Genomic DNA, 121,896 nt, shown 5'->3' on the forward strand with positions numbered 1-121,896 from the left:
ACCTTACATGTGATGTATTAGAGACATCTGTCAATCATGTAGCCCATCTTGGTGATAGAGACCTTTGGGCAGCAAGTGGTCTACACATAAGACTGTGGAACCGTCTCTGGAACCTGGGAGACCTGAGGAGGTTGACTGGCAGGAGATCTCAGGAGAAACAGGCTGGCTGCTTGCACATCTCTGGTTAGAGGTGTGTGACCGTGGGAGGTGTGTGCCCCTACAACTGTGTCTCCTGAGATAGAAACCCTGAAGGTCAATTTTTTCACTGGTGCAACCCCCAAGGCCTTGTAGGGGCACAGCAGGCATCTTATTATTTATGGAAAGAAAAAGCTGTGCTATCCCAGGGGCTTCACCTCCAGTCTCAGCAATTGCCCCATAACCTGAAGTCTGTGACAGTCACCATCGTCCCGCCCACCCACACTCAGCTCAGCGCCTGCTCTGTCCACAGAGAAATGAGGCTATTCTGACTTGGCCCCTCTCCCTCCCTATCAGAACCTGAAATTCTGTCCACTGTCATCTTCCCTGTTTACCCCTTTCATGACCCAGAGGAACTGGGCCCGTGCACCCTGTCACCTTAGTCTTAGATTTGGGGCTGTTTGAAAAAAATGACTTGTCCCGTATCTGTAAGGAAAGGGACAAGAATGAAGACATGTTCAGTGTTCTGAGTTTCTTCCTTGGTGGGGGCACAGCCATGCACTACCACAATCAGAGCCACAAAGCAGCACCCTTTTGGGAGAAGCCAGTGAGCCGCACCCAACCCAAGGCCTCCCGAGACCCTAAGAATCAACAAAGTGTCTCCTCTCCCCAGTTATGGCCCATTTTCTGCCTTTCTTTGCCTACATATGCTGTCAAAACTGCCACTTCTTGGTGAATCTAATTGTAGAATTTGCATGGGGGGTCTACCCAGGAAGGTGCCAGGAGGGTACCTCCCTCTGGCCTCCAACATAAGTGACCACCTCTCTCAGCACGACCTTTTCTCCACAGCTGCCCCTGCTCCCTAGTGCAGGCAACATGCCAGGTCCCAGGGGTGAGCAGCACAAAGCATTCTGCTGGCCCCAGCCATGCTTTTCCTCCTCAAGTCTGGATCCGCATCTCAGCATCAAGGGACTGCAGTGAGTGAGCAGGAGCCCAGGTATCAACACGGTGCCTCATGCCTACCAGCTTCTGCTCCAGCCTTACCCCGAGAACGTAGGGGGAAGAATGTTACTGAAACAGGGGTTCCGTGGAGGGCACTGGAGACACGTGGGCACTTGTCACTGTGAATGAGACATTCAGTTGTGCCCAGAGGACTGGATCCCTTGTCCTGTGTCCTGGGCTCCTGGGGTGTGTCCTCTCACTGTGCATCTGTGTGAGCTTTAGCCTGTGTGGGGTCCTATGAAGGGAAGAGAGTCACCATGTTGACTAAGCTGAACCTCACAATGGTTTGTTAAAAGCCAGGAGCTGGGCACCTGGGGAAACCATTGGTGATGGGCTCCAGGTATAAGGAGTAAGCTAGTCCTGGATTCCAGACAACCTCTGGGTTCCCAGTGAGCAGACAGGACTGAAGAGGAGCAGGGAGGAGAGGTCACTGAGGGAGGAGTGGAGAGATCATGCTGAGAGTCTTGAATGACTGATCCCTTTATCTGTCATCAGAAGGGTCATGTCATTACCCTTGGGCCTTTCAAGATCATAAAGGGTGCTGGCAGCTGAGGATTTCAGAAACAAGCAGGACACAAGGGCTATCTGACCAAGCACAGGCTCTTCCCACTGATGTGGGTATCTCCATGGTGCCAGGAGTCCAATCGGAACTCACCTGTATGCACAGGGCCACCTCCAGACATGCTTCTGTTGTTTCAGTAGCCCCCTTCTTTGAGATCCCATTATCCAGGTGGGTCAATCCCTACCTCCTGCACACAGTCTCCTACACACCCCTCAATCAGGCCATATATTTAGGGACAAATTAGGCAACTGTCTCCAAAATCTCCTTCTGTCCCACCTGCAGGAAACTCGGCATTTGTCCATGAGGTTGCCTCATCCACTTCCTACTCTCACTGTTTCATTAGCACCTCAGTGCAGAGACCATCATCTCCCTCCACTTCAGGGACATCCTGTCCTGACCATACTCTGCAGCTTGTCATCATTTAGGACATGTCTGAGCTTCTCCCCGCCTACATCTCACTCTCTCCTCACTATTGCCCATTCCCTTCCCCTTCTCATTCCACCTGCTCTCAAACTCAGGAAGATCTGCTTCCCTTCTCTCCTCCTGCGCCAGGACTGCTGGTCACTGCTAGGGACCATCATACCAGGGCTCCCAGAGCTAGTGTCTGACTTCCTCTCTGCTCAGACATCCCTGTTCCTGTCCTGGGAACAAACCTCCTGATGATCCCAGTACTTGCAAACCCACCCCCACATACCTTATTGTTTCCTGACTCAATTCAATTTTTCCAATTCTCCCCTCTGCCTGAAATGCCTTTCAATGCCTCGCTTGCCTGGTTAATCCTATATAATAAATGACTAATATGCTAAGTGTCTGGTCGTCTAGTCGTCCGTTCAACCAATCAAAGCATAATATGCTAATGATATGCCAAGACTGCTCAACCACTTGCTATGATGTGCACTGACCACCAGGGGGCCAATTCTGTAGGTTAGCTTGCTGCTGGGGTCCAGCCGTTTGGGACTGAGCAAGACAGGCCGGACACGCCCTAAGGCCTCCCACGTCCCTCCCTGGCCCTGATCGTGCACTGGTGGGGTCCCTCGGCCTGGCCTGTACCCTCTCACAATCCAGGACCCCTCAGGGGATGTCAGAGAGCCGGTTTCAGCCCATCACGTAGGCCAGGCTAAGGGACCCCATTGGTGCATAAATTCGTGCACTGGGCTTCTAGTATCATATCTCCACAGACTAGAAATGTCAACTGCTTGTTAGTGATTCTCTTTGGAAGTGGACACACAATACTTCCCCACAAAGAAATGTCCTCTTCCTGTCACCTTAAGTCCACTTGTACTATGGAAACCACATCAGGTCGTTGTCCTCATGTGTCTGTATTCCATGAGAATGTTGTTGAAAAGATTTTAGCATCACTGATCTCTAGTACTTAGCAGTTCCAGCACACAGGACTTACTCTAAACCAGCCATGGGCAAACTACAGCCCGCGGGCCGGATTCGGCCCGTTCGGCTGTTCTATCCGGCCCGCGGAGCCAAAAGAGTGGAGGGTTCTCTTGCTCTCCCCTCCACTCCTTTACTTTGAATTTATATTAGTTCACACAAACACTCCATCCATGCTTTTGTTCCGGCCCTCTGCTCCAATTTAAGAACCCATTGTGGCCCTCGAGTCAAAAAGTTTGCCCACCCCTGCTCTAAACCATTTTCTGCTAAAATATATTTGTTCAAACTCTGGTCCATGACATCTACTGCTAACAGCCATCATAAATGTAAAAACGCCCATGGCTTCTAAGGTAGACCTACCCTCCCTTTACTTCTCCATTCTTTGTTTAATCTTACAATGATTCCTTCATTTGCCATCATGCATTAAAAATCAGGATAGAGTGAGTAAACAAATTCTTATTCACCTTCTGCTTTGCTTTAGGAATCCCATCCTAAAGAGCTTTGTGTATGATGCAGATGAGCTCATGTTCTCAATGCTTAGGGCACCAGGTCAACCGCAGGTCTCATCACATTCTATTAGAATTTTTTAATGCCCATGTCAACCCAGACAGGTGCTCATCTTGAGGGCATGGGTTGTGTGTCTGGTCCAAAGTTTGTTCCCATTTGTCCTGAGACATTGTAGCTTCTTCCAGGGCATGGTGCCTAGAAGGGTGTTAGTCCCTTCTCTCCAGGGTGGTTTGGAGTGCTGAAGAAGACTGATTGAAAGGGATAAGCCAGACGGGCTCCGACGAGGAGTTTGCGCCATCTTGAATGGGAAAGTGGAGCTTATCGGAAGCCTGAGAATCCACAACTGCGGCACCCACGGAACAGCTGCGAGCCCCAGAACACTGCTCCCCAATTGGCGCAAACATGCGGATTCAGAGGAGCTCTACACTCCACCATGGAAAGGAGAGAGAGAACTACATAGCCAGACACCCAGAGAAGAGAGACCATGGGGAGACAAAGAAACAGCCCGCATATGAAAGAAAAGCAGGCATCACCAGAAAAGGAAGTAAACGAAATGAAGGCAAGCAACCTTCCAGAGAGAGAATTCAGAGAAATGGTCATAAGGTGACTGAAAAGAATGGAAGACAAATTCGAAAATATGAGCAAGAACCAAGAGGAAATGAAGAAGAACCAAGAAGAAATGAAAAATGACATCGCTGCTGTAAAGAACTCAATAGAAAGCATCAAGAGTAGACTAGAAGAAGTAGAGGACCGCATCAGTGAGCTAGAAGACAAGATGTGAAAAAATACCCAAGTAGAGCAACTTCTAGAAAAAAAAATTAAAAGGCAGGAGGAGAGCCTAAGGGAACTTTGGGAAAACACGAAACAAAACAACATCCGCATAATAGGGGTTCCAGAAGGAAAGGAAGCTGAGCAAGGAATAGAAAACCTGTTTGAAGAAATAATGACAGAAAATTTCCCTGATATAGGGAAGAAATAACCCACACAAATCCAAGAAGCTCACAGAGTCCCAAGCAAAATGAACCCAAAAAGACCGATGCCAAGGCACATTATAATTAAATTGGCAAATACCAACGACAAAGTAAGAATCTTAAAAGCGGCCAGAGAGAGACAGAAAGTTACCTACAAAGGAACCCCCATCAGACTAGCAACTGATTTCTCAACAGAAACTCATCAGGCCAGAAGGGAATGGAATGAAATATACAAAGTCATGCAAAGGAAGAATCTGAATCCAAGAATACTGTACCCAGCAAGGCTATCAATCAAAATTGAAGGTGAAATCAGGAGCTTCACAGACAAAAAAGGACTAAGGGAATTTATTACCACCAAACCAGCAATGCAAGAAATGCTAAAGGGTCTGCTGTAAAAAAAAAAAAAAAAAAAAAAAAAAAAAAAAAAAAAAAAAGGAAGCGAAGAAGCAACACAGGGGTAAAGAATAAAAATGGCGACAAATAAGTACCTATCAATAATAACTTTAAATGTAAACAGATTAAATGCCCCAATCAAAAGACATAGGTTAACGGATTGGATAAGAAAACAAGACCCATATATCTGCTGTGTACAAGAAACCCACCTCAGAAAAATTGACGCACACAGACTGAGGGTGAAGGGATGGAAAAAGGTTTTTCAGGCGAATGGAAATGAAAAAAAAGCTGGGGTAGCAATACTTATATCTGACAAATTAGACCTCAAAGTGAAGGACATAACAAGAGATAAGGAAGGCCACTTCATAATACTAAAGGGAGCAATACAACAAGAAGAAATAACTCTGGTAAACATATACGCACCCAATACAGGAGCACCAAAATACATTAAAAAACTCCTGGAGGATATCAAGGGAGAGATTGACAGCAATACAATCATAGTAGGAGACTTTAATACCCCACTATCACCATTACACAGATTCTCTAAACAAAAAATCAGCAAAGAAACATCAATCCTAAATGACTCACTAGACCAGATGGAATTAATTGACATCTACAGAACATTTCACCCCAAAGCCACAGAATATACATTCTTCTTAAGTGTACATGGGTCATTTTCAAAGATAGACCATATGTTGGGACATAGGCAAAGTCTCTTCAAATTCAAGAAGCTAGAAATCATATCAAGCATCTTCTCAGACCACAGTGGCATAAAACTGGAAATCAACTACAATAAAAACAACCCAAAGAAATCAAACACATGGAAACTAAACAGCATGCTATTAAACCATGACTGGGTTACCAGAGAGATCAAGGAAGAAATAAAAAACATCATGGCAACAAATGACAATGAAAACACTACAATCCACAATCTATGGGACACAGCGAAAGCAGTCTTGAGAGGGAAGTTTATAGCTCTACAAGCCTACTGCAAAAAACAAGAAACAATGATAATAAATTACCTAACCCAACAACTCAAAGAGTTAGAAAAAGAGCAACAAGAAAAGCCCAGTGTAAGCAGAAGGAAGGAAATAATAAAGATCAGTGCAGAGATAAACGACACAGAGACCAAAGAAACAATACGAAAGATCAACAAAACCAAGAGCTGGTTCTTTGAAAGGATAAACAAGATTGATGGACCTCTAGCCAGGCTCACCAAGAAGCAAAGAGAGAGGACCCAAATAAACAAAATCAGAAATGAAAGAGGTGAAATAACAACAGATCCCGCCGAAATACAAAGGATTGTTAAAAAATACTACGAACAACTCTATTCCAACAAACTGGACAACCTGGAGGAAATGGACATATTCCTAGAAAAATATAACCTTCCAAAACTCAATCAGGAAGAATCTAAACAGCTCAATATGCCAGTAACTATGGAACAAATTGAAGCAGTCATCAAAGAGCTTCCAGCAAACAGAAGCCCAGGGTCAGACGGCTTCACAGGAGAGTTTTACCAAACATTCAAGGAAGAACTAAAACCTATCCTCCTCAGACTATTCCAAAAAATTCAAGAGGAAGGAACACTTCCAAGCTCCTTCTATGAAGCCAGCATCACCCTAATACCAAAACCAGATAAAGACAACACAATGAAGGAAAATTACAGGCCAATATCTCTCATGAATGTAGATGCCAAAATCCTCAACAAAATTCTAGCAAATTGGATCCAGCAGTACATCAGAAAGATCATACACCATGACCAACTAGGGTTTATCCCAGGAATGCAAGGATGGTACAATATCCGCAAATCAATAAATGTGATACATCACATAAACAAATTGAGAGATAAAAATCACATAGTCATATCAATTGATGCAGAAAAAGCATTTGACAAAATCCAACACCCTTTCTTGATAAAAACTCTCAACAAGGTGGGAATAGAAGGATCATACCTCAACATAATAAAAGCTATATATGATAAACCCACAGCTAACATCATACTCAATGGGCAAAAACTAAAAACATTTCCTCTAAGAACAGGAACAAGACAGGGATGCCCACTCTCACCACTCCTGTTTGACATAGTACTGGAAGTATTAGCCATTGCAATTAGACAAGAAGAAGAAATAAAAGGCATCCAAATTGGAAAAGAAGAAGTAAAGCTGTCCTTATTTGCAGATGACATGATATTGTACATAAAAAACCCGAAAGACTCCATCAAAAAACCAACAGACTTAATAAATGAATTTGGCAATGTAGCAAGATACAAAATTAACGCCAAGAAATATATGGCATTTCTACACACCAATAGTGAACTTACAGAAAGAGAGACTAAAAAAGAAATCCCATTTACCATCGCACCAAAAAAAATTAAGATACTTAGGAATAAACCTAACCAAGGAGGTAAAAGACCTATACGCAGAAAACTACAGGACACTGAAAAAAGAGATAGAGGAAGATGTAAACAGATGGAAGAACATACCATGTTCATGGATTGGTAGAATCAACATCATCAAAATGTCCATAACCCAAAGCAATCTATAGATTCAATGCACTCCCCATGAAAATACCAACGGCATATTTCACAGACCTAGAAAGAACTCTCCAAAAATTCATCTGGAATAAAAAAAAATCCCGAATAGCCACAGTGATCCTGAGAAAGAAGAATAAAGTAGGAGGGATCTCAATACTAGATTTCAAGCTGTATTACAAAGCCACTGTCCTCAAAACAGCCTTGTACTGGCACAAGAACAGACATATAGATCAATGGAATAGAATAGAGAATCCAGATATCGACCCAAACCAATATGCGCAATTAATATTTGACAAAGGAGGCATGAGCATACAATGGAGTCAAGACAGTCTCTTCAATAAATGGTGTTGGGAAAATTGGACAGATACATGCAAAAAAATGAAACTAGATCACCAACTTACACCATACACAAAAATAAACTCAAAATGGATACAGGACTTAAACATGAAACGGGAAAACATAAAAATACTAGAGGAATCCACAGGCAGCAAAATCTCAGACATATGCCGAAAGAACTTCACTGATACTGCCCCTAGGGCAATGGAAGCCAAAGAGAAAATAAACAAATGGGACTACATCAAAATAAAAAGCTTTTGCACAGCAAAAGAAACCACCAACAAAACAACAAGAAACCCCACTGTATGGGAGAACATATTTGCAAATGGTATCACTGATAAAGGTTTAATCTCCAACATCTACAGGCAGCTTATACAACTTAATAAAAGAAAGATAAATGATCCAATAAAAAAATGGGCAACAGACCTAAATAATCTTTTCGAAAGAAGACAGAAGGAAGGCCAAGAGACACATGAAAACATGCTCAAAGTCACTAATTATCCGAGAGATGCAAATCAAAACGACAATGCGATACCATCTCACACCTGTCAGAATGGCTATCATCAACAAATCAACAAACAACAAGTGTTGGCGAGGATGCGGAGAAAAGGGAACCCTCGTGCACTGCTGGTGGGAATGCAGACTGGTGCAGCCACTGTGGAGAACAGTATGGAGTTTCCTCAAAAAACTGAAAATGGAACTCCCATTTGACCCAGTAATCCCACTCCTAGGAATATATCCTAAGAAACTAGAAACACCAGTCAGAAAGGATATATGCACCCCTATGTTCATAGCAGCACAATTTACAATAGCTAAGATTTGGAAACAGCCTAGGTGCCCGTCAGCAGATGATTGGATCAGAAAACTATGGTACATCTACACAATGGAATACTATGCTGCCATAAAAAAGAAGGAATTACTACCATTTGTAGGCACCTGGATGGAATTAGAGAACATTATGCTAAGTGAAAAAAGCCAGTCAATGAAAGAAAAATACCACATGATCTCACTCATTTGGGGATAATGAAAAACATTATAAACTGATGAACAAAAAGATAGATACAGAGGCAGTAAAGCATCAAACAGACTGTCAAATTACAGCGGTAAGGTTAGGGAGAGGTGGGGGAAATAAGAGATCAACTGAAGGACTTATATGCATGGGTATAAGAATAACCAACGGATGCAAAACATTGTGGGGTGAGGGCATGTATGGGAGTGGGGTGAAGGGGGCAGTGGTAATATATGTACACATATAATACCTTAATTTAAAAAAAAAAGAAAGGGAAAAGCCAGGCCACATCCACAACCTTGTTCAGCATTAGGGCGTGAGACAGAAGAGCCTCAGGAAAAAGTCCCGCTGAACCAGAGCTCAGGAGCTGAGGGCAAGGAGAGGCTCTGACCCCAGAGGAGATTTGTAAGTGGTGCCAATGGAAGAGATGAGTGTGGACCCCATGCCCTGGGACATTCGCTGTCCCCTCTTCAGTGCTATGGGCCAACAGAGGAGATGCTCAGAATGCTGTTCCCTACGAGTGGAGCAGGGTGGAGTTTCCCTGTTCAGGTGTAGGTGGCAGTCAGTGTTCAGGAACTGCTTGCTGCTGGTTAAACCCTACAACAAGCATGTCAATCTTAAAGGCTAACACAAGCCAAATAAACAAGGTTTAAGTTTATGTAGGCCACAAAAAAACAAAAGCTTCAATTTTCATAGAAACGTAGGTTTATTTCGATAGAGACATGCTGAATACAAAGGGCTGAAATAAATGAGTCATTGTTAACATAATAGAACATTTTAATAAAAATTAATATTTTGTCTTGAACATTAACTTACCAGACACTGAATAACTGCACAAATTAATAAGCAAAATCAAAAAAAACAAAACCTATTTTTCTTGTTCTCTGAAAGCAAAATATTTCTTGCTTTGCACACCAAACAAGTCAGTCCAAGACTAAGGACATGGCAATCGGCTGCTAAAATATTCGCTGCTAGTCTTAGTGGAGAGCAATGGTGCACCTGCATGTAAGGTACGTAAGGGAAATGAATACAACACGATTATAGTAATCAGTCATTAGAGAACATTGTAGTTCGTTATTAATAACTAGAGGCTGGTGCACAGATTCGTGCACATTGAAAGGAAATTAATTAGAAGAAATATTTTAGAGGCTGGGGAGGGACTGTCGGAGGTTGGCTCCAAGGACATGTGCGGCCAGTCTCGCCCAGTCCCCATCAGCTGGACCCCAGCAGCAAGCTAACCTACTGGTTGGAGTGTCTGTCCCCTGGTGGTCAGTGCGTGTCATAGCAACTGATTGAACAGTTGAACAGTCAAACAGTCAAACGGTCAGACACTTAGCATATTAGGCTTTTATATATAGATTATATGTAACAGAATATTGTAAAAATTAAGTTACAAAATTTTTATTAAAATGTTTCTTACATACCACTATATTGGCTGAGCTGCAAAAAATATTCGTCATGGGCCACATGCGGCCCATAGGCCGAGAGTTTGACATGCTTGATTTAGAGGGTTTCAAAATTTTATTTCCTCATTTTTTCTTCTTCTTAAATTTTACTAGCAGGAAGGGGACAGAGATATATTTCCCTTCTTTGACCCATCAATTTAGATCCTTTCTGAGTAGAATCTCCCCTTTCTGGTCCCCCAACACACACACACACACACACACACACACACACACACACACACACACACACCTGGAGACACAGGTGGTTGGGTAGTCCTGAGAGGGGGAATCCCTCCACGTAACCGGCCCCACCCAGGAAGCACTCTTCTTCCCCATGGGCTGGAGGTCCCTTTCCCTACATTTGCCCAGATGGGGGAAGATCCTTCCACCCACTCAGGCAGCACTCGAAGGGACAAGTGGGAGCCCCAGCAGCACCCAATAAATCAAGCAGACTGAAAATTAAATTGTCATAGAAACCACAGCCCACAAAAGTAGGTCAAGACCTGTATGCTAAACCTAAATAGGGTGACTGTGTTCTAAAATAGAATAGTTAAATAGAACGCAGAATTTCCTAACATAGTAGACAAAATATCCAGGAATCAATCCCAAATCATCTGTTATACCAAGAACAAAGAAAATCACAACCTGGAGAAAAGGCAATTAACTAACACTGACAAGAATCAGATGTTGGAATAATCTGACAAGGATTTAAAGCAGTCATCATTTGAAAATATGTTTCAATTTAAAAATAAAAATTCTCTCAAATTTAAACAATAGAAAATCTTATCAAAGAAAAGGAAGTTATCTAAAGAACCAAATGAACATTTTAAAACTAAGAAATATAAATGAAATTTTAAAAACAACTCATTGTAGAGTGAAGATGACAGATAATAGAATCAGTGAACTTGTGGACAGAGCAATAGAATTCACCCAATAGAATTCTCTCTGATTGAAAATAGACTCAAAAGAAATGAATAACAATCTTAACATTAGAGTCCCAAAAGGAGAGGAAAAGAGAGTGGAGCTGAAAGAGTATTCAAAAAAATAGCAGCAGATAAGTTCACAAATCTGGGACTGCTGGCTCCTAACCACTCTCCTGCCTGCCTGCCTGCCTGATTGCCCCTAACCACTCTGCCTGCCAGCCTGATCACCCCCTAACTACTCCCCTGCTGGCCTGATTGCCTCCAACTGCCCTCCCCTGCCAGTTTGATCGCCCCCAACTGCCCTCCCCTGTGGGGCTGAGGGGACTGGGGGACTGAGGCTGGATGAGGCGGGGCTGAGGGGACTGGGGGACTGAGGCTGGATGAGGTGGGGCTGAGGGGACTGGGGGACTCCAGCTGGATGAGGCGGGGCTGAGGGGACTGGGTGCTGCCACCTTGTGGCTGTGGGCGCCGCCACCTTGTGAGTGCGTGGCAGTAAATTAGCATATTCCCTCTTTATTGGCTGTGGGAGTCACCATCTTTGTGAGGGTGTGATGGTTAATTAGCATATTCCCTCTTTATTAGATAGGATACCTCTTTTATCGATTATGATGTTTTTATCCTGACTCTTATTTTATTAATAATAACACTGTTATCTGATTATTCTTCTGGTTCGCATTTGTCTGGTATATTTTTTGCTGTTACTTTGTTTTTAATCTTTCTGTGTTGTTTGATTTCCAATGTATCTTTTGTGAAGAACAAATCGCTGCACCTGGGGGTTTTGTTTGGATTGGTTTGGTTCATTTGCTTCTTTGTATTTCAAATCGAGATTCTCTGACTTTTGATGGGTGGGTTTGACATTTATTGTGATAAATTATATAACAGGTCTTATTCTGTGTTTTCCCTTTATCATACTTTCTTGTTGTTTCTTGTTTTCCTCTTGTCTGGGTTTCCATTGAATTATCAATTCCTTTCTTCTAATTTTTACATTGTACACCATACTTTTATTCTCATGGTACTTGTACTCAACTTATTAAAATATACACCTGTGCTTTCTCCCTTCCCTCCTCCATCCATTTATTAAACTTGTGAATATGTATATCTTCCCTCTAATAAAGACAAGTAACTTAACCATTCTCACTTTCTCACTTCTACTTCCCACCCTCATCCCCAATGGTATCAAGTTTTCAGTATTGGATTATTATATACATGTAATTGGTACCACTCTGTCCCTCTACCTCTGCTCCTTCATTATTAAGATTATAATGACCTCATTATTAGGTTATTTCTTACCCTTACTTTATATCTTGACCCATCATCCTGATTTTTTTTCTTTTTGCTGAAATAATTCCTCCAAGAATATTTCCAAAGTCTTAATGCATAAGAGTATCTATATTTTGTCTCATTTATGAGATAGTTAAGTAAAATATAAAATTCTAGATTCAAAGTTTTATGTTATGCAATTTGAAAATCATTACCTTTTCTTCTTGCACTCAGTATTATTGACAAATCGTATTTATTTATTCAATTCTTATTTATTGAGGGGCCACAGAATGCCAGGCACTGTTTTTGACACTGGGGATTTAATTGTGAATGTGTTCTGTCTGAGAGGTTTTAGAATTTCTTCTTTGTTGTGTGTTTTTGGAAGAGGTCATCAAGAGGATGTGACTGTTGATAGAACTGTGAGCTGGACCCAGCAATTGGAGGCTCTTCACCCTCTCCCATTTCCTTGGAATGCATATTGTGCCCACCATTCCCACACTAGGAGCCATTTCAAGGATGCAGCCTTGAGAGAGTAATGTTTTATTGAGACCACCTGAACTGAATGTGACTGAACACAATTACGGCCTCTATATAAACTTTTAAGATTCTGGCAGGAAGGTGTAGAGATTTACTCAACTCTCAGCTACCCAAGACAAGCCACATAGGTAAGTTCCCTTGCTTATTAAAATTGCCACCTACCAATCTGGAGGGCTCTGCCTCTTTCTTCAGTCTCTCACTGCCCTCCATATATGGGCGCCAGTTTCAAAATTCACTAGGGAACTCTCAAGGTTTGTCAACCAACATTTATATTATATGTGGCGACTTTTCATATATTTTCTGTTTAACTTTATGAGTATTCTCCATCTAAGTTCTTTAACTTTTCTTTATTTCTCCATAATCCTTGGTTATTAGTTCTTAAAATATTTTTTTCTCTCTACTTATTCATTCTTTCCTTCTAGGACTCTCATATAAATATCAAGTCAGTCTCCATATTGCTTAACATTTATTTTACATTTTTTGCCTATTTATCCCTTCCTGATATCTGATTAAAGAGTAGAGTTCTTTGACCTGATAGACTAGCTTTCAAATTCACTCTTCAGTTTTACACATTCTGTTCTTCAATAAAGTATTGAGTACCTTATTTCAACCATTATATTTTTCACACACACAGTTTTATTCTTATGACAAGTTCTTATTTAATGTTTCTTATGTCTACTTTATCTCTTTTAAGATAGCTTTTTTAAAATACATAAATAGGATGTCCCCCCAAAAATGTATATACACTTTAATAGCTGATAACTCACTTAAGTTTCACTACTTTTCAGGTTTAACTGATTTGAAATGATGGGTGAAGCCAGACTAAGCTTTGAACAAAGAAAATTTATCCTAAAGTACCACTAGAGGTTTTTTCAATGGGGATACATAAAAGATAAAGTTTGCAATACAAAACTGACATCGATGAATTGAGGGTGAACAAATATGGGAAAAAATGATTGTTGATGTTTGTGATTCCATTGCTTCATGTTATCAGCAGTGCCTGGACCAGAGTGGTCATCAGTTTAAAAACAAGCATTGACAAAAAAAAATTGTTCATTTCTTTTAAATTTTGAAAATGAACTATCTGTATATATAAAAGCCTAAGCAACCATTATGACTGAACACCAGTTGCTATGATGCACACTGACCACCAAGGGGCAGATGCTCAATGCAGGAGCTGCCCCCTGGTGGTCAGTGCGCTCCCACGGCCAGCCAACCTCCCCCGGTCCCTCCCCCTGGCCGGGCCAGCCCGGCCCCAATCGGGACTGGGTGAGATGGCCCCAATAGGCCCTGATCGATGGCCAGGCCTAGGGACCCCACCCTCTGCATGAATTTCATGCACTGGGCCTCTACTATGTTAATAAACACTGACTTTATAATCATCCAAGGTGTGTATACCATGTGTGTGTTTTTTTAGGACACCCTGTATTTTATTCTAAATGGCCCACTAATTCTGCTTTATCTGTTATAGATTGTTCAGTTCATTGTTTTTATCTTATATCAATAGAATTCTTCATATATTTTCTTTTTCCCTTGTGAGCCCATATTCCCCAGGCCCAGGTTATAAGCTGGCAATGTAGGGAGGGAGAGAAGCAAAAAAATGGGTTTGTTTCCTATTCTTTCTTCAACTCACCAGGAAGGGCATAAGCTGTAGATGAATCTTGAATATTTGGGAGAGGAGGAGAGACTGAGAAGGATTTTAGTTGTTTTCAAACCAGAGAATCTATAATGTTAAAATTTGGCATGACCACTCCCCACTCGCCATCCTCCTTCTACCAGGTGATTTTATCCCTCAGGGAACATCTCTATTGCTACCTCTTTTTTTGCAGTGATCATCTGACTCACTGTGTGTGTGCATATGTGTGTGTATCAGAGTGGGAGAAAGGTGAATAGAACCCTTTGAAACGGATCTGCTTTTATCTATTAGCATCATCTCCTCTCCCAGCCCAGCTCTAAGGTACACTGCAACGATGCAAGCAAGAGTGGGAAGATTTACCTGGAGCAATGTGGGGGTGAACAGAAAGGAGCACAACAAAACACTAAAAATCACTCCCACACCTTATAGAACCTCCCACAGTCCCTGTGACATCTAGGAGTCTTCCATTGTTGCTCTCATTTTCTTATAATCTACACACACACACACACACACACACACACACACACACACACACACACACCCTAAGACCAACTGTAGCCATGTCTTTCAGAGTTTCCAATTAATTTTCAATAGTTTCTCATCCAACAACCTCCCCCTTCCAGAGTATTTCTAGGGAAAAGGAGCTTTCCATCTAAGTTAGGATATTGTATTAATTATCTTTTCCTAAATAACAATATTACTATATACTTAGTGGCTCAAAAAAAAAAAGCACACATATATTATCTCACTACCTGTGGGTGAAGGTCTGGGCACTGCTTAACTGGGTCCTCCGCAGCTGGCTATCAAGGTGTCAGCCAGGACTGAGTTTTCATGTGAAGACTCTACTAGGAGTGATTCACTTCCAAGCCCTCTGGGTTGCTGACAGGGTTTAGACTCTTGCTGGCTGTTGGCTGAAGGCCACCCACAGTTCCTTGTCATGCGTGCCCCAACAACACCACCGCCTTCATCAAAACCAGTAAGAAGTCTCCTAGCAAGAGAAGCATTAGAATATGTCACCTTGCCCTAGCATCCACCTGTGGACTGAGGAGTCCCGGGTTGGATTCCAGTCAAGGGCTCCATCCCCAGTAGGGAGCGTGCAGGAGGCAGCCAATCAATGATCCTCTCTCATCATTGATGTTTCTATCCTCTATCCCTCTCCCTTCCTTTCTAAAGTCAATAAAAAATATATTTTTTAAAAAGAATATGTCACCTTTGCTGTGCTCTATTGCTAAAAGTGAGTCACAGATCCTATCCACACTGCGGGGGAGGGGGGAATTAAAGGGTGTGAATAGCAGGAGGCACAGACAATGGGAGCTGGACAAAGGGTGCCATCCTGTGGGAACTAAAAACCATCGTTCCCCAAAGTTTGTGAAAGCCACTGACAAGTTTTAAGCAGGAAAGTGACGTTATATTCTTGCTTTAGAATGATCGATCACTGGCCAGGAAGTGTGGAGAACAGATTGGTGTAAAAGAAAAGCTGAGTTAGAGAAATCAGTTAGGAGGCTGGCGGTAAGTGAAATGGTGGTAGCCAAAACTAAGGTAATGCCAGTGGGAATAAGTGAAATGGTGGTAGCCAAAACTAAGGTAATGCCAGTGGGAATAGAGAAAGATGGACACAAATCGGAGAGTTATTTAAGAAATAAGAAATAGGACTTGGTGGTAACTGCAGTGAGAGAAGAGTTGAGGATATTCTCATTCTTGCTTTTGTAAATGGGTTTGTGAAGAGGAGGGCAGCTTAAACATTTTGAGTTTGAGGTGGGTAGGTTAGGATGAGAGACTAACCATGCTTTGAGAGAACCACCTCTTTCGATAAATTTAATGTTACGCTTGCTTAAGAGAACATGTTGCTCAGATTTGTTGACACTGTTTGAATATTTTCAACTTCTCTCTCACACGTGAATTTTCAGTATTACAAGTCTATGGATGCGCGAACATCGATGTGCCTACACACCCCACTGTTCCTAAAAATACACCTTTCATGTTATTTGAAGGCAAAGGAGTTTGTTGAGGTAAAATATATGGAAAAGGCATAGACTGCTCGCATGTATCTTACGTTAGATTAACGTAGGTTGAACTCCTCGGCAGCCCTAAGCACTGGACTGTGGTCCCTACAGCACCGCTCGCCGCACAGACTAGGCTCTGAGTCCCTGACGTCAGCGCTCTCAGGTGCGATGGACCTCACGTGGGTGATGCAGCCCCGTACTCTCGCGAGAAGGAAAGAGCCGGCTTCTTTGTAATCCTCCCTTCCCCCTCCCCCCGCCTCACCCTCCTCCTCCCCAACAGCGCCACGTGTGCTCCCACCTGCTGAGAAACGGAGTTTGGCAGTGCCCCGGGGACTTCTGGGAATCGTAGTTCTTGGCTGGATGAGGCTTGCCAGCCTCGCCCCCATCCCCTTCTCACGCATGCGCGACTCCGAGCTGGCCCGAGAAGTTCGTAGCCTTTGTTAAGCCCGGATGGGAGGTGAGTTGGGTTCTGAGGCCCCTTTTCAGCGCTCTGCTTCGGTGGCGGCCCCCGGGGCATCAGTCTGTGCCGAGCCGGGGCTGGAGCGTGCATTTGTGAAAAGGGCCTCGAGGGCGGACCATGAGCCCATCCCCTCCCTCCCGCGGCTGCCGCCTCCCGGGGACGCGGGTGCGAGCGCGGTGCTGGCGGGCGCGACGGGCGGGGCGCGGGCCGGCGCGGGCTTCAGAGAGCCCGAACCCGGCGCCTGTCCCCTGGCGGCAGCCCCGGCGCCATCTCCTCCAAGCTGCTCGGTCCCCGCAGGTACAGTGCCAAGCGGCAGGAACAGGCATCTGAGGATCGGTCTCAGGGACCTGGCCCCGGGATCCAGGTGCCAACATCCTGGGACCGAGGAGGAAGCAGGACCTGACCTGGTTGCAGCCTTTCAGCAGCGCCCCCGCGGGCCAGCAGGAGGGAGGACGGAGCTTCTCGCTGTGACGTGCCGAGAGGTCTAAATTGAGGAGCGGGGAGACGGGAGATCAGGATCTTCAGAACCGGGACGATTGGTGATGATGGAGAGAGATTTGGCCGAAATGCCCGAGAAGAGAGGTGAGAGTTGCTGGAATGCTGGACTGTGTTGTGGAAGGGTGCAGGTCTTCCTCCTGAAAAGAAACCCGCTGCCCCCGGGGAGGTGGCCCTTGGCAGGCAGCTCTGCCAGTCTCCTTTGTCTGGGACATGGCTGGGCTCCTTGAGTGAGAATGGAGGGCTTGGTGAGGGAGCACCCCCCTCTCCACCTTACCTAGTGCACAGTGGGTCCTTGAAAGCCACCTCAAAACGTTAGCAGCTAAGGCCAGAGCAAAGCCTCAATTACTTTTTCTCACACGTTATTTTTACCAAACTATCCGTGAGTCTGAGAATTTAGCTTTCTTGGCAGGCAAAAAATACCTTCCCACATCTGTTATTTAGCGTTGCACAATAATCTTATTTCAATCGCGCAAATATTGTTGTTTTGCATAGTAGAAAACAGGCACAGAGGTCAGTAATTGACTAGCCCAGTCTTTCTTGAAGTTTGGACTGTGACCTCATGTCAGGATTTTCTAATGGACTCAGTAGGAAATGTTTTCTACTAACCCATGGCCTGCTTATTAGATTTCTAGAGCGCACCTCAGACTCAACTAGTAACAATTATTAGGACGTGGAATCCAGTAATCTACATTTCAGTAAGCTTGCAGGGTGATTTTTGAGAACTGAGCCTATTTTTCTTACATTAATTTAATGTACATTAAGCTTGGAAATAAACTGACTTACTCTGATTTCTAGGTTAGAGAGTGCCACCTACCAGTAGGTGTTAGGTCTAGGTAGCAACATCCCTGGACTTTTCCATGACCCTGGGGTCAGGAGTTGTCTGGGCTGCCTTCAGGTGCAGTATTTGTGGGAGCATTCATAGGGGGAGGGATTTCTTTTGTCTTGTAAATCCGAATAACAACATAGATTTAGATCCCACAATTACCGCTTTCTTGCCCTTAGCTACATCTTCCCATGATTCTTTCTTTTCCCTAGAGAAGAGCACAGAAAAGGGCGAAGTGGCAGCTCTCCGTCTCACAGCCAGATCCCAGGTGAGTGAGTCTTTACTGATTATTGAAATTCCACCTTATTTCTCAGAGCACAGGCACACACCCTTCTTTTTGATGTCAAGTTTCTTTGTCTACTAGAGCACATCTGGAGAGCTGAGTTCTATTCTAAGACTACCTGGGTGGCTAATGGACTCAGTAGAAAATGTTTTCTACTAACCCATGGCATCTTCTCCATCTAGTACTTAATGTCAGTCAACAGGCAGGTAAGGAGCGTAATTACCCTTCTTTGCCTATTGTGCTAATTGCTGAGCTTGGTAACTTAGGAAAGTATTTTAATAGAAAATATGGGGCATATCTTAATCTTCAGGTGATTTATTCGGGAGTCTTTTGTATTTTAGTTGTAATTCCAGTTTGGTCCTAGGTGCATGTCTGTGTAGCATCCACTTACTCTGCCACTATTTTTAATCTTTGGGGCATATCTTAAAATTTATGTTTCTGCAGGGGAATCAACATACACATGACTGTTACATAAGAAATTAAGAAAGCACCTTTCTTTAATGCTGAAGTGAGTTATGAAAATAGTAAGTGCTCAGAAGTTCAGAAGAGCACTTGAAAAGGAAAGCCCATGGAAGGCTTAACTTGAAGAGTTAGTATCCAGCCCTCCAAGATGATGAATGCACAAGTTTAGAAGTGAAATAATTTTCCAATCTCTTAACAAGGGCAAATATTAAGAATTGTTTCATTTAAGTGGTGATTGGCCTAGCTGGTTTGGCTCAAGGGATAGAGTGTTGGCCTGTGGACTGAAAGGTCCCGGGTTCAGTTTTGGTCAAGGGCACATGCCCAGGTTGTGGGCTCGATCCCAGTAGGGGGTGTGCAAGAGGCAGCCGATCAGTGATTCTCTCTCATCATTGATGTCTCTATCTCTGTCCCTTTCCCTTCCTCTCTGAAATAAAGAAAAAAAAGAAGAAAAAATTTAAGTGGTGGTTGTACTATATGGGTGATTCGTGTATTGGTCTTTCAACTTTTTATATGTTTGAAATTTTTATTAAAAGAAGTTGGGCAAGAGAAAAGAGCTCTCCATAATGTGTGTGGCATGCCACAACCCAAGATTCCTGTATTCGCCTTTTTCTTTGCTACTGTGATCCCAAGTGTAAAAAGTCCATATTGCACATTAGTGCTGTTTGTAAAAGTGACTTCTTGGGGTCCTTATATACAGTACTTGCCTGTCTTAATTGGTTTCTCAACTGCCTTACATTAGTATTGAAGACTATCAGTCAAGAAGCTTTAAGTTGCAGCTGATAAAAGCTCAACTCAAACTGGTGTAAGGGAAAGGTATTTATTGGCTATCATAACTGAAAATCCAGGTCTAACTAGAAATAGAGCTCAAGTAATAACATTAGAACCTGTTTCCTCCATTTCACTGACTTCTTTTCTCTCTATGGGTTTTCCTCTCAAGCAAGTTTTCTTCCTAGTGCTGGCCCCTACCAAATCTATGCCCACCCTGAAGACCCAAGACAAAGGGCAGCTTCCCTCCTGGTCATTCCAGCAGAAGTCCAGGGGTTAACTCTTCAATGGGTATTAGGCCCATTCTTGGACCAATTTGGGCAGACCTATGGAATATACCTGCACACACACATGGAAACACACATACCACCCAGGAGTCAGATATACAATTAATGCTACCTGAACCTCACTGGCCAGCATAGTGGCCAAGGAAAATCTAAGTACAAGTGCCAAAGGAACACTTTGATGTTAGATTCAAGACTGTTAGAGCCTCAGATAGATTAAACCTTTTATGGAAAATTTTTAAAACTTTTGTCCTTTTTGCATTGCATTAGATGTGGTGTGATGCTAATATTATAACTATCTTATTAGAATTTGCCTGGACTGTGTTTTATATTTGTGTATTCAATTTTTTTAAAGTATTAAAGTTTTAATTCTTGGTTGGTTGTAACCAGGTGAACAGCACAGACATATATAAATGTAAAAGTAATATTACTTCCTCCTCAAATTTAGTCCCCTTCTTCTTCCTACTCAGGGTAACAGTTTGATTTATATCTCTCCATATGCTTTTGTTGAACTTGCACTACTATATTCAGACATGTAATATTTCCTTTGATTTCTCCCACTGCCAGTCCCCAACTTTGGGGTATTTTTAGGAGTGTTAATGTATAAACAGGATTTGTTTTTTTTGTTTTTTGTTTTTTTTTAAGGGAAATTAATTCACCCGGCCAGTGTGGCTCAGTTAGTTGAGTGTTGAGTGTTGTCTCATGCACCAGGAGGTCACTGGTTCTATTCCTGGTCACGACACATGCCTGAGTTGGGGGCTCGATCCCCAGTAGAAAATGAACAGGAGGCAGCCAATCCATGTTTCTATCTCTCTCTCCCTCTCCCTTCTCTCTGAAATCAACAGAAAAAAACATTTACTTTTTTTTAAAAGGGAAAATAACTCATTCACATTAATATGATTTTGTATGTTTCAATTTTTCTTGCCATGTGATTTTTTTATAGTTCTATTTACTATGCTTTCCTTGTTTCTTTCATGTGTTTTTCTGCCTTTTGTGCATTGGATTGCACTTGTGTCCTGATTTTTTTCTTCTAATCGTCTGGAAGTAATTCTCATTGAGTGTCAGTTTAGCTGTGGATATGCAGGCTGTAAAATCTCCGTCTTTTTTCCTCAAAATGTCTTGTCCACTTAGTGATTACATTTTATTTTATTTTATTTTCCAAGGATGATTGTTGTATGTTTTTAAGCCTCAGATTATTTCCGTTTTTGGAAACTATTTTGAAATAATTTAAGACTTAAAGAAATGTAAGTGGTAGAAAGATTTCTTACATACTAGGGTTAGGGTTAGGATTTACCCTCCATTCATATTCTCCAAAAGTTAACACTTTACATCACTTTATTCTTATTTTCCAAATTCAGGAAACTAGCATTGATACAGTACTACAACCTACTGACCTTATTTAGACCTCCCAGCTAACCTATTTTTGTTGTCTCCCACCCCCCTTTAATTTCTCCTTTTATCCTGTAATTCTTTCTATTTCTCTTAGTTTGTTGTTCTTTCTCTAACTTGACCTGTATGCTTTATTCATTTATTTACATTATTTTTTAATGAAATGGAAGTGTTTAAAGCTATGAAATTATCTCTGAGTACAGTTTTAATGATTTGGCTTTGGTTTTGCATTTTATTATTTTGACATTCTGATTTTTTTTTCAATTATCAGTTATTGCTCTGTTCTATTTATGCTTTGGAATTTATTTAAATTTACTTTGTTACTTTTGCAAATGCTTCATGAATGTTTAAATAGGTGTTTTCTAACCAGTTATAGCATTTGATATATATTTATTTCAGTAACCTTGGAATATTATTCCCATTCTCTATGGTTTTATTTTAAAAGGCATGTAATGCCTTGGCTGGTATGGCTCAGTTGGTTGGAGTGTAGTCCCATGCACCAGAGGTCACGGGTTCAATTCATGGTCAGGGTACATACCTAGGTTGCAGTCAGGGCACATATAGGAGGCAAGGGATCGATGTGTCTGTAGCACATCAATGTTTCTCTCCCTCCCTCTCCCTCTCTCTCTCTCTCTCTCTCTCTCTCTCTCTCTCTCTCTCTCTCTCTCTCTCTCTCGTGCGTGCTCTCGCTCTTGCTCTTTCTCTCTCTCCCTTCCTCCCTCTCTAAAAAATAAAAATAAACTTCATATTCTTTAAATAAATAAATAAAAGTCATATAATACTTGTATGTGTTTACCTCCTTACAGTTTTGTGTTTTTTTTTGTCTTGTAGAAACTTAGTTCTATGATATTTACATATAAACATCAGTTCTGTCTGTACCTTTACTCAGTCTGTTGCCATCATTTTTCAGTTAATGCTTTTTGCTTTAAATTAATTCCATGCTTAATTAGATTTGGTGCTCACTGCCAGTCTTTTCATTCCATGACTTCTCCATTCACAAGGTCAGTATTTCAACTCATCTTCTGATTGGCTAGATTGATTCTTCAAGTTTTAATTGAGGACTCACAAGGAGAGTTATGCAGACAGGCTTTTTTCCTCCTCTGCCTGTATTTTGTTTACTTTGCCAAACTGCATCGTCAACTCATTGGTTCATGTTTTATTTTTAACTCTTTATTCCCCAGAAAAATGATAGTCTCTCAATGGAGAAACCATGGTTGTACTTCTTTTGGTTCTCATATTGAACCTAGCAGAGCATGCATGACACATAACTGATACCAGTGACTTTACATATGGTATTCAGAACCTGAATACTATTAGAACACTTGTCATTTATCACTGTCACTTTAGAATGTATTCAGTCCCTCTGCTCCAGGGCCACCAGAAACAACAATGATGAGAGAGTCATTGATCAGCTGCCTCCTTGTCAAGTGAAAGATGGTAAACAAAAGTATGTTTTGTGTCTTAGGCATCCGTGACATTCAAGGATGTGGCCATGGACTTTACCCCTGAGGAGTGGGGGAAGCTGGATCCTGCACAAAGGGACGTGATGCTGGAGAACTATAGGAACCTGGTCTCGCTTTGTAAGGATGGCTTCTCGTTGTGACTCTGCAGTTTGCTTACGGGGACATCATTCTTTATTGAAAGTGAAATAGCTTACAAAGCCTTCGCTTTTCCGTTCAGGAGTCATAAAGTGTGACTCCTGTTGGACCCAGAAACAATCACTTCCTGTGCTAGGCTCTTGGTAAACTGCTTTGCTTGTTTTGTATTAGAATTTTTTGGATTCAAGTGACAGAAACCTAATTCACACTAGCTTAGAGGGCAGGGAGTCTTCTTTTTTTTCCATTGATTAAAAAAACACCATATTTATTTTAAGTTAAGTAAATTAATCTATTTTTTAAAAGAGATAACATTTTCCTGAGTATCTTCTGAAATTGAGTAATGGTTGATCCTTTTTTTTTTTTTTTTTCAGATGGTTCTGTTTTAGTTTTCCCCTTAAGGTGCAGGGCTTACCCCTAGAGAGGGCAAATTACTTTTTAAGGTATTTCTCTCCTTTGAAGTTTGTGGCCTTACGAATTTTCAACTAAAAGCCCACATTAACAGCTTGTCAATACTGATATGGGATAAAGTACAACCTCACTTTCTAGAAATCTGTCATTTCTAAAATCTCTCCTCAGCATGTTATCCCCCCAGCTGTTGTGGTCTACTTAAAGTTGTGCTTTTCATATGTACAGCTCAGGACTCAAAAAGATTGGGTAGTATTTGTATATAGATTTTGGTGCTCCTCTATAGTTACTTTCTCTATTGGTTGGTTTCTTAAATAACAGTCCTTTGATAGAACTACTAGTAAATTGCACAGTAAGACTTCTGCTTTTTACCTGTACTTGATTGCCCCACATAATAATTTAGAAATATCAAGGTGAATATGAATACTACATCATATGTTTGCTTCTGTACTGAAGCCCAAATGTTATTGCTTGTCTATGCCTTCAAAATGTGGCTTTTGAAGTTAAATTGGGTTATTTACCTGTCTTTCTACAAAAGAGTTAAATCTGTTAGCATATTGATGGGAGGTGGAAAAAATGGGGTGCTTTTTATCTGATTAGGCTTGCTCTTACCAAGCATTGTGAACCTGGATTAAGTGTGGACTTTATAAATATTTCTGTCTTCCTTCAGCCATAATGCTGGGCCTCATATGTATCCCTACTTTCCTCCAGGGGCAAATACTTGTCCCAGCTGCATTGGGTTTCCGCCACTTTCCTCAGGTAACAGTGTTGGATGGAGCCCATCCCCTGGCAGTGCAGGCTTCTGTTACTGAAGAGAGGTGGGTTTAGGTAGAGTGTAGGTATTGGATTCCTTTCCCCACGTGGGAAAAATCTTGATTCAGGGAATCAAATATATAACCAGGAATTTCTTTCTTTTTTCTTTTTTAAATCATGTGGCTTGGCTTTGCCTTTCTGGCTTTATTCTTAGGATCTCCCCATGTGGCAAAGATGGCCTTTAGTAGCTCTAGGGTTATATTATTCTTCCAATTAGAGAACTAATGGAAAAAAGGAAGTGCTTCTATCCTAGGAGTTTCAGCAAATAGAGTCACATGTTGGTTAATGAAACAACTACTAGAGCCAGGGAAATAGGTTACTCTGGGCAGTTTGGAGCCTGTGCGTACCTGTGTGCATATATGTGTTTGTATGGATGTGGGAAGTATTATGTTAGCCCCTCCCTAACCTCATGTAATAAATTCCCTAAGAAAGTGGGTTCTAGTAGCTAAAGAAGGAAGAAAGGAAAAACAGAAGACAAAAATTCTAGTTACCACAGTCACAACGTGTGGTGCTGCCACTGAGGACCTGTTTTCTCCAGCTTCTTGCCAAGCTAAGGATTGATCTGCAGCGTCTCTCTGGAACTTCCTCAGTAAAGAAGGATAAGTTCTCTTCTTTTGTGACGGGCGCAAACACTTGTGTTTTCAAGTGCGTATAAACTCCTTACCAGGCCCAGATTCCTGCAGATATTTTAAGCTCCATGTGGAGGTCTATCTTCCCTCACCCCAGGTCTTCCTGTAATTCCCATCTTCTTTGTAGATCAGGGGTTTGCCACTATGCTCTAGGATAGATGTTTGTGCCCATTGCAAATAGCTACTAGTAAGTCCCATTCCTTTCTTTCTTTCTTTCTTTCTTTTGAGCAGGGCTTCCAGTTTCCAAGCCTGAGAATTACAATTTGGAGAATGATAAGGAAACATTGATGTTTGAGAGAAAAGTCCCCAGAAGCAGCTATTCAGGTGAGTCAAATAGATGGAATAGATGGGAGTCTTCAGAAATAATAGCCCCTCAGGACAGTGAAGAATTGGCACTTTTCGGTGCTTAAGAAAGACTATGTTAGCAGTGCCTATATGCTTTATCCTACATAATAAAAGCGTAATATGTAAATCGACCGAACGGTGGAACGACCAGTCAGCAGGGGCCGGGGCCAGCGAGCAGGCAGCACCAGGCCAGCCAAAGCGCATGCCAGTGGGCAGAGAGAGGGGATTGGGGGGGGGGGGGGGGGGGCGGGCGGGAGGCACCAGCGACCAGCGGCATTGTGATGGGGGGGGGGGGGGGGCGCCAGGTGGCGCCGTCCCCTGATCAGCCGCCCAGTCGCCTCCCACAGTGGGGAAAATTCATGCATGGGACGGGGGGCAGGGGGGTGTCTCGCAGGAACCCTCAGGAGATGTCTGGCCTAAACTGGCAGTCAGACATGCCTCTCGCAATCCGGGATGCTGCATGCACCAATGACCATACTTTTCATACAGGTGAAAGGCATCTTGCTGCTGTATGGGCAGGTACATTTTTTTTTTGCCCTGATTATAAAAAGTAGTACATAACATGATCCTTTTGAGGCAGTAGTACCATTTTCCCCATCTTATGGGTGGAAAAACTGAAGCAGAGAGAAGTTAAGTAATTGGCTTTATCACACAGTTAGAAGTGTCAGAATCAGGGCTGACCACAAAATGTGCAAGCCAGAGTCCATGCATGTCATCGCTGCATCATCCTGTTTTTTCAGTGTTAGAGTAACCTTACCAGGTTTTAATTTTTAAATCTAAGAGACTGTTCCCAATATATAGGGTAGGGTCCCTAGGCCTGACCGGTGGGCAAGGCAAAGCAGGGGGCGGGGGGGGGGAGCCCTCCACTGGCATCTGCCTTAGCTGGTGGCCTGGCGCCACCCTCTGGCTGCCCCCCCCATCGCCTCCCTTGTGGTGGGGGAGGTAGTGCGTGTCATAGCAACCAATCGTTCTGCAATTCAATTGATTTGCATATTAGGATTTTATTATATAGGATATAATTTTTTTTTATTAATTCAGAGAGGAAGGGAGAGAGATAGAAACAACAATGATGAGAGAGTCATTGATCAGCTGCCTCCTGCACGCCCCTTACTGAAGATCAAGCCCGCAACCTGGGCATGTGCCCTGACCAGGAATCAAACCTTGACCTCCTGGTTTATAAGTTGAAGCTCAACCACTAAGACACACCAACCGGGCTATTTTTAAAATATTTTAAATGATATGGCAATTTAAATATATATAAAAGTCGAGAAAAAAATCAAACACGCTAATATTTTGCTTCATTTGCCTCTTTTTTTCAATATAAATAAAAATATAACTACAGCCCTGACCGGTTTGGCTCAGTGAATAGAGTGTCGGCCTGCGGACTCAAGGGTCCCAGGTTTGATTCTAGTCAAGGGCATGTACCTTGGTTGCGGGCACATCCCCAGTGGGGGGTGTGCAGGAGGCAGCTGATTGATGTTTCTCTCATCAATGTTTCTAACTCTCTCTCCCTCTCCCTTCCTCTCTGTAAAAACATCAATAAAATATATTTAAATATATATATACATATATATATATATATATAACTACAGGTCTATGAATTTTCACAAGTTGAATACAGCTCCCAAATCAAGAAACAACCTTTCCAGCACCCCTAGAAGCACCCTTGTGCCCTCTTAAGTCACCGCCCTCCTTCCTAGAGTAACCTTATCCTAACTTCTAATACCCAGATTAGCTTTGATTTAGTTTTATATAAACAGAATCATATTGTATGTACTATTGTGCCTGACTTCCTTCACTGAGGATTACTGTGAGAAACATTCATTTCATAACATTTAGTTGTAGTTCATTCGTTCTCATTGTTGTACAGTCTTTCATTATGTCAGTATACTAGATTATCCATTCTCCTGAGATGGGCATTGAGTAGTTCCAGTTTTTAGCTATATGAGTAATGCTGCTTATGTATATTCTCTCTTTTGATGAACACATGTATGCATTTTTGTTGGATATATACATTAAGTAGAATTGTTGGGTTAGAGGGTAAATCATGGTCACTTTGGGTAGATATTGTCAAAAGATCTCCAAAGTACACTGCTAGTGTGACTCGGCCAGTTAGAGCATTGTCCCAAGCACCAAATGGTCACAGGTTCAATTCCAGTCAGGGCACATACTGAGGTTGCAGGTTCAATCAATGTTTCTCTCTCTCTCTCCCTCTCTCTCTAGCTTCAATGAAAAGCATATCCTCAGGTGAGGATAAAAAAACAGTTTCCAAAGTAGTTGTACCAATTACATTCCCACTACCAGAGTATATGAGTTTTAATTGCTCTGCATCCTAACCAACACTTAAATAGTTTGTCTTCTTAATTTTAGCCATTCTTATAGGTGTGTGGTATCTTTTATTATTTAAGAAATAAAAAATATTACCGGTTTAGTTAAAGTCCTTTTATTCTTTTTCTTCCTAGAAATAACCAATTTGTGCAATTGGTGTGAAACATCCTAATGTTTGTGTGTGTGTATGTATGTACATACATATACATATGTATAAAAATGTATATATAGTATGTTACACTTCTATAATTCATTTTTTAAACTTCAATTGTATTTTGATACTAATTTATGTTAATACATATGAATTGTGTTTATTCATTTTAACTAATATGGAGTAAATTCATTGTATGAATAAACTGACCAGTTTATTTTTATGTCTTTGCCGTTACTAAGAGAATTGCAGTGATCCTTCTTTTATTGACTCCGTATGTTCATCTGGAGAGTTGGTTTAGGTTAGGTAACCAGAGTAAGAATGACTGGTCTTAATGAATCACATGTTTAGCTTTATTAGGAATTGTCAGGGTCCTACCACCATCCTGGCCAGCAGTTAACACTATTAGATTTAGCAATATTTGTTAATTTGATGAGCATGAAATTATATTTCATATTTTTAATTTATATTTCTCTGGTTATGAGAGAGTTGGAGTATTTCATATGTTTATTAGCTATCTAGGTTTCTTCTTTTATAAATTACCTGTTGATAACCTTTGACCATTTTTTAAAATTGGACCATTTGCATCTTTTTTATTTGTTAGAGTTCTTTATATGTTTTATGTACCTATTATATGAAAGAAGCACTATTATAAATCAGTGAGGAAAAAATGATTCTTTAGTCTGTGGCTTGTTTTGTTTTATAGTGTCTTATGCATATAGAATATTAAATTTTTAATGTTGCCAAATTTATCAATTTTTTAATACTTTGTGCTTTTTGTGAATTATCTTCCTTATTCCAACATCGAAGATAGTCTGTACTTTATTCTAAAATGTTCAAGTTTTGTTTTACAGGTAATTTCTTTTTGTACATGGTGTGAAATAGGGGACGAATTTTATCTCTTTTTATGCTTAAATAGCCCGGCATCATGTATTGAAAAATCTCTTTTGTCACTGATTTTGTAATGCTAACTCTGTAGTAAACCTAGGTCCCATACATACTTGGGTCTGTTTCTAGGCTTTCTGGTTTACTTCTCTATCTGTATTTCAATAGCTTACTGCTTTAATTACTATACTTTATAGTATGTATATCTCATAAAGAAAATCATTCCTTACCCTAACTGGTTTGCCTCAGTGAATAGAGCATCAGCCTGTGGACTGAAGGGTCCCAGGTTTGATTCTGGTCAAGGGCACATGCCTGGATTGCGGGCTCAATCCTCAGTAAGGGGTGTGCAGTAGGCGGCCAGTCAGTGATTCTCTCTCATCATTGATGTTTCTATCTCTCTTTCCCTCTCCCTTCCTCTCTGAAATCAATAAAGATATATTTTTAAAAAGAAAATCATTCCTTGATATTCTTTTATTGAATATTCAGGAATTTTAAAATCATCCTCTGTGGTGTGGATATATCTGTTTTCCCTTGTAGGCCTGTTTATTTTTGTAATTTGCCTATTCACCACCATTTTTCTTTTTTGTGGGAGATATTGCCATTTACTTAGTGATCTATAAGAATTCTGTATATGCGGTATTTATTTTTAGTTATATTACAGATATTTTTTTCTAATTTTTGCCTTTTAGTTTTAATGTACAGTCTTTTGCTAATTTTTTTGCCTGTGGTTTTTAATGTACAGTCTTATTTTCTGTGTTTTGATTAGTGCTTATAGAAATATTTGCTTCTATTCTCTTATGTCTTTTAATTTTTCCTTTAAATCTTTAATCCATTTGGAATTGCCTCTTCTCTAATTGTATCTTCAAATCTTTTTTTTCTGAATAATGTTTAAATTGCTCAATGTTTGCGTTGAATCTCCCTTTCCTCTATATACCTGGGATCATAAACCTGAGTGCCTACTGGAAGAACACCTGCCTCGACTGAAAGGGGTAGCCACTACTTCATTAGCTTTGGCTGAAGGGCTGGCAGACTTTTTATGTACAGGGCTGGGTGGTAAATAATTTAGGCCTCTGCTTGCAACTGCTCAATCTACCATGGTAGTATGAAAACAATCTGACAGTTTATAAATGAATGGGCATGGTTGTGTTCCAATAAAACTTTATTTAGAAAAATGGGCAGTCGACTATAGTTTCCAGCCTCTGCTCTAATTGGTTGTTGTCATTCAGTGTACATCAGTTTTGGGGGAGTTTTTTCCAAAAGAAACCCAAAATTTGAATTTTTATGTGAAATCATCCTATATCTAACTGTTGACAACTAATCTGAAAATTTTATATAAATAGTGTGGGCCAAACAGATAATGCCTGAAGGCCAGATTTGTGCAACTGGTCACCTTTTGCAGCCTCTGCTATCTTTTTCAGCAGTCTCATCTTTTCCCATAACCAAATTATCTTCTGTTGTCTAGATGAATCCCAAATTTGTGTTTCTATCCCAGACCTCTTCTGAACATTTGTGTAACTATTTGATGTCTCTACTAGTATTTGCTTATATCAAAGACACTTCAAATACAACATATTTAAAACTGAATGCCTGATATATGCCCAAATTCTCCATCCCCCAATAAGAATTTTTTCCAATAATTGTCTTAACGATGCTCGCTGTCTTATCAAATTTTACAAGCCATAAATCTATTAACAGTCTTTATACTTCCTTCTTTCTCCTTTATCCACTTCTTTATTGTTAATTGTGTTTTTCTAATTATATTCTGAATATGCCTTCATTGTTAACATACCTCTCCATCTGCCTTTTATCTGCCTGGACTATAGTGGTAATCTCCCTTATTCCATTTTTGCCTCCATGTACTCCATTCTTTCTTTATATTATGAGAGCGATGTTTTCAAAATACACATCTAATGGTAGCACCTTTTTGCTTAAAATATTTCAATGGCTTCCCATTGCTCTTAAGATAACAACTAAAATCTTGGATGCCTTCAATGTCTTGCAAAGTCTGTCTGTCTCTTACTTATTATTCCAACCTTATCTTACATCTATTCTCCCTCTGTTTTTGTACTCTGTTTAAAAATGTTTTGGCATCATAGGACCTAATTTAACTCCAAAAATTATTGAGGACCCTAAAGAGCTTTTGTTTATGTGAGTTACATCTACCAATACTTACTGAATTAGAAATTAAAACTGATAAAGATCTTAAACTATTAGATCATTTTAAAATACTAATTATAAACCCATCACATGCTAATACAAATAAAATCTATAATAATAAAAGCGTAATATGCTAATTAGACTAGATGTCCTTCGGGACAATGCCAGGGCTGTGAGGGAAGCCAGTGCCAGCAGCCAGGGGAAGGAAGGCCTACTCTTGCACGAATTTCATGCATCAGGCCTCTAGTTTTTTATAAAAACAGCTGTCTTCTGCAACAACAACAACAAAATGTTGAATAGCATTGTTTTACTTTTTTTTAAATATTTTTATTGATTTCAGAGAAGAAGGGAGAGGGAGAGAGAGATAGAAACATCAATGATGAGAGAGTACCATTGATCAGCTGCCTCCTGCACACCCCCTACTGGGGATCAAGCCTGCAACCCAAGTATGTGCCCTTGACCGGTATCAAACCCGGGACCTTCCAGTCCGCAGTCCAATGCTCTCTCTATCCACTGAGCCAAACTAGCTAGGGTTTGTTTTACATTTTTACAAATGTCTTCAATGTGTGACTTAATAGAAGACAGTTATGTTGTCACACTTGCTTCTGAATGCAGTTTGTGGTGATGTGTGGGTCTAGTTGATCTGTATGAAGAAAATCCAGCCCTGGCTGGATGGCTTAGTTGGTTGGAGCATCGTCCCATACACACACACACACAAATGTTTGTGGGTTTGATCCTGGTCAAAGGTGTACAGGAGGCAACCAGTCTATGTTTCTCTCTGTCTCTCTCTCTCTCTCTGTCTCTCTCTCTCTGTCTCACTCTCTCTCTCTCTCTTTCCCCCCCTCCCTCTCTCTCTCTCCCTCCCTCACTCAATCACTCATTCCCTTCCTCTTTCTCCAAATCAATAAAAACATATCTGAGGTGAGGATTTAAAAAATAATAAAGAATATTTTTTTCAAAACGAAAGAAAATTCAGCCTCACCCCCAATATACAGTTGGAAAAGGGAGGAGGATTTTATGGTCTCTTCCGATACTTGTGGCTGTTCTGATACTACACCAAAACTGAGCAAGTGGTAGTTTCTTAAAGATTAGTTAACAGTGTGGCATCTGAAACTATATCCATGGTTTTTCATACTTTTACATTAAAACCTATTGATATTTTCACCCTAGCTGGGTTGGCTCAGTGGATAGAGCATCAGCCTGCAGACTGAAGGGTCCCAGGTTCAATTTTGGTCAAGGGCACTTACCCAGGTTACAGGCTCGATCCCCAGTAGGGGTGTGCAGGATGCAGTTAATCAATGATTCTCCCTCATCATTAATGTTTCTATCTCTCTCTCCCTCTCCCTCTCAGAAATCAATAAAAAAACAAAAACCTATTGATATTTTGGAAAATACTGGTTCACTGAGTTATGGAGATCTTCCAAATATTGGCACATTACATTATACAATATTTAAAAAATAACAGTCCTGGCCAGATAGCTCAGTTGGTTATAGCATCATTGGATACACCAAGATTGTGGGTTTGATCCCCAGTCAGGGCACATACAAGAATTAGCTAGTAAGTAGGTGGAACAATAAATTGATCTTTCTCTCTCCCTTTCTCTCTCAAATTAATAAATAAAAATATTTTAGACAATTTTTGATGTCACCACTGACCTTGTCAGAAAAGTCCTTTAGGTATTAGGAAGATCAGCTGTCGGCCCCTGACTAGCTATCAGGCTACCAATAATAGTTAAATGTTTTTCAAAATGATAATTTTTTCCTAAAAGCTCAAATTTTATCAAACACTGTCAGTTGTTTTTCTTGACATGACAGGCTCACTTTGTTCATCTTTAGAAAATATCTACCAAATATCCAACATGGGTAACATGAATTGTCTTTCAATTGTTCTTTCAAGAAAAAATGTGGTCCATGAAAAAAATGGCTAGTTCAGCTCACAACTCACACTATCTCATGAGTGATTATCTTCAAGACAACCATCGGACTGTGATATGACCAGAATTGCTTTATGAATATTTCCTATTTCATTAATCCAGAACATTAAAAAGGCATGTTCTCAAGGTTTGAAGTGTTTACTGTTGTCCAGCTGGAGTGACTCGTTTGAGCACCATCCTGTGCACCAAAAGGTTGCAGGTTTGATTCCTGGTCAGGGTACCTACCTGGGGGGTTGTAGGTTTGATATCTCTCTCTCTCTCTCTCTCTCTCTCTCTCTCTCTCTCTCTCTCCCTTTCTCTCTCTAAGCATGTCCTCAGATGAGGATTAAAAAATAATAACAATAATACTGTTTACTCGGGCATTTTCTTATATTTTTTTTATTGATTTCAGAAAGGAAGGGAGAGGGAGAGAGAGATAGAATCATCAGTGATGAGAGAGAATCATCAATTGGCTTCCCCCTGCATGCCCCCTCCTGGGGATCGAGCCCACAACCTGGGCATGTGCCCTGACCGGAACTGAACCCAGCACCCTTAAGTCCACAGATCGATGCTCTATTTACTGAGCCAAACCAGCTAGGGGCTACTCAGACATTTTTAAGTGAAACTGGTTTGTTTGTTTTTTAACCAAGAGTACATGGTGGGAAGAATACAATAACTACTAGTAAGTTTGGAGTCATTGTCCTGATTCGTGCTAAGTCATGAGCAGTTTTACCACCATTTCTTTTGCAACATCAGTGCAAATGTCATGGCACTGAAAAAGGTAACATGTAAGTTTTATTTTGAAAATAGTTTTGAACTTACATACTTTCAGGGGTCCATGGACCACACTTTGAGACCTCTACCTCTACCTACCTATACTAACCTTATATCAATTTACATTTTATATGTAGTACTTATGCTGTGTCAGAGTTTTAAATGCTTTATAAATATTTTCATTTAATGCTTAAGAAAGATGTTATTATTTCTCATGAAGTAGGTATTGTTATTGCCCCATATTACAGATAACTGCAGTAAAGAGGTTAAATAACTTGCCCCAGGTCACACTGCTAATAAGGGCAGAGCTGGGGTTAAATTTGTGCATTCTGACTCCAGAGTCCATGCTATCATCCACTGTGCTTTTCTTGAATGTTCCTCTCACCTCAGGGCTTTTGTACATATTGTTCCCTCTACCTGAAGCACTTAATTCAGTGCTTTTATATCTGTTACCTGAAACACTCACCTGAATCCCAACCCCACTTTCATTTTAACTGTGTTTTACTTCCTCAGGGAATTCTCCCTTTATCTCTCTAGATTCCCTTTCTTATAGTCTTTCATAGCATCACTTGCCTGTTATTACTTAGTACTTACCATAGGTACAATTTTATATGTATTTGTGAAATGTTAAACTAAATTATCTCTATCTGTCCTTGGTTTTGGAAAATATAACCAAATATGTATGCATGAATTCATTCATGGGTGGGGTCTGGCCAGGGGACATGGGCGGTTGGCCGGCCTGCCTGCTGGTCGAACTCTTGGTCGAGGGGACAATTTGCATATTAGCCTTTTGTTATATAGGATATACACTGAGTGGCCAGATTATTATGCGTTCAGAGATCATAATAATCTGGCCACTCAGTGTGTGTGTGTGTGTGTATGTGTAAAAGGTTAAGCGACTGGCCGCCAAGGGGCAAATGCTCAACGCAGGAGCTGCCAAGCAACAGCAACTTTGAAGAGTGCCCTCTCGCACTCTGGGACCCCTCGGGAGATGTCAGACTGCCAGTTTCGACCTGATCCTCACAGACCAGACAGGGACCCCACCTGCCAGAGGAACCCCGCTCACTCTGCAGACGCCCTTCGAGCCCCAGTGCTGCCCCAGGTGCAGCTAGCCAGGGAGGGACCATGGGAGGTTGGCTCCAGGGCGTGTCCGGCCTGTCTCACCCAGTCCCACTCGCCACCTTCTAATTAATTTCCTTTCAATGTGCACGAATTTGTGCACCAGGCCTCTAATGTCTATATATTTGTATCTCCCCTTCTTTCTCTACTCAAAAAGTAGCAGACTATGCACGCTAATTTGCAGTTTGCTACTTTTTGTGTAGAGAAAGAAGGGGGGTACAAATATATAGACATTTGTATCCTGAAGATCACTATGGCAATATATAGAGATCTTTCTTATTTTTTAAAAGTTGCATAGTAATCTGTTGTTTATTTAATCAGTTCTCTATCATAGGATATAAGATATGTTACCAAGTTTTGCTACCTGTATTAGTGTGGTAATGAATATTCTTGTTTCATGTATAATTTTATATATTTGCCATTATATCTTTGGGAGTTCATAGGAGATTTTTGATCAGGTGTGTGTTATAAAAGCATTGTTAGGGAATATTAAACTGGAAATGGAAAGCATATTTGGATATGAGTAGGATTAGATGACTAAAAATTTAGAAGTTGTAACTGTCCTCAACACTAAGGTGATAACTGCCTGGATTTTTATTACTGTGGTAGTATTTTGTATGCACATTTCCTGCTGACCCAGCGATATATTGCTTCATCTGCATCCCTCCTTCTTCTTTATTTCTAGTCATCTTTCCCCCATTGACTCTCCTGGATATGGTCTGTTCATTTTCTCTGCATATACTCTTCATCTCCCTCCATTTGCCTCTCTTTGTGAATCATCTCATGAGTTAATTCCACTTATTCATTGAAGCCATGCTTTTTGCCTTCATTAACTCTTACCTGTTGCAGTACTGCCTTTTCATTGAGCATAGAAAATGAAGGCGATTTGCATTTTCAATTTTTTTTCAGACTCAGAGAGTAGACCTGAGAGCAAAGATTCAACTTCAGTGCAAGATTTTCCCAAAGAAGAATCATGCCAGGTTGCAATAATAGACAGACTGACAGGAAATCGTGTCTATGATACCAACTTGAAAACAACTTTTGAATGTGAAAATTTGTTAGAGAATCAGCAAGGGAATCAGGGGAGACACTTAAGAGAAATGTTCACCTACATTAATTCACTTCCTGAAGAAAGAGCTCATGAGCATGATGTATATTGGAAAAACTTTAGACAGAAGTCTGTCCCTCTCACTCAAGAAAGAGTTCCAAAAGGATCCTATGCCTTTCATACACTTGAAAAGAGATTGAAACAGAAATCAAACTTAAAGAAAAAACAGAGAACCTATAAAGAGAAAAAACCTCATAAATGTAATGATTGTGGTGAACTATTCACTTACCATTCAGTGCTTATTCGACACCAGAGAGTCCATACTGGAGAGAAACCCTATAGCTGTGATGAATGTGGGAAATCTTTTAGCCACAGAGCTAATTTAACTAAACATCAGAGAACTCATACTAGAATTCTCTTTGAGTGCAATGAATGCAAGAAAGCCTTTACAGAAAGCTCATCCCTTGCAATACATCAGAGAATTCACATTGGAGAGAGACCTTATGAATGCAATGAATGTGGGAAAGGATTTAATCGAAGTACACATCTTGTACAGCATCAGTTGATCCATACTGGAGTGAAGCCTTATGAATGTAATGAATGTGATAAAGCTTTCATTCATTCCTCAGCACTCATCAAACATCAAAGAACTCATACTGGAGAGAAACCCTATAAATGTCAGGAATGTGGGAAAGCTTTTAGCCATTGCTCATCCCTGACTAAACATCAGAGAGTTCATACTGGAGAAAAGCCATATGAATGTAGTGAATGTGGAAAAACCTTTAGTCAGAGCACACATCTTGTTCAGCATCAAAGAATTCATACTGGAGAGAAACCCTATGAGTGTAACGAGTGTGGGAAAACCTTTAGCCGGAGTTCAAATTTTGCTAAACATCAAAGAATTCATATTGGAAAGAAACCGTACAAATGTAACGAATGTGGAAAAGCCTTTATCCATTCATCAGCTCTTATTCAACACCAGAGAACTCATACTGGAGAGAAACCCTATAGATGTAATGAATGTGGGAAAAGCTTTAAGTGCAGTTCATCCCTCATCAGACATCAAAGAATTCACACAGAAGAGCAACCCTGAAAAATTATTAAATGTGAAGAAATTTAAGTTGGTTTTATCACTGTTAAATTCAAGAGTGTTTAGGTGGAAGACACTTAAAATGCTGCTTATAGACCAATTTTATATACATCTGATTTTACATGCATAGTACATACATATTTTTGAGCCATAAACAACATGTTCCTTATACCCATTGATTTAATAATTATGAAAGCTACTAGTCAGAGACTTCATATTTTGAGCCCTAATCCCTCCCTAATACCTTTTTATGGATGTTCAAGAAATCTTTAGGAATGGGTAGCAATATAATCATTGTAGAATCCAGTTTCTCCCTTTTTGTAAGGAAGTTCTTATTTGTTAGGTTAGGCAGAGGGTTCATATCCTTATTATCAGGAAGATACAGAGTTGTACCTCTTTGAATCCAAAAACAGAGATCCAGATTTATAGGTAGTGTCATTTCTCTAGTATCATTTCCTTTATATTAGCTATAAAAAGTTAAAGGTTAAGAGTTGAAATATGCTTTGTATTCCTTTCCTACCCCAAAGGCTACTCTCAAATTTGATGAATGTGAATATAATTTATTTACAGCGGGTTCTAAGTTAGATTCACATGGATTCTGCTTGTAGACGTGGATAATTGTAGTCTTTCTGCTGTGTAGAACTTCATTTTCTACTTCCTTGGAAGTTGCCCTGAGGTAGAATGGAGCAAAATCTTAACTCAAGTTTTTGAACATGTCCTTCTTTTCTTGTCCTTGGCATTCATTGAATGAATCATTGGTTTTCTATAATTACAGTATTAGGAATATTTTGTTCTTTACATTCTGCTTTCTGTAAACTATGCTTTGTCACTTTAAGGAAAAGCCACTGGGATGTTGAGGGTCTGAAAAGTTGATGGGTTCAATGTGTTATGTTTAGGATCCCAGGCAAGAAACATAACTGAAGCACCTGTGAGACACAAGGACACCTTCCTGTCAGATATGGAAAATAGCTCACAGGACAATGACTCACTTGAGGATAAACAGCTTCCCTCTATGAAGAACTTGGCCATTTCTCTAACCTTCACGTTTACCCACATGTTTTGTTCCTATTCTCTCTATATGATGTATCCCAGAATCCTAAAGAAAATTGAAATGGCATGAAATCACATGATATATTGATACAGTGACATATGTACATGGGTGACCAAAGACCACTAATGGGATAAGGAACTCAAAAGCGCTCAAATATCTAGTAAAAGTATACAAATGTCTGGTTCTTTTGTTACTCTATTACAGATTGTGTGAAAAGAAGATTTTAAAGTAGAGGGAAAAGTAGTTACAGATTTCTTCTTCCCTTCTAAATTCTTTTATGAACATTCAGCACCACCAGTCCATGTTTTGCCCCCTCCAAATTATCCCTGTGACTTATAATTCCCATTCTGTAGACTTTACTTCCATTATTAAAGAAGAATAGGAGAATAAAATTTTTAAAAATGGTGGTAGAGAGCATTAAGGATGGATTGAGCATAAATTCAGCAATGATGGAAATCAAACAATATGAAGGAAGTGGGGCTGGAAAATTCTTATAAAGAATTTTTAAAAACACATTGAAAGGGGTTGAGAAGATTGGGAAGGCTCAAGGTCTCAGAGGTCAGGGTAGGAGAATGGCTCATGAGCAAAATAAAGGAAAGGGAGCTCAACCCTTGTTATCACTTTAATATTCAATATTGATCTAAAGCAGAAATTGACAAACTGTGGTCTACACCCATAGACCAAGTTTTTCTACTGCTATTTCTGTGAATGTTTAATTGAATACGGCCACACTCATTCATTTACATGTTTTGTTTGGCTATTTTATACTATAATGGCAGAGTTGAGTAGTTGTAGCAGAGAGTATTTATCCTGAAAAGCCTAAAATACTTGCTATTTCTCAATATGCCAAATGCTTGAGTGAAAAATAAATGCATCATTTGGGGGCCAAAATTTGACTAACAAAATAACACAACATGGGCTTTTCAAAGCTGGGTTTTAATTCTGCCATCTCTGTTTAGAATTATATGACCTTGAAAAGGACCTGGAACAATAAATTATATAGTCTCCTCTCTCCATATGTGTATATACACACACACACACACATTAATGAAGTGATGTCTTAGTTCATTTGGGCTGCTTTACAACATTCAATTATCACAGTTCTGGAAACTAGGAAGTCCAAGCTCAAGGCTCTGGCAGATTTGGTGTCTGATGTGAAAGGGCAGGGGGAGCTCTGGTATCTGTTTTATAAGGGTACTACTGACCCTGTTCATGAGAGTTCTGCCATCATAACCTAATTACCTTTTAAAGGCCCCCATCTGCCGAAACCGGTTTGGCTCAGTGGATAGAGCGTCAGCCTGCGGACTGAAAGGTCCCGGGTTCAATTCCGGTCAAGGGCATGTACCTTGGTTGCGGGCACATCCCCAGTAGGAGGTGTGCAGGAGGCAGCTGATCGATGTCTTTCTCTCATCGATGTTTCTAGCTCTCTATCCCTCTCCCTTCCTCTCTGTAAAAAATCAATAAAATACATTTTTAAAAAATAAATAAAATAAAGGCCCCCATCTCCTAATACCATCACTTTGGGATTAGGTTTCAATGTGAATTTTTGAGGGGACACAAACATTCAGTCTATAGTAAAAAGCTAAGCATCCATCAGTAGAAATGAAGAATGAGTGTCTCCCACCCCTTCTATTTGCTGATTAAGAACTGTAAGCATACTGCTGTCAGCTCATGATAGAGAAGGGGCTTCTCTTTCTACTCTTGCTTCTATCTGGTACTGTACCTACACACTCTCCTTTAGACCTTGAGGAATCTGCTTTTTTCCCTTCTGGGTACCACTTAACCAGGAGCTATCTGGTAGTTCCAAAGACTCACATTTGTAATCAAATGGCAGTTTAAGTGATGTTAAAGGATTTGCTCTGTTTTACTGAGAACTCTGGCCCTTTGCATTTCAGTATTTGTTCTTTTTATACCTGGTGTTCAATCTGATTGTGTGTACCTTGACATGAACCTTGGAAGTTTTAGCGGTCTGCTTTTCAAATATTTTTTGTTACCTATAAACTAAATTTGACTGCTCTTATTGGCCCATGTCAATAAAAATGTTTATACATTTATTGTCAGAAACTTTTGTAAATTGCTTTTAAATTATCCTAATTTAATCACATTTTAAGAGATAAAGAAAGGCCAACCATAAAATATACCCATATTATTCAGGAAATCAATTACATTGTTCATCTGGCCTTCACAACCTCTGGAGACATAGATCTGGGAATACTCACCACAGCCCAGTATTTGCCAGAAAGTTAAAGAGTAGAGGAAGGATGTTTTTGTCAAAGAGTCCTCTGGCCAAGTACAGGCACCACTCAGCAGGGGTAATAGCAGAAAAAAGGAGAGAAAAATTAATTTCATTTAAAAATACAGTTAAAACTAGGCAAGATAGGGTTAAAAAAAACTGATTTAGTGTAAATTTTAAATTACATCTGGCTTTTAAGAAGATAGTGTAATGTCACCCAAACGAATAAAAATGGTGGTATAAGAATACCAAACATTAAAATTGTTGGCAATTAACTAATTCAACTATCTATTAAAATTGTTATATTTTCTCAGATGAGTTTTCACTTTTTAAAGAAATATTACAATAGGACTCAGGTTGGAAGCTCTTTGTCCCTGCTTTCTCCCTTTCCTTACCTAATTCTTTTTTAGGCCCCAACTGGGCAGTCTTGGGATCCAGGGCCAAATTAGCTATCCCTCACCCTTTGCCTTGTATTAATTGGCAAGGCAAAAGGTGTTCTGTGCTAATATGTATAATGTGACATCTATGATTACCTTGTAGTTCCAATTAATGTCCTCAAAAAATTAAATTTTTTCATTGAATTCTTCTTTATATTTTCCAACGTGTGTAATCTCTTATTTTTTAACCTTTCACTTAGCACCAGACAATCTACCCTGAGATTGAGTTGACTGTACATAAAGTATTCATACCTCACCCCCACCAGTTCACCCATAACACATTATCATTGTGTCAGAAAAGGAACCAGGCTTCCTCAGAGAAATGGCTGATTCTAAGTCTTAGTGAAGGCAGTTGCAATAAGAGCCTGAAACATCTTATTCCAGAAAATAAGGTAGTACTAAAAAATGATGACAGTAGGTCACAGAGGCAAAGGAGCCCATTTGAACTAGCCTTCACTAACCAAATCTGGGATAATTTGAGCACCAAAACAGTTAAGGCAGTAATGAATTATTAAACTGGAGGCGGGCGGGGGGGGGGGGGGGGGGGAGTAGTGCACGAGTTTACATTGATAATTAGAAGTAAATAAACCAGGGAGAACAGAGGGCCCTTGCTTACAGCAGAATGCCAGGTGCAAACTGGTAAAAATGATGCTGAAAAATCACTGTTTTGCAGCCATCACAATAAAAGATTCTGACAAAAATCAATGGATATAAATCTAAGGGGAATTTTGATGAGGAACGGGATATTTGCATAGTATTGAGGTATCTTCTCCATAGATTGCTTGTTACAATTGGCAATTACAAGGAAAAAATAATTATGTAGTAATAATTTTTAAATGATTATATAATAGCCTTGGCTAATGTGGCTCAGTTGGTTGGAATGTTGTTCTATACACCATAAAGTGGCGGGTTTAATTCCCAATCAGGGCATATACTGGGGTTGCAGGTTCAATACCCGGTCTGGTCACATGGGAGGCAATCAATCTCTCTTGTCTTTCTTCTCTCAAATCAATAAAAATATATCCTCGGGTGAGGATCAAAAATAATTTAATTGTATAATAATATTATAAGGGAAACACCTTGATTTGCATGATCAAAACTAATATCATGAACAAGAGGTAGATGGCCATTGAGCGCTTCAGATTTGATCCTATGAGGACACAACATAATTTATGTGATATTAGGGAATGCATAACTGGAATTTCATCATGAGGAAACATTCAACAAACCTCAAAATGAGGACTATTTAAAACAAAAGAACGGAATTCTTCAAAAATGTTAATGTCATAAAAGACAAAGACTGAATACTTATTCCACATTAAAAGAGACATGAGAACTATGAGGGGAAATACTATAAAGGTCACTATTGGTTCTGTTTTTCAAAACTTCAGTACAAGCAGTAGAGTGGATAAATGTATTGCATTGATGTTACATTTACTGAAGTTCATAACTATGCCATGGTTATCTACTCTAATAAAAGGGTAATATGCTAATTAGACCAGGTCAACTGGCCATCTTCTGGACGTCCGACTTCCTTCTGGACAAAGCCATGGTGGTGGGGGCCAAAGCAGAGGCAGTTAGGGGCGAGATCAGGCTGGCAGGGGAAAGCAGTTAGGGGTGAGATCAGGCTGGCAGGGTGTTAGGGGCAATCAGGCTGGCAGGGGAGGGCAATTGGGGGCAACCAGGCTGGCAGGGGAAGACAATTGGGGGCGAGATCAGGCTGGCAGGGGAGGGCAATTGGGGCCAACCAGGCCTACAGGGGAGGGCAATTGGGGGCAACCAGGCCGGCAGGGGAGGGCAGTTGGGGGCATTAGGCAGGCAGGCAGGTGAGTGGTTAGAAGCCAGTGGTCCTGGATTGCGAGAGGGATATCCGAGGGATCCCATATTGGAGAAGGTGCAGGCCGGGCTGAGGGACACCCCCACACACACACGAATTCCATGCATCGGGCCTCTAGTGTAAAATAATATCCTTATTGAGAAATGCACACTGAAGTTTTTAAGGGTAAAAAAGTATAATGTATGCAATTTTGTCTCAAATTATTGAGAAAAAATATGTGTATAGAGAAGAAATGCTAAAACAATAAAATATTAACAGTAAGTAAATCTTGCTGAAGAGAACATGGATATCTATTCTAATACATAGTTTCTGTAAGTTTCAGGTTATTTTCAAATAACAAAAAAATTAAGTAAGCAGATACATTAACATAACCCAAAATTAGACCTCTTCGATAACATAAAAATAAGAGATAAAAACTATACAAAATGCAAATATGTTAAGTGGCTCTTTTTTTTCTTAAAACTTATCTAAGTATCCAAAGATTATCCATTAAGAAACTTTGTTTTCATCCTAGCTGGGTCGTTCAGTTGATTGGAGAGTTGCCCTAATACACCAGGGTTACAGATTTGATCCCCATCAGGGCACTTACTAGAGTCGACCAATGAAGGCATGGATAAGTGAATCAATCAAATCAAGCTCGCTCTCCCTAAAATAAATAACATTTTTTTTTAGTGGGAGAATACATTTTCACATTTAACTGAAAAAAAGTCACAGGAATTTATATCAAGAATTTATTTTTTTATGCTCACCCGGCCTCACCAGGTAAGTGGCAGAGGCTTGTACCCCGGGCTGGTTCCTGCCCTTTCCGCCTTTCCCGACGGTTCCCCTCCGTTCCCACGCGGTTCCCCTCCATTCCCACGTGCCGCAGGGTCAGGGGGCACGCAGTGCCACTGTACCCAGGTGCCTCCGCTGGTCTCAGTGTTGACCCTTAGTGGGGTCAGGTGGCGGCAGATCGCTTCCCGTCAGTCCAGCCGGGTTTGGCCTCGTAGTACTTTGCTCCACAGGGCTTTTGGTTGTTCGTAATGGGGAATGAGGGACTTGGGGGGCATAAAAAGTGTCACTGTCCGACGGAAGGTGACTCACGGGGTGTCACATGGGAGACGCCTTTTCTACCAACCTTCCCTCTGCTGTCCCTCCAGGTTTGCTCGGGTATCCTGGCCTCTGGGCAATCCAGCCCATGTCTATGGAGTCCTGTCCCACCTGTCTCTATCACTGGAAAGTGCCCTGGCCTGAGAGTGGGTGGGGAAGCTGCTGGTGCCTTTGCCCCTCCCCAGCCCCTCTAGCTGGGAGTTTTGGGTCATTTTTGATAATACGGGACTTTTAGAGCCAAACTAAACATGAGATATGTACTCACTAGAGCAGAGAACATCTATGGCTCCAGCTTTCAGTTGCTCTTACCCCAGGACACTTGCACACACTGGTCTTTGAGTCTGACATGCCCTCACTAAGCCCTGGTCTTCTGTCAAATCCCCCAGCATAGCTAACTTTTCTTAACAAGTCTGACTTCCTCTCAGTCTCTTGCTTCAGTTTCTTTCTTCCTCAAAGCAACCCTCCTCCTGACTCCTCAGCCCTGTACTCCCTCGCACTGACCCCTGGCACTGCACTTGTCACAGAGCATGTTGTCTTTTCACCCTATCCGAATGTAAGTTTACTGAGAGGCCCCATAATACAGCAAGTTCAAAGCAACTGCTTACAACTGAACAAAAATGTTTTCAGATACACAGAGTTAAAAAATGAAGAGCATGTAAGGGTGTCAGGGGAAAACTCCATGTCATTCCTAGCCCTGACCTCCAAGGCCTGATTCCCCCTCCCCTGGGTCAGAAATAAACAAGAAAAAAAAAAAAGATTTCTTTAAATGTCTCAAAATCATTTAGAAAGATTAACTGCACAGTAGAAAAATGCAAAACAACCCTTAAAAACAGTATATAAAAAAATTTTTAAATATATTTTATTGATTTTGTACAGAGAAGAAGGGAGAGGGATAGAGTTAGAAACATTGATCAGCTGCCTCCTGCACACTCCCCACTGGGAATGTGCCCACAACCAAGGTACACGCCCTTGACTGGAATCAAACCTGGGACCCCTCAGTCTGCAGGCCGACGCTCTATCCACTGAGCCAAACCAGCTAGGGCAATTTTTTAACAAACACATATAACAATGTGCTCAGGCCTTTTAATAATTAAAATATCAAAATAAATAAAGATAAAATACCACCACCAACTAAGCAGAATAGCTGAAATGAGAAAGTAATCTCACTTTACTTTTAAATAAGTCCCAGGATTTCATAGAGGGAATAACTATGACTATCATGGTTTCTACTGTGGCCATCAAGACAAGAAGAGATGTTATAATTAGAACTCTCTTAAACTGGTCGATGAATTGCATAGTGATCAAATACCTTTGGAAAACTTTTCAATGACATGTATTATATTTGAACATATGCAGTCACTTTGACCAAGCTATTTTATTGGTAGGTCCATACTTAACTCAAATATCCGTGCATATGAACCAAAAGAAACTAGGTCGAACTCCCTGGCCAGGGGCGATGCCCAAGGGGGCTGCCCCTATGGGGACACGGCCCGCTGCAGCCCAAGGTCCGCGTGGGCTGGGAGGAGCTGGGCCGCGACGTGTGCGTGTGCGCCAAACGGTACTCGCAGGAGATCTACGAGAAGAACAGACAGCTCCTACCTGGACCACGCGTGAGAGGAAGGCTGCACTGTGTTTGACCTACCAGAGTCCCCGAAGCCAGGCCCCATGGAGGCCCCTTGGCCACACGTGGGCCGACTGACCAGGAATGGAGCCCAGGCCTTCTAAGGCCACGCAGCTGGGGCAGTGCACAGAGCCTGCTCCGCGTGCGTGAGAGCTGTGGACAGGACCGTGGCCCGCTCACAGTGGGTTGTGGCCTGCACCCTGTGCGCCCTGTGGACTGCAGTGAGGTCCATGAGAAAGTGTTCTGCGACAGCTGTGCCCTGTTTGAAGCCTGAGGGCCGGAGCAAACGCAGCCTTGCCAGGCTGACCTCACTGGCATTGACACAGAGGGACCGTGGGGGGAGGGGCAGCTTTCTGTTTGATATTTTGTACTCCTGATGCCACTGAATAAATCCTATGTATTGGGGGGAAGGGGTGAGGAAGGGGGAGAAACTAAAAAGAATGATCACAATTGCATTATTGCTAATAGCCCCAAACTGGAAATTAACCAAATATCCATAAACCGCAGAATTGATAAATGTGGTATATTCATTCAAAGAATACCGCAGAGCAGCAAAAATGAATGAATTGTTCCGTGACAAAGCAATTAGCACATGGATGAATGTCACAGATATAATGCTAAGGGGGGGGGGGGAAGCCAGACAGAATAATTCCTACTGTATGGTCCTAAATACACAAATTTACACAATAAGCAATACTAATCTGTATTCTTAAACACTAGATGATTGTTAAATTTGGTAAGATGGAATGGGTGGTGATTGGGGACTACGAGGAGCAGAGCTTCTGGGTTGCCACTTTTTTCTTGAACTGTGTTGTAGTTACAAGGGTGTATTCGCTTTGTGATAAATCATTGAGTAGTAGAGTTGTGATTTCTGTAGTTTTTTTTGGTGTGTATGTTATACTTCAATAAATGCATTTGAATACCTCTTTGCTATTAAGACAAATAGTGTAGATTATAATAAGATTTTGAAATCTTAATACTATTTCCATTTCATGAAAAAATCACCAATAAAATAATCACTAGTAAGATTGCAAACTTACTAGTAAGTGCTTCAATTATAGAGCTTATATTTACAAATATATATTTTTGTAGATTCACAACTGTTATTTAAGGTCATTTGGGTGTAGAAAAGCACAATTATGTTTACAGTTAACTGAATCCATAATCTATTAGATGAGAGTTGAGCTAGTTATCCACACCCACTGATGAAACTACTTTCACAGAGGAGTCTAATTCCGGACAATTGATAGAGACGTTTCTTCATTATCTATGTAAAATTATATTTCTTAGGAGCAAAAGCCATCAAACTCGCATTTCTGGTTTTGCTTTCATTACTTTATATGATCTTATCAGAAAAGAATTTTATGTTCCAGTATTGCAAAGAGGGTATAATTATTGTGGCCATCAAAACAGGGCACATGATTCCCACCGTCCCAGCAATAAGCCTTCCTGGGTGTAATCGGAGGGAAATTTGTTTTCAGCCAAAAAGTCATGGATCCTCTCCAGGGGAGTTCCAGTTACTGTCTGTAAAGAGACCTGCTCTGGGAATTATGGGGGCTGAGTAACAGTCTCTGCAAAGATGTCTCTGTGTCTGATGCTTTATGTCCACAAGCAGTAAACAAAGGAAGATCATAAATAGGCCGGGGTCCCTTGAGTAGGGGCTGAACATCATAAAGGCAGACTGAAACCTGTGTCCATTCTTGATGCCTCTGACCTTGATGGCCGAAGTGTCCTACAGAAACCAGGACCCTTTGCCATGGAGCTAAACACACACTTGTAATCCAGGAATCAGAGACACCAAATGAAAAATTCAGGGGAAGGCAAAGCAATTGCAGGTCCAGCTTCTGTTTTGTGCTGGTGAGGTCAGTCAGCAGATCAGCCACAATTTCATGTGTATATGTGCTCAGGCTACAAAATACAATTACCTCATTTTATTAACAATTCTAGGTCTTAAAGTTAACTAAGGTCCTGTGCCGTGCCAGCACAGCCAAAGGGTTTGGCAAGCCTGAGGGAGGGTGGCGAAGGATTTAGAAAAGACAAAGAGAATAAGCTGGGTTTAGGTGGATCTTCCTGTGCCTGGCTGAACCACAGAGAAAAGATCCAGACAGCAAGCTGAGCCTTTATTTTATAGCCAGAGGTAAACAAGGTAGTGGTCACATAGTTACAATGTTCTTTTCAGTTTCACTTGTTTTGGCAGCACTTGCTGCACCTCCCACAGCCCAGGAAGGATTTAGGGGGCGTCATAAAGTCAAGCTTAATTATGCTAAGAGGGCTGTGCCCTTTAAGCTGGGACTTGTTTGTGGCTTTGCCAACAGGTCAGTCCGAGACTTAACTCTATAGCCACTCCCTACAAGGTCCTTTGGAAATTATGTACTGTGTATAAGCTAACTACAGAGCAACACAATTGTTGATAATCAAAAAGTTTGTCACAAGTACAACTCAATGCAATTAAATCCATAATGTTAGATTTTTCATAATCTTAAAGATATGGAAGTAATAAGATTTACTGATAAGTAAGTTTAGATTAACTAAGCCCCACTGAAGAGTAGGAGCTGGTTGCCAGGAGAGCCAACCATGTGATTAGAGGATCAGAACTTTCACTCCAACGCCCTGCCCTTTTGAGAGGGGAGAAGGGCTCAAGGTTGAATCAATAACTGATGACCAATGATTTCATCAACCATGCCTGTGGAATGAAGACTTTATAAAACTCAAACGGCCAGATGGGGTTCACAGAGCTTCCAGGTTGGTGAATATGTGGAATTTGGGGAAAGTAATGTGTTTGGAGTGAACATGGAAGCTCCATGCCCTTTCCCCACACCTTGTCCTAAGCATTCTTCCATCTGGCTATTCCTGCATTATATCCTTTTATAATAAAACTAGAGGCCAGATGCACAAAAATTCATGCAAGAGTATGCTTTTCTTTCCCCAGCTGCCGGCACCGCTTCCCTTGCAGTCCTGGCTTTGTCTGGAAGGACATCAGGTCTAATTAGCATATTATGCTTTTATTATTATAGATGGTGACCTAGTAAGTTAAATGCCTCTCTGAGTTCTGTGAGCCTTTCTAGCAAATTAACTGAACCTTTCCTTCCCTTTCGCTTTTCCCTTGGATAACACCCCATTCTAGCATTCCAACCCACTTTCACTGCAATAGAATCTCAACTACTCATCTGTCACCCCTTAACAGTAGTGCTATGGCAACTACCCTCTCAGTTTGGAACGCAGAACTGAGGAAAGGAAACTCATACCCTTTAGCCCACCTTTTCTCCCTATACCTTTCAGCTTGTCTCCATGATCAGGGATTTTTCTTCCTCTGTGGGGAAAACACATATATCTGCCCCACCAACTGGACAGGAACCCATTCTCTCGTCTCTGACCCAATATAGATGTAGCCCCCAATAACCAGTCTTTACCTGTTCCTGTAACCCATCAGGTACAACACAAAAGGGCAGTCCAGATAATCCTAATAACCCTTGGCATCACAGCAGGGGTTGGGAAGGGCACAGGGCACCTAACTACTGCTCTATCATATTTTGAAATCCTGTCTCAGGACCTACAAGAAAGCCTAGATGACATTGCCAAAAAGTTTAGTTCAAATTCAGGATCAGATAGACTCACTAACAGCTGTCACCCTCCAAAATCAGAGAGGACTAGACCTCCTAGCAGCAGAGAAAGGAGGCCTATGCCTCTTTCTAGAGGAAGAATATTGTTTTTATGTCCATCAGTCTGGCCTAGCCAGGGATGCTGCCTAAAAACTAACAGAGAGGGCTGCAAAGATCAGAGAATGTCAATCAAATTCATGGGACTACTAGCTAAAGAATATAAATTGGTATATCTGGCTACTTCCCTTCTTAGGATCATTAACATTCCTATTCCTCATCTTTGTTTTTGGCCCATGTATTCTGTGCCATTTTTCATCTTTCCTTCAAGACCACTTTGAGCCTTCACCAACCACTCTTTCAGGGAAATCATGCTGCTGCAACCCCTTGCTCCATCCAGGAGGAATCTATACAGTGTTCCAGTCTACTACAATCAAAGTCCATCCCTTTATGATCTTGATGCCTGCCCCCCATCAGCAGGAAGTAATTACAGAAGATATGACTTTTGTCCCTATTCCATAAAAAAAAAGGGGGGGGGGAGGCTGGAATGTTAGGTTTGATCAAATAATTGAATTGATACCCCTTCCCTGGGAACTGACCTTAGGCCACTTCACAATAGACATTTCCTTTCGCTTAGACCACATTCCAGTTGCTAAGACCATATTCCACTTGCTAAGACTATTATCTCTCCCCTCCAGACTTTCCCAGGATCCAGACCTGTACAGAGAATTCTCCACCCAGAAAAAGCCTGCTTAGAGTCCTCTAAAAAACTCTGACTCCCCATCTTTGGGTGCTGAAACCATTTGGGGGCTCAGCCCATCTAGTATCCAGATAACCTAATAAATTTATAATCCCTTACCCCTTTGGCCTCATGTGTTCCTTCTTCGGCAACCCTAACACTCAGTAATTTGATTATTATCTTTCTTAGACTGGATTTCTTTGTGTTTATTCTGCTTGGCATTTTCTCCACTTCTTGAATTTTCATATTTGTGTCTTTTGCCAAATTTGGGGACACTTTGAGTATTATGTAGTAAACTGTGGATTTTAATTTAAATCTTACATTTTAGCAGGCCTTCTCTGACACCACTCTGGTGAGAGAAGGAAGGTCACCACCTCCTTGTTATTTATTGTTTGGTGGGGTTGGAAGTTCAAGTTACTCAGCCTCTATTAATAGCTCTACAGAGGGGGACTTCTTGTTACTACTGGGCAGGAGTGGAATTTCAGGTTCCCCACTAGGCCACCACCACTGACAACACTTTGTCTGGAGGGGAGAGGCAGTCTATTACTTCCACACAGAGGCCACTGACATTGCATGGGGGAAGGCTTAACAACACAGGTGTAAATGACAGTCCCAGCTCTGCACACGGCCTCTCCTGACAGCACCCCTGCAGGGACAGAGGGACACCTCATAGGTAAGGGTGGAAATCTAAGTGTTGGAAGCCACCCATTGTCTTCACTAGCAGAGAGGTGTGGACAAGGAACCCAGAAGGCTGGTCAACCTTGAAGCTCTGAAAGGTCAGAGCCAACCACCCACTGTTTAGTTAAGACAATGGTAGCTAAAGCAACATCCACCTTTTAGTCTTATGTAAATTCTTGCTGATTGGCTATTATTGGAATTGCCTGCCTAAAGGCTGTGGGTGTATCCCATCCTATCTAATAAAAGAGTAATATGCACATTAACCCTCACTCCGCTACACCCACAAGCCATGCCCACCAGCCAATCAGAGCGAATATGCAAATAAACCCAACCAAGATGGCTAGGGCCACAGAGAGCAGGAGGGAGGCTTGGGTTTCCCTGGCAATGGAGGAAGCCAAGCTTTCTGCCTGCCCTTGCTGGCCTAGGCCTCCACTCAATGCTACAAAGTTTCAATGATAGAAGATACATAAACCCAAACAGAAATGGCTGAAACCAGTTTGGCTCAGTGGATAGAGCGTCGGCCTGTGGACTGAAAGGTCCCAGGTTCGATTCCGGTCAAGGGCACGTACCTTGGTTGCAGGCACATCCCCAGTGGGAGGTGTGCAGGAGGCAGCTGATCGATGTTTCTCTCTCATCGATGTTTCTAGCTCTCTATCCCTCTCCCTTCCTCTCTGTGAAATATCAATAAAATATATTTAAAAAAAAAAAAGAAAGAAAGAAATGGCGGCAGCCATGCAACTGGAAAGAGCAGGAGGCTAGGGTTGCCCCCGGTGATGCAGGAAGCCAAGCTTTCCACACACCCTGGCTGGCCCAGGCCTCTGCTTAAGGCTACAAAGTTTCAATTATAGAAGATACATAAATCCCCCCAAAAAAGGCTGCCGCCATGGAGTAAGCAGAAGGCTTGGCTCCGCTCCAGGCTACAAAGTTTCAATTGTAGAAGATAAATAAACCCCAGATACCAGGGCCTCCGCTTGGGTCACCAGGGGGCGTGGCTGGCCTGCAAACCACCACAGGCCCCTTGCCCAGGCCGCCTCACACCCCAAGGGAACCCCCACCCTGATCCGGAACATCCTTCAGGGCAAACCAGCTGGCCCCCACCCGTGCACCAGGCCTCTATCCTACCTAATAAAAGAGTAATATGCAGATTGACCATCACTCCAACACACAAGATGGCTGCCCCCATGTGGTGAAAGATCCTGCCCCCATGTGGACACAAGATGGCCAGCAAGGGAGGGCAGTTGGGAGGGACCAGGCCTGCAAGGGAGGGCAGTTGGGTGCGATCAAGCCTGCAGGGGAGGGCAGTTGGGGGCGACCAGGCCTGCAGAGAAAGGCAGTTAGGAGGGACCCAGGCCTGCAGGGGAGGGCAGTTAGGGGCGACCAGGCTGGCAGGGGAGCACTTAGGCATTAATCAGGCTGGCAGGGGAGTGGTTAGGGGGTGATCAGGCTGGCAGGCAGAAGCGGTTAGGAGCAATCAGGAAGGTAAGCAGGCGAGCAGTTGGGAGCCAGCAGTCCTGGATTGTGAGGCCCAGTGGGATCGGGCCTAAACGGGCAGTCGGACATCCCTCGAGGGGTCCCAGATTGGAAAGGGTGCAGGCTGGGCTGAGGGACACACACCCCCCCATGCACGAATTTCATGCACCGGGCCTCTAGTAGTCTTAATAAAAGGGATAGCAAGGTCAGAGTGGGGTGGAGTCCTTCCCCTTGAGTTGGGCTCCTGCCTGGCCCCCAATATTTCCAAATTAATATTTTCTAGTCTCTTTCATTTGCGTGCAGCCTCCTCCAGAGCCTGAACCCTGAACCATGCGGGACGTTGGGGGAGACACTCCCAACTGGCAGCCCAACATGGGGCACTAGCATCTAAGTTCCCCACACAGCCTTTGCTGATTGGGATGAGGTGGGACTAGTTTTTTCTGTAGTGTTTGACAGGAGTGGAGTGGTGTGTGTTTTTAAGTTTTCTGTCATGCTAGGCTGCTTTTTTATTGGTCCCTTGGCTGGAGAGACCAGGATTTTCTTGGGGCTTTTTAAAAATCTACACCAATTGACAAGTTGGGTTGCCAGCTTCTCCAGAACCCAGGCCAGGGTAAATGAAGGAAAAGACAGCCTAGGCAACTCACCGCTGTGTCTTTCCTCAGGTCTTAAGGTTGCTACCTGGACTACCTTCTGTCCAGCTTTCAGAGTCTTCTTATACTTGCTTTATATATAATTGCCTTATATATAATACTAGAGGCCCAGTGCACAAAATTCATGCCCTGGGGCAGGGAGGGTGTCCCTCAGCCCAGCCTGCACCCTCTCCAATCTGGGACCCCTTAGACATCCCTCTCACAATCCAGGACTGCTGTCCCCTAACCACTTGCCTGCCTGGCTGCCTGATTGCCCCTAACCATTCTGCCTGCCAGCCTGATAGCTCCCTAACCACTCCCCTGCCAGCCTGATTGGCACCTAACTGCTCCCCTGCCAGCCCGATCACCCCCAACTGCCCTCCCCTGCAGGCCCGGTCACCCCCAACTGCCCTCCCCTGCCGGCCATCTTGTGACAATGTGGGGGCAGCCATCTTGTGACGATGACATGGGGGTGGCCATCTTATGACATGAGGGTGTGAGGGTCAATTTGCATATTACGTCTTTATTATATAGAGGATTGAAGGGTTTTAGCTGTACTTGGCAGATATAGGGAGAAGTGTGTTTACTCCATCTTATCCTACTACCAGTTCACCTTCATTCATAAAAATATTTTTGATGGGTATACATTTCTGGGCTGATGGGTTTCTTTCTTTGAATACTTTAAAGATGTTGTTCCATTGTCTTCTATCTTACTTTTTTTCTATGAGAATTATCTTTGTTTCCTAGTACTACAGGGTGGACAAAAGTAGGTCTACAGTTGTGAGTACATGAACGTTTATTCTTGTATTATTATTTATTAATTATTATATTATTTGTTTGTATTTCAATTGTAAACCTACTTTTGCCCACCCCTGTACATTATCTTTGTTCCTCTGTTTTTAAATTTTTCCTTTATTACTGGTTTGTAGCAGTGTGATTATAAGGTGCCTTAATGTGGTTTTCTTCATGTCTTTTATTTGAATTTCATTGAGCTTCTTGAATCTTTGGATTTATAATTTTCTTCAAATTTTGAAAATATTTAGCCATTATTTCTTCAAGTATTTTTCTACTCCCTCACTCTCTCTCCTTTCCTTCTAGAATTCTAATTACACATAGTTAGACTGCTTTATATTTTTCCATAACTCACTGCTGCTCTGCTCATTCTCCATCTTTTTTCTCCCTGTTTCATTTTGGGCAGTTTCTATTTGTATGTCTTTGACTTCACTAATATTTTCTTTTGCAGTGTCTAACCTGCTCTTAATCCAATCCAGTATATTTTTCATTTTGGATATCGTATTTGTTATCTCCAGGAGTTTCATTTCCCCCTTGTATTTTTTTCCCCTGATAGTTCAAAGGTCATTGGGTTATGTCATACTTTCCTAAAAGTTATCCATTGGCTCCTTGAGACCTCAACAGCCATTTTATACTGTGTTCAGTTTCACTGAGCTTTATTTTTCCCTGCAAATCCCCATCTGGAGGGGGCTGACCTTGAGTGGGCCTCATACACAAAGCAGCACAGAATCCAAGGCTCACAGAGTAGGAATGAATTAGAGAGGAAACAGTCTCATGGTTGAGGGAAGCTGCCCTAGAGCCCTTGAAAATTGTTTGTGGAGAATATGGCTTTTGGGCATTAAAGCCATGGAACTGAGGCAAAGGAAAGCATGCCTTTAAAAATAATCATAGAGCCCTGGCAGGTGTGGCTCAGTTGGTTGGGCGTTGTCCTGTGCACTGAAAGGTTGCCTGATTCCTGGTCAGGACACATGCCCAGGTTGCCAGCTTTATCCCCAGTGTGTGTGTGTTGGGGGAAGGGGGGCAGGGGCGGGGGACATGCAGGAGGCAGTCCATGGATGTTTTGATCTCACATTGGTGTTTCTCTCTCCCTGAAAATCAATGAAAAATATTTAAGAAAATAGTAATTATTATTCTATAATACATATATATCACCATTAATAACACTGTGTATTAATAATACTATTAATTGTATGGTATAATATATTAATCACATTGTATATTAAAATTATTTGGATAAGCCAGTGGTCGGCAAACTGCTTACACATGGGGCTCGCGAACCGCCGTTTGCCACTCTGTTGACTAATGAATTTGCCAACCACTGGGATAGGGGCTTAATCACAAGAAACAACAACAGCCTGTAATTATAGGAATCAAGAGTCTAGTTAAGCCAAGAGAGAAGCTCCAGTCCAAAGACCCAAAAATTATACTAAAGGCATTACCAGTGTTTTCAGTCAAGAATTTGAAGACAAGGATTCTGCAGGAGTCACAGGATAAGGGCCTGTGCAGGTAGAACCCAGGGCCTGCAGCTCCCAAAGGGCCTGGTTCAGGCTCCTCTCCAAGGCAGGCGGCTTCCATGGCCCTGAGTTTTGCCCACTCACCCTGGGAGGCCTCAGCACGTCCTGGAAGAGAAGGCGGCCACTGTGCTGGTTTTGCAACTTTAAGAGCCGCTCAGCACCCTGGAACTTCTTCTCCGCCAACTCGCGGAAGAAGTGGCCCCTGCCCCCAAGAGCCACATTATCAGCAAAATAGAAGCCCAGAGAGAGCTTCTGCAAAACAGTAATCAAAAACGAATTGTTGCCCAAGTGGCATGGCTCTTTGGTTGAACATTGAACTATGAACCAGGAGGTCACAGTTCGATTCCTGGACACAAAAATTGCTTCATTGGAGTGAAACATAAGGGATCTGAGGATGAAATCCAGATGTTAAAAGTCAATGGTGTGCTAAACACTGAAGACCATGAAGAAGAGATTAAATACATAGAGGATTTAAGTTCATGAAAATCAAGCGCTCTAAGAATCACGATGACAAGTGCAAGCAATGTCAGAGCCCAGGGAAGACACTTTCTTGGATGAACTTTCCCACCGCGTGGCATGCTTCTTGGAGGTTGCGTGCACTGAAATGTTCTGACAGCACCAAGCGAAGAGCAGCTGGATGTGCTGTGGGTCTGAGCAGTCACCTGAAGACCTGGGCCACAGGTGTTCTTCCTCATTGTTGCTATGCACAGTCGTGCAGTGTCCTAGTGTTCCGGGTACATATAAGAAAGAATCAACCGGACGAAACCAAGATGGTGGCATAAGGTATACACCTGTATGTGCTGCCTCTCACCACCACACCAAAACTACAACTAAAAGACAAAACGTCTATCACCCAGAACCACGGGAAAGCTGGCTGAATAGAAGTTCTACAACTAGAAGGAAAGAGAAAAGAGCATTGAGACGTGCACAAGCGCGGAAAAGCTGAGGTACAGAGGCACGTGAATCAGGCTGGCAGCTGGCGGCCGGGTGCGCTGTTTTTTTTAACCCGAAGAGAGACAAGCTCCCGATTATTCTGAATTCCAGTTTCTGGCGAGACTCTGGGGACCAAGACTCCTATGGGGAGAAGCTGGACTGTCTGCAATCGGGTTGGAGAGTGAGGATGGCTTTCTTGCAGAGGTGTGCGCAGGAATCATTGTTTACTGCACTGGGGTGTGGGACGTGGGGACACAGAAACTCAGAGACTCAGAGACGGCTGACTGGCAACCATCGCTGTTTGCCACTCCCTAGTCTAGTGACTCCCTGAGACCCCGCCCCGCACAATTTACCAACACACCCAAGCTCTGCGCAGTGGCTTTTGCATATAAATGGCCTGCCCTATCGCAGCTTAACCTAACAAACTGCAGCTCTGGTCAGACAGCTCCAAAACCTCCAAACCCCAAGCAAAGAGGAGAAATCTGCAGTTCTTGCTGTAGCTCCTGCTGGGTGGCCTCAGACAGTAGCTGACCTGCACCCCATTGGAGATCCAGAAGCCAGTGTACCTAGTGGTCAGTGTGAGACAACACCAGATTTCAACTCCTTACATCCATAAGTGACACATTTAAGAGGCAGACTCAGTGAGCACCAAAGCCCCACTGAAACAAGTCCTGCCCCATAAGGGTGTCACCTGCATAGCAGTTCTTCCGTTATAGACACAGCAGGTCTCACAGACAATTGGCCTAGAGGTCAAGTCCTCCCAGTGTACCAACAGCAATCAAGGCTTAACTACAACAAGACTTTGCACTCAGCCCACAAAGGGGTGCACCAAGAGTGTCCACCTCAGGTGATAGGGGAGGCTGAGCCACTGGGCCCTATAGGTCACCTACCACAGAAAACCACCCCATCAACACAGGGAAGCAGCAAAATGTGGAGACAAAGAAACACGTCATGAATGAAAGAAATGGAGGAAAGCAAACTACTGGACATAGAGTTCAAAACCACATTTATAAGGTTACTCAAGAATCTTCTAAAAACCACTGAGGAACTTATTGAGACCTTTAAGGAACTTAATGAAAATGCCAAAAAAATGAAAAAGGACCAGTCAGAAATTAAGCATACACTATCTGAAATAAAGAATATACAGAAAGTCAACAGTAGATGAAAGGACCCCAAGAATCAAAGCAAAGATCTGAAATATGAGAAAACAAAAAACACCTAACCAGAAAAACAAAAAGAAAAAAGAATCCAAAAATATGAAGATAGTGGAAGGAGCCTCTGGGACAACTTTAAGGATACCAACATCCGAATTATTGGGGTGCCAGAAGAGAGAGAGCAAAATATTGAAAACCTATTAGAAGAAATAATGACAGAAAACTTTCCCTACCTGGTGAAAGAAATAGACTTACAAGTCCAGGAAGTGCAGAGAACCCCAAACAAGAGGAATCCAAAGAGGACCACACCAAGACACATCATAATTAAAATGCCAAGGGCAAAAGCCAAAAAGAGAATCTTGAAAGCAGCAAGAGAAAAACAGTTAGTTACCTACAAGGGAGTACCCATATGACTGTCAGCTGATTTCTCAACAGAAACTATGCAGGCCAGAAGGGAGTGGCAAGAAATATTCAAAGTGATGAATAGCAAGAACCTACAACCAAGACTACTCTACCCAGCAAAGCTATCATTCAGAATTGAAGGTCAGATAAAGAGCTTCACAGACAAGAAAAAGCTAAAGGAGTTCATCACCACCAAACCAGGACTATATGAAATGCTGAAGAGTATTCTTTAAGAAGAGGAAGAAGAAAAAGGTAAAGATAAAAATTATGAACAAAATGACAACAAATACATATCTATCAACAAGTGAATCTAAAAATCAAGTGAATAAAAAATCTGATGAACAGAATGGACTGATAAAAATAATAGAATCAGGGACATAGAAAGGGAGTGGACTGACAGTTCTAGCAGGGGAAGGGGGTGTGAGGGGTGCGGGAAGAGATTGGACAAAAATCTTACACCTATGGATGAAGACAGTGGCGGGGGGGTATGGGCATGGAGTGGGGTGGGGAATCAGGTGGAGGGGAGTTATGGGGGGGGGGGGGAAGAGAAACATCTGTAATAATCTGAACAATAAAGAATTATTTTTTAAAAAAAGAATTTGAAGACAAGACCAGCAAAGGCGTGGCCACGCACCTGCGGGCGTTTGGGGTTTTATCTAGTCATAGGCTACCTGTCCTAGTGGCTCTTTCCTTAGTCACAGAGAAATGTTCTGAGGCACAGGTTGTGTCATTCCTCTTTGTGACGCTAGCGTCTTGGTAGGGCTTGACACACAGTTGTGGCCTCTCAATACAAAAACTTATTCAATTTGATTGAATTTTCCAGGTCACCCAAATTCACGATAAACACAGCCAACTCCCTCATAACAGAGAACAAGGTGAGGCGCTGAGGACTCTGGGCGCTGTAGTTCCCACGCCGCCGCGCAGGCGCACTGTCGAGCTGGCGGCCGCGCCTACCGGCGCCCTGGCCAGGACGCTCCCGCCCTGCTCCGCGGCGGGGCCCTCGCGCGTGCGCAGTAGGGCCGCTAGGTACTCACGCCCCAGACGCCTAGTCAGGAACTGCCGCATCTCCCGGCGCTGTCGCCTGGCACGCAGGCGTGGACGCCCCTGTAGAGCCCTGTACCCGCAGACCCGCCCCTGGGGCACCTGGGGCTGGGCCTCCCGCCCGCCAGGTCGGACTCAGAGTCCGCTCGGCCTCCTGCCCGAGGCGATCGGGCCCTCGGCGCGCTGGGCTTGGGAACGCCCCCCACGGGGCTGAGCTGGGGGCCCTCAGCCGCAGGTCCCCGCTGTGGGCAGAGAAGGGCAGTCCGGGAAAGAGGGTGAGGCTGCGGGAGGGACTGTCTCTGACCTGGCTTCTGAACTCGCAGGATGGAGCTGGGTTTCCCGTTGAGCGACCTGACAGGTGGACGATCTCCTGCCTTGGGTAACCCAGCCACCTTTTCCTTGAATGCTCATTTCACGGCATTTCAAATAACCACCTTTAAGTCGCTCATCTCTCCCTGACCTGACAATGGTATTGCTTTAGTTGAGAAATGCTTCTCGGGTCCATGGCGCAGAAGTTCTCATTATTTTTAAATAACTGCACTGGCTTAGGAGCCACAGCAAGTGAAGTTTCTCCTAAGTCTGATACTTCTGCAGTGCTTGGGAAGACGGCTTGGGTCAAGTCACAACATCCAGAAACAATTAGCTAGGAAATTATGGCGCTGAGGAAATGTTGGCCTAATTTCTTCTGCACAATGTCAAAGGCAAAAGTAGAAACATTATTTGGTTAGTCTCATTTGTTAATGTCTGACTCATTATGCTTAAGTGACTTGCTTATAATCACATGTCCACAGTAGCCAAACCAATATTAGAAGCTGGGGGTGTGCAAGCTACTCTGGAATTTTACTGCTGTATCAAACTCTTATGTATATATAAATACTTCTTATTGTCTACTTGGAAAGTATGGAAAAATAGAAAGAAGGGTAAATATCACAGGCCCAGGTTGTAGGTTTGGCTTACTACTTGCAGTCTTTTTCTGTGTATTATTTTACACAATTGAGATTAAACTGAATATATTAAATTTTAAATGCCATTGTTTATTCTGATTATAAAATTGAAAACACGTTTGTTGTAGTTTGGTTGTTAAACATATTAGACTAGCATTATCTACTGGCATATTGCCAAAGAGAAATTAATCTCTACAAATTTAAAAAGAAATGATGATTCAGATCATTCTTAATAAGTTTTAAAGATGCAGAAAGCCATTACTGTAGTTCCTTGGAATTGAAAATACCTTAAGCCACATAAGCAGTGTTTTGGAAAAAATAGTTTTCACTTGTTATTTTTCAGCCTTTTTTTTTTCTTTCCAACCTTATAAAACTGGACTTCTTAACTTGGGGGTCAGTGGATGGATGTGAAAGGGTCGGGCTTCAAACTGCCTGAAATAATATGTGCATTATTCTGTGGACAAGGTCAAATTCTCAGATGGATTCCCCAAAAGTTAAGATCTACGGGGTGTTGATATGTAGCCATTGTTAATATTTGTTAGAACAGCTTCAATTATTGTTTTAAATTGTGTTTAAACGTGGCACAGGTACTGCTGCTGCGCTGTGAGATGAAGAGTCGTTCAAGAAACTCCAAGCATGAAGCAGAAACTCAGCTGAGGGAGCTAAGGCAGGGCGCCCAGCGGTGCCTGGACTTGAGAATCCTTTTGGTAAAACATTTCAATTGGATTTTTAAGTTTGTAAAGAAGGGTCTTTAATTTGGGTTTCAGGAGTTATCTTTAGAACAGTATTTAGCAACATACTGGTTGACCATGTAAATTTCAGTTCCTCAGACCTAGAGTAGAGGTCCTGACTTAGATCTGGGATGGGGCCAAATAATTTTCTTTTTAATGAACATGCCTCGTGAGCTTTTTCAGTCCTCAGATTTAAGAACCTTCTAATTATATGTGGGAGTTTTCTGGGAGAAGAGTCATAATTTTCATTAGATCTGCAAAGGCATCATGACCTGAAAAAAGGTAGAGAAACACTGGTATAGAGAAAAACCTCTTTTAATGGTAACCTGAGGCTTCAATATAGGAATCCTTTCAGATGATTCTTTTATTCAAGTCTTACCTCCACACTACACTGTGTTTTTCCTCCCTCAACTTCTTATTGTTTCTCTTCCACCAAAATCTTCTCATTGTGTCTAGTGAAACCCCCTAGTGTCATGGAATAAACTACATTCTTAAGATATTCACATTTTTTCTTGATTTAACTAAACCCTGCTCTCTCTCTCTCCTGCTTACCTGATACCTTTAAATTTTTATTTGATGATCATTCACTCTGTTGGTTAGGAATTTAGTTTTGCAGCTTTAACAGAGCTGTCCAAGTGGTTTGGACAAGAAAGACAACTTATTTCTTTCTCATGTAAAAGTCTGAGTTGGTAGGTGGCTGGCAGCGATGCGGGTGGGTCTGGGAGGCAGCTCTGGTCCATAAGCTCATCTAGAAACCAGGTTTGATCTGTCTTTTTGCTCCACCACGCTCATCCTCAAACATTTTAAACAGGGGGCCAGTTCACTGTCCCTCAGACCGTTGGAGGGCCGGACTATAGTTTAAAAAAAACAACTATGAACAAATTCCTATGTGCATTGCGGGCCCGGGACGAGTCGGCTGCTAAGCAGGACAGGCAGCGGCACCCGGCGGGCCGGATAAATGTCCTCGGCGGGCCGCAGTTTGAGGACCCCTGTGAGTCTAGGGGGTTGTCCTCTCTATAGTGGAAGCTGGGTCACTCTCTTACTGTGTATTTCAGGCCATTGGGAAGGGAGACAGAGAACTGGAGGGCAAGCAGCTCCCTTTTAAAGGTGTGACCTGGAAATTGCATAGCATCTCTTTTATTCCGATCCCATTTGCTGAAATATAGTGGCATGGCAAACCTGCCTGTAAGGAGGCTGGGGAATGTCTCTAGCTGGATGACCTTGTGGCCTGCTGAGACTTTAAGCCTCTGTCAAGTAGGAAGGGAGACTGAGTATTGGAAGGCAATGAGCAGTCTCTGCTATGTTGGCCAACTTAAGTTCTCTGCTGTTTGAGTCCATTTTAGAAAAGTTTTAACAAAAATTGTTCTTTGGGATTTTTTTTTTGGCATTTTGTTTTATGACGTTTTATGGGTTATAGACCCTTTCTTGTTTCTATTTTTGGTTTATTGGTATTTTTTTTTCTTTTTGACTGGTCTGTGGCTTGTATATTTCAATATTTAGAGAATCAGCTCCTGCCTTTGACAGCTATTTTTGTTTGATTGTTTTTCTTATTCATTAGTTTCTTTCTTTATTGTTTCTTCTTTATGGGTTGTTAATTATTTCTCTTCAGTTGAATGTTTAATATTTTCATTATTTCTAAAATTTTTACTGAAAGTATTCAGGGATATAAATTTATTCTCTTTAAAGCTTTGGCAGCAACCTATGCATTTTAAATCTATAATACTCTTATTTTCTAACTCAGAGTTCTCTCTGACTTACTAGCTATTCAGGAGGGTTTATTTTAATTTCCATGTGATATGGGGTTTTCCCTTCTCCCTTCAAGCTTCCATTTATATTTGTAATTCTACCACATCATGGTTAGAGAATGTAGTGTATTCAATTTCTTCTTTTTTATTTATATTTTCCTTGGTCAGTAACATATGTTTAATTTTAGCAAATGCTGCATGAATGCTTGAAAATAACTTTTGAGTGTATGTTTCAATATACTCTGTATCTCTAATATTCTTTGAATTTATAATAGCCTTGCTTTATTTATTATAATTCTTATTTTTCAGAAGATAGTCATATCATTTCAGATTAGATTAAAATTTGCTATGTTTATTGAGCAAAAGCTCAGTACTGAATCTTAGGGAAGCCAGGTGCCCATTCAGGGCAGGAGCAGATTTGACAGGTTAAGCAGAGAGTCACTAATTTAGGGGCCAGGCAACTGCTACTAACAAGCTGAGTTCCTCTTTAGCTCCACATGGTTGCTTACTGATTCTGTCTTTAGAAAGAATCCTCCGACCTTCTGGTCAGGATGTCTGCTTTTCCTGTTGGATTTACAAACAATTTTTTGTAAGACAGTGTTGCTGTGGCCCAGTCCAAAGGTTATTTTACCAAGTTCAAATATTCCTAAGTTTCAAGGAACAAGAGGTGCCAGGTAGCCCTAGCTGGTTTGGCTCAGTGGATAGAGCATCAGCCTGTGGACTGAAGGGTCCCAGGTTCGATTCCGGTCAATGGCACATGCTTGAGTTGCAGGCTTGATCCCAGTGGGGGACGTGCAGGAGGCAGCCAATCAATGATTCTCTGTCATCATTGATGTTTCTGCCTCTCTTTCCCTCTCCCTCATCATTGATGTTTCTATCTCTCTTTCCCTCTCCCTTCTCTGAAATCAATAAAGATATATATATATATTTTAAATATATTTTATTGATATTTTACAGAGAGGAAGGGAGAGGGATAGAGAGCTAGAAACATCGATGAGAGAGAAACATCGATCAGCTGCCTCCTGCACACCCCCTACTGGGGATGTGCCCGCAACCAAGGTACATGCCCTTGACCGGAATCGAACCTGGGACCCTTCAGTCCGCAGGCCGACGCTCTATCCACTGAGCCAAACCGGTTTCCGCAAAAGATATATTTTTTAAAAAAAGAACCATTATATAAAAAAAAAAAAGAGGTAGCAGGTAGTTGCTCTGTCTCCATTTTCAAAGGGCTCCACGTATCAATTTTTCACATCACAACAAGCTGATTTAGTGGAAAAGGTGTGGTGTGAGATGCCACGTCCCACGTGGCTTGGGTTCAGGACCTGGAGAAGGGCTGCATACAAATGACAAGACTAGACAAGAAATATGAATTTGGAAATCATGGGGGGCCAAGCGGAGAGTCCAACTCTAGGGGAAGGACTTCACTGGTGCCCAGGCCCTGCCAACCTTTTATTCAATTTTAGATACACATATTGCCCTTAGGCAGGCAATTCTGGTAACAGACAGACTATCTTAAAGGTCAGTAAATATTAGTAAAGATTTACTTTGAGACTATTTGATCAGGAAATTGCTTGAGCCACCATTTTCTCGACTAAACAATCTGTGCATAGCTTTGGCCCTTGCCAGAGCTCAAGGTTCACCAGCATTCGGGCTCCTTGTTTACACTTTTCTGAAAGTGAAGACAATGGGTAGCTTCCAACAGTGTGGACATTGGAATTAGACTGATTTGGAGTCCTGGATAGCTTAGGATAAGTAAATTAATTTTTCTAATCTTCAGTTTTCTCATCTATATATATAATTCCCATTGGGTTGATGTGAAGATCAAATGAGAAGTATTTTAAAAGCTTCTTGCACAATGTTTGGCCTCCTATGTGTGGCTACATTTAATAGTATTAAAAATCTCAAGATCTCCAGGAGAAAAAACAATCTTTTTTTCTCTCTGATCTTGGGGGTTAATCTTGTGTTCTTCAGGGAAGTCATACTTACTTGCATGTCAGGATTCCAACATGGTAGGTCTGAGATTGCCAAGACAGGACTGATTTTCATGGCTTATTTCTCTTTCTCAGACATGTCTGTAGGACTCCACTCCTTCTAGGGAGAGGAACAAAAAGGCAGAGATCATGGCTGCTGTGATTTCTTCAGCTGGATCTCTGGTAAGTTTGGGTTCCCTTTGTTTCTGATCTGCTGTCTGGGTCTGAGGGCGTCTTTTCCTGAAGTCTTGTGACTTCTCTACCTTGCCCACATCCCTCCTGGTAACTGAATCAAATTGTTTGATTTGTGAGTAAAGGCTGTAATCTTCTATAGGAAGATTCAATACACATGCTGAAGCAAATTTCAAGATCTTTCAAAAAATATCAGGGCTATCTTTAGATATGATAGGCAGTCTGGGAATTTACTTACGATGTTAAATGTGTATTGTTTCCAGGAAATTTCAGTGATTTATGGGGTAGTAAAATGGGATATTTTTCTATTGGAAAATTTCATTTAGAAAATTTTGGGAAAAAATAAATGTACACACACACACTCAATCTCTTAATTCATAGGGAGCATTCCCCTTGTGCACACTCTCAATGATTTCCTCTTTTTTACCCATTAAGAAGTAATGAAGCCTAATAGATGACATGGAGAGAAGAATTTTAAGACACAGTGTGTGGCTATAGGCAGCTTACAGTCTCATTGAGATAAGGCACAAAAGAAATAGTTACCTAATTTATTTAGGTAAGTAATAGTTGTATAGCAATATGATAAAGATGATGAGTTCTATGTAAGGAAAGAAATGGTACTTTAGTATGGGCTAAATTGGTCATGGAAAGCTCATGAGGATAGATTTAAACTGGTATTCAATTACAAATAGGAGTTTAAATTGTCAAAGTATTTGTGAAGGTACTTCAGGTGAGAAAGAAGTTTGGGGCAAGACTCTGAGGCAGAGAAACAGTGGGTGAGTTAGTGATTCAAGGTGGAAAATTGAAAGGTAGTGGAAATGAGATATTTAAGCTGAATTTTTTAATGTTTCTCTGAAGACATTGAAGTGTGTATGCGCGTGCGTGCGTGCACGCGTGTGCACAGGTGTGTTTGAGATGGGTATTGATGTGATGAAAACTGTTTTATTTTTTTTTAATATATTTTATTGATTTTTTACAGAGAGGAAGGGAGAGGGATAGAGAGTTAGAAACATCGATGAGAGAGAAACATCGATCAGCTGCCTCCTGCACACCCTGTAATGGGGATGTGCCCGCAACCAAGGTACATGCCCTTGACCGGAATCGAACCCGGGACTCTTCAGTCCGCAGGCCGACGCTCTATCCACTGAGCCAAACCGGTTTTGGCATGAAAGCTGTTTTAGCAGTGACTTTTGAAATATGCAGATTCAGAAGAAAGGTACTGCCTACAAATAGTATTTGTTATAGTATGATCCATAATAACCTGTAGTAGTGATCTTTTATTCTTCGTAGTCATATATATAACATGTAACTAGTCCTTAAAACATACCCTTGAAAAGATTAATAAAAACAAAAATATTAGTCTTAATTAGTAGACCCAAAGTATCTGTCTACTAGTAGTATTGGCCTGATCAAACCCATCCCTCATTATCAGAGATTGAAGTTCACATAATTGTACCAACTTGGGAGGGGAGAGCTAAGATAACATTTTTTTCAATGAAATTTAAGTAAATACCTTTACCCATATATTTTTTAAATGACACAAAATCTAAAATTGATAAGCGCTACAAGAAGGTATAGTAAAATTTCATTTCTTCTATAAATCAGGCCCTTGTAGAGAGAAAGTTTCTAAGGTTTGGAAGAAAACAATGTTATGAGAGGTCCCTGAAAATATTTCCTGAGTACCGAGAAATGCTGCCCTCCCTAACACTGTAATGATCCAACTGTAGAAAACAGATGGTGTTGGTAGATTTTGAATATTATTCTTGAGCAAGATAGATGCTTTCTGAGGAATAGATTTCATCCCCTTATGAAAAAGGAGAATTACATAGTATCTAAAGGCCTCTTATTATAAGTTTATTTTTGTTTTGATAGGTTCTTTTTTGAAAGCCTGTAGTGTGCGTGTGTGTGTTTGTTATAGTTTCAAACAAGGTGAAAGGAGATTATGATTGGATGTTACTATGGGACCTTGATATCAGCCAGCCCTAAATAAAACAGTAAAAGAGGTCATCCCCATATATACTACATCCACAGTGGACTGTGGGTGCTTTTTGAGGCTCTGTGGGAGGTCAGAGGCAGCCTATCATTGAGTGTTCTTATTCTGTATCCCTCAGAGTCCTGAAGTTTCCCAGCCAGGTGAAGATCATCTTCAGGCAGAAGAACCAGCATTGGTAAAGGTAATACTTACCATTGTATGTAAGGGAAATAAAGAGAATGCTCTTTTACTGCCCCCAACTTGTAATGTTTGCAGCCCATTGCATGTTCACAATGAATATCATCTTAAGTGATAGCTGTGGTAATCCCAGGGCTGTTAGCATTAATTTGACAAATTTCATTTCTCTCAGTAGTGGCAGCCATAATTGGCAGATAGTCACATCATAATTGCTAATGAAGTATCCTCTATCACATGGTCTGATTCTGGCTTCACATTGTAAGACCCAAAACCATTAAAAATATCAAGAATACATCAACATCAGTTCCTATTTTTTAAGAATATTCCCATCCTTAAGATGAGTTTAATTTGTTTAGATACTCTTATTTCATTATATTTGTTAAGTTTATAGAATCTACCTGCTTTTTCCAGAAAAAAATATCAAAATCATAAATGAATAAATTGTATTAAGATAAATTATCCAAAACCTAGAAATAAGGCCAAAGATATGCCCATTCAGTGTCATATTAGACCAGCCTATCTAAGGGTCATCTCACATAGCAGGGAAGGTTTTGTTGTTTGACTCAGTATTTATTATTGATTAATATTCAAACCCTTAAAGTTAGATGTTAACTTGTAGAAAATTGAAAAGTTTCAAATTATTTCTACCTAGGAGAAAATGTACTCCCAAAAGTAACGATCGGTTTTATTGTCCTTTGGGCATTTACCAGGTTTCTATCTAATTTTGCAATCTTCAGCATTCTTTTCCCACTGTCTATACATCTGTTTATCATACCTGCTATGAGCCAGCTTGTCAAGCTTGCTTACATCTCATTAATGACTTAGTACGTCTTTGATGTACATGTGTTGATTATACTTTTAAGAGAATTATGGTGTGTTTTTTATTTTATGTGGAAGAAGTCCAGCCCCTTTCTCTTTTCTTTAGAATTATGTCTTTGCTAGTGACATGGTGCACGGATTCATGCACATTGAAAGGAAATTAATTAGAAGAAAGATAAGTGTAGTAATTATGTTACTGAAAAAAATTACATGTCAAAATAGTACATATAATATCCTATATAATAAAGAGCTAATATGCAAACGGTCATCACGCCATAACTGCTCAGACACTCAACACTGGGGAGAGAGGAATGGGGACCAGCCAGGCACAAATGAGCTTGCAAGAGAGGAATGGGGACCAGCCAGGCTGCGGCATGGGAGAGGGACAAGCTGTCTGCCCTGCGGTCCCAGGCGCCAGTGGCTGCGCCTACGCCTGCATCCTGGGAGAGGGACAAGCGGCTGGGGCTGTGGCCCGGGAGTTGGACAAGCTGCCTGCCCTGCAGTCCCGGGCGCCAGCAGCTGCACATGCACCTGCGGCCCGGGAGAGGGACGCTCCACATGCCTGCGGCCCGGGCAAAGCCACCCACCCATGGTCCCCTGTGGCTGCAGCTGGCCCAAGCGAAGCCAGCCAGGGTCCTGGGTGCCTGTGGCTGGCCAGAGGGAGGGAGGTCCAGGTCCTGGGTGCCTGCAGCCAGCCAGATGGAGGGAAGCCTGGGTCCTGTATGCCTGTGACCAGCCAGAGGAGGGAATCCTGGGTCCCAGGTGCAGGGAGAGGCAGTTAGGGGCAATCAGGCCAGCAGGGGAGAAGTTAGGGGCAATCAGGCAGGCAGGCATAGATGGTTAGGGGTGATCAGGCAAGCAGGCAGGTGAGCAGTTAGGAGCCAGCAGTCCCGGATTGCGAGAGGCAGTCGGACATCCCCTGAGGGGTCCCGGATTGGAGAGGGTGCAAGCTGGGCTGAGGGACTCCCTTACCCCCATGCACAAAATTTGTGCACGAGGCCTCTAGTCTATATATATATATGAGCCTTAAGTGACCTAATGACTGATTGCTATGACATGCACTGATCACCAGGGGGCAGATGCTCAACACAGGAGCTGCCCCCTGGTGGTCAGTGTGCTCCACAGCAGGAGTGCTGTTCAGCGAGCTTACCGAGCGGCAGTGGCAGCAGGCACAGCGGGGCCAGGATGAGCGGAGTGGCGCGGGCTCTCCCCGGCCACCTGCTGCTTTGAGCACTACTACATCTCTCTGGGGATGTCGGCCTGGCCTATGGGGATCGGGCCAAAACTGGCAGTCCAACATCCCCCAAGTGGTCCTGCAATGGGAAAGGGTGCAGGCCAGGCTGAGGGACCCCACCGGTGCACGAATCCGTGCACCGGGCCTCTAGTCCTATCTAATAAAAGAGTAATGTGCAAATTAACCATCACTCTGCTACACCCACAAGCCATGCCCACCAGCCAATCAGGAGCAAGTATGCAAATTAACCCAACCAAGATGGCTGCAGCCATGGAGTGAGCAGGAGGCTTGAGTTTCCCCGGCAATGGAGGAAGCCAAGCTTTCAGCACACCCTGGCTGGCCCAGGCCTCCACTCAAGGCTACAAAGTTTCAATTATAGAAGATAAATAAATCCCAACAAAAATGGCTGTGGCCATGGAGCAAGAAGGAGGCTTGGCTCTGCTGAAGGCTACAAAGTTTCAATTATAGAAGATAAATAAATCCCAGATACCAAGGCCTCCCCTTGGGTCGCCGGGAGATGTGGCTGGCCTACAAACCACCACAGGCCCCTCACCTAGGCCGCCCCATGCCCCAAGGAAACCCCCACCCTGATCTGGTACACCCTTCAGGGCAAACCAGCTGGAACCCACCCGTGCACCAGGCCTCTATCCTATCTAATTAAAAGAGTAATATGCAAATTGACCATCACTCCAACACACAAGATAGCTGCCCCCATGTGGTCAAAGATGGATGCCTCCATGTGGACACAAGATGGCCGCCACAAGATGGCCAGCAGGAGAGGGCAGTTGGGAGGGACCAGGCCTGCAAGGGAGGGCAGTTGTGGGTGATCAGGCCAGCAGGGGAGGGCAGTTAGGGGTGACCAGGCCTGCAGGGAAGGGCAGTTAGGGGCAAACAGGCTGACAGGGGAGCAGTTAGGGTGTGATCAGGCTGGCAGGCAAAAGCGGTTAGGGGCAATCAGGAAGGCAGGCAGGCGAGCAGTTGGGAGCCAGCAGTCCTGGATTGTGAGAGGGATGTCCAACTGCCTGTTTAGGCCCGATCCCAGTAGGATCATCCCTCGAGGAGTCCCAGATTGGAGAGGGTTGCAGGCTGGGCTGAGGGACAACCCCCTGCCCCCGTGCACAAATTTCGTGCTCTGGGCCTCTAGTCTTATTTAATAAAAGAGTAATATGCAAATTGACTGTACTTCCACTACACCAACAAGCCACGCCCACCATCCAATCAGGAGCAAGTATGCAAATTAACCCAAGCAAGACAGCTGTGGCCACAGAGCGAGCAGGAGGCTTGGGTTTCCCCAGCAATGGAGGAAGCCAAGCTTCCTGCACACCCTGGCTGGCCCAGGCATCTGCTCAAGGCTACAAAGTTTCAATTATACAAGATAAATAAATCCCAGATCCCAGGGCCTCCACTTGGGTTGGCGGGGGGCGTGGCTGGCCAGAAAACCACCACAGGCCCCGCTCCCAGGCCGCCCCATGCCCCAAGGGAACCCCCACCCTGATCCAGGACACCCCTCAGGGCAAACCAGCTGGCCCCCACCCATGTAGCAGGCCTCTATCCTATCTAATAAAAGAGTAATATGCAAATTGACCATCACTCCAACACACAAGATAGCTGCCCCCATGTGGACACAAGATGGTGGCCACAAGATGTTCAGCAGGGGAGGGCAGTTGGAAGGGATCACGCCAGCAGGGGAGGGCAGTTGGGAGGGACCAGGCTTGCAAGGGAGGGCAGTTGGGGGTGATCAAGCCTGCAGGGGAGGGCAGTTAGGGGTGACCAAGCTGGCAGAGGAGGGAAGTTGGGGGCAACCAGTCCTGCAGGGAAAGGCAGTTGGGAGGGACCCAGGCCTGCAGGGGAGAGCAGTTGGGGGGGACCAGGCCTGCAGGGGAGGGCAGTTAGGGGTGACCAGGCCTGCAGGGGAGGGAAGTTCAGGGGGACCCAGGCCTGCAGGGGAGGGCAGTTAGGGGCAAACAGGCTGGCAGGGGAGCAGTTAGGCATCAATCAGGCTGGCAGGGGAGTGGTTAGGGGGTGATCAGGCTGGCAGGCAGAAGTGGTTAGGGGCAATCAGGAAGGCAGGCAGGTGAGCAGTTGGGAGCCAGCAGTCCTGGATTGTGAGAGGGATGTCCAACTGCCTGTTTAGGCCCGATCCCAGTAGGATCGTCCCTTGAGGAGTCCCAGATTGGAGAGGGTGCAGGCTGGGCTGAGGGACAACCCCCCGCCCGTGCACAAATTTCGTGCTCTGGGCCTCTAGTCTTATTTAATAAAAGAGTAAAAAAAAAAGAGGGAAGTTGGGGACAACCAGGCCTGCAGGGAAGGGCAGTTGGGGGGTACTCCGGCCTGCAGGGGAGAGCAGTTGGGGGGAATCAGGCCTGCAGGGGAGGGCAGTTAGGGGCGATCAGGGTGGCAGGGAAGCAGGCATCAATCAGGCTGGCAGGGGAGTGATTAGGGGGTGATCAGGATGGCATGCAGAAGTGGTTAGGGGCAATCAGGAAGGCAGGCAGGAGAGCAGTTGGGAGCCAGCAGTCCTGGATTGTGAGAGGGATGTCCGGCTACCCATTTAGGCTTGATCCTACCGGGATCAGGCCTAAACGGGCAGTCGGACATCCCTCGAGGGGTCCCAGATTGGAGAGAGTGGAGGCTGGGCTAAGGGACACACACCCCCATGCACAAATTTCATGCACCGGGCCTTTAGTAGTAGTATAAAATTAAAACACATGTGTGATTGGCACCAGCAAGAGTTTTATATGTATCATGCATGCATGAGTCAATGTTTATTTTTAAATTGCCAGTGCGTGTCCTGTGTACCGGCCGGTGGGTCGGACGGTCGGGCATTCGATTAACAAATCACAATGTGGTTCACGTTGAATGTCAACAAAAACAACCAAATTCACAATTGACAATGACAGATTGAACACGTGTGCAATTGGCACCAGCGAGAGTTTTCTATGTATCACGCATGTGCGAGTCAATGTTTATTTTATTTTATTTTTTCAATATATTTTATTGATTTTTTTACAGAGAGGAATTGAGAGTTAGAAACATCGATCAGCTGCCTCCTGCACACCCCCTATTGGGGATGTGCCCTCAACCAAGGTACATGCCCTTGACCGGAATTGAACCTGGGACCCTTCAGTCCGCAGGCCGACGCTCTATCCACTGAGCCAGTTAGGGCCAATGTTTATTTTTAAATTGCCAGTGCAAGTCATATGTTCCAGCCGGATGGTCGGTCACTTAGCCTTTTATATATATAGCTGTTTTTGAAAATTATACTTTGAAAGTTGATTTTATTCCAAATATGTTTTGTGTAAAAATGAGTTTTCCTTTTTGTTTTTATGAGAAAACTAGAGGCCCGTTGCAGGAAGATTCCTGCAAGAATAGGGCTTCCTGCAGCCTTCTCTGCTGCCCCGCCTGCTTCCCTCCCATCTCCTAAGCCCCGCCTGCTTCCCTCCCTTCTCCGCCACCCCACCTGCTTCCCTCCCATCTCCGCCGCTCTGCTTGCTTCTCCGCAGCTTCGCTCCCTTCTGCAGCACTTGGCTTCTTTCTACGCTGTCTTCAATCTTCACTCTGCACCTGGATATGCAAATTAACCACCATCTTGGTTGTGTTAATTTGCATACTCGCTCCTGATTGGTTGGTGGGCGTGGCTTGTGGGCATAGCGGGGGTACGGTTAATTTGCATGTTTCTCTTTTATTAGATAGGATACATCCTGAGGTTCAGTCTTTACATTAATTTTTTTTAAAAATAAATCTTTATTCAGATTATTACAATTATTTCTCCTTTTTCCCCCCATAGCTCCCCTCCACCCTTTTCCCACCCCACCTTCTGCCCTTACCTCCCCCACACTGTCCTCATCCAAAGGTGTATGATTTTTGCCATTCTCTTCATGAACCCCCCATACCCCTTTCCCCCTGAGAATTATCAGTCCACTCCCTTTCTATGCCCCTGATTCTATTATATTCACCAGATTATTCTGCTCCTCAGGTTTTTAATTCACTTGATTTTTAGGTTCGCTTGTTGATAGATATGTATTTGTTGTTCATAATTTTTCTCTTTACTTTTTTCTTCTTCCTCTTCTTTAAGAATACCTTTCAGCATTTCATATAATACTGGTTTGGTGGTGATGAACTCCTTCAGCTTTTTCTTATCTGTGAAGCTCTTTATCTGCCCTTCAATTCTGAATGATAGCTTTGCTGGGTAGAGTAATCTTGGTTGTAGGTTCTTGCTATTCATCACATTGAAAATTTCTTGCCACTCCCGTCTGGCCTGCATAGTTTCTGTTGAGAAGTCAGCTGACAGTCGTATGGGTGCTCCCTTGTAGGTAATTAACTGTTTTTCTCTTGCTGCTTTTAATATTCTCTCTTTGTCTTTTGCTCTTGGCATTTTAATTATGATGTGTCTTGGTGTGGTCCTCTTTCGATTCCTTTTGTTTGGGGTTCTGTGGGCTTCCTGGACTTGTAAGTCTATTTCTTTCAGCAGGTGGGGGAAGTTTTCTGTCATTATTTCTTCAAATAGGTTTTCAGTATCTTGCTCTCTCTCTTCTTCTGGCACCCCCATAATTCTGATGTTGGTACGCTTGAAGTTGTCCCAGAGTCTTCTTACATTATCTTCAACTTTTTGGATTTTTTTTTTTTGCTTTTTCAATTGAGTGTTTTTTGCTTCTTTGTATTTCACTTCTTTGACTTGATTCTTGTGTTCCTCTATTCTGTTTCTGGGTCTCTGTATATTTTTTATTTCAGTCAGTGTATGTTTAATTTCTAGTTGGTCCTTTTTCATATCTTCGAGGGTCTCGTTATATTTATCGGCCTTTTCTAGGATATTCTTAAAAAGTCTTATAACGGTGGTTTTGAATTCTATATCCAGTCGTTTGTTTTCCTCCATTTCTTTTGTTTGTGATCTGATTCTTTGACCCCGCATTTTTACTGATTCCCTGAGTTGGTAAGGTAGATATTTGTGCTAGGTTTCCAATATGGCCCAGTGGGTCTGCTTCCCCAGTTAACCTGAGGTGGACACTCTTGGTGCACCCCTTTGTGGACTGTGTGTACAGCCTTGTTGTAATTAAGTCTTTATTGTTGTTGGTATCACTGGGAAGAATTGACCTCCGGGTCAGTTGGCTGTAAGGATCAGCTGTGTCTATGCTGGGAGAAGCCCAGTGCTGGAGACAGCCCTATGGGATTAGACTTGCCAAACTGCAATAGCCTCTGTGCTCAGCTTGGATGGGGTGGAGCCTCAGTCTTGGCTTCCTGTCAGCCCCGCCCCTGCGCGCACGTGCGCTTTCAGTCCTCCGCCTTCCCCAGCTCAAGTCTCCGCCTGAGAGTCCAGACTCCCCCCACAAGAGCGTGGGTCCCCAGGGGCTCGCCTGGAACCGGGGTTCACTGCAGTCAGAACTGGGGCACAGTGCCGTCAGGAGCCTCTGACTCCCCTCCACCAGGGAAAGCCCGCGGCAACCTCCGCAGCCCTTGTGCGCACCGGCGCAGGCGCGCTTTCAGTCCTCCGCCTTCCCTGGCTCACGAGTCTCCGCCCGAGAGTCCAGACTCCCCCCACAAGAGCGTGGGTCCCCAGGGGCTCGCCTGGAACTGGGGTTCACTGCAGTCAGAACTGGGGCTCAGTGCAGTCAGAATCCTCTGACTCCCCTCCACTAAGGAAAGCCTGTGGCAACCCCCGCAGCCTTTGTGCGCACCAGCGCGTGCGCGCGTGCACACTTTCAGTCCTCCGCCTTCCCCGGCTCCCGAGTCTCCGCCCGAGAGTCCAGACTCCCCCCACAAGAGCGTGGGTCCCCAGGGGCTCGCCTGGAACTGGGGTTCAGTGCAGTCAGAACTGGGGTTCAGTGCGGTCGGAGGCTTCCTTCCCCCTTCCGCCAGAGAAAGTCAGCCAGGCTCTCAGCCGCCCTTCCTCTCTGCGCGCACAAAGCCCCTTTGCCGTACCTCCAATTCTCTGTGAGCTTTTCTCCTTCCTTCTAGTTGTAGAATTTTCACTCAGCCAGCTTTCCTGTGGTTCTGGATGGTGTCCGTTCTGTCTTTTAGTTGTAGTTTTGAAATTGTTGTGCTAGGCAGCAGTTTAGGTGTTTACCTATGCCGCCATCTTGGTTTCTCCTTTACATTAATTTTTTGAGACATTACTGGACCAATGATTCTTAAAGTGTTCTTTAACATATGTCAGTTTAGACTTTAATATAAATTACATGTTATTTCAGACTTTGAATTATGAACCTTAGGAAAATACCACAATTTTTGACATGGTGAATAAATCATATGGTTTCTTTTTGTTCTCCTGACAGAGGGAGTCCCTGGCAGAACATTAATTCTCTCTGGCTCTTCCTTAATTTCTGCATTCTGTTTATAAGCACTGAACTTAGCTTTAATTATAATTTGAGTAGAACCAATTATTTAATAATTTTTAATATTTCTATTTTTGCCCAAAAATAAAAGCAGATGGAATTTTCACAGGGTTTGTGTTGAATCTGTTGATCAGTCTTGGGAATATTGCTATCTTAACAATATTAAGTTTTCCAATAGTGTATGGGATGTCTTCTTTTTTGTGTGTGGGGAGAGAGGATTTTTTTAGTGATGTTTTGTATTTTTCAGTGTACAAGTCTTGCACATCTTTTGTTAATTTTTTCCTGGTTTTTTTTTTGGTGGGGGTTGGGTGTTAGTTGCTACTTTAAATAGATTTTTTTCTTCATTTCTTTATTGAATGTTCATTGCTAGTGTGTAGAAATAATTGACTTAGGTATGTTGATCATGTATTCTGAACCTTGCTGAACTAGTTTTAGTTCTTACAGGTTTTTGTGTATGTGTGTGTGTATATGTGGGGATTCTTCAGGGTTTTCCATATGCAAGAAAATGTCATCTGTAAATAGAGATGATGTCTTTTGCAAATAGAAATTTGTTACTTTCCAATCTGGATACATTTTATTTCTTTTTCTTGCCTAATTTCCCTTGCTAAAACTTACAGTACAATGTTGAAGTGAGGAAAGAGGACATCTTTGTTTTTGTGGTCTCAGGAGTAATGTATATGGCTGTTCACCATAAAGTTGGATGTTAGATTTGGGTATTTATAGATGGTCTTAATCATATTGACAAAGTTTGCTTCTATTTCTGGTTTGTTGAATTTTGTTAAATACTTTTTCTGAGTCTGTTAAGATGATTGTGTGACTTCTATTCTTTATTCTATTAATATGGTGCATTACCTTGATTGATTTTCAGATAGTAAATCAACTGTATTCATGGACAAATCCAATTTGGCTGTGGTATTTATGATTGCTTTATTTGTTTCTGGATTTGTTTGCTAGTATTTTGTTGAGAATTCTGTGTATCCTATCTAATAAAGAGGGAATATGCTAATTGACCCTCATGCCATCACAAAGATGGCGGCACCCACAGCCAATAAGAAGGGAATATGTTAATTGACTGTCCCACCCTCAAAGATGGCGGCGCCCATAGCCAATAAGGAGGGAATATGTTAATTGACCACCCTGCCCTCAAAGATGGTTGCACCCACAGCCAATAAGGAGAGAATATGCTAATTGACTGCCATAGATGGCAGTGCCCACAGCCACAAGATGGCGACACCCACTCCCCTCAGCCCCACCAGGGCAGCAGGCGTGCAGCAAGGTCAGACCCGCGCCCAGGCAGGCCCAGCCGCTCCATGTGCCTGCCTCTGGAGTCCCCCAGTTCCCTCAGCCCCCCAGGCCCAGACTGAGGCACAGGCAAACCTTGAATGGTGGCTGCCCAGCCAATGCCCAAGGTGCAGGCAAGCCTCAGATGTTGGCCGCCCAGCCACCCAGGCAAGGCTCGGATGGCAGTTGCCCAGCCGCCCAGGGCCACCCAAGGCTCAGGTAACCAGGGCTGGCCGAGGCAGTGGCAGCAGCAGAGGTGTGATGGGGTGTCGCCTTCCCCTGATCACCGGGTTGCCTCCTGCCCCTGAGGGCTCCTGGACTGTGAGAAGGGGCAGGCTGGGCTGAGGGACCCGCCCTCCAGTGCATGAATTTTCATGCACTGGGCCTCTAGTATGTTCATAAGAGATATTGGTCTGTGGTGTTCTTGTAATGTCTTTTTCTACTTTGGTAATACTGGCACCTTAGAATGAGTTGGGAATTACTTCCTATTTTTTGAAAGAGTTAGTGAAGGATTTCTGTTAATTCTTCTGAAAATGTTTGGTGGATCTCACTAGTAAAGCCATTTGAACCTGGGCTTTTATTTGTGGGAAGTTAATTTATATATCTATTTAGATTTTCTTTGCCTTGAGTCAGTTTTGGTAGTTTGCATCTTACTAGGAATCTGTCCATTTTTTCAATCTAGGTTATCTAATTTGTTGGCATATGGTTGTTCATATTAATCCTTTTATTTCTGTAAGATTAGTAGTAATGTCTCCTTTTTCATGTCTGACTTCAGTCATTTGAGTCTTCTTTTCTTTCTTTGTCATTCCAAGTGTTTGTCATTTTGTAATCTTTTCAAATAACCAAACTTTACATTTGTTGATTTTCTCTTTTGTCTTTCTATTCTCTATTTTGTTTACCTTCATTCTAATTTTTTTGTTGTTGAAATTGGATTCCTGGAACTCCTTCATAAGGGCTGGCTCAGATGGCAGGAACACAGCAGGCAGGTAGTTCAGTGCAGAGGCAGGCAGCTCGGTTCAGGCTTCTCCCTCAAGTGCAGTTTGTGTGAAATGCCCCTGTGTAGAAAGACTGCTAGGCTCTTTTGTGACTCTTTTCCCTCTTACCCACCAGGAGCCCCTCTTGGTCAGTATCTTCTTTCCACAAAGTTTATTGGAACTTGTTTTGTGGCCTACCATACTGTCAGTCCTAGAGAATATTCGTGTACACTTGCAAAGAATGTATGTTCTGCTGTTGTTAAGTGTCTCGGTGTTCTATGGATATCTAGCTTGTTAATAGTATTTTATTCAAGTTATCTCTTTCCTTGTTGATGCTCTGCATTGTTGTTTAATCCATTATTGAAAATGGGGCATTAAACTCTTTAACTATAATTGTCTTTGTCTTTTCAATTCCATAAATTTTTGCTTCCTGTATTTTGAGGTTCTTTTGTTATATAAAAATATGTTTAAACTTGTCTTATTGATACAGTAAGCAGTTTTTCATTAGAAATATCTCTCTTTGTTTCTAGTAAAAATGTCTGTCTATATTGCCACTCTATCTTTTGTGTACTGTTTACATAGTATATTTTCCCCATCCTTTTATAGTAAACCTAATTTTATTCTTAAATTTAAAGTGTCTTCAGTAGATAGCATCTTTTTGTATCATTTTAACAAAAGTTCCTTCTGCCAATCTCTCCATTTGATTTAATTTTTCCCTCAATTTACTTTTATTTATTTATTTATTTATTTATTTATTTATTTATTTATTTATTTATTATATATATATATATATATATATATATATATATATATATATATATATATATATTTGTTACTAAGGTATTATATGTGTACATATCTTACCATTGCCCCCACCACCCCACTCACATACATGCCCTCACCACCCAATATTTTGCATCCGTTGGTTATTCTTTTTTTTTTTTTTTAAATATATTTTATTGATTTTTTACAGAGAGGAAGAGAGAGGGATAGAGAGTTAGAAACATCGATGAGAGAGAGACATCGATCAGCTGCCTCCTGCACGCCCCCTACTGGGGATGTGCCCGCAACCCAGGTACATGCCCTTGACCGGAATCGAACCCGGGACCCTTCAGTCCCCAGGCCGACGCTCTATCCACTGAGCCAAACCGGTTAGGGCCGTTGGTTATTCTTATATGCATGCATATAAGTCCTTCGCTTGATCTCTTATTTCCCCCACCTCTCCCTAACCTTCCTCTTGTAATTTGACAGTCTGTTTGATGCTTTACTGCCTCTGCATCTATCTTTTTGTTCATCAGTTTATAATGTTTTTTATTATCCACAAATGAGTGAGATCATGTGGTATTTTTCTTTCATTGACTGGCTTATTTCATTTAGCATAATGTTCTATAATTCTATCCAGGTGCCTACAAATGGTAATAATTCCTTCTTTTTTATGGCAGCATAGTATTCCATTGTGTAGATGTACCATAGTTTTCTGATCCAATCATCTGCTGACGGGCACCTAGGCTGTTTCCAGATCTTAGCTATTGTAAATTCTGCTGCTATGAACATAGGGGTGTATATATCCTTTCTGATTGGTGTTTCTAGTTTCTTAGGATATATTCCTAGGAGTGGGATTACTGGGTCAAATGGGAGTTCCATTTTCAGTTTTTTCAGGAAACTCCATACTGTTCTCCACAGTGGCTGCACCAGTCTGCATTCCCACCAGCAGTGCACGAGGGTTCCCTTTTCTCCACATCCTCGCCAACACTTCTTGTTTGTTGATTTGTTGATGATAGCCATTCTGACAGGTGTGAGATGGTATCGCATTGTCGTTTTGATTTGCATCTCTCGGATAATTAGTGACTTTGAGCATGTTTTCATGTGTCTCTTGGCCTTCCTTCTGTCTTCTTTTGAAAAGACTCTATTTAGGTCCATTGCCCATTTTTTTATTGGATCATTTATCTTCCTTTTATTAAGTTGTATAAGCTGCCTGTAGATGTTGGAGATTAAAACTTTATCAGGGATAACATTTGCAAATATGTTTCCCATATAGTGTGGGGTTTCTATTGTTTTATTGATGGTTTCTGCTGCTGTGCAAAAGCTTTTTATTTTGATGTAGTCCCATTTGTTTATTTTCTCTTCCGCTTTCATTGCCCTAGGGGCAGTATCAGTGAAGAAGTTCTTTCGGCATATGTCTGAGATTTTGCTACCTGTGAATTCCTCTACTATTTTTATGTTTTCCCGTTTTATGTTTAACTCCTGTATCCATTTTGAGTTTATTTTTGTGTATGGTGAAAGTTGATTATCTAGTTTCATTTTTTTGCATGTATCTGTCCAATTTTCCCAACACCATTTATTGAAGAGACTGTCTTGACTCCATTGTATGTTCATGCCTCCTTTGTCAAATATTAATTACGTATAGTGGTTTGGGTTGATATCTGGATTCTCTATTCTATTCCATTGGTCTATATGTCTGTTCTTGTGCCAGTACTAGGCTGTTTTGAGAACAGTGGCTTTGTAATACAGCTTGAAATCTGGTATTGAGAACCCTCCTACTTTATTTTTCTTTCTCAGGATTGCTGTGGCTACTCCGGGTGTTTTTTTATTCCAGGTGAATTTTTGGACAGTTCTTTCTAGGTCTGTGAAATATGCCGTTGGTATTTTAATGGGGAGTGCATTGAATCTATAGATTGCTTTGGGTAGTATGGACATTTTAATGATGTTGGTTCTACCAATCCATGAACATGGTATGTTCTTCCATCTGTTTACATCTTCCTCTATCTCTTTTTTCAGTGTCCTGTAGTTTTCCACATATAGGTCTTTTACCTCCTTGGTTAAGTTTATTCCTAGGTATCTTAATTTTTTGGGTGCAATGGTAAATGGGATTGCTTTTTTAGTCTCTCTTTCTGTAAGTTCACTATTGGTATATAGAAATGCCATAGATTTCTTGGCGTTAATTTTGTATCCTGCTGCATTGCCGAATTCATTTATTAAGTCTGTTACTTTTTTGATGGAGTCTTTAGGGTTTTTTATGCACAATATCATGTCATCTGCAAATAAGGACAGCTTTAACTCTTCTTTTCCAATTTGGATGCCTTTTATTTCTTCTTCTTGTCTAATTGCAATGGCTAATACTTCCAGTACTATGTCAAACAGGAGTGGTGAGAGTGGGCATCCCTGTCTTGTTCCTGTTCTTAGGGGAAATGGTTTTAGTTTTTGCCCACTGAGTATGATGTTAGCTGTGGGTTTATCATATATAGCTTTTATTATGTTGAGGTATGATCCTTCTATTCCCACATTGTTGAGAGTTTTTATCAAGAAAGGGTGTTGGATTTTGTCAAATGCTTTTTCTGCATCAATTGATATGACTATGTGATTTTTATCTCTCAATTTGTTTATGTGATGTATCACATTTATTGATTTGCGGATATTGTACCATCCTTGCATTCCTGGGATAAATCCTACTTGGTCATGGTGTATGATCTTTCAGATGTACTGCTGGATTCGATTTGCTAGAATTTTGTTGAGGATTTTGGCATCTACATTCATGAGAGATATTGGCCTGTAATTCTCTTTCATTGTGTTGTCTTTATCTGGTTTTGGTATTAGGGTGATGCTGGCTTCATAGAAGGAGCTTGGAAGTGTTCCTTCCTCTTGAACTTTTTGGAATAGTCTGAGGAGGATAGGTTTCAGTTCTTCCTTGAATGTTTGGGAAAACTCTCCTGTGAAGCCGTCTGGCCCCAGGCTTTTGTTTGCCGGAAGCTTTTTGATGACTGATTCAATTTCTTTCATAGTTATTGGCCTATTGAGCTGTTTAGATTCTTCCTGATTGAGTTTTGGAAGGGTATGTTTTTCTAGGAATATGTCCATTTCCTCCAAGTTGTCCAGTTTGTTGGAATAGAGTAACTGTTCGTAGTATTTTTTAACAATCCTTTGTATTTCGGCGGGATCTGTTGTTATTTCACCTCTTTCATTTCTGATTTTGTTTATTTGCGTCCTCTCTCTTTGCTTCTTGGTGATCCTGGCTAGAGGTTCATCAATCTTGTTTATCCTTTCAAAGAACCAGCTCTTGGTTTTGTTGATCTTTTGTATTATTTCTTTGGTCTCTGTGTCATTTATCTCTGCACTGATCTTTATTATTTCCTTCCTTCTGCTTACACTGGGCATTTCTTGTTGCTTTTTTTCTAACTCTTTGAGTTGTAGGGTTAGGTAATTTATTACCATTGTTTCTTGTTTTTTGCAGTATGCTTGTAGAGCTATGAACTTCCCTCTCAAGACTGCTTTCGCTTTGTCCCATAGATTTTGGATTGCGGTGCTTTCATTGTCATTTGTTGCCATGATGTTTTTTATTTCTTCTTTGATCTCTCTAGTAACTCAGTCATTGTTTAATAGCATGCTGTTTAGTCTCCATGTGTTTGATTTCTTTGGGTTGTTTTTATTGTAGTTGATTTCCAGTTTTATGCCACTGTGGTCTGAGAAGATGCTTGATATGATTTCTAGCTTCTTGACTTTGAAGAGACTTTGTCTATGTCCCAACATACGGTCTATCTTTGAAAATGACCCATGTGCACTTGAGAAGAATGTATATTCTGTGGCGTTGGGGTGAAATGTTCTGAAGATGTCAATTAATTCCATCCGGTCTAGTGAGTCATTTAGGATTGATGTTTCTTTGCTGATTTTTTGTTTAGAGAATCTGTGTAATGGTGATAGTGGGGTATTAAAGTCTCCTACTATGATTGTATTGCTGTCAATCTCTCCCTTGATATCCTCCAGGAGTTTTTTTATGTATTTGGGTGCTCCTGTATTGGGTTGCGTATATGTTTACCAGAGTTATTTCTTCTTGTTGTGTTGCTCGCTTTAGTATTATGAAGTGGCCTTCCTTATCTCTTGTTATGTCCTTCACTTTGAGGTCTAATTTGTCAGATATAAGTATTGCTAACCCAGCTTTTTTTTCATTTCCATTCACCTGGAAGACCTTTTTCCATCCCTTCACCCTCAGTCTGTGTGCGTCAATTTTTCTGAGGTGGGTTTCTTGTACACAGCAGATATATGGGTCTTGTTTTCTTATCCAATCCGTTACCCTATGTCTTTTGATTGGGGCATTTAATCCATTTACATTTAAAGTTATTATTGATAGGTACTTACGTGTCGCCATTTTTATTCTTTACCCCTGTGTTCCTTCTTCGCTTCCTATTTCTTTTTTTTTTTACAGCAGACCCTTTAGCATTTCTTGCATTGCTGGTTTGGTGGTAATAAATTCCCTTAGTCCTTTTTTGTCTGTGAAGCTCCTGATTTCACCTTCAATTTTGATTGATAGCCTTGCTGGGTACAGTATTCTTGGATTCAGACCCTTCCTTTGCATGACTTTATATATTTCATTCCATTCCTTTCTGGCCTGATGAGTTTCTGTTGAGAAATAAGCTGCTAGTCTGATGGGGGTTCCTTTGTATGTAACTTTCTTTCTCTCTCTGGCTGCTTTTAAGATTCTTACTTTGTCGTTGGTGTTTGCCAATTCAATTATAATGTGCCTTGGCATCGGTCTTTTTGGGTTCATTTTGCTTTGGACTCTGTGAGCTTCTTGGATTTGTGTGGGTTATTACTTCCCTATATCAGGGAAGTTTTCTGTCATTATTTCTTCAAACATGATTTCTATTCCTTGCTCAGTTTCCTTTTCTTCTGGAACCCCTATTATGCGGATGTTGTTTTGTTTCATGTTGTCCCAAAGTTCCCTTATGCTCTCCTCCTGCTTTTTAATTTTATTTTCTAGAAGCTTCTCTATTTGGATTTTTTTTTCCCATCTTGTCTTCTAGCTCACTGATGTGGTCCTCTGCTTCTTCTAGTATACTCTTGATGCTTTCTATTGAGTTCTTTACAGCAGCGATGTCATTATTCATTTCTACTTGGTTCTTCTTCATTTCCTCTTGGTTCTTACTCATATTGTCAAATTTGTCTTCCATTCTTTTCAGCCACCTTATGACCATTTCTCTGAATTCTTTCTCTGGAAGGTTGCTTGCCTCCATTTCGTTTACTTCCTTTTCTGGTGATGCCTGCTTTTCTTTCATATGCGGGCTGTTTCTTTGTCTCCCCATGGTCTCTGCTTTTCCAGGTGTCTGGTTATAAAGTTCTCTCTCTCCTGCGTTGATTTAAAGGCACAAAATACAGGTACAACTCACAAGGCACTGAACAGAAATGTATTCACGATATTAATAACCTCCAATAAAGGTGAACACCAGAGAAAGGCAAATTAGGGGATAGAAGAGAAAGAAGAAGAGGAAAAAGAAAGAAAGAAAAAAAAGGAGTGTCAAAATGAAATTGGGAAAAGAAAAAAAAGTAAGAGAGACAAGAAAGAGACTAAGAGAGATAGGGGAACAAACTATATATATGGGGAGAAAACTCCAATAGAACAACCACTAATCCCAGTAAATGCCAGCAACAAGTACCTGGGGATTAATACAAACTACACCAACTAATATCAAGCAAGGCAAGGGAAAACAGAAGCAAAAAACAAACAAAAACAAAGCAAACAAACAAAAAAAAAGAATAAGCAAAACTATATCACAAAAAAGCATAAAAATTCGATATAACCAACATTCAAGCAAACAACAACAAAAGGACAGGGAGAAAGATAATTTTTGGATAGTTAAGACAGCGAAGAGAGATGTATATATGGACTTGGAGCAGGGGATTGTAGATTAGATATATAAGTAGGGTGAAATTTTATCAGGGGGTAAACAGAAAGAATAGGGAAAATCTAAAGCAGGAAAGGGGTAAGATAAACAGGACACCAAAAGGGGAAAGGTAAGGAAGAGAGTGATGGCATAAAGGTAGAGTTGAGATACAGAAAAACGATGCTAAAGGAAAGATGAAACTAGAATGTAGAACACTAATCCCAAAGTAAAATAAAGAGAAAATAAAATGATACTTAAAAAAAAAAAGGTAAAATAGTAGTAGAAATGATACTGATTGAAAATAAAAATGTAATAATTAAAAAGGTAAAATCAAGTGAGGAAAAAAGAAAAGATTAGTTTCTTGAATAAAAGATGCAAAAAATGAAAATAAAATAATAAAAATTAAAAAAATAAAATGTGCAGTAGTGAAGGTCATTCACTTTCTCTATTGTTCTGTTTGGCACACCTCTTTCTCAATCCGAACAGTATTGCAGTTCCCTGCATTCCACTTCTCCTCAGTGTTGTAAGCAAGTCCTGATTTTTAAGCAGGCAGTGTGTCTTAATTTTTCGTATTCCTTTATTTTTTATTACACAGGAGTCAATTTGTGTTTTAGCCCCTGGGTGGCAGTGTTTCTGGATTCACGTCCGGATCTCTTTGTCCTCTCTAGCCTGTGTTGACATCCTTCTTTCCCTGTGGCACTCAATACCGGTTTGTGGAAGTGGGCTGCCTCAGAGCTGTCTCTCCGAAGGTCACTCCCTGCTCTGATCCCCAGGTTCCAGAAAAACACTTTCCCCTGCAGTCTCCCAGGGTGTCCCCAACTGGGTGATCCTATGTATTGGTCTTAGTCATCAGAAGCAAGGATTTCAAGAGGAAAAAGCCCAAGTGTGCGAACACTGGGTCTGCGCACAAGTCTAAGCAGCCGGCACACCTTTGAAATTCTTAGGTTGTCCCTGCATGTCAGATCAAAATGGGTTTTTTGTTTTGTTTTGTTTTTTTTGTTTTTTTAATAAATCTTTATTGTTCAGATTATTATAGGTGTTCCTCTTTTTTTCCCCCATAGCTTCCCTCCACCTGATTCCCCACCCCACCCCATGCCCTTACCCCCCGCCACTGTCTTCATCCATAGGTGTAAGCTTTTTGTCCAATCTCTTCCCGCACCCCTCACACCCCCCACCACGAGAATTATCAGTCCACTCCCTTTCTATGTCCCTGATTCTATTATATTCACCAGCCCATTCTGTTCTTCAGATTTTTTATTCACTTGATTTTTAGATTCACTTGTTGGTAGGTATGTATTTGATGTCACTTTGTTCATAATTTTTATCTTTACCTTTTTCTTCTTCCTCCTCTTCTTAAAGAATACCCTTCAGCATTTCATGTAATCCTGGTTTGGTGGTGATGAACTCTTTTAGCTTTTTCTTGTCTGTGAAGCTCTTTATCTGACCTTTAACTCTGAAGGATAGCTTTGCTGGGTAGAGTATTCTTGGTTGTAGGTTCTTGCTGTTCATCACTTTGAATATTTTTTGCCACTCCCTTCTGGCCTGCATAGTTTCTGCTGAGAAATCAGCTGACAGTCGTATGGGTGCTCCCTTGTAGGTAACTAACCGTTTTTCTCTTGCTGCTTTCAAGATTCTCTCTTTGTCTTTTGCCCTTGGCATTTTAATTATGATGTGTCTTGGTGTGGTCCTCTTTGGATTCCTCTTGTATGGGGTTCTGTGTGCTTCCTGAACTTGTAAGTCTATTTCTTTCACCAGGTAGGGAAAGTTTTCTGTCATTATTTCTTCTAATATGTTTTCAATATTTTGCTCTCTCTCTTCTTCTGGCACCCCAAAAATTCGGATGTTGGTACGCTTAAAGTTGTTCCAGAGGCTCCTTCCACTATCTTCATATTTTTGGATTCTTTTTTCTTTTTGTTTTTCTGGTTGGGTGTTTTTTGTTTTCTCATATTTCAGATCTTTGCTTTGATTCTTGGGGTACGTTGATCTACAGTTGAGTTTCTGTATATTCTTTATTTCAGACAGTGTATGCTTAATTTCTGACTGGTCCTTTTCCATTTTTTTGGCATTCTCATTAAGATCCTTAAAGGTCTCACTAAGTTCCTCAGTGGTTTTTAGAAGATTCTTGAGTAACCTTATAAATGTGGTTCTGAACTCTATGTCATCCAGTAGTTTGCTTTCTTCCATTTCTCTCATTCGTGACATGTTTCCTGGTCTCCGCATTTTGCTGCTTCCTTGTGTTGATGGAGTGGCTTTGTGTGGTAGGTGACCTATAGGGGCCAGTAGCTCAGCCTCCCCAATCACTTGAGGTGGACGCCTTTGGTACACCCCTTTGTGGGCTGAGTGCACAGTCTTGGTGTAGTTAAGCCTTGATTGCTGTTGGTACACTGGGAGGAATTGACCTCCAGGCCAATTGGCTGTGAGGACCCGCTGTGTCTATAATGGAAGAACTGCTGCGCTGGAGACACGCTTATGGTGCAGGACTTGTTTCAGTGGGGCTTTGGTGCTCACTGAGTCTGCCTCTTGAATGTGTCACTTATGGATATGAGGAGTTGAAATCTGGTGTCTCACTCTGACCACTAGGTACACTGGCTTCTGGATCTCCAATGGGGTGCAGGTCAGCTACTGTCTGAGGCCACCCAGCAGGCGCTATAGCGAGAACTACAGTTTTCTCCTCTTTGCTTGGGGTTTGGAGGTTTTGGAGCTGTCTGACCCGGGCTGCAAGTTTGCTAGGTTAAGCTGCGATAGGGCAGACCATTCATATGCTAAAGCCGCTGCTTAGAGCTTGGGTGGGTTTTGGTTGTGCTGGGCAGGGTCTCAGGGCGTCACTAGGCTAGGGCATGGCAAACAGCGATGGCTGCCAGTAAGCCGGCTCTGCATCTCTGACCATGTCCCCGCGTCCCGCGTTCCAGCACAGTAAACAATTATTCCTGCACGCAGCCCTGCAAGCAAGCCTCCCTCACTTTCCGACCCGACAGCAGACAGTCCAGCTTCTCCCCGTAGGAGTTTGGGTGCCCCGCGTCTCCCCAGAAGCTGGAGTTCGGAGTAATCGGGAGCTTATCTCCCTTCGGGTTGAAAACAGCAGTGCTCCCAATTCGCGCGTCTCCCTACCTCAGCTTTTCCGCGCTTGTGCACCCCTCAATGCTGTTTGCTCTTTCCTTCTAGTTGTAGAACTTCCACTCTGCCAGCTTTCCCGTGGTTCTGGGTGATAGACGTTTTGTCTTTTAATTGTAGTTTTGAAATTGTTGTGCGAGGCAGCAGTTTAGGTGTTTACCTACGCCACCATCTTGGATCCTCTCCCAAAATGGGTTCCTTTTTAGAGATCCCTTCTGTTAGCAGCACTGAGGACCCCCTTCCACATTCACGGATCCCAACAGCCACGGTTTTTTCTAGGCACAGACTTCCCTTGTCCTCCAGCTCCTGCAAAACGCGCGTTCCTCTCTTCCACCGGGACCAGAGACCTGACCTCACCTTATCCCAGACCAAATCTGACGTTTCCATGGTGGAGTGTAGAGCTCCTCTGAATCTGCGTGTTTGCACCAATTGGAGAACAGTGTTCTGGGGCTCGCAGCTGTTCTGTGGGTGCCGCAGTTGTGGATTTTCAGGCTTCCAATAAGCTCCACTTTCCCTTTCAAGATGGCGCAGACTCCGTGTCTGAGCCTCTAGCTCCGGGAGGGGACCCAGCTGCAGTGGGGGCTGCCCAGTCAGGGGAACCCTGTCTAGCAGTTCCCCACCTTCTCCTGGAGTTTAGCTGTCCCTTAACTTGCCAACTGTTCTTTCTTTCTGCTCCGGGACAAGGCTCGGAACACGTTTGTCTATTCCACCACCATTTTTTCCCCTCCCCTCTATTTACTTTTAATTTAATAATTGATAAGGTAGAATCTGTATCTTCCATTTTGTTATTTGTTTGTGTATATCTTGTGTATTTTTTATTTGTTTCTTCCTCCTTTACTGCTTTTTCTGTGTGTTAGATATTTTGTAGTACCCCATTTGATAAACCCTTCATTTCTCTCACAATATTCTTTTTAGTTACCTTAGTTGTTTTCTTAGGATTATAATTAACATCTTGACATAAAACAATGTATTTTTTATTAATGCTTAGTTTTAATAGTATATAAATCTTTGTTCCAATTTAGCTTTGTTCCCTTCTTTCTCCTCTGTTATTGTCATACAAATTACACCTTTTATACATTAGAATTTCATCAACACAATTTTATAATTATTACTTTATGCAGTTGTCTTTTAAATAAAAAAAGAAAAAGTTACAAACAAAAATATATTTATATTTATATTTTTGTCTCTTTAGTTACCTTTACTGGTATTTTTTCTTCATATAGGTTTATGTTATGGTCTAGAGTCCTTTCATTTCACTTGAAGGATACCCTTTAGTATTTATTGTAGGCCAGATCTGCTAGAAGTGAATTCTCTCACTTTTTGTTTATCATTTTTAAGGATAGTTTTGCTGCATATAGAATTCTTTATTGACATTTTTTCTTTCAGTATTCTGGATGTTATACAACTGCCTCCTAGCATCAATGTTGTCTGATGAGAAATTAGCTGACAGTCTATTGAGGATCCCTTTTACATTAGGAGTCCCTTCTCTCTTGCTGCTTTGAACATTCTCTATTAGTATTTTACCATTTCATTATGATATATCTAGGCATGGATCTCTTTGATTTTATCCTAGTTGGTGTTCATTGAGATTCTTGTATATGAAGGCTTATTAATGTTTTTCATCAAATTAAGGAAGTTTTGGAAAATGATGTTTACAGGAAACAAAATGGCGGCAGAATAGAAAGATGTGTCCCAAGCCTTGTCCCAGAGCAGATAGAAAGAACAGCTGAGGGTCGCCCAAGGAGTGTCTATTGGAGAGTTAAGGGACAGCTATACTCCAGGAGAAGGTGGGGAACTGCTGGACGGGGTTCCCCTGACGAGGCAGCCCACACTGCTGCTGTGTTCCCTCCTGGAGGCACTGGCTCAGACATGGAGACCACGCCATCTTGAAGCGGAAAGTGGATGTTATTGGAAACCTGAAAATCTACAACTGCGGCAACCACCAAAAAGCTGCAAACCCCAGAACACCGGACCCCAATTGGCGCAAACACGTGGATTCAGAGGAGCTCTACACTCAACCACAGAAAGGAGAGAGAGAACTATATAACCAGACACCCGGAGAAGCAGAGACCATGGGGAGACAAAGAAACAGCCCGCATATGAAAGAAAAGCGGGCATCACCAGAAAAGGAAGAAAACGAAATGGAGGCAGGCAAGCAACCTGCCAGAGAAAGAATTCAGAGAAATGGTCATAAGGTGGCTGAAAAGAATGGAAGACAAATTTGGCAATATAAGTAAGAACCAAGAGGAAATGAAGAAGAATGAAGAAGAAATGAAAAATGACATCGCTGCTGTAAAGAACTCAATAGAAAGCATCAAGAGAAGAAGAAACAGAGTACTGCATCAGTGAGCTAGAAGACAAGGTAGGAAAAAATACCCAAGTAGAGAAGCTTCTAGAAAAAAAAAAATTAAAAAGCAGGAGGAGAACCTAAGGGAACTTTAGGACAACATGAAACAAAACAACATCCGCATAATAGGGGTTCCAGAAGGAGAGGAAATGGAGCAAGGAACAGAAAACCTGTTTGAAGTAATAATGACAGAAAACTTCCCTGATATAGGGAAGTAATAACCCACACAAATCCAAGAAGCTCACAGAGTCCCAAGCAAAATGAACCCAAAAAGACCGATGCCAAGGCACATTATAATTAAATTGGCAAACACCAACGACAAAGTAAGAATCTTAAAAGCGGCCAGAGAGAGACAGAAAGTTACATACAAAGGAACCCCCATCAGACTAGCAACTGATTTCTCAACAGAAACTCATCAGGCCAGAAGGAAATGGAATGAAATATATAAAGTCATGCAAAGGAAGGGTCTGAATCCAAGAATACTGTACCCAGCAAGGCTATCAATCAAAATTGAAGGTGAAATCAGGAGCTTCACAGACAAAAAAGGACTAAGAGAATTTATTACCACCAAACCAGCAATGCAAGAAATGCTAAAAGGTCTGCTGTAAAAAAATATAAATAGGAAGTGAAGAAGGAACACAGGGGTAAAGAATAAAAATGGCGACACGTAAGTACCTATCAATAATAACTTTAAATGTAAATGGATTAAATGCCCCAATCAAAAGACATAGGATAACAGATTGGATTAGAAAACACGACCCATATATTTGCTGTCTACAAGAAACCCACCTCAGAAAAAAAGACACACACGGACTGAGGGTGAAGGGATGGTAAAAGGTTTTTCAGGCGAATGGAAATGAAAAAAAAGCTGGGGTAGCAATACTTATATCTGACAAATTAGACCTCAAAGTGAAGGACATAACAAGAGATAAGGAAGGCCACTTCATAATACTAAAGTGAGCAACACAACAAGAAGAAATAACTCTAGTAAACATATACGCACCCAACACAGGAGCACCCAAATACATAAAAAAAACTCCTGGAGGATATCAAGGGAGAGATTGACAGCAATACAATCATAGTAGGAGACTTTAATACCCCAATATCACCATTGGACAAATCCTCTAAACAAAAAATCAGCAAAGAAACATCAATCCTAAATGACTCACCAGACCAGATGGAATTAATTGACCTCTTCAGAACATTTCACCCCAAAGCCACAGAATATACATTCTTCTCAAGTGCACATGGGTCATTTTCAAAGATAGACCATATGTTGGGTCATAGGCAAAGTCTCTTTAAATTCAAGAAGATAGTAATCATATCAAGCATCTTCTCATTCCACAGTGGCATAAAACTGGAAATCAACTACAATAAAAACAACCCAAAGAAATCAAACACATGGAGACTAAACAGCATGCTATTAAACAATGACTGGGTTACCAGAGAGATCAAGGAAGACATAAAAAATATCATGGCAACAAATGACAATGAAAGCACAACAATCCAAAATCTATGGAACACGGCAAAAGCAGTCTTGAGAGGGAAGTTCATAGCTCTACAAGCCTACTGCTAAAAAAACAAGAAACAATGGAAATAAATTAACTAACCCTACAACTCAAAGAGTTAGAAAGACAGCAACAAGAAAAGCCCAATGTTAGCAGAAGGAAAGAATAATAAAGATCAGAGCGGAGATAAATGACACAGAGACCAAAGAAACAATACAAAAGATCAACAAAACCAAGAGCTGGTTCTTTGAAAGGATAAACAAGATTGATGAACCTCTAGCCAGGCTCACCAAGAATCAAAGAGAGAGGACCCAAATAAACAAAATCAGAAATGAAAGAGTTAAAACAACAGACCCCACAGAAATACAAAGAATTGTTAAAAAAAAATACTATGAACAACTCTATTCCAACAAACTGGACAACATGGAGGAAATGGACATACTCCTAGAAAAATACAACATTCCAAAAGTCAATCAGGAAGAATCTAAACATCTCAATAGGCCAATAACTATCGAAGAAATTGAGGCAGTCATCAAAAAGCTTCAGCAAACGAAAGCCCAGGGCCACACGGCTTCACTGGGGAGTTTTACCAAACATTCAAGGAAGAACTAAAACCTATCCTCCTCAGACTATTCCAAAAAATTCAAGAGGAAGGAACACTTCCAAGCTCATTCCATGAAGCCAGCGTCACCCTAATACCAAAACCAGATGAAGACAACACAGTGAAAGAGAATTAAAGGCCAATATCCCTCATGAACATAGATGCCAAAATCCTCAACAAAATTTTAGGAAATCGGATCCAGCACTACATCAGAAAGATCATACACCATGACCAAGTATGATTTATCCTGGGGATGCAATGATGGTACAATATCCACAAATCAATAAACGTCATACATCACATAAACAAATTGAGAGATAAAAATCACATAGTCATATCAATTGATGCAGAAAAAGCATTTGACAAAATCCAACACCCTTTTCTTGATAAAAACTCTCAACAGAGTGGAAATAGAAGGATCATACCTCAACATAATAAAAGCTATATATGATAAACCCACAGCTAACATCATACTCAGTGGGCAAAAACTAAAACCATTTCCCCTAAGAACAGGAACAAGACAGGGATGCCCACTCTCACCACTCCTGTTTGACATAGTACTGGAAGTATTAGCCATTGCAATTAGACAAGAAGAAGAAATAAAAGGCATCCAAATTGGAAAAGAAGAGTTAAAGCTGTCCTTATTTGCAGATGACATGATATTGTACATAAAAAACCCTAAAGACTCCATCAAAAAAGTAACAGACTTAATAAATGAATTCGGCAATGCAGCAGGATACAAAATTAACACCAAGAAATCTATTGCATTTCTATACACCAATAGTGAACTACAGAAAGAGAGACTAAAAAGCAATCCCATTTACCATTGCATCCAAAAAATTAAGATACCTAGGAATAAATGTAACTAAGGAGGTAAAAGACCTATACATGGAAAACTACACGACACTGAAAGAGAGATAGAGGAAGACATAAACAGATGGAAGAACATACCATGTTCATAGATTGGTAGATCAACATCAAAATGTCCATACTAACCAAAGCAATCTATAAATTCAATGCACACCCCGTTAAAATACCAACGGTATATTTCACAGACCTAGAACAAACCTTCAAAAAATTCATCTGGAATAAAAAGAGACCCCGAATAGCTGCTGCAATCCTGAGAAAGAAAAACAAAGTAGGGTGGATCTCAGTACCAGATATCAAGCTGTATTACAAAGCCACAGTTCTTAAAACAGCCTGGTACTGGCACAAGAACAGACATGTAGATCAATGGAATAGAATAGAGAACCCAGAAATCAACCCAAACCACTGTGCCCAATTAATATTTGACAAAGGAGGCATGAACATACAATGGAGTCAAGACAGTCTATTCAACAAATGGTGTTGGGAAAATTGGACAGATACATGCAAAAAAATGAAACTAGATAATCAACTTTCACCATACACAAAAATAAACTCAAAATGGATACAGGACTTAAACATAAGATGGGAAACCATAAAAATACTAGAGGAATCCACAGGCAGAAAAATCTCAGACATATGCGGAAGGAACTTCTTCACTGATACTGCCCCTAGGGCAGTGGAAACTAAAGAGAAAATAAACAAATGGGACTACATGGAAATAAAAAGCTTTTGCACAGCAAAGGAAACCATCAATAAAACAACAGGAAAGCCCACTGTATGGGAGAACATATTTGCCAGTGACATCAACAATAAGGGTTTAATCTCCAACATTTACAGAGAACTCATACAATTTAACAAAAAGAAGATAAACACCCAATCAAAAAATGGGCAACTGATCTAAATAGACACTTTTTGAAAGAAGACAGAAAGAAGGCCAAGAGACATATGAAAACCTGCTCAAAGTCACTAATCATCAGAGAGATGCAAATCAAAACCACAATGCAGTACCATCTTACACCTGTCAGAATGGCTATCATTAACAAATCAACAAACCCGCGACAAGTGTTGGCGAAGATGCGGAGAAAAAGGAACTCTTTTGCACTGCTGGTGGGAATGCAGACTGGTGCAGCCACTGTGGAGAACAATATGGTGTTTCCTCTAAAAACTAAAAATGGAACTCCCATTTGACCCAGTGATCCCACTTCTAGGAATATATCCCAAGAAACTAGAAACACGAATCAGAAAGGATATATGCACCCCTATGTTCGTAGCAGCACAATTCACCATAGCTAAGATTTGGAAACAGCCTAAGTGTCCATCAGCAGATGAGTGGATTAAAAAACTGTGGTACATCTACACAATGGAATACTACGCTGCAGTAAAAAAGAAGGAGTTCCTACCATTTGCAACAACATGGATGGAGATGGAGAGTATTATTTTAAGTGAAATAAGCCAAGCAGAGAAAGATAAATATCACATGATCTCACTCATTTGTGGAATATAATGAACAGCATAGACTGATGAACAAGAACAGAAACAGAGACTGAGAAACATTGATCAGAACCTCAAACCTCAGGGAAGGAGGGGGTCGGTGGGAGTAAGGGGGAGAGATCAACCAACAGACTTGTGTGCATGCATATGAGCCTAATCAATGGACACAGACAACAGGTGGGTGCGGCATGAATGGGGGGTGGGGGGTAATGGCAGAATAAGGACACATATGTATAAAAATAATAAAATAATATAATAATAAAATAAATAGAAAAGAAATTGTGAGGTAATCAGAACCCCCCCCCCAAAAAAAAAAAATTAAGGAAGTTTGGGGCCATTATTTCTTCAAATTTTCTTTCTACCCACTTCTTTTGTTCCTCTCCTTGGACTCCCAATATTGGTATTCTTGTTGACCTACAGAATCTCTGTTCATTTTTTTCATTCTTTTTTGCTTTTGTTACTCAGTCTGGATAATCTCAACTGATCTTTCTTCAAGGTCACCAGTTATTTTTTCTGCCTGATTATCTTCGTCTGTTCAGGCTTCCATAGCAAAACACAGCAGACTGGATGGCTTATAAACAACAGAGAAAGTTCTTGAAGCTTAAAAAAAAACCTTTTATTTAGAGAGACTGAAATGGTTGTATGTTAATTTGAACAGCTATTTTGTACAAGAAATGACTTGAAACTTTCCTTTTTGATATCTTCCAATAGTTGGGTTCCATTATGCATGCTTTGTTCTTTCATTAGACCTGAAAAAATACACAGTGGTTTTTCAACAAGTGATTTCTTCTCCCTTTTCATGTTTAGAAATCCGTATGATCCCTTAGACAGTTCCTTCTACAACAAACTTTCCTCTTCTTCCCTAGCCAGCCCCTGTGGGTTCCCCTTTACAGGCTCTGGGACTACAATAGCAGGCAAGACATGCGCATGTTTCCTCAATGGGATGAAATTTATTTCTCACAGTTCTGGAGACTAGAAGTTCAAAATCAGGGTGCCAGCATGTTCAGATGAGGGCTCTTGTCTAGGTCACAGAGTCTTACCTTCATGAATTAAGCTCTTCCCAAAGGCACCATCTCTTAAGACCATTACATTGGGCAATAGGATTTCACCATATCAATTTGGGAGACAGAAACATTCAGATCCTTGTGCTTTTCAAATTTGCTGTTTCCTTTCACTGAACCTTTCTAGTGAATTTTTCATTTCATTTCAGTTATTGTATTTTTCAACTCCAGAATTTCTATTTAATGAGATATCATAATTTCTTTTAATTTTTTAGACCGGTTTTCTTTACGTTTTCAACATATTTATAAAGGCTGATTTAATGTCTTTAGTAAGTATAACTTCTTGCCTTGCTCAACAGTTTCCATTGACTGTGTGTGTTTTTTCTTTTACTATTATGATCCATGCTTTTCTTTTTCTTTATATGTCTTGTAATTTTTGTTGAAAATATGGTATTTTAAATAGTACAATGTGGCCACTCTGGAAATCAGATTCTCCCCTCCCCAGGATTTGTTGTAGTTGCTGCTGCTGCTATTTTGTTTATGTAGTGACTCCCCTGGACTAATTCAGTAAAGATTGTATTCTATATCATGTGTGGCCACTGAAATCTCTGGTTAACATAGTAATTAGTTAATGATTGGACATAGATTTCCTTAAATCTTAAGCCAGTAAGTCTTCTAGCATTTACCAAAGGGCTTTTGTTTGTGTTTGACACATCTTCTACTCTTAAACAGGCAGTTTACAGCTTTGACTTATCCTTTACTTCTTGCTTGCAGAGAACCTCAAGGTAAACCAGAGGTCAGAGCTGAAGGCTTTCTTGGATTTTTCCTGGGGCTTAGCTCTTGATTGGAAAAAAAAAAACAAGCCAGTAAATTTATTGTAATTTTTAAAAAATCATTGTAATTTTTGTGTGAAGTGATTAGCAATAAAATTTATGAACTGTAATCTCCCACATTAGCCATATTTTATTATTAGCAGAATTATATAAAACATACTTTGCAAATTTTGAGGTGCAAATAAAAGGTTTAAACAGTTTAATAGGCATATGTATCTATGTGACAGAAAACACCCCTGAGATCATGTGTTTCTTCTGATATAGAGAAGACCTTAGCCAAATATTATGTAATTTGAGACCTTTGCCTGATTAGTCAGTTAATAAGTGCTCTTAATTTACTAGATCATTGAGTATAGTGATTAACAAGCTTGAAATCTAGAGCCAAACTGCCTGGATTTGAACCTAGACTTTGCCTCCTTGTGAAATTAGGCAAAGCACCTACCCTCTTCATGCCTCAATTTCCTTATCTGTAGACTTGAGGCCCGATGCATGAAATCCATGCAAGAGTAGGCCTTCCTTTTCCCAGCTGCCAGCACCGGCTTCCCTTTGGCACCCGGGACCTGGGCTTCCCTTGCAGCCCCAGCTTCATCTGGAAGGTCAACCAGAAGGATGTCTGGTCTAATTAGCATATTACACTTTTGTTATTAGAGATGATAGTACTTTCCCTATTGAGTATTCAGTCATTACATAAAAAGTCTTTAGATCAGTACCTGACAAATAATATGCACTATACTTATACAGAAGTAGAGAGTGTAGTTTGATGAATCTTGATGAACCTATTGCCATCTTCAACAACTATCAATTCATGGAAAATCTTATTTTGTCTGTAACCCTAATTATTTTGAAGCACATATGAGATATTATATAATCTATAACAGATTCTTTTTTAATGTTAAGTATACAAATGACTCTTTAACAATGCAGGAGTTAGGGGCATCAACATCCATGCTTTCAAACATCTGCATATAACTTTTGACTCCCAAAAAATTTAACTACTAATAGTCTACTCTTGACCAAAAGTCTTACTGATAACACAGTCAATTAACACATGTTATATGTTAGTCATATTATACATTGTATTCTTACAATAAAGTAAGCTAGATAAAAGAAAATGTTATTAAGAAAATTATAAGGAAGAGAAAATAAAGTGCTGTATGTATTGATTGAAAAAAATCCATGTATAAGTGAACCTGTGCAGTTCAAACCCATGTTGTTCAAAAGTCAACAGCTAAAAAACTTAACAGCCTTAATATTATCAAATATTGAGTTGGTATGGTTTCCTAGTTGATTATTATGTTATAACTAGAGGCCCAATGCACAAAGATTTGTGCAAGAATGGGCCTTCCTTCCCCTGGCTGCTGGCACCACCTTCACTCAGGCCGGAGCCACCTTTCCACCTTCCCACGCTGCCCAGAGACCCGGAGTGGCTGGGGCAGTGCGGAACACCTGCTTCGCAAGCATCCCGCCACACCCTGGCCACTCGGTTCCTGTGTATGCAAATTAATCTTCCATCTTTGTTGGGTTAATTTGCATACTCCTGATTGTCTGGTGGGTGTCGCCAAGATATGGTCAATTTGCATCTTAGTCTTTTATTAGTGTAGATTAGTTAATATTGTCTCCTAGTTCACTTTTAATCTAGAGATTTCCCCCTCCCTTTTTATCCTCCCATTGTTATCATTTATTGAAGAAACGGTTATTTGTACTTTAGAGCTGTGTTGTCCAGTACTGTAGACACTACCCACATGTACATGTGGCTGATGAGCACCTGAAATGTGACTGGTCCATTTACAGATATTTGTAAATTTAAAATACTTATGTTTCAATGACTTGGTATAAAAGATGAAGTATCTCATTAATTTTACAGCAGCCACTTATGATCCTTTAATTTATTAAAGATTGCAAAATGATGATCAAATTCTTTTGTTCCTATTCATGTACTAGCTAGAGTACTTAAATAAAGAGAAACCTCCTCCAATCAACTGTTTGATTACACTTGATTACTACACAAAGTATATATTTTGCATAGAAAAAGAACGAAAGGTTGATGCTTTCTCCTTAATTACCAGTTTCCAATCATCCTTCAAAAATGATCAATGAGTATTTTTATAATTTTATTATGAAATTATGAATTTAAATGAATATTTTTGAAATCTACTACAGTTATTATCCTTATTAATACTCAGATTGTCCCATCATTAGCCAATGGGAGCCTCTTCAAATTGTCTCCTGTCCTAGACATGATCCTAATAGCCTTTGATAGCTTCCTTGCTTTTTAGTATGACAGAAAGTTCCAGGCCCTGATTCCTTTTAGTGGGAAGCAGTATTACAGGCCACAGTCTGGCTTGCATAATGCTATCTTATTGGTCATTGTTTCTAGACCTTTTCAGTGGCCAAAGCTAGGAAATATGTTTTTTTAAATTTCTTTATTAAGATACTAGAGGCCTGGTGCAAGAAATTCGGGAAAGGGGGGTGTCCCTCAGCCCAGCCTCCACCCACTCCAATCTGGGACCCCTCGAGGGATGTCCGACTGCCCGTTTAGGCCCGATCCCTCCGGGATCGGGCCTAAACGGGCAGTCGGATATCCCTCTCACAAACCAGGATGCCGGCTCCCAACTGCTTGCCTGCCTGCCTGCCTGATGGCCCCTAACTGCTTCTGTCTGCCAGCCTGATCACCCCCTAACCACTCCCCTGCCAGCCTGATTGATGCCTAACTGCTCCCCTGCCAGCCTGTTTTCCCCTAACTGCCCTCCCCTGAAGGCCTGGTCACCCCTAACTGCCCTCCCCTGCAGGCCTGGTCCCCCCAAACTGCTCTCCCCTGCAGGCCTGGGTCCCCCCCAACTCCCCTCCCCTGCAGGCCTGGTCACCCCTAACTGCCCTCCCCTGCAGGCCTGGTACCCCCCAACTGCTCTTCCCTGCAGGCCTGGGTTCCTCCCAACTGCCTTTCCTTGCAGGCCTGGTCGCCCCCAACTTCCCTCCTCTGCCGGCTTGGTCACCCCTAACTGCCCTCCCTTGCAGGCCTGGTCCCTCCCAACTGCCCTCCCTTGCTGGCCATCTTGTGGTGGCCATCTTGTGTCCACATGGGGGCAGGATCTTTGACCACATGGGGGCAACCATCTTGTGTGTTGGAGTGATGGTCAATCTGCATATTACTCTTTTATTAGATAGGATAGAGGCCTGGTGCACGGGTGGGGGCCAGCTGGTTTGCCCTGAAGGGGGTCCTGGATCAGGGTGGGGGTTCCCTTGGGCGTGGGGAGGCCTGGGCGAGGGGGCTGTGGTGGTTTGCAGGCCGGCCACGCCCCCTGGCAACCCAAGTGGAGGCCCTGGTATCTGGGGTTTATTTCTCTTCTACAATTGAAACTTTGTAGCATGGAGCGGAACCAAGCCTTCTGCTTGCTCCGTGGCAGCAGCCATTTTGGGGGGGATTTATGTATCTTTTATAATTGAAACTTTGTAGCCTTAAGTGGAGGCCTGGGCTGGCCAGGGTGTGCTGAAAGCTTGGCTTCCTCCATCACCGGGGGCAACCCTAGCCTCCTGCTCTTTCCAGCTCTGTGGCTGCCGCCATTTCTGTTTCTGTTTATGTATCTTCTATCATTGAAACTTTATAGCCAGCAAGGGCAGGCGGAAAGCTTGGCTTCCTCCATTGCCGGGGAAACCCAAGCCTCCCTCCTGCTCTCTGTGGCCATAGCCATCTTGGTTTGGTTTATTTGCATATTCGCTCCTGATTGGCTTGTGGGCGTGGCTTGTGGGTGTAGCAGAGTGGTGGTTAATTTGCATATTACTCCTTTATTATATAGGATTACATATGTGTCCTTATCCCCCTATTGCCCCCGCCAGTGCCCCATTCATGCCCTCACCCCCATTGTCTGTGTCCATTGGTTAAGCTTATATGCATGCATACCAGTTCTTTGGTTGATCTCTTCCCCTTACCCCCAACCTCCCCTACCTTCCCTCTGAGGTTTGATGGTCTGATCAATGCTTCTCTGTCTCTGGATCTGTTTTTGTTCATCAGGTTATGTTGTTCATTATATTCCATAAATGACTGAAATCACGTGATATTTATCTTTCTCTGACTGGCTTATTTCACTTAGCATAATGCTCTCCAGTTCCATCCATGCTGTTGCAAATGGTAAGAATTCCTTCTTTTTTACCGCAGCGTAGTATTCCATTGTGTAGATGTACCACAGTTTTTTAATCCACTCATCTGCTGATGGACACTTAGGCTGTTTCCAAATCTTAGCTATGGTAAATTGTGCCGCTATGAACATAGGTGCATATATCCTTTCTGATTGATATTTCTGGTTTCTTGGGATATATTCCTAGAAGTGGGATCACTGGGTCAAATGGGAGTTCCATTTTTAGTTTTTGTAGGAAACTCCATACTGTTCTCCACAGTGGCTGCACCAGTCTGCATTCCCACCAGCAGTGCACAAGAGTTCCTTTTTCTCTACATCCTTGCCAGCACTTGATGTTTGTTGACTTGTTGATGATAGCTATTCTGACAGGTGTGAGATGGTACCGAATTGTCATTTTGATTTGCATTTCTCAGATGATTAGTGACTTTTAGTCTCTTGGCCTTCCATCTGTCTTCTTTCAAAAAGTATCTATTTAGGTCCATTGCCCAATTTTTTATTGGATTGTTTATCTTCCTTTTCTTAAGTTGTATGAGTTCCCTGTAAATGTTGGAGATTAAACATTTATTGGTGATTACACTGGCAAATATCTTCTCCCATGCAGTGGGATTTCTTGTTGTTTTGTTGATGGTTTCTTTTGCTGTGAAAAAGCTTTTTATTTTGATGTAGTCCCATTTGTTTATTTTCTCTTTAGTTTCCATTGCCCTAGGAGCATTATCAGTGAAGAAATTGCTTTGGCATATGTCTGAAATTTTCCTGCCTATGGATTCCTCTAGTATTTTTTTTTAATATATTTTATTGATTTTTTACAGAGAGGAAGGAAGAGGGATAGAGACTTAGAAACACCGATGAGAGAGAAACATCGACCAGCTGCCTCCTGCACACCTCCCACTGGGGATGTGCCCGCAACCAAGGTACATGCCCTTGACCGGAATCGAACCTGGGACCTTTCAGTCCGCAGGCCGACGCTCTATCCACTGAGCCAAACCGGTTTCGGCTCCTCTAGTATTTTTATGGTTTCCCATCTTCTGTTTAAGTCCTTTATCCATTTTGAGTTTATTTTTCTGTATGGTGTAAGTTAGTGGTCTAGTTTCATTTTTTTGTATGTATCTGTCCAATTTCCCTAAACCATTAATTGAAGAGACTGTCTTGACTCCATTGCATGTTCATGTCTCCTTTGTCAAATATTAATTGAGCATAGTGGTTTGGGTGGATTTCTGGGTTCTCTATTCCATTGATCTATATGTCTGTTCTTGTGACATTATCAGGCTGTTTTGAGAACAGTGGCTTTGTAATACAGCTTGATATCTGGTATTGAGATCCCACCTACTTTGTTCTTCTTTCTCAGGATTGCTGTGGCTATTCTGGGTCTTTTTTTAATTCTAGGTGAATCTTTGGAAAGTTCGTAATAGGTCTGTGTAATATGCTGTTGATATTTTAATGGGGAGCACATTGAATCTATAGATTGCTTTGGGTAGTATGGACATTTTAATGATGTTGATTCTACCAATCCATGAACATGGTATGTTCTTCCATCTGTTTATGTCTTCCTCTATCTCTTTTTCAGTGTCCTGTAGTTTTCCGCGTATAGGTCTTTTACCTCCTTAGTTAAGTTTATTCCTAGGTATCTTAATTTTTTTGGTGTGATGGCCATTGCTTTTTCAGTCTCACTTTCTGTAAGTTCACTATTGGTGTATAGAAATACCATAGAGGAACAGGAAAAAAAAAATGGCGGCGGAATAGACAGACGTGTTCCGAGCCTTGTCCCGGAGCAGAAAGAAAGAACAGCTGAGGGTCGCACGAGGAGTGTTTGTTGGCAAGTTGGGGGACAGCTGAACTCCAGAAGAAGGTGGGGGACTGCTAGACGGGGTTCCCCTGACCTGTAAGCCCCCACTGCAGCTGGGTCCCCTCCGGGAGCTGCGGGCTTGGACGCGGAGTCTGCGCCATCTTGAATTGGAAAGTGGAGCTTATTGGAAGCCTGATAATCCACAACTGCGGCACCCACGGAACAGCTGCGAGTCCCAGAACACCGCTCCCCAATTGGCGCAAACACACGGGTTCAGAGGAGCTCTACACTCCACCACAGAAAGGTCAGATTTCGCCTGGGATAAGGTGAGGTCTCTGGTCCCGGCGGGAGAGAGGACCGCGCGTTTTGCGGGAGCTGGAGGACCAGGGAAGTCTGGGCCTAGAAAAATCCGTGGCTGTTGGGGCTGGCGTGATCTGTAAATGTGGAAGGGAGTCCTCAGAGCTGCTAACAGAAGGGCTCTCTAAAAAGCAACCCATTTTGATCTGACGTGCAGGGACACCCTAAGAATTTCAAGGTGTGCCGGCTGCTTAGACTTACGTGCAGCCCCGGAGATTGCACACTTGGGCTTTTTCCTCTTCAAATCCTTGCTTCTGATTACTAAGCCCAATACATAGGATCACCCAGTTGGGGACACCCTGGGAGACACCAGGGGAAAGTGTTTTTCTGGAACCTGGGGATCAGAGCAGGGAGTGACCATCGGAGAGCCAGCTCTGAGGCAGCCCACTCCCACAAACCAGTAGTGAGTGCCACAGGGAAAGAAGGCTCTAACACTGCCTAGAGAGGACATAGATAGACCTGGACGTCAATCCAGAAACACTACCACCCAGGAGCTGAATCACAAATTGACTCTTGTGTAATCAAAAATAAAGGAATACGAGAAATTAAGACACACCGCGTGCTTAAATCAGGACTGGCTTACAACACTGAAGAGCAGTGGAACGCAGGGAACTGCAATACTATCCGGACTGAGAAACAGGTGTGCAAACAGAACAACAGAGGAAGTGAATGACCTTCACTACTACACATTTTTTTTTTCATTTTTTGCGTCTTTTACTCAAGAAACTAATTTTTTTTCTTTTTTCCTCACTTGATTTTACCTTTTTAATTATTACATTTTTATTTTCAATCCATATTATTACTAGTGCTATTTTATCTTTTTTAAAGTGTCATTTTATTTTCTCTTCATTTTATTTTGGGATTAGTGTTCTACATTCTATTTTTATATTTCCTTTAGCATCGTTTTACTCTATCTCAACTCTACCTTTATGCCATCACTCTCTTCCTCACCTTCCCCTTTTCGGTGTCCTGTTTATCTTACCCCTTTCCTGCTTTAGATTTTCGCTATTCTTTCTGTTTACCCTTGTTAAAATTTCACCCTACCTACATATCTAATATCCAATCACCTGCTCCAAGTCCATACACACCTCTCTCTTCGCTGTCTTAACTATCCAAAAAATTGTTTTAACTCTCTGTCCTTTTGTTGTTGTTCGCTTGAATGTAGATTATATCGAATTTTTATGCTTTTTTGTGAGATTGTTTTGCTTATTCTTCTTTTATTTTTTTGTTTGTTTTGTGCTTCTGTTTTCCCTTGCCTCACTCAATATTAGTTGGTGTTGTAGTTTGTATTAATCCCCAGGTACTTGTTGCTGGCATTTGCTGGGATTAGTGATTGTTCTATTGGAGTTTTATCCCCAATATATATAGTCTGTTCCCCTTTCTCTCTTAGTCTCTTTCTTGTCTCTCTTACTTTTTTTCCCCCTTTTCCCAATTTCATTTTGACACTCCTCTTTTTTTCTTCTTTCTTTCTTTTTCCTCTTCTTCTTTCTCTTCTATCCCCTAATTTGCCTTTCTCTGGAGGTCACCTTTATTGGAGGTTATTAATATCGCGAATACATTTCTGTTCAGTGCCTTGTGTGTTGTACCTGGTAGTGCTGTATTTTGTGCCTTTAAATCAATGCAGGAGAGAGAAAACTAAATAACCAGAGAAGAGAGACCATGGCGAGACAAAGAAACAGCCCGCATATGAAAGAAAAGAAGGCATCACCAGAAAAGGAAGTAAACAAAATGGAGGCAAGCAACCTTCCAGAGAAAGAATTCAGAGAAATGGTCATAAGGTGGCTGAAAAGAATGGAAGACAAATTCGACAATATGAGCAAGAACCAAGAGGAAATGAAGAAGAACTAGAAGAAATGAAAAATGACATCAATGCTGTAAAGAAATCAATAGAAAGCATCAAGAGTAGACTAAAAGAAGCAGAGGACCGCATCAGTGAGCTAGAAGACAAGATGGGAAAAAATACCCAAGTAGAGCAACTTCTAGAAAAAAAAATTAAAAAGCAGGAGGAGAGCCTAAGGGAACTTTGGGACAACACAAAACAAAACAACATCCGCATAATAGGGGTTCCAGAAGGAAAGGAAGCTGAGCAAGTAATAGAAACCCTGTTTGAAGAAATAATGACAGAAAATTTCCCTGATATAGGAAAGAAAAAACCCACACAAATCCAAGAAGCTCACAGAGTCCCAAGCAAAATGAACCCCAAAAGACCGATGCCAATGCACATTATAATTAAATTGGCAAACATCAACGACAAAGTAAGAATCTTAAAAGCAGCCAGAGAGAGAAAGAAAGTTACATACAAAGGAACTCCCATCAGACTAGCAACTGATTTCTCAACAGAAACTCATCAGGCCAGAAGGGAATGGAATGAAATATACAAAGTCATGCAAAGGAAGGGTCTGAATCCAAGAATACTGTACCCAGCAAGGCTATCAATCAAAATTGAAGGTGAAATCAGGAGCTTCACAGACAAAAAAGGACTAAGGGAATTTATTACCACAAAACCAGCAATGCAAGAAATGCTAAAGGGTATGCTGTAAAAAAAAGAAATAGGAAGCGAAGAAGGAACACAGGGGTAAAGAATAGGAATGGCGACAAATAAGTACCTATCAATAATAACTTTAAATGTAAACAGGTTAAATGCCCCAATCAAAAGACATAGGGTAACAGATTGGATTAGAAAACACGACCCATATATTTGCTGTCTACAAGAAACCCACCTCAGAAAAAAAGACACACACAGACTGAGGGTGAAGGGATGGTAAAAGGTTTTTCAGGCGAATGGAAATGAAAAAAAAGCTGGGTTAGCAATACTTATATCTGACAAATTAGATCTCAAAGTGAAGGACATAACAAGAGATAAGGAAGGCCACTTCATAATACTAAAGCGAGCAACACAACAAGAAGAAATAACTCTGGTAAACATATACGCACCCAACACAGGAGCACCCAAATACATAAAAAAAACTCCTGGAGGATATCAAGGGAGAGATTGACAGCAATACAATCATAGTAGGAGATTTAATACCCCACTATTACCATTGGACAAATCCTCTAAACAAAAAATCAGCAAAGAAACAACAATCCTAAATGACTCACCAGACCAGATGGAATTAATTGACCTCTTCAGAACATTTCACCCCAAAGCCACAGAATATACATTCTTCTCAAGTGCACATGGGTCATTTTCAAAGATAGACCATATGTTGGGACATAGGCAAAGTCTCTTCAAATTCAAGAAGATAGTAATCATATCAAGCATCTTCTCATTCCACAGTGGCATAAAACTGGAAATCAACTACAATAAAAACAACCCAAAGAAATCAAACACATGGAGACTAAACAGCATGCTATTAAACAATGACTGGGTTACCAGAGAGATCAAGGAAGACATAAAAAATATCATGGCAACAAATGACAATGAAAGCATAACAATCCAAAATCTATGGAACACGGCGAAAGCAGTCTTGAGAGGGAAGTTCATAGCTCTATAAGCCTACTGCAAAAAAACAAGAAACAATGGTAATAAATTACCTAACCCAACAACTCAAAGAGTTAGAAAGAGAACAACAAGAAAAGCCCAGTGTAAGCAGAAGGAAGGAAATAATAAAGATCAGTGCAGAGATAAACGACATAGAGACCAAAGAAACAATACAAAAGATTAACAAAACCAAGAGCTGGTTCGTTGAAATGATAAACAAGATTGATGAACCTCTAGCCAGGCTCACCAAGAAGCAAAGAGAGAGGACCCAAATAAACAAAATCAGAAATGAAAGAGGTGAAATTACAACAGATCCCACCGAAATACAAAGGATTCTTAAAAATACTACGAACAACTCTATTCCAACAAATTAGACAACATGGAGGAAATGGACATATTCCTAGAAAAATATAACCTTCCAAAACTCAATCAGGAAGAATCTAAACAGCTCAATATGCCAGTAACTAGGGAAGAATTGAAGCAGTCATCAAAGAGCTTCCGGCAAACAAAAACCCGGGGCCAGACGGCTTCACAGGAGAGTTTTAGCAAACATTCAAGGAAGAACTAAAACCTATCCTCCTCAGACTATTCCAAAATATTCAAGAGGAAGGAACACTTCCAAGCTCCTTCTATGAAGCCAGCATCACCCTAATACCAAAACCAGATAAAGACAACACAATGAAGGAGAATTACAGGCCAATATCCCTCATGAATGTAGATGCCAAAATCCTCAACAAAATTCTAGCAAATCGGATCCAGCAGTGCATCAGAAAGATCTTACACCATGACCAACTAGGGTTTATCCCAGGAATGCAATGATGGTACAATATCCGCAAATCAATAAATGTGATACATCACATAAACAAATTGAGAGATAAAAATCACATAGTCATATCAATTGATGCAGAAAAAGCATTTGACAAAATCCAACTCCCTTTCTTGATAAAAACTCTCAACAAGGTGGGAATAGAAGGATCATACCTCAACATAATAAAAGCTATATATGATAAACCCACAGCTAACATCATACTCAATGGGCAAAAACTAAAACCATTTCCCCTAAGAACAGGAATAAGACAGGGATGCCCACTCTCACCACTCCTGTTTGACAAAGTACTGGAAGTTTTAGCCATTGCAATTAGACAAGAAGAAGAAATAAAAGGAATCCAAATTGGAAAAGAAGTAGTCAAGCTGTCCTTATTTGCAGATGACATGATATTGTACATAAGAAACCCGAAAGACTCCATCAAAAAACTAATAGACTTAATCAATGAATTCGGCAATGTAGCAGGATACAAAATTAACGCCAAAAAATCTATGGCATTTCTATACACCAACAGTGAACTTACAGAAAGAGAGACTAAAAAAGCAATCCCATTTTCCATTGCACCAAAAAAAATTAAGATACTTAGGAATAAATCTAACCAAGGAGGTAAAAAAAGACCTATATGCAGAAAACTACAGGATACTGAAAAAAAAGATAGAGGAAGATGTAAACAGATGGAAAAACATATCATGTTCATGGATTGGTAGAATCAACATCATTAAAATGTCCATACTAACCAAAGCAATCTATAAATTCAATGCAATCCCCATTAAAATACTAACGGCATATTTCACAGACCTAGGAAGAACTCTCCAAAAATTCATCTAGAATAAAAAAAGACCCCGAATAGCCACAGCAATCCTGAGAAAGAAGAATAAAGTAGGAGGGATCTCAATACCAGATTTCAAGCTGTATTACAAAGCCACTGTCCTCAAAACAGCCTGGTACTGGCACAAGAACAGACATATAGATCAATGGAATAGAATAGAGAATCCAGATATCGACCCAAACCAATATGCGCAATTAATATTTGACAAAGGAGGCATGAGCATACAATGGAGTCAAGACAGTCTCTTCAATAAATGGTGTTGGGAAAATTGGACAGATACATGCAAAAAAATGAAACTAGATCACCAACTTACACCATACACAAAAATAAACTCAAAATGGATACAGGACTTAAATATAAGACGGGAAACCATAAAAAATACTAGAGGAATCCTCAGGCAGCAAAATCTCAGACATAAGCCAAAAGAACTTTTTCAGTGATACTGCCCCTAGGGCAATGGAAGCCAAAGAGAAAATAAACAAATGGGACTACATCAAAATAAAAAGCTTTTGCACAGCAAAAGAAACCATCAACAAAACAACAAGAAACCCCACTGTATGGGAGAACATATTTGCAAATGGTATCACTGATAAAGGTTTAATTTCCAACATCTACAGGCAGCTTATACAACTTAATAAAAGGAAGATAAATGATCCAATAAAAAAATGGGCAACGGACCTAAATAGAATCTTTTCGAAAGAAGACAGAAGGAAGGCCAAGAGACACATGAAAACATGCTCAAAGTCACTTATTATCCGAGAGATGCAAATCAAAACGACAATGCGATACCATCTCACACCTGTCAGAATGGCTATCATCAACAAATCAACAAATGACAAGTGTTGGCGAGGATGCGGAGAAAAAGGAACCCTCGTGCACTGCTGGTGGGAATGCAGACTGGTGCAGCCACTATGGAGAACAGTATGGAGTTTCCTCAAAAAACTGAAAATGGAACTCCCATTTGACCCAGTAATCCCACTCCTAGGAATATATCCTAAGAAACTAGAAACACCAACCAGAAAGGATATATGCACCCCTATGTTCATTGCAGCACAATGTACAATAGCTAAGATTTGGAAATAGCCTAGGTGCCAGTCAGCAGATGACTGGATCAGAAAACTATGGTACATCTACACAATGGAATACTATGCTGCCATAAAAAAGAAGGAATTACTACCATTTGTAGGCACCTGGATGGAATTAGAGAACATTATGCTAAGTGAAATAAGCCAGTCAATGAAAGAAAAATACCACATGATCTCACTCATTTGGGGATAATGAAAAACATTATAAACTGATGAACAAAAAGATAGATGCAGAGGCAGTAAAGCATCAAACAGACTGTCAGATTACAGCGGTAAGGTTAGGGAGAGGTGGGGGAAATAAGATATCAACTGAAGGACTTATATGCATGCTTATAAGAGTAACCAACGGATGCAAAACATTGGGGGGGGGAGGGCATGTATGGGAGTGGGGTGGTGGGGCAATGGTAAGATATGTACACATATAATAACTTAATAAAAAAATACCATAGATTTCTTGGTGTTAATATTGTATCCTGCTACATTGTCAAATTCATTTATTAATTCTTATTATTTTTTGATGGAGTCTTTAGGGTTTTCTATGTACAGTATCATGTCATCTGGGAATAAGGAGAGTTTTCTTCTTTTCCAATTTGGATGCCTTTTATTTCTTCTTCTTGTCTAATCACAATGGCTAGTACTTCCAGTACGATGTTGAACAGGTGTGGTGAGATTGGGCATCCCTGTCTTGTTCCTGTTCTTAGGGGAAATGGTTTTAGTTTTTGCCCACTGAGTATGATGTTAGCTGTGGGTTGTCATATATACCTTTTATTATGTTGAGGTATGATCCTTCTATTCCCACTTTGCTGAGAGTTTTTATCAAGAAGGGGTCTTGGATTTTGTCAAATGCTTTTTCTGCATCAATTGATATGACTATGTGATTTTTATCTCTCAATTTGTTTATGTGATGCATGACGTTTATTGATTTGCGGATATTGTACCATCCTTGCATTCCCGGGATAAATCCTACTTGGTCATGGTGTATGATCTTTCTGATGTAGTGCTGGATCCGATTTGCTAAAATTTTGTTGAGGATTTTGGCATCTACATTCATGAGAGATATTGGCCTGTAATTCTCTTTCACTGTGTTGTCTTTATCTGGTTTTGGTATTAGGGTGATGCTGGCTTCATGGAATGAGCTTGGAAGTGTCCTTCGTTTTGAATTTTTTGGAATAGTCTGAGGAGGATAGGTTTTAGTTCTTCCTTGAGTGTTTGATAAAACTCCCCAGTGAAGCCGTGTGGCCCTGGGCTTTTGTTTGCTGAAGCTTTTGGATGACTGCTTCAATTTCTTCCATAGCTATCGGCCTATTGAGATGTTTAGATTCTTCCTGATTGAGTTTTGGAAGGTTGTATTTTTCTAGCAATTTGTCCATTTCCTCCATGTTGTCTAATTTGTTGGAATAGAGTTGTTCGTATTATTTTTTAACAATCCTTTGTATTTCTGTGGGGTCTGTTGTTATTTCACCTCTTTCACTTCTGATTTTGTTTATTTGGGTCCTCTCTCTGCTTCTTGGTGAGCCTGGCTAGAGGTTCATCAATCTTGTTTATCCTTTCAAAGAACTAACTCTTGGTTTCATTGATCTTTTGTTTTTTTTTGGTCTCTATGTCGTTTATCTCTGCTCTGATCTTCATTATTTCCTTCCTTCTACTTATGATGGGCTTTTCTTGTTGCTCTCTTTCTAATTCTTTAAGTTGTAGAGTTAGATGATTTACTACCAGTTTTGTTTTTTGTTTTTTTAGGTAGATCTGTAGAGCTATAAACTTCCCTCTCAGGACCGCTTTTATTGTGTCCCATAGATTTTGGATTGTTGTGTTTTTATTTTCATTAGTTTTCAGGATGTTTTTAATTTCTTCTTTGATCTCTTTTGTAACCCAATCATTGTTTAATAGCATGCTATTCAGCTTCCAAGTGTTACAATTTTTTGGATTGTTTTTATTGTAGTTTATTTCTTATATTATGCCATTGTGGTATGAGAAGATGCTTGATATAATTTCAGTCTTCTTGAATTTGGGGAGACTTTGCTTATGACCCAATATGTGGTCTATTTTTGAAAATGTCCCATGTGCACTTGAGAAGAACGTATATCCCATGGCTTTGGGGTGAAATGTTCTGAAGATGTCGATTTTGTTTATTTTTAGAGCAAATAGGCTTATAGATTATTTTTAATTTAAGTATTTCTTTTATAATACTATATTCACATGGTTCAAAAGTCAAATCTACAAAAGAAGAAATATTCAGTGGAGTCTGGCTTTTATTCCAATTTGCTGCTATTTTCTCCTTCCAATAGGTAAGATTAAAATTTTTTATGGTTTGTTCTTCTATTTTTTACACAGTTGCACATATATTTCATATTCTGACCAAAGAAGTTCCACAAAGTTCTGTGATTTTTTTATTTTTCAAGGAGAGAGCTTATAATCTTTTTCTGTCATCTGAATGACAAAATGTATCTTTTGACAAGCCATATTTTATAGATTGGAACTGAAAAAGAGTTTATATTATACATAAGCCAGGGTTTTTAAGAAGAAAGGATGCTTTGGGTGGAAACTAGTAGCTGTAATCAAATATTTTAAAGACTTTCTAGGGAAGGAGGAAAGCATGCTGTGTGACTCCAGATAATATAGTAGGTCCATTTTTTTTTGAAGTTATAGAAAGCCAGATTTGAATTCATCTGAAAAAAACCTGCTAGTAGATAAAACTAAAAATAGAATGGGCTTACTCTTATGGCTTTAAGTTCTTGTCACTGGGAAGATTCATACATCCTTTAAAGGTTGAACTGATTAACTTCTATAGTAATTTGGTGATTCTGGTTTCTGAAGTTCTTCCTCACTTCTGTATGAATTATTCTGCCTAACAGGTCTTATTGTATAGTCCCTGGGTGATCACGATGTATTTATTTTAGGAATCAGTGACATTTAAAGATGTGGCTATAGAATTCACATTGGAAGAGTGGAGGTTGATGGACCCTACACAGAGGGGCCTGCACAGGGATGTGATGCTAGAGAATTATAGGAATCTTGTCTCTCTGGGTAAGTATATGCATCTTCCCATTTGATCAGGTTTGCTGAATTTTGGCATTAAAATCTCATAATCTTAGGATCATATTGTTGGGATTAGCTATTCCTCACTCTTAACTAAATGGACTACCCATTGTAGAGTAAGAAATACATATTTCATTGGAATCTTGGAGATTGTTGACAATTCCTCAGATTTAGAACTAAAGTTTTCTCTAGTCACTTTCATAAGTATCTGTTTGTTCCTTTTCTTTCTAAGCAGATTATTCTCATGATCTGTTATCCCAACAAACTTGGCGTCAGTGTTGAACTTCGAAATACCTTTGTAATTCTCTATGACACCCATTATACAGTAGAATGTTCTACTGGTGGGAATGATCCACAACAGTGCTGTTCCATATGCCAAGCACTAGCCACTTGAGCACATGAAATGTGGCTAGTCCAATTGAAGAACTAAGTTTTAAATTTTATGTAATTTTAACTAATTCAAATTCAAATTTAAATAGCTACCTGAAACTATTGGTAATTGTTATTGGACAGCATATCTCTAGAACGTCCTACAATAGCCACTCTGCACAGGAGATTAAGAGCTGAGACTGAATTTGGCGATAGTTCTTCTCATAGGCACAATCAAATCCTATTCCTTTCTTTCTGAACAGGGCTTATAGTTTCCAAACCAGATATGATATCTTGTTTGAAGAATAAAAAAGGACCATGGGTGGTAGTGAGAGAAATTTCAAGAGCCCCCTATCCAGGTGAGTTCATAAGAACCAGGAAGATGGGATTTATTCCATGGATGAGTCAGAATATCTGAAATATTTTGGAGAGTATCTTTTCTCAAAGCTATCTCAGAGAAAAAGATTCTTTCTCTTCCTCTGTCCCTATACCTTTCTCCCTCTCCCTCCATTTCCTTCTCTTTTTCCCCTCTCCCCCTCTCTTAGTCCTCTACTTTTGGTTCCTGTCCATCCTACTTTGCTTTCTTGGATTAATGATTTTTTAATTAAATCTTTATTGTTGAAAGTATTACATATGTCCCCCTTTTCCCACCATTGACCCCTTCTAGCCCACTCTCTGCCCCAGGCCTTCACCACCCTATTGTCTGGGTCCATGGGTTATGCATATATGGATACAAGTTCTTTGGTTGATCTTTTCCCACCCAGCCACCCACCCCTATCTTCCCTCTGAGATTCCAAGTCTGCTCCATGCTTCTGTGTCTCTGGATCTATTTTGTTCATCAGTTTATTTTGTTCATTAGATGCCACATATGAGTGAGATCATATGATACTTGTCTTTCTCTGACTGGCTTATTTCACTTAGCATAATACTCTCCAGGTCCCTCCGTGCTGTCTCAAAGGGTAAGAGATCCTTCTTTTTTACTGCTGCATAGTATTCTATGGTGTAAATGTACCACAGCTTTTTTTATCCATTCATCTACTAATGGGCACTTGGGCTGTTTCCAGATCTTAGCTATTGAAAATTTCGCTGCTATGAACATAGGGATGCATACATTCTTGGATGCATTATTTTAATTACTGTTCCTTTATTCCTTCTTTATTCAAACATACATAAAATATTCCTTTCAGTTCTATTGTCTCCAATTAAATTTATATTTTTTCTTTGCTTAGTCATTATCTGATATGGTTTTCATTTATTAATTTTTCTGAAATGGCTTTCTTGAGAATCAACACTGATTTATTTTAAGCTAAATATACTTGATCATTATTTGACTTTCTTCATCTATAAGCCTGCTGAAACATTAGGGGTTCTTAATTGAGAATACAAACAAGCTTGGATATTGTGGACAATCTCTCAGATTTGGATTTTCAACTAATTAAGAATACAAACAAATCAGCTGAGAATCAAAATAAAGTATTTATATAATCAGTGTTTATTAAACATCTGTATACTGCGAACTTGGTTAGTGTTTCATGAAAAGACTGTGTATGCAAAGCAGCCCCAAATTCCAAAGGATTTGAGAGGCCAAAGAACAAAGCAGACATGTCTAGCTTGTCAGTTTAAAGAATTTTAATAGGGAGCTTACAGAAACACAGTCCTAGGTGGGTGCCAGACAACATGGATCCTTGCCCCATTCACCCCCCAGACCACCTGTTCTACACCTTCCTAAGAAACAGACCTATTACTTTTAAAGGAATGCAAGGTGATATAGGAGAACAAAAGGACCTGATAATAGGGGCTCTGGCCCCGGGGCAAGATAACATTGAGGGCACCTTTCCTAGGAGGAAGGACTAATGGTGGAGGAAGGATTAATGGTAATTCACGATTAACCTGGAGTCTCTATACACATTCATAGGGTTTCCAAGGGGAAAGGGGATGGGGTTAAGGCCTCAGAAAGATCAGTTTTAAAATGGAGCCAGCTATATATGCACAGTTAAGTACTAGTCTACAGCAGTAAGATGGACCAGGTCCCTGCCCTCATGAAGATTACTTTTTGAGAAATAGATAATTAACAGGTAAATGAACAAAAACAAGCTAAATAGTGATAGTAATAACTTTTAGCTGTGAGATAAACTGGGGGATATGAAAGAATAACTGGGATGGGAAATGAGGCTGCTGCCTTCAGATAGTGTGATCAAGGAAGGCTTCTGAGTAGGTGACATTTAAGTGGAAACTTGAAGGATCAGAAGAAGCCAGCCATGGGAAGAAGAAAAGAGGAACATTCCAGGCAAATAACCTGATACAGAAAAGAATGTAATGTGTTCTAGAAACCAACGGAAGCTGCTATGGTGAAGCATAAGTGTGCGGGAGGCTGGTATAGAATAAGATTAGAGACACAGGAGACTGCCTATTCAGGGGTTTGTAGATGATAGTAAGGAATATGGATTTTAATCAAAGTGAGTGTGAAGGCATTGAAAGATTTTAATCAAGGATAACCCTGTTTATGTAAATTGAATTTAAGGGCATAAAGCAAGTAATCAGTTGAGAGATTGTTAAAAATATTCTAGGCAAGAGATCATAGTAAATTTGATTAAGGATGATAGTAGTGGAGATGGAAAGAAATAAGTGCATTCTATTTCATTTGAGTATTCATTTTATTATGATGCCATCCATACTTGCATATGTGTTACTTATGTTGTTTTATATATTAAATAGTTATACTTTTTAAAAAAGTGAATGAAAAGTAGACATTGGAGATACCCAATGGGAGCTAAAGCTACTAAAGTGTCTAAAAAGGTAAAAGGGGATGGAAATCTAGAATGGAAAAGGGAATCTAGAATGGAATAGACAGGAAAGCCACCTCCCCTGTTGTATCACTAGGAAAGATGGAGAAGATATAGGCCAACTGGTAGTGGGAAGATGGAGGCATTTTATTTTAATAGCATCTATATTCTCAATAAAATGTAAAGCAAGACCATCAATTTATTGTGACAACAGTAAAGAGTTGAGAGAGGGGGAAAGTTATATATTTTATGGTACATAGAATTCACCAGGAAAGCCATGTTGACCTGAAGTTTTTATTGTGCAAGGCCTTTCATTACAGCTTCTATTCCTTTTGTAGTTATAGAACTATTTCCTATTTCTTTTTTTTTCAATAAATTGTGTTTATCTAGGGATTGATCTATCTAATCTAACATTTAAATTTTATGGCATTCTGTCCTTTGCTGATCTTTTAAATGCCTATGTGGATCTGAAGTGATGTCTCCAAAAATATGTCTGAGATTAATTGTTTTTGTCTCCTGTCTTTTATCTTAATCAGTCTTGCAACGGTTTATCAATCTTATTTGGCTTTTAAAGAATAATTTTTATAATTTCTATTGTGTGTTTAATTTGTTTCATTATGTCTCTTATTTCATTATTTTTACCTTCTTAGGGTTTAATTTACTGACCTGTTCTTACATCATTGATTTTCAGCCATTTTTAATATATTTAAGGTTACCAAAACTGTATCACATCTTTTTTTATATAGCACCTGCATAATTATTGAGTTCAAAGTATTTGATCATTTCTACTGTTATGTCTTTGGCCCTCAGGTTATTGTGCAGTATTTTTCTTTATTCTGAACTATATGGGGATTTTCTAGTAAGCTCCTTACCTTAAATGCAGTTGTGTCTCAGGTCAATGTTTCTCTCTCTCTCACCTCCCTCTCTTCAACTTTCTATAAATCAATGAAAAGAGTATCCTTGGGTGAGGATTTTAAAAAAGAGAAATTGAAGTTGACTCTAAAGAGAATGAGAAGAGAAATATTTGAGAGACTTAGATTCTAGGAGCATTACCATAAATGACTTTTTTGAATAGAGAAAAACTCCTTGAATTTACTATTTTGGTTCATTGCTCAACCAGCCTCCCTTAACTTTAGCTCCTTCTTCCTAGAAAACAAGGCCAATTTGCAAGCAGTTAAAAACAACATATTCATTGTCAGCCCAAGTTTTCCTCTTATTCAGTTCAGTGATAACATAGAAAATAGACTCATTTGATTTTTCTTTTTCCCCTCCCCCAGAGTTGGAGACCAAACCAGCAACCAAGAATGCTATACTAACAGAGGATATCTCTGAGGATTTTTCACAGGAGACCATAGTAGAGAAACTTTCAGAGAATGGTCTATGGGACTCCAGAATGGGAGGATTATGGAAATGGAATGACAGAATATTGAGACTGCAAAATAGTCATGAGAGTCGGAGCCAAAAAATAGTTACACAGAAGAAAGTTCACACTGGCCAAAGAGGCATTAAATTTGGGTCTATTTTTTGTCCAGAACCAGGAGTTATCACAGAAGAGCTCCATAGCAAATGCCAAAATCATGAGGAAAATTTCACAGAGAATTTAGATTTGAATAAAGATACCCATTTGGGGAAGAAATATTGCAAGGATACAGAAGGCAGCAATGCTATAAGGCTTACTTCAGAACTTACTTTAGGGGAAAAAAACAATAATAAAGAAAAACCCTATAAATGTAGTACATGTGAAAAGGCCTTTTGTTATAGGTCATTACTCATTCAACATCAGAGAACTCACACTAAAGAAAAAACTTATGAATGTAATGAATGTGGGAAAATGTTTAGTCAGCCTTCATATCTTAGTCAACATAAAAAAATTCACACTGGAGAAAAACCCTATAAGTGTAATGAATGTGGAAAGGCCTTTATTGCTTCTTCATCACTGATGGTACATCAGAGAATTCATACTAAGGAAAAACCTTATCAGTGTAATGTCTGTGGAAAATCTTTTAGCCAGTGTGCACGCCTTAATCAGCACCAGAGAATTCAAACTGGAGAGAAGCCCTATAAATGTAGTGAATGTGGGAAGGCTTTTAGTGATAAATCAAAACTTGCACGACATCAAGAAACTCACAATGGAGAGAAACCCTACAAATGTAATGATTGTGGGAAAGCCTTCAGGAATAAGTCATATCTTAGTGTACATCTGAAGACCCATACAGAAGAGAAACCATATAAATGCAATGAGTGTGGGAAATCCTTCAAGAATACCACAATTTTTAATGTTCATCAGAGAGTTCATACTGGAGAGAAGCCCTTTAGATGTAATGAATGTGGAAAAGCCTATAGAAGTAATTCAAGCCTTATTGTACATATAAGAACTCATACTGGGGAAAAACCCTATGAATGTAATGAATGTGGGAAAGCATTCAATCGTATAGCAAATTTCACAGAACATCAGAGAATTCATACGGGAGAAAAACCTTATAAATGTAATGAATGTGGGAAAGCATTCATTAATTATTCATGCCTTACAGTACACCACAGAATGCATACAGGAGAGAAACCTTATAAATGTAGTGAATGTGGAAAGGCCTTCATGCGTTCCTCATCTCTAATTATACATCAACGAATTCACACTGAAGAGAAACCTTATCTATGTAATGAATGTGGGGAATCTTTCAGAATAAAATCACACTTAACTGTACATGAGAGGATTCATACAGGAGAGAAACCATATAAATGTACTGACTGTGAAAGGGCATTCACCAAAATGGTAAATCTTAAGGAGCATCAGAAAATTCATACTGGAGTGAAACCCTATAAATGCTGTGATTGTGGAAAATCCTTCAGGACTAAGTCATACCTTATTGTACATCAAAGGACCCATACTGGAGAAAAACCATATAAATGTAATGAATGTGAGAAAGCTTTTACTAATACATCACAGCTTACTGTGCACCAAAGAAGGCATACTGGAGAAAAACCCTATAAATGTAATGAATGTGGAAAGGTTTTCACAAGTAACTCAGGATTTAACACCCATCAGAGAACACATACCGGAGAGAAACCATTTAAATGTAATGACTGTGGGAAAGCATTTAGCCAGATGATACATGTCACAGAACATCAGAAAATCCATAGTGGAGAGAAACCCTATAAATGTGATGTGTGTGGAAAAGCCTTCAGGAGGGGTTCATACCTTACAGTGCATTGGAGAACACATACTGGAGAAAAGCCCTATACATGTAAAGAATGTGGAAAAGGTTGTATTACTCTCTCACAGCTAACTCTACATCAGCGAATTCATACTGGGGAGAAGCCCTATAAATGTGAAGAATGTGGGAAAGCCTTCAGAACAAACTCAGACTTTACTGTACACCTGAGGATGCATACTGGAGAAAAACCCTATAAATGTAATGAATGTGGAAAAACCTTTAGGAGTAGCTCAAGCTTTACTGTACATCAAAGAGTACATCAGAGAGGAACTCAGTTAATATAGAGAATAATAAGTCATGCAGTTGTCTATAAGAAAAGTCATAATCTGTATATATAATGAATGTGGGAAGACTTTTAGGAATCAATTTGCCAGAAAATACACACAGAAAAAATAGTCTATAAACATATGATTGAGGAAAAGCAATCATATTAAATCTTAGAAGTTATAAGAAAATTCACAATGGAGTGCAATAATGGACAAATGAAAGCCTTCATCCAGATTTGATGCTTTATTCATGTAACAGGTTATCTTTAATGAATTGCCTATATACTTTTGCCTTTTTTTCTATTGGTTTGACTGTCTAATAAATCTTTATATATTTTAGATATTCATCCTTTGTCATTTGTGTGGCAGTAGTTTTTCTTAATCTAGCACTTGTCTTTATATTTTCATATAATAGAAGTCACCATATTTTTTATAGTAAAACATATTTTTTATTTTTCATTTCTTTCTTGATGTACTATTTTAGTTAAAGGGTCTCCTTAATTCCTAGGTTATACATTAGTCTCCTAAATTTGTTTCTAACATTCTGATAATTTTATTTTTTACATTGAAGTCTTTAACCCTTCTGGACTGGAGGGCTATTGATAGAAGATCAACTCCAAATGGCCATTAACCTATGAAAATACTATGAACCTAAATAGTTCAGGGAAATGCAAATTACAACATCCTCTGAGATATCACTTTCACTTCATGGAGTTGGCAAAATTAAAAGATCTTTTGTGAGTGGGGTTTGGGAAACCATGTACTCGTACCAGAAAGTTAAAAATAAAAAGCTTTGACCCAGAAGTCTGTTCCACAGAAATAACAGCATTAATGCATAAGAATACACATAAAGACAAAATGAATGGCTACTAATAGGAGAATGGTTGGATGAATTGTGATATATCCTGATGTGCAGAATAGCATGAGAGTAATTTTTTAAATGAGTTATATCTACAATAATTGATTCCAAGGCATTTCCATAATCTTTAGTAACTGCTTTCTTTTTTTTAAAATATATTTTATTGATATTTTATAGAGAAGAAGGGAGAGGGATAGAGAGCTAGAAACATCGATGAGAGAGAAACATCGATCAGCTGCCTCCTGCACACCTCCCACTGGGGATGTGCCCACAACCAAGGTACATGCCCTTGACCGGAATCGAACCTGGGACCCTTCAGTCCGCAGGCCGACACTCTATCCACTGAGCCAAACCGGTTTCGGCAGTAACTGCTTTCTTACAGATATGTATATGTATATTTTATTTTTGTTAAATAAGTACACCCATTTTTGTATGTATGTGATTAGATGAACATGGAAACAGGTATAGAAGAATCTACACCAGACAGTTAACATTGGTTAACTTGAAGGGAGGCAGAGAAGAGGAGAAGTAGGTGATGAGTAAGGGAAAAGACAGGAAAAAGAGAAATGAAAGTGCAGCATGTATGGTACAAAATTCTTTGTAAAATTACGTATTTGTGTGAACTTTTGAGAGCCATGAATGAAGGGATGGTCTCCAAAACTTAATGATGGCTGTTTCAGAGTTGGTGGAGTATCAAGTGTTTTTTGTTTAACTTTCTGCACTTTCCTATATATTTTTTTGTTTTTCTTTCCAATGATCATATAATATTTATATGAATAGGAAAAACCTATTTTCCCTGTGAAGCTAATTCATTGGACACCTGCTATATGCTAGGAATCACCCTGGATGCTGGATGTACATTGGTGGGGGGAGGTCTGGTCATGGACCTGAGAATGTGGGAATTGGTTTTGATGCTGCCTAGATTCCAATGTTACACAGCACCTCATTCCCCCAACCCTCTGTGTTTCATTTGGAGGAGGTAATAGAAATTGTATATAGATGGAAAACATATCCAAGAATATCTAGACTTGTGTCCATGCTGTAGAGAAGAAGACCGCAAGCCTCAGAAGTTCCACTTTCAACATGGTGCCAAAATAAAGGTCATAATGGTAACAAGTTCTGTGTATAGCCTCACAGAACATTGGAGTATATAGAGAGGAAATAGACCAGGACTCCCAAGTCCACATTGAAGGCTAGGAATACTGAGAGTCCTAGGAAACCAGAAGCTGTGAACCTGATACCAGAAGGCTCTAACAGACCATGAGCCTGATACCGAGAGAGAACAAGGCATGATGAGCTATGCTTCAGTGAAGACTGAAGGAAAGAAAGTCAGATGTTCCTCTTACAATGTGTACAATGAACAAGTACATCTATACTAATAAAAGGGTAATATGCTAATTAGATCGGGTTGACCAGACATCTTCCGGTCGTCTGGTCCTCCTTCCGGACAAGCCACAGTGGCGGGGGCCGAGGCAGAGGCGGTTAGGGGTGATCAGGCCAGCAGGGGAAGACGGTTGGGGCAATCAGGCCAGCAGGGGAGGACAGTTAGGGGCGATCAGGCTGGCAGGCAGAGGCAGTTAGGGGTGATCAGGCTGGCAGGCAGAGGTGGTTAGGGGCGATCAGGCAGGCAGGCAGGTGAGTGGTTAGGAGCCAGTGGTCTCGGATTGCGAGAAGGATGTCTGACTGCCAGGATCAGGCCTTAACCAGCAGTCAGACATCCCCCAAGGGGTCCTGGATTGGAGAGGGTGCAGGCTGGGCTGAGGGGACCCTCGTGTACTGGGCCTCTAGTATTTAATATTGGGAAGGAGATAGTGGATAAATTATATCAGCTACCTCCCATTATAAATAATTTGACATTGCAGTTAAAATGACCATTTCCAGTTAAATTTTAATAGTGAAATCTATTAACTATTACCAAGAGACTTACCTTCTTTGGATATAACATACCACTCTCTGACAGGAAAGTCTGAGGATTAGACCTTGAAATACTACCCCTAAAACCTCTGCTGTCATAAAATTGTCATGGAATGTACAGTATAGCACAGGAAATATGGTCTGTATTAAACTGTAATAACTATGGGTGGTGTCAGTCGGAAAACTAGACTTATTAATGGGACCACTCATCTACACTAATAAAAGAGAAAGATGCAAATTGACTGTACCTCCGTGACACCCACCAGCCAATCAGGAGTGAGTATGCAAATTAACCTGACAAAGATAGGTTAATTTGCATACACAGGCGCCGAGCAACCTGGGTCCCAGGAACACCCTTGGGACCCAGGCCGCTCCTAGGCCTTTAGGCTAACCCAGTGGACTCAACGCAGGGAGTCCTCTGCTCATGAGCTGCAGAGGAAACACCTTTTCTTATTTTTTTTAATATATTTTATTGATTTTTTACAGAGAAGAGGGGAGAGGGATAGACAGTCGGAAACATCAATGAGAGAAAAACATCGATCAGCTGCCTCCTGCACACCTCCCACTGGGGATGTGCCCCCAACCAAGGTACATGCCCTTAACAGGAATCAAACCTGGGACCCTTCAGTCTGCAGGCCGATGCTCTATCCACTGAGCCAAACCAGCTCAAGCATAAACACCTTTTCTGACCACTCATTGGCTAAACTCCCTGTATGCCACCACTTGCAGTGTTCTTGGTAACTTGGGTAATAAGAATCCAAGAAGGTGATCTAGGGTTTTTCCACCACACTCCTGGAGGAAAAAAAGAAGGTCCGCTGCTGGAGGGGCTAAGAAATGTAATATCCTGCCCTAACTGGTTTGGCTCAGTGGATAGAGCCTCGGCATGCTGACCGCAGAGTCCGGATTCTATTCTGATCAAGTGCATATACCTAGGTTACAGGATCCTCCCTGGCCGGGGCCCAGGTAAGGGCTCATGCAGGAGGCAACCAAACAAAGTGTCCCTCTCACATTGATGTTTCTCTCTGTCTCTCCCTCTCTCTTCCTCGCTCTCTAAAAATCAATGGAAACATATCCTCAGGTGAGGATTTAAAAAAAAGAAATGTCATATCCTATGAAAGAGACATCTTGAAAATGCCTAAAGAAAGTTGTCATTTTTTCATGGTGAAGAGACTGGAGTCTGTGTTGATGAAAATACTTTGGCGGCTGCGGTGGCTGGCAGTGGCTGCAGCAGCGGGGTGATGGGGCTGGTGCCTTCCCCTGATCAGACGGTCGCCTCTCGCAGTAGGACATCCCCTGAGGGCTCCCAGTCTGTGAGAGGGGGCAGACTGGGCTGAGGGACCCCCCTCCCCAGTGCACAAATTTCGTGCACTGGGCCCCTAGTAAGTTATATAAAAGTGTATCCACTGTGCTGTATACCTGAAACTAATATAATATTGAATGTCAACTGTAATTGAAAAATTAAAAATATCTATATATATATATAAAAGCCTAAGCCACTGTTTGACCGTTCTGTAGCTATGACGCACATTGACCACCAGGGGGCAGACGCTCAACATACAGGCATGGAAACATGGAACAGACTCATGAATTTCAGAGGGAAGCGGGGAGGAAGTGGGGGAAAGAGATTAACCAAAGATCTTATATGCATACTAGAGGCCTGGTGCATGGGTTCATGCACCAGTAGGGTCCCTCGGCCTGGCCTGCAGAGATCAGGCCGAAACTGGCCCAGTGCACAGATTCGTGCACTGGTGGGGTCCCTTGACCTGGCCTGCAGAGATCAGGCCAAAACTGGCTGTCTGACACCCCCCGAGGGGTCCCGGATTGTGAGAGGGTGCATGCCAGGCCAAATGACCCCTCTGGTGCACAAATCCATGCACCAGGCCTCTAGTATACTTATAAAAACACCTGCTGTCAAACAATTGATATGATGCCAACTCTATTGGCTGCTTCTTTCTACCTCCTGAAACCACACTGAGACCCTGCCTCCTATCCCTGTTTTAGAGCCAAGTATTTCAGGAAGAGGAGCAAGGCCCTGGCTGGGTGGCTCAGTTGGTTTGAGCATCGTCCCATACACAAAAAGTGTGCAGGTTTG

The 121,896-nt window shown here is 41.2% G+C and overlaps 3 protein-coding genes across 5 annotated transcripts; all 3 read left to right on the plus strand.

Annotated features, from left to right (window-relative positions):
• Positions 1–16,982: 16,982 nt before the first annotated feature.
• Positions 16,983–39,959, plus strand: ZNF286A (zinc finger protein 286A). Of its 3 annotated transcripts, none has more exons than XM_080678700.1 (7): positions 17,031–17,092; positions 17,393–17,677; positions 18,629–18,684; positions 18,781–18,905; positions 23,065–23,179; positions 25,276–25,368; positions 35,626–39,959. In XM_080678700.1, the coding sequence occupies exons 4-7, from the start codon at positions 18,888–18,890 to the stop codon at positions 36,855–36,857; spliced, it is 1,458 nt and encodes a 485-aa protein (XP_080534826.1). In that variant the 5' UTR covers positions 17,031–17,092; positions 17,393–17,677; positions 18,629–18,684; positions 18,781–18,887; the 3' UTR covers positions 36,858–39,959. The 3 variants fall into 3 exon arrangements, with proteins under 3 accessions (XP_080534825.1, XP_080534826.1, XP_080534827.1); XM_080678701.1 differs by having other exon boundaries at positions 17,037–17,092; positions 18,765–18,905; XM_080678699.1 differs by lacking the exon at positions 18,781–18,905 and having other exon boundaries at positions 16,983–17,092.
• An 18,461-nt stretch (positions 39,960–58,420) lies between these two features.
• Positions 58,421–112,624, plus strand: LOC308252615 (zinc finger protein 624-like; the record flags this gene model as incomplete). Its single annotated transcript, XM_080677394.1, has 7 exons — positions 58,421–58,449; positions 59,602–59,721; positions 63,557–63,643; positions 65,764–65,826; positions 110,263–110,389; positions 111,034–111,129; positions 112,476–112,624. The coding sequence occupies exons 3-7, from the start codon at positions 63,611–63,613 to the stop codon at positions 112,622–112,624; spliced, it is 468 nt and encodes a 155-aa protein (XP_080533520.1). The 5' UTR covers positions 58,421–58,449; positions 59,602–59,721; positions 63,557–63,610.
• A 2,243-nt stretch (positions 112,625–114,867) lies between these two features.
• Positions 114,868–117,371, plus strand: ZNF624 (zinc finger protein 624). Its single transcript, XM_080678698.1, has one exon. The coding sequence runs from the start codon at positions 114,947–114,949 to the stop codon at positions 117,047–117,049; it is 2,103 nt and encodes a 700-aa protein (XP_080534824.1). The 5' UTR covers positions 114,868–114,946; the 3' UTR covers positions 117,050–117,371.
• Positions 117,372–121,896: the final 4,525 nt, after the last annotated feature.

The sequence above is a fragment of the Plecotus auritus genome (genome assembly GCF_963455305.1).
Source record: "Plecotus auritus genome assembly, chromosome: 7".
Lineage (NCBI taxonomy): Eukaryota > Metazoa > Chordata > Mammalia > Chiroptera > Vespertilionidae > Plecotus > Plecotus auritus.

Excerpts from the sequence above, each read along its gene's own strand:
- ZNF286A (XM_080678699.1), top strand. The coding sequence starts at position 17,638 with ATGATGGAGAGAGATTTGGCCGAAATGCCCGAGAAGAGAG. Across the intron at positions 17,678-18,628 it reads CGAAATGCCCGAGAAGAGAG|AGAAGAGCACAGAAAAGGGC; the intron begins GTGAGAGTTGCT and ends TCTTTTCCCTAG. Across the intron at positions 18,685-23,064 it reads GTCTCACAGCCAGATCCCAG|GCATCCGTGACATTCAAGGA; the intron begins GTGAGTGAGTCT and ends TTTGTGTCTTAG.
- ZNF624 (XM_080678698.1), top strand. The coding sequence starts at position 114,947 with ATGGGAGGATTATGGAAATGGAATGACAGAATATTGAGACTGCAAAAT.